General features: G+C 41.4%; 1 protein-coding gene across 1 annotated transcript; it reads right to left on the bottom strand.

Annotated features, from left to right (window-relative positions):
* Positions 1-29,904: 29,904 nt before the first annotated feature.
* MMP20 (matrix metallopeptidase 20) lies at positions 29,905-95,903 on the bottom strand. The gene is made up of 10 exons (XM_004015973.6): positions 95,723-95,903; positions 88,024-88,271; positions 83,751-83,899; positions 80,821-80,946; positions 79,878-80,039; positions 77,009-77,150; positions 60,029-60,165; positions 58,897-59,053; positions 35,372-35,475; positions 29,905-34,357 (listed from the first exon to the last, which is right to left on the bottom strand). Exons 1-10 carry the CDS (start codon positions 95,846-95,848, stop codon positions 34,257-34,259), a joined length of 1,452 nt encoding a protein of 483 aa, XP_004016022.2. The 5' UTR covers positions 95,849-95,903; the 3' UTR covers positions 29,905-34,256.
* Between the last annotated feature and the right edge of the window lie 21,776 nt (positions 95,904-117,679).

Raw genomic sequence — 117,679 nt, 5'->3', positions numbered from 1 at the left:
TCAAATTCTGTTCTCTTATTTTTATAATCCCTTATTTCTATTGTTTATCTTGAATCTACTCTTCAAACATAGGAATGAGTAGTCCTATAGAAACTGGAGAAAAGAATTGGGCCATAGTGATAGTGAAAGTTATGAACTTACTTTTAAGGGTATGTCTTTAGCTGAGTCCTCATTAGTCCATGGCTAACTTAAGCTATAAGTTCTTCAAATTAAGTTCTATGTGGGACACAATATCTATTAAAGATAAGTGATAAAACCATGCATACTGGAAGTCTGCAAATACATTATTAAAATTCAACTGTAATGTCAGCATTTATTTAGAATACAGATTGACACAAGATTTTTGGAGGGGGCTTATTTCAATGCTATTTGTTAGAATTGCTGGCACATGGTGATAATAAAAAGGAGGCCGAGATTTAGTCACTCTGGAAAGATGAAGCAAGCTATCCAAGAACACAGACTTCATTAACAGAAGACCAGGACTGGAGCTCAGATTTCTTGTTTCCTAGCATCTGGTAACAAGATGGGTAGCACTGCAACATGAAACAGTTCCTCAGGACTGTAAAAGGAAGTAAAAATAATTATTATTTTAATATTATATCAATATATTTATTGATCAATTTATTGCTTGTTATGAGCTAGGCATTGTGATATGTGTTTTATGTAGATCATCTCACTTAGTGAAAGTCAAGACTATGAAATGGAAAATGGAGGCAAAGGAGCTGAAGTGAGCTGTGCAATAACATAATGCTCAAAATTCTCCAAGTCAGGCTTCAACAGTGTGTGAACTGAGAACTTCCGGATGTTAAAGCTGGATTTTGAAAGGGCAGAGGAACCAGAGATCAAATTGCCAACATCTGTTGGATCATAGAAAAAATAGGAGAATTCCAGAAAAATATCTACTTCTACATCGACTACACTAAAGTCTTTGACTGTGTGGATCACAACAAATTGTGGAAAACTCTTAAAGAAATGGAAATACCAGGCCAACTTACCTGCCTCCTGTGAAACCTGTATGCAGGTCAAGAAGCAACAGAACCAGAGCTGGAACAATGGACTGGTTCAGAATTGGGAAAGGAGTACGCCAAGGCTGTTTATGGTCACCCTGCTTATTTAACTTCTATGCAGAGTACATCATGCGAAATGGTGGGCTGGATGAAGCACAAGCTTCATTGAAATATCAGTAACCTCAGATATGCAGACGACACCATCCTTATGACAGAAAGCGAAGAAGAACTAAAGAACCTCTTGATGAAGGTGAAAGAGGAGAATGAAAAAGATGGCTTAAAACTCAACATTCAAAATACTAAGATTATGGCATCCAGTCCCATCACTTCCTGGCAAATAGGTGGGAAACAATGGAAACAGTGAGAGACTTTATTTTCTTGGGCTCCAAAATCACTTCAGATGGTGACTGCAGCCATGAAATTTAAAAATGCTTGCTTCTTGGAAGAAAAGCTATGACAAACCTAGACAGCATATTGAAAAGCAGAGACATTACTTTGCCAACAAAAGTTCGTCTAGTCAAAGCTATGCTTTTTCCCATAGTCAGGTATGAATGTGAGAGTTGGACCATAAAGAAGGCTGAGCACTGATGCTTTTGAACTGGGGTGAAGAGACTCTTGAGGGTCCCTTGGACTGCAAGGAGATCCAGCCAGTCCATCCTAAAGGAAATCAGTCCTGAATATTCATTGGAAGGACTGATGTTGATGCCGAAGCTCCAATACTTTGGCCATCTCATGTGAAGAGCTGACTCACTGGAAAAGACCCTGATGCTGGGAAAGACTGAACGCGGGAGGAGAAGGGGATGACAGAGGATGAAATGGTTGGATGGAATCATTGACTCGATGGACATTGGTCTGAGCAAGCTCCAGGTGATGGTGATGGACAGGGAAGCCTGGCGTGCAAAGAGTTGGACACGATTGAGTGACTGAACAAAAAGAACAATAGCAACATTAAAGTGATAGGAATTTCCTATTTTTTCCTGGTGTTTCCAAGGAAGTGTTCAGGGGCCTCTAAATTTGGGGAAGTGGAAAGGAAAGTACAGGCAAGGGGAAAGAGAAGAGCCCTGCATGTCGGGAGTCAGCACGGGAGATCCCACCCATGACAAGGTCATGCGGAGAGATCTGGTGGGGAAAGGCGAGTCAGGTATCAAGGGGTCCTCTGCCCGAGCATCTACCCTGAAACCAAAATCTGTCTGTTTACTCTCTGCTATACAACACTCTTCTGATATTAGCAGGAGGCTATCCCCAACCACCTTTTTCTGGAAAAAGTTAACTTAGAGCTCCAGTTAATAGTCTCCTGCATATAAAAGGAGTGACTCAGCTCAGACCCCTCTGATGGCTCTCTAACTTGCCTGACGGGCTTCCCCCGGACTTTTACAACTACGCATGTGATTCTTTACAGCCTCCCAACTGCGAGAGGCACGGGAAGCTTAGAACATCTTAAAGATATAGAGTCTTTTAAAGAGCTAAGAATTATATTGGTGAAGGGTTTCATTGTTGAGTTAATGTTGCCGCCAGGCCTCCATATCCTTTATCTTTTAGGCACCTGGAAAGATGTTAATCAATGTAATTGGGATGTAGAAATAGGAATATAGTAGTTTTGATGTTAGCAATACTAGACTTTTGAGTTAATGAATTTTCTCTTTGTTATAAATTGTTGTATCCTTGCTATGTAAGAATATAACTTATTTAGTGCTTTCTGAGAGTGGCATCAGACTTTGGAAAGAACGACACTTTTAGGGCAATTAAGTTTTCTGGTTGACGGACCCTTATCAGAAAAGGGCCATAAAATGCTAATAGGCCTCCTGGCCAGAAGATGATGTAAATCACCTAAGACCTGTGTATACAGATAGGTATGCTGAGAGAAAGCCTAGTCTCGATAGGGTCAGGGCCGTTGACCCTGCATGACTTTGTTTTTTCCATTATTCTCTATGTACAGCTTAAGGTATATAAGCCCCCTGGAAAAATAAAATTTGGGGCCTCGCCTCATCATTCGCTTGGCTCCCCATGTCAATTCTCTTTTTCGTTCTCTCTCTTACTCTCCTTTTCAGGCTGATCCCTTGGAGCACAGGGGCTTGCTGTGTTCACTTCTCTGCCCAGGCTTCTAAGACCCACGCTAGAGGAAGCCCAAGGCAGGGCACCCTCTGCTATTCAAGTGGGTGCCTGTGGCCTACGTGAATGGTATAAGTCCCTTGTTTTGGGACTTTATTGGCTTTCTGCATAAACCAAGGAATATCAGCCTCTTTCTCTCCTCTATTTTCTTAACTGTTTTGTTATTTCTCTATATATCTCTAAGTCTATAAATCTATATCTATATATCTCTCTTGCCTCGCCGTCCACGCTTTGGATACCCTGGATCCAACTAGGGCAGGTCCCCGGTACCCACAGATGGGGGGGATTAGGGCCTGAGGAAAGAGGCAGGAAAAGGTATTGGGCTGACATTGTTTGGGAAGGGAAGGAGCTTCGCTGGTGGCTCAGTGGTCAAGAATCTGCCTGCTGATGAGGAGACATGGGTTAAATTCCTGGATCAGGAAGATCCCCTGGAGAAGGAAATGGCAACTCACTCCAATATTCTTGCCTGGAAAATCCCATGGTGAAAGCACTGGTGGGCTACAGTCTTGGTGTTCAGTTGTTCCATTGTGTCTGACTCTTTGCAACCCCATGGACTGCAGGACCCCAGGTTTCCCTGTCCTTCACAATCTCCCAGAGCTTGCTCAAACTCATGTCCATTGAGTCAGTGATGCCATCCAACCATCTCATCCTCTGTCATCCCCTTCTCCTCCTGCCTTCAATATTTCTCAGCTACAGTCTAAGGGGTTGCAAAAGAGTCAGACATAACTTAACATGCACACACACACACACGGTTGGAGAATGTTTTAAGAGAGCATTGATAGTCTCCTGTGCTCTAATCTTCTCCTTAAACCTGCGATAAATCTGCCCTTCACAGCCCTGTGATTGTGATGACCTGGAATAGGGGAAGAGGAACTGTGTCCATGATGAAGGGGACAAAAGGCCTAGGAGGGATGACAAGGCACAGACGACCGTGATGATGAGGAGGAGCCTGAGCAAAGACAATGGAACAAATAAGAGATGAGAGAGAAAGCAAGCATCCCCCTAGTATGGACAGTCTCAGAGGATCTGCTTGGTGATAACTTGAGAGTCAGTGCAGAAAGGGTGACCTTGAGGGTGGAAATTTGGAGCTAGAATCAGTACTGTAGGCTGACTCAGGATTGTGTCTACCCAGAGGGTAAGGCCAGGCCAACTTGGCCCTCAAAGAAGCAGACTGAGTCTCCCAGGGTTTTTCCCTCCCAGAAGGGCATCCAAGAGTTTCAAGAGGGGAAAACCGATGATCTATGTGCAGACATACTCCACTTGAAGGTTGTGGGAAGGTGGTCAGACAGCCAAAGCCTCAGAGCACCCTTCCCAGGGTTTACCTGACGTTTTCAGGGCTCAGCACATCAAAGAGGCTGCCGACTTTCTCAGAGGAATTCCCATCAGAGTGGGAGGATAGGCCCGCCGCAGGGGAATGAGGAAGAAAATTCCACTTAGAAAAAACAAACAGAACCAAGAACAAAGGGTGGAGTTCCAGGAAGAGATAACAGAAATTTTCTTCCCTGGGAAAGGTGAAATGTGTGTGAAAATCACTCTTTCATTCAGACCCCTGGAGTATGTATTATTCTGTATTATTATTCTAGGAAAGCTCCAGAAATTCAGACGACTCATTGCTCATGAAGTGACAGATGCTGGAGGCTGCAAGTGCAGAGAGCAGAGCGATCCCAGGCAGAGCTCTTGACCTCACTTGGGTATTGTCCGTCTCCCAGTCTTATCTAAGCCATCCTTCCCCTCCTTCCAAATCTCCAGATCATCTTCCTACACTAACTGCATCTGGGAGGCTTGTGTCTGTTCCCATCAGCTCTCCGTGCATCCCCATGCACAGCTGATGGGTGGCTGACTCACAGGACCAAATGCAGCTCTTCCTTTTCTGTGCTGAGGGGTACTTTTCAGATGCGTTTGCTCTAGATGTACTGAATCTTTCTCAGGGAAGGCTTAGTGGCTCAAAGCATTGGACATGGATTCCAGTCACACCTCTGCCTTTAGGACTAGGGCAAGTTCACTTAACCCAGAAATAGAGAAACAGAAATACCCACCTCATTGACTTGAGAAGATTAAGTAAAACAACACGTGTAAAAAAAGCACTTACATGGTGTCTGGTACATAGTAAATGCTCCATAAAAAGGATCATTCACTGGAACTCACATGCTGTTGGCTGAAGTATATATTAGGACAATCCCTTGAAGTTACATGCACTCTGGGAGACAACTTTTTGCATATATTTTATATCAAAGCTGAACATATGCATCAATTATCTCAACGATTCTATTCAAAGTTACAATCTTTTGTTAGTTTAAAAGGTCACCATCATGGAAATTATGTTCTGAGCTCTAAAGAGCCAACTAACAAAGTTTTGAAATCCAACCCAAGTATAATTTGAGGACTGTTTCATATTTGATTAATAATGTTGTGGTTTGGTGCTCTTTGGTATTTAAATTCCAGAGCTTTGTTGGCTTGAAGTTCTTTGCACTCCATGGTTAAGTTAGTCGCATAGTCATATTTTGGAATTTGAGCTCTGTTATTAGAGGAATAATTACATCCTGGGCTGACTTGGAAATGACTTGGAATTAGTTGACATCCTTGAATAGACAAAAGTAAGTCCCATGGTGCTAGGCCAGCCACTAGGAGGGTTTCTGGGTGTGACAAATGTCACATTGAAATGCTTGACAATTTTCACTGTTGAGGACATTATTACTTGTGTAAGAAGTAAACACTCATCAAACGCTCACTTGGTGAAATTACATTTAAAGTTCTCTTATTCACTCCTCAGCAGGACTGTCACATTTGGTTGCAATATTTTATGAATAAAGCCTTATTGATACACATTTTGGTGCAATCATAAAACTCAGCTCATTCTGCTTCTTCCCCTCTTCTTACTTCCCTCCCTTCTTCCTTTATATCTCTGCTGTGATCTATTTTCAGACATCTCATAAATAGAAACATATTTATTAATATGGAATACTTTACAGTTGACTTTGAAAACTCGCTGAACAACACTGTTGATATGATAAAAAATTTGAATTTAAGGCATATCATTTTGAATGGCTCCATCCCATGGACCAGGGCTACTCAGAATGTGGTTCTCAGGGCAGTGTCCGTCTACGATCTGCTTGCTATCGGTCTGTGAAGACATACCTACCGAACTCCTATAGAACTCGACAGTAAGCATTTATACATTTTTATAAGCAGTTTCTCAGAGTGCTTTTATGTCCGTCGAGAATGTCTGTAATAACGCCTTCCAAAGAGAAGCAAGTGGCTCGTCTCATGCTGCTGCTTCTCTTCCTCTTTTTCTCCCATCCTCCTCCTTTTTCCCCTCGTCCTTTTTCTCCTTTTCCTCCTCCTCCTTTTTCCCCTCATCCTTTTTCTCCTCTTCCTCCTCCTCCTTTTCCTCCTTGTCCTTCTATAGACATAAAAGTCTGACATAATATCATTAACATAAGGTGCATAAAGAATTGTTTCTCTCAGTCAATGCAATGGCGACTTTGTTTAAACCACTGTTGGAGGAGGCCCTGTGAGGACACGACTGCCCGCTGACCCTTGGATTGCTGTGCATCCTGCCAACTATGCCAACTGTATCACTGATCGTGTTCATGACACCAGTTGTCTTACTGTTCACACTGTCTGCGCTGTTTGCTGAACCCGGGGTAAGGCAAGGTGCAAGCTAAGAGGCTGGAAGCAAACTCGGGCAGTGGTTGGATCTGCAGATGTGTTTCTTCTCTCCTGTCTGACGCAGCAGCCGTAGCAGCAGACATGCTATATTCTCCCCTCTGGTGGTTGACCCCACGGACTCAGCCGAGACGCAGCAGTAATTGCCGCCACCTTCTGAGCGGAGCTCACATATGCACACTGCACACAACCGGAGACTATGCCAGCACTTTGTGAGGCACCTGTGTAGTGCTGTCAGTGATCTCAGCTGTACTGTTTACAAGAGTCAAGACGCGGGAGCAACCTAGATGTCCCTCGGCAGACGAATGGATAAGAAAGCTATGGTACATATACACAATGGAATATTACTCAGCCATTAAAAAGAATGCATTTGAATCAGTTCTGATGAGGTGGAGGAAACTGGAGCCTATTATACAGAGTTGATGCAGGTCAGAAAGAAAAACGCCAATACAGTATACTAACACATATATATGGAATTTAGAAAGATGGTAATGCTGACCCTATATGTGAGCTGGCAAAAGAGACACAGATGTATAGAACAGTCTTTTGGACTCTGTGGGAGAGGGTGAGGGTGGGATGATTTGAGAGAATAGCACTGAAACATGTATACTACCGTATGTGAAACAGATCGCCAGTCCAGGTTTGATGCATGAAACAGAGTGCTCGGGGCTGGTGCACTGGGATGACCCTGAGGGATGGGATGAGGGGGGGGTTCAGGATGGGGGACACAGGTACACCCATGGCGGATTCATGTCAATGTGTGGCAAAAACAACTACAATATTGTAAAGTTATTAGAATCCAATTAAAATAAATAAATTGATTTTTACAATGACCTCAGCTGTTCAGTTCAGTTCAGTTCAGTTGCTCAGTCATGTCTGACTCTTTGCGACCCCATGAATCGCAGCACAAAAGGCTTCCCTGTCCATCACCAACTCCCGGAGTTCACTCAGCTGTTACACAGTCATTTACAAAACGTGGGGCGAGAGCATCTGAACAGTCCATTTTGGCCAGTGTGCTCTGTCACCATAACCCCCCGGCTGGACCTGGGCAACCAGAGGCTTTTCCCTCTCTGCTGCTCCTGGAAGGCGTGTTCTGCCCATCCTTCCCACAGCGGGAGTTATTTTCAGGACGCAGCTTAAGATAGCATATGCTGTTGCGATCACTCGAACTGGATGTGTGACAGTGACTGAACCTGATAAGACCTCTGTGTAAACAAGACTCTAGAGGCAGGTGCAGAGATTTACTCCCCTTGAGGTCGCCCAAGACAAGCCTTGTATGTCAGCTCCCTCATTTATCATACCTGCCACCTACCCATCTGGAGTGATCTGCTTTCTCCAGTCTCTCCTTGCTTTACGTGTGTGGGAGCCAGTTTCAAATTTCACCCAAGGGAGCTCTTGAAGTTGTGAACCAATACCCATTATTAAAAATACTCCCTTTTCTCTCTGCCGCTGCTGAGTCACTTCATTTGTGTCTGACTCTTTGCGGCTCTATGGACTGTAGCCTGTCAGGCTCCTTGCTCCATGGGATTCTCCAGGCAAGAATATGGGAGTGGGTTGCCGGGCCCTCCTCCAGGGGATCTTCCCGACCCAGGGATGGAACCTGCATCTCCTGCTGCTCTTGCATTGGCAATGGGGGTCTTAACCATTAGCTCCGCCTGGGAAGCGCAAATGCTCAGTACTGCTACCTGTCAGGGAATCAGACCCTGGTCTCCTGTGTGACAAGCAGGGATATTCACTACTATACTAAGGAGGAGTAGCTCCATTAAAAAATTCAGTTTTGCAATTTGGAGTTTTTATTGAATAAAATATAGTTCTTCAGGTTGACCTTTAGGATCTTAACATAAGCCCAGTATGACAGCTAAATTTCTCGTAATTCTTGTAAAAGTTAAATAATTTCTTCTTATTATCCATTTAAACCATTTTTTCCCCAGAATGTTTTCTCTGCTTAAATATTTATGAATTTATTCACTCATCTAATGAATATTTGCTGGGCTTCCCTGGTGGCTCAGATGATAAAGAATCTGCCTGCAATGCAGGAAACCTGGGTTCAATCCATGGGTCATGAAGACCCCCTGGAGAAGGGAATGGCTACCCACTCCAGTATTCTTGCCTGGAGAACTCTGTGGACAGCGGAGCCTGGTTGGTTACAGTCCATGGGGCTGCAAAGAAGTGAGCATGACTGAGCAACTAACACTTTCACTTGACTTTTCCACTTCAGATGCTGGGCAATGGGTTTCTGCCCCTCAGTAGTTTAATAACTAGTACTTCAAATACTTACCTGCTTTGGGGACTAGCTCAAGTCTTGCCTTCCCCATGAGGTGTAATTAGAAAAAGTACTGACTATTGTCAGAAGAGTTGAGATTCAGAACACTTGGGTGTGAATCCCAACTGGGAAAGTTACTTTACTCCTTGAGTCTCATTTGCATAGTCATCTGTAAAATGGGGCCAATAGTGATCTTTTCTTCATAAAGATTTATTTTTTTCAAAACAGACTGATTGACTTATTTGTATCTAGCGGCACTGGGTCTTTGCGGCTGCCCCTCCGCCCCCGCCCCGGTTTCTCTGGTCGTGGAGATGGTGGCTGCTCCTCATGGCGGTTCTGTTGTTGCAGAGCACCAGCTCTAGGTGCACAGGCTACCCCAGGTGCTGTCCACAGGCTTAGCTTCTCTGGAGCATGCGGAATCTTCCTGAGCCAGGGATTGAACCCGTGTCCCCTGAATTGGCTGGCAATTCTTAACCACCAGGGAAGCCTCATAAAGATTTTTATTTTTAAAAATTATATGGGATAATGATGTAAACATGTCTGGCATAATATGAAGTCTCTCCACGCTATTTTCCTCTTTTCTCCTATGATAAATTTTGCTTTTTACTCAATCTAATTCCGCCATCAAAGGCATGTTTTTTTCTCTCCTCAATACTGTACACATTCTAAATTAGTTCATTTAACTGGTATGATCTTCCTATTCTAACTTCCCCCTCTTCTGGAATCTTCTCCCTTCCTTTCCCATCTGCCCCAATTCATTATTTTTTTCAGAATGGGATTCAAAGACCTTGCTTCTCCATAAGTACTCAGAGGTCCCTTGACTTTTTGGGATTTCCTTAGAGAACTTTAGCTTCTAGCCATGTTATCTCAGGTGTTGTTGGTCATTATATTAACCCCACCTTATCGATCTAATGAAAATAAATGTTCTTTGATGGTAGAGACAATGTTGTTATGTGTTGTTTGTATTTTCCTGCTCCCTGGAGTTTAGAACATATGATAAGTAGTTTAAAAACCCAGTAGAACCTTGACGCTGGTGAAGACATTGATGGTAAGTCATATTTTAATGCAGGGGCCCAGTGGCTGCAGGGTCTACTGCTCAAACACTTCTCTCATGTACAGCCTCCAGACTAGGGAACTGCAACCAATTTGTCCTTTAGCAAAATAATTAACCCATGTCCTCAGACATTCTGTGTTTGCAAAAACCTGAAACTTCGAGGGTAAAAACTCAAGGGCTTCTTATGCTTTTGATAAACTTGGTTGTGCCCCAAAATACTGGGTGGAAAAATTCTTACTCAGCCAATTATTTTGACATCATGCTGCTTCAGTAATAGACATATCGCCAATTACCTGTCAGGTGTGGCTTGGAAGGTGGCTTTTGGGTAAATACAGACAAGGGAATAACTGCCAGTTCTTGCCTAGAGGCTCTGAACCCGCTTGCATTTTCCCAGCTCTGAAGGAGCAGATGCCAAACACTCCTCTGGGTGCTCAGTGAACTTCCAGAGGCCACATCGCATGTCTTCAAAAGTCCCACTCCAGGAAGTGTCCTTTCTCAAATATCCCATCTCTCAGTAGCTCTACCCAGTAACCAACTTTCGGAAGAATAGTGTCTAGCAAAATGGAAGGAGAGAGCAGTGTTCTGACTTAGATGAGTATCTTTTGTTTAGTTTTAACTTTATCTATATTGACTTTATTTATAAAAATTCAAAAAGAAAAAAGAAAGCTCAGAATTACACCATATTAAGAACTAATATTAGAATTAACTTTCAAATTATAGCTAACCCTAATTGAATGCTTATAATGTACCTGTGCAGTCTTTCTTGTCCAGATGGTATATGAAAGCAGACTCAAAAAGTGCATGAGAACAGAACAAAGAATTAATTATATAGCACTGAATGAATTGATGTTGGAAACTAATTTTGGTTATTTATTGCAAATTTCCAGAAAAATTATGAGACTTAGAAATGGAGGAAAAAGAGAGCATTGAGTGTTTTTTCAGCAGAGTGGTCATGAGTGTTGTCTAGCTGATCATCCAGGGACTATTTGATTATTTGACTATTTCACTGTCTGGTCTGATTGACAAGTATATTCTATAATTCTGTAGAGACAGAAACTAAGTTGTAGACAACTGATAGCAATCTAAGTTTTTGTAGTCCACAGTAATGCAAACAATCTCGCCCATAGAAATGCAGATACTCTAAAAACAAATGAACAAACAAAACCAAAACAGCCTCATAGAAACAGAGAACAAACCTGTGGAGCAGGGGTTGAACCAAATAGGTGAAGGGGATTAAGAGGTACAAATCTTCCAGTTATAAAATAACTGGGTTTCCCAGTGGTGCCTGCTAATGCAGGAGATGCAAGAGATGCAGTTTTGATCCCTGGGTCAGAAGGATCACCTGGAGTAGGAAATGGAAACCCACTCCAATATTCTTGCTTGGAAAATTTCCTAGACAGAGGAGCCTGGTGAGCTATAGTCCCTAGCTATAGTCCCTTGCAAAGAATTGGATAAGACAGCATGCGGTGCACACACACACACACACACACAATAAGTGTCACGGGGATACAATGTACAGTGTAATATCTGATAATATTTTTAAAACTTTGTATGGTGACAAGGCCTCCCAGGTGATTCAGTGATGAAGTATCCGCTGGCTGATTCAGGAGACTCAGGTTTGATCCCTGGGTTGGGAAGACGCCCTGGAGAAGGAAATGGCAACACACTCTAATATTCTTGCCTGAGAGATCCCATGGACAGAAGAGCCTGGCAAGCTACAGTCCACGGGATCACAAAGGTGTCCGATGTGACTTAGCGACTCAACAACAACAACAAGAAGAATGGTAACAGATGATTACTAGACTTATCATGGTGATCAATTCATAATATATGAAAATGTCAATGATGTATTGTCTCATAGAGATAAAACTTTGAAATGTAAAATTTATATCTTATTGACCTATATAATTTTAATCAGTTTTGCATTTATTAGCAAAAATATTTCAGTGTACCTAATTGCACATATATATTCTCCAAAATCTCTGACTCATTAATTACTTGAATAAACAAATTCTTTGATATATGTTTATTTTATGTTTGAGAGTCATCATTTTAGAAAATTATAGTTTAGCATTTTTGGAATTTCCAGTGAGAAACCTGAATGGGCTCTCTTGGCAAAGTATTAGTATCAAGTAAACTGCACTCCTGGAAACATTCACTAATGGTTATTTAACCTGGACACATCCCTTCTTGGAATCCAGGGTGAATTCCAGTAACAGTAGAACTTAAGCTCTAGTTTCTCTGTTTCTGTAGTTTTTCTTCTCTCTCGACTGATTTTTTGTTTTATTTTCCTTTCTGATTTGCTCATAGTCAATAACACATTGACTGGTATCCTGGTAGCTTGTATGTACCAGGACCAAGGAGAAAGCAGCAGTGACCCCACAGGAGACTGAGCCAGACTTGCTGGTGAGTGTCCAGAAGGTTCCCGTGGAAGCCTGGTTTGACAGCAGCCTGCAGTGGGGTCAAGGGCACTGAATACAACAGTCCTGAGAGCTGCAGGGTGTTCTGGCATGAGTCATTTTGAAGGAATTTGGCCTCAGGCCAAACTACTGGGAGGGAACACAGCCTCACCCATCAACGGAAAATTGGATTATAAAGATTTACTGAACAAGGCCCTGCAGATCAGAGCAAGACCCAGATTCCCCCACTGCCAGTCCCTCTCATCAGGAAGCTTCCACAGCCTCTTATCCTTATTATCAGAGGGCAGTCAGTCAATCAGTTCAGTCACTCAGTCAGTTCAGTCACTCAGTCGTATCTGACTCTTTGCGACCCCATGAATTGCAGCACGCCAGGCCTCCCTGTCCATTACCATCTCCCAGAGTTCACCCAAACTCACGTCCACAGAGTCGGTGATGCTATCCAGCCATCTCATCCTCTGTCGTCCCCTTCTCCTCCTGTCCCCAGTCCCTCCCAGCATCAGAGTCTCCTCCAGTGAGTCAACTCTTCGCATGAGGAGGCCAAAGTACTGGAGTTTTAGCTTTAGCATCATTTCTCCCAAAGAAAACCCAGGGCTGATCTCCTTCAGAATGGACTGGTTGGATCTCCTTGCAGTCCAAGGGACTCTCATCACTTCTCTAACATCACAGTTCAAAAGCATCACTTCTTCAGCACTCAGCTTTCTTCAGAGTCCAACTCTCACATCCATACATGATCACTGGAAAACCATAGCCTTGACTAGACGGACCTTTGTAGGCAATGTAATGTATCTGCTTTTCAATATGCTATCTAGGCTAAAAGTTGGTCATAACTTTTCTTCCAAGGAGTAAGCGTCTTCCAATTGCATGGCTGCAGTCATCATCTGCAGTGATTTTGGAGCCCCCCCAAATAAAGTCTGACACTGTTTCCACTGTTTCCCCATCTATTTCCCATGAAATGATGGGACCAGATGCCATGATCTTCATTTTCTGAATGTTGAGTTTTAAGCCAACTTTTTCACTCTCCTCTTTCACTTTCATCTGTTATGCCCAGAGTCCGAGTCTCCAAAACTGAGAGAATAAGATGTCCACAGCAATGCAAAAGCATGAAGGGGTTTTATTTCTAGCTCAAGCTAGGGCTCCCACCACATCCATCACAGTGGAGTGGAGCAAGGAGCCCCGAGCCCAGATTTACAGCAGTATTTATGGGTTTTAGAACAGAGAGTTGGCAAAGGCTGATTGGCTGCAGGAGTTTCCTAGTATTTACTAATTGGCTAATCTTTATTGGCTTCAGGGGTTTCCTGTTATTTACTAATTGCCTATTGGCTGCAGGGGGATGTCTTTTACGTCCTGATAAACTCAAACCAGGTTACGGGGAGTATGCTGATTGGACAAGTCCTGGCATCCGTGGGGATGACCTCACTGGGCAATGACTCAGCCTTTCCTGTGAGTCCTACCTCAGTCCCTGAAGACTATCATGGCGTTTGTTAGGTCCCAACACATCAAGAGTCTTTTTGGTTCCTCTTCACTTTCTGCCATAAGGGTGGTGTCATCTGCATAACTGAGGTTATTGATATTTCTTCCAGCAATCTTGACTCCAGCTTGTGCTTCTTCCAGCTCAGCATTTCTCACGATGTACTCTGCATATAAGTTAAATAAGCAAGGTGAAAATATGCAGCCTTTTTGTCCTCCTTTTCCTATTTGGAATCAGTCTGTTGTTCCATGTCCAGTTCTAACTGTTGCTTCCTGACCTGCATATGGGTTTCTCAAGAGGCAGGTCAGGTGGTCTGTATTCCCATCTCTCTCAGAATTTTCCACAGTTTATTGTGATCCACACAGTCAAAGGCTTTGGCATAGTCAATAACGCAGAAATAGATGCTTTTCTGGAATTCTCTTGCTTTTTTGATGAGCTAATGGATGTTGGCAATTTGATTTCTGGTTCCTCTGCCTTTTCTAAAACTAGTTTAAACATCTGGAAGTTCACGGTTCACATACTGCTAAAGCCTGGCTTGGAGAATTTTGAGCAGTACTTTACTAGCGTGTGAGATGAGTGCAATTGTGCAGTAGTTGGAGCATCCTTTCGCATTGCCTTTCTTTGGAATTAGAATGAAAACTGACCTTTTCCAGTCCTGTGGCCACTGCTGAGTTTCCAAACTTGCTGACATACTGAGTGCAGCACTTTCACAGCAGCATCTTTCAGGATTTGAACTAGCTCAACTGGATTTCCATCACTTCCATTAGTTTTGTTTGTAGTGATGCTTTCTAAGGCCCGCTTGACTTCACATTCCAGGATGTCTGGCTCTAGGTGAGTGATCACACCATCATGATTATCTGGGTTGTGAAGATCTTTTTGTACAGTTCTTCCATGTATTCTTGCCACCTCTTCTTAATATCTTCTGCTTCTGTTAGGTCCATATCATTTCTGTCCTTTATCAAGCCCATTTTGGCATGAAATGTTCCCTTGGTATCTCTAATTTTCTAGAAGAGATCTCTAGTCTTTCCCATTCTGTTGTTTTCCTCTATTTCTTTGCATTGATCGCTGAGGAAGGCTTTCTTATCTCTCTTTGCTATTCTTTGGAACTCTGCATTCAGATGCTTATATCTTTCCTTTTCTCCTTTGCTTTTCACTTATCTTCTTTTCACAGCTATTTGTAAGGCCTCCTCAGACAGCCATTTTGCTTCTTTGCATTTCTTTTCCATAGGGATGGTCTTGATCCCTGTCTCCTGTACAATGTCATGAACCTCCGTCCATAGTTCATCAGGCATTCTATCATCAGAGGGCAGACAGAATTAGAAACCACAATCACAGAAAACTAATCAACTGATGACATGGATCACAGTCTTATCTAAATCAATGGAACTATGAGCCATGCCATGTAGGGCCACCCAAGACACACGGGTCATGGTGGAGAGTTCTGACAAAATGTGGTCAACTGGAGAAGGGAATGGCAAACCACTTCAGCATTCTTGCTTTGAGAACTCCATGAACAGTATGACAAGGCAAAAAGAAAGGATACTGCAAGATAAACTCCCCAGGTTGGTAGGTGCCCAATATGCTATAGGAGAAGACTGGAGAAATAGTGCCTGAAAGAATGAAGAGGCTGAGAAAAAGCAAAAAACAAAACAAAACAAAACAAAACACCCAGTTGTGGATGTGTCTGGAGATGGAAGTAAAGTCCTAGGCTCTAAAGAACAATATTGCATAGGAACCTGGAGTGTTAGGTCCATGAATCTAGGCAAATTGGAAGTGGTCAAATAGGAAATGGCAAGAGTGAGTGTTGACATTTTAGAATCAGTGAACTAAAGTGGACCAGAATGAGTGAATTTAATTCAGATGACCATTAGATCTACTACTGTGGGCAAGAATCCCTTAGAAGAAATGGAATAGCCATCATAGTCAACAAAAGAGTCCAAAATGCAGTACTTGGATGCAATCACAAAAATGACAGAATGATCTCTGTGCATTTCCAGGGCAAATCATTCAATATCACAATAACCCAAGTCTATGCCCCAACCACTAATACTGAAGAGGCTGAACTTAAATAGTTCTATGAAGACCTACAAGACCTTCTAGAACTAACACCAAAAAAGGATGTTCTTTTCATTATAGGGAACTGGAATGCAAAAGTAGGAAGTCAAGAGAAACCTGGAGTAACAGGCGAATTTGGCCTTGGAGTACAAATGAAGCAGGGCAAAGACTGATAGAGTTTTGCCAAGAGAGCGCACTGGTCATAGCAAACACCCCTTTCCAACAACACTAGAGACAACCCTACACACTGACATCACCAGATGGTCAATACCAAAATCAGATTGATTATACTCTTTGCAGCTGGAGATGGAGAAGCTCTATACAGTCAGCAAAAACAAGACTGGGAGCTGACTGTGGCTCAGATCATGAACTCCTTATTGACAAATTCAGACTAAAATTGAAGAACGTAGGGAAAACCACTAGACCATTCAGGTATGACCTAAATCAAATCCCTTAAAATACAGTGGAAGTGAGAAATAGATTCAAGGGATTAGGTCAGATAGACAGAATGCCTAAAGAGCTATGGACAGAGGCTTGTGACACTGTACAGGAGGTGGTGATCAAATTCATCCCCATAAAAAAGAAATGCAAAAAGGCAAAATTATTGTCTGAGGAGGCCTTACAAATAGCTGAAAAAAGAAGAGAAGTGAAAGGCAAAGGAGAAAAGGAAAGATATATCCATCTGAATGCAGAATTCCAAAGAATAGCAAAGAGAGATAAGAAAGCCTTCCTAAGTGATCAGTGCAAAAAAAATAGAGGAAAACAACAGAATGGGAAAGATTAGAGATCTCTTCAAGAGAATTAGAGATACCGAGGGAACATTTCATGCAGAGATGGGCACAATAAAGGGCAGAAATGGTATGGGGCCAACAGAAGCAGAAGATATTAAGGAGAGGTGGCAAGTATACACAGAAGAACTGTATAAAAAGCATCTTAATGACCCAGATAACCACCTTGGTGTGATTACTCGCCAAGAGCCAGATATCCTGGAGTCTGAAGTCAAGTGGGCCTTAGGAAGCATCACTACAAACAAAGCTAGTGGAGGTGATGGAATTCCAGTTGAGCTATTTCACATCCTAAAAGATGATGCTGTGAAAGTGCCACACTCAATATGCCAGCAAATTTGGAAAGCTCAGCAGTGGCCACAGGACTGAAAAAGGTCAGTTTTTATTTCAATCCCAAAGAAAGTCAATGCCCAAAATATTCAAACTACCACACAATTGCACTCATTTCACACACTAGCAAAGTAATACTCAAATTCTCCAAGCCAGGCTTCAACAGTAAATGAACCAAGAACTTCTAGATATTCAAGCTGGATTTAGAAAAGGAACCAGAGATAAAATTGTCAAGATCCACTGAATCATAGAAAAAGCAAGACACTTCTGGAAAGAATTGACTATGCTGAAATCTTTGGCTGTGTGGATCACAACAAACTATGGAAAATTTTTAAAGAGACGGAAATACCAGACCCCCTTACCTGCCTGCTGAGAAATCTGTATGCAGATTAAGAAACAACAGTTAGAACTGGACATGGAACAACAGACTGGTTCCAAACTGGGAAAGGATTCCATCAAGGCTTTATATTGTCACCCTGCTTATTTAGCTTATATGCAGAGTACATCATGAGAAATGCTGGCTGGATGAAGCACAACCTGGAATCAAGATTGCTGGGAGAAATATCAATAACCTCAGATATATAGATGACACCACCCTTATGGCAGAAAGCAAAGAGGAACTAAAGAGCCTCTTGATGAAAGTGAGAGAGGAGAGTGAAAAAGCTGGCTTAAAACTCAGCATTCAGAAAACGAAGATCATGGCATCTGGTCCCATCACTTCATGGCAAATAGATGGGGAAACAATGGAAACAGTGACAGACTTTATTTTCTTGGGCTTCAAAATCACTACAGATGGTGACTGCAGCCATGAAATTAAAAGATGCCTGCTCCTTAAAAGAAAAGTTGTGACTAACCTAGACAGCATAAGCAGAGACATCTCTTTGCCAACAAAGGTCTATCTATTCAAAGCTATAGTTTTTCCAGTAGTCATGTATGGATGTGACAGCTGGACCATAAAGAAAGCTGAGTGCCGAAGAACTGGTGCTTTTGAACTGTGGTGTTGGAGAAGATTCTTGAGAGTCCCTTGGATTGCAAGGAGATCAAACCAGTCAATCCTAAAGGAAATCTGTCCTGAGTATTCATTGGAAGGACTGATGTTGAAGCTGAAGCCACAGTACTTTGGCCACCTGATGTGAAGAATGGGCTCATTGGAAAAGTCTCTGATGCTGGGAAAGATTGAAGGTGGGAGGAGAAGGGGATGACAGAGGATGAGATGAGATGGTTGGATGGCATCACTGACTCGGTGGCCATGAATTTGATCAGGCTCCGGTATTTGGTGATGGACAGGGAAGACTGCTGTGCTGCAGTCCATGGGATCGCAAAGAGTTGGATGTGACTGAGGGACTGAACTGAACTGAAGAGCGTATTCTCAGTTGGTTGCATCAGTTTTGGTTTTGGGAAATTTGCTTTTATAGCTCAACCATTTGATGATCTTTCTAGATAATGGATATGAATTCTCAGTTTGGTGAGAAACAGCAGAGAGACTGATTGGTCTTTTTTGTTTGTTTGTTTGTCTATTTGTGAGCTCACATTTATTCAGAATTTTGAGGCCATTGGGAAGGAGGATAAAGCTGTAGGATCTAGACAAGTTAGATTTTGTTTGTTTGTTTGTTTTATTCTCGACTCAGCTGAAATGTGAGACTGAAGCCATAAGCTCTCTATGTGCTTACGCATCTCTCTGTGTTAGTGTCTGTAACTGAAACAGGTTCTATCCTATAACTGTGAAAATGGAAAATGTTTTCAAACTTCTGGAAGGTATTGCTATGGCAGGGTATTAATAGATTATAATGTCTTAAAGAAGCACTGTTCTGATTTTTTCAGAGGTAAATAAGCACTTATATAATTATTAACAAATAAATGCATAATATATTTAAAAGGCAGTAACAGTCTTCCCATTCTTATGTCTTCTTTTTCTCACAATGTGCAGCAACATAGACCTCTTGAGAGTTGTAATAAATAAATTTAGCAGTGTCACAGAATCCAAAATTCATACACCAAAATCAGCTGTATTTCTATATACTCACAAAGAATAATTGGAAACTGGAATAAAAAAGAATAACATTTACAGCAGGATGAAATATTTATATATGAACTTAACAGAATACATGCAACACTAGAACACTGACAACTACCAAACACTGCTGGGAGAAACCAGGGAAGCTGGCAGTAGCTTTCCCATCAGGAGCTCTGTTTTGGATGGAATGGAGTCCAGGCATGAGCAGCCCATGGATCTGGAAAGGGGAATAAAGGTGCACTGGCTTTGCCATGCGTGTTGATAGTAATAGGAGCTATCTCCAGAGATTGCTAGGTGACCTCATCTGAGACCAATAATTCATGATATACATGGTGTTACTGACCTGGGTTCTTGGACTCTTTAGTCAATAGAAATTGATGAGGCCAGATGAGAAATTTAGGCAAGGATTTATTAGGACTCAGCATGAAAGAGTGAAAACAAGTAATGGGTTCCCTTGCTTCCTCTCTGAGTGGGGGCAAGCTGGTCCCTCTAGTGGGGTAAGGGTAAGGGCAGAGCCACGGTTGGGCTAGAGGGGAGGCTTAGGTGGTCTGCCCGCCTCCTTGGTGGTGCTGTGTGCAGGGATCATGCTTAAGTACTTCACTTTTGCTCTCAGCACCTCAGAAATGGCAGTTAGGGTTTGGCCTTTTTGAATCTTATTGCTCATAACTTGCCCCAAGCAGGCATGCACACAGTTATTTTTAGTCCATTATATTTTCTTTGTATTTTGCTGCTTGAGATGTTTGTTCAGGTATAAGTGCTGCAGTGGTTTATAGAAGGGAAGGCCATAAACCTAGACTGACTTCCCTAGAAGGTAAAAATATCCTGGAGCCAGTATCTTAGTTTTCTGGAAGACTAACTATGGGTGTCTCTTTTTCTTATACGTGAATAGATAAATATCCTGAGTTAATGAAAAAAGTGATTCATAAATCATTCTCCACCCTCTTCCCATAGTAATAAGGACAGAGCCTTGGGGTGATGTGCTGAGGACAGAGAAAACTATTGCAAGACTCTAGAATCATGTTGCTAGGGTTTTTCATGTGATGTGCTTTCCGGAAAAGCCTTTACTTTTGTAGTAGATTGAACCTGCATCCACTGTGGTGAAACTTCCATTCATATGCATATAACGCACCTAGGTTTCAGGCTTTCAAACTAAATTTGATCTGGAACCTGGGGAAAGACAGAGATACTGCGGGGAAGTATTGAGAGAGAGATTGGTTATGGGGTTGTGTTCAAGGAAAAGTGGGAATCCTGATAGTTAAGCTTAACCACTTTAGAGTATTACTGCTGCTGTGCTCAATCGTGTCCGACCCTTTGCCACCCCATGGACTGTAGCCAGCCAGGCTCCTCTGTCCATGGGATTCTCCGGGTAAGAGTACCGGAATGAGTTGCCAAGTCCTCCTCCAGGGGATCTTCCCAATCCAGGGATCGAACCCAGTCTCCCGCACTGCAGGCAGATTCTTTACTGTCTGAGCCACCAGGGAAGTATTCAGTTCAGTTCAGTTCAGTCACTCAGTCGTGTCTGACTCTTTGTGACCCCATGAATTGCAGCACACCAGGCCTCCCTGTCCATCACCAACTCCCGGAGTTCACTCAAACTCATGTCCATTGAGTTGGTGATGCCATCCAGCCATCTCATCCTCTGTTGTCCCCTTCTCCTCCTGCCCCCAATCCCTCCCAGCATCAGAGTCTTTTCCAATGAGTCAACTCTTCACATGAGGTGGCCAAAGTATTGGAGTTTCAGCTTTAGCATCAGTCCTTCCAATGAACACCCAGGGCTGATCTCCTTTAGAATGGACTGGTTGGATCTCCTTGCAGTCCAAGGGACTCTCAAGAGTCTTCTTCAACACCACAGTTCAAAAGCATCAATTCTTCAGTGCTCAGCTTTCTTCACTGAAAGTCCAACTTTCACATCCATACATGACCACTGGAAAAACCATAGCCTTGACTAGACGGACCTTTGTAGGCAATGTAATGTCTCTGCTTTTGAATATGCTATCTAGGTTGGTCATAACTTTCCTTCCAAGGAGTAAGTGTCTTTTAATTTCATGGCTGCAATCACCATCTGCAGTGATTTTGGAGCCCCAAAAAATAAAGTCTGACACTGTTTCCACTGTTTCCCCATCTATTTCCCATGACATGATGGGACCAGATGCCATGATCTTCGTTTTCTGAACGTTGAGCTTTAAGCCAACTTTTTCACTCTCCTCTTTCACTTTCATCAAGAGGCTTTTTAGTTCCTCTTCACTTTCTGCCATAAGGGTGGTGTCATCTGCATATCTGAGGTTATTGATAGCTCTCCCAGTAATCTTGATTCCAGCTTGTGCTTCTTCCAGCTCAGCGTTTCTCATGATGTACTCTGCATATAAGTTAAATAAGCAGGGTGACAATATACAGCCTTGACGTCCTCCTTTTCTTATTTGGAACCAGTCTGTTGTTCCATGTCCAGTTCGAACTGTTGCTTCCTGACCTGCATATAGGTTTCTCAAGAGGCAGGTCAGGTGTTCTGGTATTCCCATCTCTTTCAGAATTTTCCACAGTTTATTGTGATCCACAGAGTCAAAGGCTTTGGCATAGTCAATAAAGCAGAAATAGATGTTTTTCTGGAGCTCTCTTGCCTTTTCCATGATCCAGCAGATGTTGGCAATTTGATTTCTGGTTCCTCTGCCTTTTCTAAAACCAGTTTGAACATCTGAAAGTTCACGGTTCACGTATTGCTGAAGCCTGGCTTGGAGAATTTTGAGCATTACTTTACTAAGGGACTAGACCTGATAGACAGGGTGCCTGATGAACTATGGATGGAGGTTCATGACACTGTACAGGAGACAGGGGTCAAGACCATCCCCATGGAAAAGAAATGCAAAAAAGCTAAATGGCTGTCTGAGGAGGCCTTACAAATAGCTGTGAAAAGAAGATAAGTGAAAAGCAAAGAAGAAAAGAAAAGATATAAGCATCTGAATGCAGAGGTCCAAAAAATAGCAAGGAGAGATAAGAAAGCCTTTCTCAGTGATCAATGCAAAAAAATAGAGGAAAACAACAGAATGGGAAAGACTAGAGATCTCTTCTAGAAAATTAGAGATACCAAGGGAACATTTCATGCAAAGAAGGGCTTGATAAAGGACAGAAGTGGTCTGGACCTAACAGAAGCAGAAGATATTAAGAAGAGGTGGCAAGATTACACAGAAGAACTGTACAAAAAAGATCTTCACGACCCAGATAATCATGATGGTGTGATCACTCACCTAGAGTCAGACATCTTGGAATGTGAAGTCAAGCGGGCCTTAGAAAGCATCACTACAAACAAAGCTAGTGGAAGTGATGGAATTCCCGTTGAGCTAGTTCAAATCCTGAAAGATGATGCTGTGAAAGTGCTGCACTCAATATGCCAGCAAATTTGGAAACTCAGCAGTGGCCACAGGACTGGAAAAGTCAATTTTCATTCCAATCCCAAAGAAAGGGAAGTATTACTAAATCAGACTTCAGAATCAGACATCAAGTTCCTTTGTAAGAAGGAAAATCCAAGATTCCCTTTCTTTTTCCTTCTCTCTTGCCACATTAAAAAAAAAAAAAATTGGAATTCTGTCTCTTTTCCCTTTCCTCTTGCCAATTTTTTTTCCCCCAATTTGGGTTTCTATAGCATGTTTGGCTTGTCTTACTCTCTTGGCAATTTAGTTAGCATTGATTTTACTCTCTGTACACAGTCACATACATTTCTAACCTTATCTGTGTGACTGTGGAAGTAATAATATCTCTCAGGGTTATTGTGAGTCTCCAAGAAGATTAGGTGTGAAATGATGCTTTAAAAACTCTGGTGCTGAATATAATTCTGAGACACCAGCCAAGTGATCTGGGGTTGAAAGCAGGTTAGGAATTTGTGTGCTGGGAACAAACACTGAGGCAGGGGTGAGGGTGAGCATCTCTGGGGTTCATCCTAGCCCTTGGAATCCTGGCCCACTAGAGAGCTCCACTGATGGCTGGGCTGAGTTTCCAGGCCTAATGGTTGTCTTAAATGTTGACTTGGATACTGAGGTAAAGACATGGGGACTTTGGTTTTCAGGCAAAGGCAGAAAAATGTGGTCGAGACCTGGCTAGTCACCGTCTCTGTAAGGCTTGGTAACATTACAAATATAAGTTCTTCCACTATAAGAACAAAATGGATTTTTAAAAACTCTTAAAACTTTTTAAGAGTTTTAAATAAATTCCTTTTAAATAAATTCCCAGGATACCAACAACTTTCTTCCAGAAGAGCAATCCGTAAGATTGTGTATATATATATATTTTTATTTAGGCTTTCATTTTTGTTCCAAGAAATGTAACTATCAAGGGAAAAAAGCCTCAAAACATAAAAAAACTCTTGTTAAAAATTAAACCATGTTCTTGAAGAGGGTAAGAAGAATGGATTAGTAGACTGAGCACTAGATCCTGATTAAAAAACTTTGAATCATTTTTATCTGCCTCTTTATTCTTTTATAATTCATTTTACCCAGGTTTCGCGGTAGTCTGTCAGGGAAAGGGCCTCAGCAGGTTGTAAACTGCAAGATAAGGGTTATCTGTGATTTCCAGATATCTGGCTCCAAATTCTTTCTTGAACTCGAGTTTTTATATCTACTACCTAGTCAGACATCTTCCCTTGGAATACATTCCCTTGGTTGTATTGATAGATAAGTCAAACCCAGCAAAGTCAAAATTGCACTCCTGATTTCCAGCCTTCGTAAGCCTGTTCTTCCTCTAATCTCCCTCATTTTACCACCATTCTCCCATTTGCTTAGCCCCCAAATCTTAGAGTCATTCCTGACCGCCTTCTTTTTCTTAAAGCCACATGCACTGTGGGGGCAAATCCTATTGGCTTTTATTATTATTATTTTTTAAAGTAACAGCTTTGTTGCAATATGAATTCACAGACCATGAAGTGCACTCTTTAAAAGTATACAGTTAAGTGGTTTTGGGTATATTCACAAAGCTGTGCATTGGTCATAACCACCTGATTTCAGAACACTTTCATCTCAAAAAGAACCCCATTCTCATTAGCGTTCATTCTATTCCCTATTCCTCCAAGCTCCTGGTGGCTGCAGGCACCACTTTACAACATACCTGCATTGAGGGTTCCATTTTCTATACATCCTCATCAGTACTGTTTTTTTTTTTTTTTTTGGAATTTTTATTTATTTATTTATTTAATTTATTTTTAATTTTATTTTTACTTTATTTTACTTTACAATACTGTATTGGTTTTGCCATACATCGACATGATTGATTAGAGCCATCTTAGTGGGTATGAAGTGGCGTCACACTGTGTTTATGGTATGCATTTCCTGAGCATCTTATTGGCTCTTCCTAGAGACCTTCCTCCCATCTGACCATCCTTAGTGTCTTCACGGCTCTCTCCTTGGTCAGCACCATCGTCATCTCCCCCTGGGAAATGCCACTGTCTGGTGTCCGTCACATGCTCCCACATGCGTATGTCCCACCATATGCGCATGGCGTCCCTCATCCACTCGTATGCTTCTACGGGCCTACTGCCAGCAGGCAGCCAGACTGACTGTTAGAAACCTGAGATCGTCGTGTGCCCGCTCACACCCTTCTCGTCAGGGTGCAGCCCATCTCCTTAGGTGGTCCACAGGCTCTGCAGAGTGTGGCTGGCTTCCTCTCTGACCTCGCCTTTTCTACCTCTCTTCTCCCACTGCCTGCAGCCACCCTGGCCTTCCTGCTGTGCCTCAAACACGCCCGGCCCTTTCCTAGCTCAAGGCCTCACCTTGCTGCTTCCTCTACCTGAAACCTAGAGACACCCGTGTCTCCTTCCTTCCCTCACTCACATTGTCGCATGAACATTCCTGACTCAGTGTATCCTTTCCCCACACTTGCTTTTATAAAATGGTGCTCCAACACCCTTTTTACTCTCTCCCGCTTTACATATTTTCCAAATTATTTTCAATGTCTTTCATTGTATTGAGATTTATTTAGCCATTTGAATATTGACTGTCTCTCCCATTAGAATGTAAGCTCCTAGAGGGCAGAAGTTTACACTTGAAAGCAGGTGAACCTAGACTGGTGTTTACAAAAAACAAACACTTATTTTTTTAATGAATTAAGAATGAATCCTGAGGGTGATGATGGGATAGCTAGAGCCTTCAAAAAAGACTGAATTATTTGTGGAGATGAAGTATTTTAGGGAAGGGGTAAAGTGAAGAAGAACTAAAGAGCCTCTTGATGAAAGTGAAAGAGGAGAGTGAAAAAGTTGGCTTAAAACTCAACATTCAGAAAACGAAGATCATGGCATCTGGTCCCATCACTTCATGGCAAATAGATGGGGAAACAGTGGCTGACTTTATTTTTTGGGCTCCAAAATCACGGCAGATGATGACTGCAGCCATGAAATTAAAAGATGCTTACTCCTTGGAAGGAAGGTTATGATCAACTTAGACAGCGTATTAAAAAGCAGACACATTACTTTGCCAGCAAAGATCCATCTAGTCAAGGCTATGGTTTTTCTAGTAGTCATGTATGGATGTGAGAGTTGGACTATAAAGAAAGCTGAGCGCCGAAAAATTGATGCTTTTAAACTGTAATGTTGGAGAAGACTCTTGAGAGTCCCTTGGACTGCAAGGAGATCCAACCACTCCACCCTAAAGGAGATCAGTCCTGAATATTCATTGGAAGGACTGATGCTGAAACTGAAACTCCAAAACTTTGGCCACCTGATGCGAAGAGCTGACTCATTTGAAAAGACTCTGATGCTGGGAAAGATTGAGGGCAGGAGGAGAAGGGGACGACAGAGGATGAGATGGTTGGATGGCATCACCGACTCAATGGACATGAGTTTGGGTAAACTCCAGGAGCTGGTGATGGACAGGGAGGCCTGGCGTGCTGTGGTTCATGGGGTTGCAGAGTCAGACATGACTGAATGAGTGAACTGAACTGAACTGAAAGTCTTTCAAAATAAACTGTTGAAAAAGTATTAACTTCCAGAAATTGCGAATTCATATACGGAAATATGCGTAAAGTTTAATGGAACGACGTGCTGCACTCAAAGGGGATTGAGTTGCAAGTGATTCATGTGTGATGTGCTTTAAGAGGGCTTTTGAGGTCCCATCCCCTACTGAGGCGGCTGTGAACACCCAACCTCAAGAGTTCACATTATTTACTTTGTGTTACAGGCCTAGAATTTTCCAAGAATAAACAAATTACTAGCTATTTACATAGACTTGATTTTCTCCCATCACTGTAGATGATCTAAAATGGATTTAAATGTTACCTTTCTTAATTGGTCTTTTGCAACTGTTTTCTCATCCTTTTATCCTTTTCTGATCTCTTCCTCTACTTGTAGAAACAATATGCTGCATCGTGTAACAAAGATTTAATTTTATCCCCAATCATTTAAAAGGACATCTTGAATGAAGGAAAGTATATTGGATTAAGATTAATGGATAAGAGGTTAAAAAAGAGGATAGGTCCTTTAGAAGCATCCCAAAGTCACTGACTTATTTCCTACTCTACCTTACTTACCAGCATGCTTCCAATTCTGCTTTATTTCAATTCCAAGATTCTAAGCTGTGACAGCAAGGCAGAGATTATGCAGTTTTTAGCATAAGAGGAGGCCCTTTAGCCTCACCATCTTGACAAGCCACTTGGGGGATGAGAATGAGACCAAAGACAAGTTCACCAGATGGAAGATAATCAGAAGATACTATTTAAGCCTAGTCAGGCCTGTAGGACAGAGACATAGAGAACCTTTTGGCCCAGACTTTTCTATGACCCATTTTGTTGTTGCTATTCAGTCACTAAATTGTGTCTGACTCTGTGACCCCATGGACTGCAGCATGTCAGTCTCCTCTGTTTACCATCTCCCAGAGCTAGCTCAAACTCAAGTCCATTGAGGTGGTGATGCTATCTAACCAACCTCATCCTCTACCACCTCATTCTCCTTATGCCTTCAATATTTCCCAGCCTCAGAATCTTTTCCAGTGAGTCAGCTCTTCGCATCAGGTGGCCAAAGTATTGGAGCTTCCGTTTCAGCATCAGTCCTTCCAATGGATATTCTGGGTTGATTTTTTTCAGGACTGACTGGTTTGATCTCCTTGCAGTCCAAGAGACTCTCAAGAGTCTTCTCCAGCACCACAATTCAAAAGCATCAATTCTTTGGGGCTCAGCTTTCTTTATGGACCAGCTCTCACATCTGCACGTGACTACTGGAGAAACCATAGCTTTGACTGTAATGAGAATCTAAAACTCCAACCCGTTGACAAGCATTAGGCATTTTCACTCACTGGGAAATTTGAGCTACAAATATTCGCATAAACCCTTCAATAGAAGGAATGAGTAAAAGCAGGAATAAAGAGGAAATGTGGATGACATATAAATGAAAGCTCTTAAAAACCCTGTGACACATTTTAAACATATCACACACAATTCCAGATTAAAAGCTGTAGTTCATCTGTCATCTACCATGTGAAATAGAAGTCCAAGATGTTTCTGAATAAACGCTTGAAAAAGAACAGAGGACATGGCAAAGTTGAGTCCACCATTTCACACCAGGCTAACTGGAAGAGAGCTTGGTTCCAGCCACAGAAAATTTAATGCTGATCTGTTAGGGAAGTTCCCCACCCAGGTGATCCATTTGTCCTTTAGCAGCCTTTCTGGTGCTTTCCAAGGCCACCCAGAAATCATTATAAAGAGGTTAATAGGACAATACACAGAGGACATCAGAAAGCAAACTCTGTTCTGCTTCCTCTTGATTTCAAAAGAAGCAGTTGATTCACACTTTGGTCAAAACTCTTATTTAACCAAACATTTTTTCACTGTTATTCTGAAAACACTGTATTCCAGAAAAACATCTACTTCTACTTCATTGACTGCACTAAAGACTTTGACTTTATGGATCACAACAAACTGTGGAAAATTCTGAAAGAGATAGAGGTACCAGACCCCCTTACCTGCTTCCTGAGAAATCTGATGCAGGTCAAGAAGCAACAGTTAGAACCAGACGTAAAACAACAGACTGGTTCCAAATAGGGAAAGGGGTACATCAAAGCTGTGTATTGTCACCCTGCTTATTTAACTTATATGCAGAGGACACCATGAGACACTCTGAGCTGGATGAAGCACAAGCTGGGATCAAGATTGCCAGAAGAAATATCAATAACTTCAGGTATGCCCATGGCCACCACCGTTATGGCAGAAAGCGAAGAGGAACTAAACAGCCCCTTGATGAAAGTGAAAGAGGAAAGTAAAAAGGTTGGCTTACAACTCAACATTTAAAATACCAAGATTATGGCATCTGGTCCCATCACTTCATGGCAAATAGACAGGGAAGCAATGGAAACAGTGACAGACTTTATTTTTCTGGGCTCCAAAATCACTGCGCATGGTGACTGCAGCCATGAAATTGAAAGATGCTTGCTCCTTGGAAGAAAAGCTATGACAAATTTAGACAGCATATTAAAAAAGCGGAGACATTACTTTGCAAACAAAGAATCATCTAGTCTAAGCTGTGATTTTTCCACTAGTCATGTGTGGATGTGAAAGTTGGACTATAAAGAAAGCTGAGCACCGATGAATTGATGCTTTTGAACTGTGGTGTTGGAGAAGACTCTTGAGACTCCCTTGGACTGTAATGAGATCCAACCAGTCCATCCTAAAGGAAATCAGTCCTGAATATTCATTAGAAGGGCTGATGCTGAAGCTGAAACTCCAATACTTTGGCCACTTGATGGGAAGAGCTGACTCATTGGAAAAGACCCTGATGCTTGGAAAGACTGAAGGCAGGAGAAGGGGATGACAGAGGATGAGATGGTTGGATGGCATCACTGACTCAATGGACATGAGTTTGAACAAGCTCTGGGAGTTGGTGATGGACAAGGAAGCCTGGCATGCTGCAGTTCGTGGGGTTGCAAAGAGTTGGACACAACTGAGTGACTGAACAGACTGATCTTGAAAACAAGTGAGCAATATATGTTATAAACTACTTCTGCACAAAATTCCTCTTTCAGATGAGGATGTAAATATTCTGAGTTAGTTCTGACACAAACAAAATCACTTTTTCCTGTGCTTTAGAGAGACTATATCTTTACAAAATACAACTATTTACCTTACTCAAAAAGGGATAAGGATTTGTAAGAATTCCTTTTGGTGGATGGGGGTTAACCACAGTCAGTTTATTATTTGAAGATTAATTCAATTTGGAATTTGGGAAAGAAAAATTTCAGGTCACTGGTTATCAATCTTTGTGATACTATTGCTCAGCTATCACAAGGGATAATTACAAAGTCTCTAAAATATCTCAAAACAAAATTAATTCTAATTGTTTCAAACGTGACAGTTTTAGAGTCCTTATATGGGCTATCTAGAGTTCCACATATTTTGACTCAGATATTTAAGCCTCTAAATATCCCAGTGAGGTAAGAATTATTCTTACTGTAATTTTACAAAGGAGGAAACTAAGAAATTAGGGAGCTTGACCAATATCACAAGGCTAAAGATGACAGGTCTGGGTTTGAATTCAGTCAGGCAGGCCTCAGAGCACACTCATTTTTCACCCTGTAACATTCGTTTGTTTGGTGAAGTGTCTACACCGGACACATGCAGGGCTAGCAGTGGCCGCAAGGTGGACACCTTGCGTACTGTGCTCAGCACCACACGCCTTCAGGCCAAAGCTTCGCTGCTGTGGGTTCCCGGCCACAGACGGTCAGCCGGCATGGCCTGCACACATCTCCACACTACCTTGATCTCCTTGCTTATTATTTCAAAAAATATAACAGGTTTATTGAGATATAATTCACATACCTTACAATCCATTCACTTAAGGTGTACAATTTAATGGCTTTCAGTATATTCACAGATTTGTGCAACCATCACCTGTAGTGGCTCATACACGATAGCAGTCACATCCCCAACCACTTTCTCCAGCTTCTGACAAGCAGAGATTAGTTTCCTGCATCTCTGAACATCTCATACATATAGAATCATGCAATATTCTCTGCCTTTTGTGCATCTCAATGCCTTATGTGTATATCAATGCCTTATGTGTGTGACTTTTTTCACTTAGCATAAGGTTTTCAAATTTTATTCATATTGTAATATGTATTAGTGTTTTTTTTTAATTGTCAAATAATAATCCAATATGTGAATCTTCCAGATTTAAAAAGTCCATTCATCATGTGATGCCTGCGTTTCCACATTTTGGCTATTATGAATAATGCTGCCGTGAATCTTTGTGTGCACGTTTTTGTGTGGACATACATTTTCATTTCTCATAGGTATATACCTACTTGGAGCCTGGCAGTCTTCAGTCCATGGGGTTGCAAAAGAGTCAGACACAGCTTAGCAGCCAAACACCACCACCACCACCACCACCACCTAGGAGTGCAATTGCTGGGTTATGTGGTATCTCTATGTTCTGTGTTTTGAGGACATGCCAGACTATTTCCCCTTCTTGCGTATTGATATTAAGTTTTCCTCAGCTGACCGTTTTTGCAAAAGTGACTTTTTTTTACTCTGTAGAGTCAGTTGACATTGGAAATCAGGGATACCAGATTTTGTCATCAACAGTCTAGTTGGCTGTAAATAGCCACTTTCAGTAATGGAAACCAAATGGAAAGCTTAGAGTACCCTTAAGTAACTGTCCCATCCCTTCTTACTATTAAGTCTTTTTAGTGAGCATATGAAACAAATTTAATAAATAATAGTAAAATTATAACTAGTATCTATTGAATACTATAGCTGTTCCTGGCAGTCTATGAAATATGCTAACTATATTTTATCATCTACTTTTAGAACTACTTTTTAAAAACATTTTTTTTAGTTGATGGATAATTGCTTCACAGAATTTTGTGGTTCTCTGTCATACATCAACAAGAATCAGCATAGGTACACCCATGTCCCCTCCCTCCTGAACCTCCCTCCCACCTCCCTCCCCATCGCACCCTTCAGCCTGCCACAGAGCCCCTGTTTGAGTTCCCTGAGTCGCATTAAAAAAAAATGAAGTATGGTTGATTTACAATGCTGTATTAAATTCTGATGTATAGCAAAGTGGTTCAGTTTTATACATATTAAGTATTACATATTATTTTTCATATCTGTTTTCATTATGGTTTATTACAGGATATTGAATATAATTCCCTATACTATATAGTAGGGCCTTGCTGTTTATCTATTTTATAAATATTTGTTTGTAGCTGCTAATCCCAAACTCCTAATTTATCCTTCCCCTGCCTTTCACTATTGGTAACCATAAGCTTGTTTTCTATGTCTGTGAGTCTGTTTCTGTTTTGCAAATAAATTCATTTGTATCATATTTTAGATTTCACATATAAGTGATATCGTGTGGTATTTGGCTTTCTCCTTCTGACTTATTTCACTTAGTGTGATAAACTCTAGGTCCATCCACGCTGCTGCAAATGGCGTTACTTCATTCGTTTACAGCTGAGTGGTATTCCATTGTACGTTTATATCTTCTTTATCCATTCATCTGCTGGTGGACATTTAAGCTGCTTCCATGTGTTGGCTATTGTGAATAGTGCTACTATAAACGTTGGATTGCATATGTCTTTTTAAATTAGAGTTTTCTCCAGATATATGCCCAGGAGTGGGATTGTTAGATCATATGGCAACTCTATTTTCAGTTTTTTGAGGAACCTCTATGTGGTTTTTCCTAGTGGCTGCACCAACTTACACTCCCACCAACAATGTAAGAATGTTCTCTTTTCTCCACGCTTTCTTCAGCATATATTGTTTATAGCCTTTTAATGATGGTCATTCTGACCTGTGTGAGGTGATAGCTTATTGCAGTTTTGATTAGCATTTCTCTATTAATTAGCGAAGTTGAACAATTTTATTGGCAATCTGTATGTCTTCTTTGGAGACATGTCTATTTAAGTCTTCTGTTCATTTTTTGATTTGGTTCTGTTTCCTTGTTCTTGAGTCGTATGAGCTGTTTGTGTATTTTGCAAATTAAGCCCTCCTTGGGTCTCATTGTGTGTGTATTTTCTCCCAGTCTGCCAGCTGTCCTTTTGTTGTTATGGCTTCCTTTGCTGTGCAAAAGCTTACAGTTTGATTAGGTCCCATTTGTTTATTTTTGCTTTTATTTCTATTTCTTTGAGAGACTGAACTAAGAAAATGTTGCTATGATTTATGTAAGAGAATATTTTGCCTATGTTTTCTCTTCTAGAAGTTTTATGGTGTCATATCTTATATTTAATTAAGTCTTTAAGCCATTTTGAGTTTACTTTTGTGTAGGGTGTGAAAGAGAAATTTGCTCAGTCATGTCCGTCTCTTTGCGACCTCCTTGGAATTCTCCAGGCCAAAATACTGGCATGGGTATCCTTTCCCTTCTCCAGGGGATCTTCCTAACCCAGGGATTGAACCCAGGTCTCCCACATTGCAGGTGGATTCTTTACCAGCTGAGCCACAAGGGAAGCCCAAGAATACTGGAGTAGGTAGCCTATCCCTTCTCCAGGGGATCTTCCCAACCCAGGAATCCAACTGGGGTCTCCTACACTGCAGGCAGATTCTTTACCAACTGAGCTGTTATGGAATCCCGTAAGGTGGGAGGAAGTGTTCTAACATCATTGATTTATATGTGGTTGTCCAGCTTTCCCAACACTATTTGCTGAAGAGACTTTCTTTTCTCCATTGTATATTCTTATCTCCACAAAGATTAATTGACTGTAGGTGTGTGGGTTTATTTCTAGACTTTCTATTCTGTTCCATTGATCCATACCTCTGTCTTTGTGCCAGTACCCTGATGTTTTGATTACTTTGGCTTTGTATTGTTTTCTGAAGTCTGGGAGGGTTATGCCTCTAGCTTTATTCTTTTCCCTCAGGATTGCTTTGGCAATTCTGGGTCTTTCGTGGTTCTGTATAAATTTTAAGATGATTTGTTCTAGTTTTGTGAAAAATGTCATGGGTAATTTGATAGGGATTGCGTTAAATCTATAGTTTGTGTTGGGTAGTAAGGCCATTTTAATAATATTAATCCTTCCAATCTAAGAATATGGGATATCTTTCCATTGCTTTGAATCATCCTCAATTTAATTTATCAATGTTTTAAAGTAGAACTACTAAAATATAAGATAAAAAAATAAGAATGACGGCTGTATTTTATCTGTACTAATGACTAGGTAGAAAAAAAAAAATTAGCTTGAAATAAGAAAAACTAAAGCAAAAGACAAACTTCCCCAAATGAAAAGCTAGTCAGAAGAGGCCTTCTTAGAAAGGTTAAAGACAGTTTCATTGAGGACATTTTATTTCCAGGAAGGAGGAAAAAGAGTGAATTACTATTATTTCTTCTGACTCTGAATATTCATGATACTATCTCAAGGTCGGAGTTTTCTATAAAGTACACAGAATTTGTTATCAAAGTGTGATAGAAGCTGGTAACCATTAACTAAAGAGAAATACTGGATTGATCTTATACAACATTTTTATTGGCTTTTGTTAAAAATTTTCTTGTTGTTGCAAAATGCCCATCTCTTACCTAGTATGAGAATCCATTTGAGTAGATTTGCCCATTATAACCTACTTCAAAGACCAGTGAGCACACATAGAGTCAAACAAACAAACAAACAAACACACAAACAATGAGAAACAAAACTTATACAGTATGTGGACTGTGATATGGTTAAAGACAGATACATTTATATCCATCATAGCAAATGTTAAGACCAAAAGGGCTTGTATAGAATTAATGTAATTTGTGTGGTAATGCTATTTCCTATTAAAAGAATTATAATACATATCAGAAAATCCACAAGTAGGCTTCTTCCTGGAAATAAAAACCAAACTGATCAATTTGCCTCAGTGTATTAGTGAGGAAAAAAAATGATGCGCATCTAACTGAAGAGTTGCACTGTGTTGATTCTGATTTTGTGTGAAGCTGAATGTATAATAATTTCCCATTTGGTTTACAATTCTGAATCCAAAACTGAGAAACTGTTTAGAAGCATAATTATTTTCAATGAATTGGAAATTACCCTTAGAATTGAAGGCCATGGGAAGAATATGTAACCTGAGTTCCGATTTAGTCCTTAAGATCCAGTCCTCAGATCCAGCTCTCAGTCATCTTCATTTTTTAGGAAAGACTAGACTTTGCTATTTAGCAACCAATCCAGGAACTAGATTTCAGCACACTAACCACGTCTTCCTTCTCTGTATCATATTTGTATGCTTTGGGTCCCGAAAAGAAGTAAATGTAGCCTAAAAGAGACAAAGATGAAATCATGGTTACTGAAAAGGACTTGAAAATTTATAAATGGGATGGCCGTGCAGTTGTAACTTTCTCGAGGGGGCACCGAAGAGAAACAGGAAATGTGCCAGGGGGCAGTTGGCTAACCCTCAGCACAGCTCTCTCTCAGCCCTGGAATCCGACACCCCTAACTTGCCAGTCGTCTCTCATCATTCTCTCTGCCACGCCAGGGCCGCTCTGTGCCTCTCCTCAGGCTGCTCCCATCCGGGAAATCCGCCCCCCACTTTTTCCTTCCCGAGTCAAAAATCTAGCCTTTCTTTAAAACCCGGCGGAAGTCCCATTACGAAATCTACACCAACTGATGCCTGTTTTGATCTTTTCTTTCTCAGATCACCTCTTGCAATTATTGGGAAGACTACCACCACAATTCAGTACTAAATTATACTTGATTTCTAGTAATTTCATCTGTGTTGGGTGGAGGGGCAATTCCCAAAGAGACTAACCATTCCATGAGGGCAGAGACCGTAACTGAAGTTGCCTTTGCATTTCGCAACAGGGTCCAGCTCTGTGCTAAACACTCAAGAAGAACGTGTTGACTGACTGATTCAAAGATTCAGTTAAACTTATTCAACCCAGTTCAATTCAACTTTCACAGCTATGTGTCAAATTTCAGAAGCTGGGTGATAGAATGGGGAAAGGCATTTATTCTCAATGGGAAGGTTGAGAATATGTACATTTTAAAGATGAAAAAGGCAGTTTTGACTAGATGGCCTTTATGATGTAACTGGCTAATGGACTGAAGCTATACTTTTAAAACTTTCCATTTGTAAAGAGAGACCCATAATGGAAGACTTTTTATACTTTTTCTGGTGGTTAATCTGGTTAATTAAATTTATAAGGGACTCAGGGTCCCGAAAAATAAGAACCAAGGACTCCCATTTGGAAATCCATTTTCAGTTATGTTAAAGCAAAGCCCAGAAATTGTTACAATTTCTACAAAGAAAGTGTTTCATGGAAACACTCACCATTTAATTCTACAGCTGCATCTATTTGGCCATTGACTCCTGAAAATTCTTCTTCAGTACTCTTTGGATAGTCTTTTTCCATTTTCCTTTTTCGTTCATCGTAACTGTAAGAAATATTATTTTGTAAATAATATAAACATGAGGTATTCATTGATTGTAGAGGACATCGTGCTAGTCGGGTGTATTTAGCCAGGGTTGACTTATGATTTACTTTGGATCTCCTCTGTCTCTCTGTTTCTCTGCTGTCTCTCTCTCTCACATACACATTCTGCCATTACTTTCCCAGGTTGCAGAGATTCTGTGGACACTAGTTTGGGAGTCATTTGCTCTAAACATTTTTTTTTTAGCAAATTGCCAGATATGTTGCTTAGACTTAGTTATATTGTTTAGAATTATAAGATCATATTTCTATAATGAAAAATTACTGCTTTTCAATGGGAAATCTACACTTATTTTCAGTGCTTTTTTTTTTTTTTTTTTTTTTTACTGTTGTAATTTCTCTCTCTCTTACCCTCCATGTATGAATTTCCTGGCTCACCAAACAGTTGAAAGCCCTTCACGGAGGCTTTCATTAACCATTCCCATGGTTTGTCATCAGAAGTGCCAGTAAGGAGCTTTGTGCTATGCAGAGAAGGGATTGAACAAATGACGCACGATGAATGAATAAACAAAGAAACAAATGTGGGAATGATCAATAGATGAAGACAAGAAGTGAGAAAGTCTGGAATAACAGATATTCTGCTTTTAAAACATTCTAATTTTTTCCTAGAAAGATTATACAACTAATCAAAAAGTAGATTAGGTTTGTTTTTCTGAACTCACAACTACCATGCAGTGATAACTCTGAAGACTGATTAATACATCTCTTTAGTAACTCTCTAAATTATCCCTTGTAAAGAGATTGTGACTCATATGAACCAGTATGACTTGGATGAGCTCAGCATGTAGGCAGAGCAGGCTCTCTTCCGTTCAAGAAGACTTCATTTAAAGTGTGAGAAAGTCCCTTCTTCATCAGCATGGAGCTCCCAGTGGGGACATTCTCTAGGTGGCCACCCTACTCATTTCCCACCAGAAGGTCAAACAGTTTCTCCTGGTGCCTGGGCCACTGGGAGTTTCCTGCAGCAGCAATCACAGCCGCTTCTCCTGAAATGTGCCTCTCACACGGCTATGACTACCCAGGCAGGGGACAGAGCTCTCATGATACTGAGTAGATCAAACCCGGGGAAGGAATATTCAGGTTGAAACTGACTTGTGGTTGAGATGCTTTGCTGGGTGTTGAGGAGAAAAGTGGAAGTTAACTCCTGGAAGTCCAAATTCCCTTTCCAAGAGTGTCATTAGAACCTTCCAGCAGGCCGAGGGGAAACCCTAGCTATGTGAGTTACACAAATAGACATGGAAACCATTGCCATGTTTTGTCATCAGAAGTGCCAGTAAGGAGTGTCTATGCTATCAGGAGGAGTGCTGCAAGGTGTCAGGACTGTAGCGAGGGAACGACTGGGGGAAAGGACAGCTGGGCATATTGCCTCGCCAGGGCTTGGATTTCTCTTGTTTGCTTTGTTCCAGTGTTTGAAATCTAGAGTCCCTGGTTCAAAGTGGGAGTGCGGCTGTTTACACATTAACCAGTGCTTACTAGGTTCTCTTCTCTCACTTCCCTGAAACAGCTGAATTGAGGAAACGGATGCTATTACTGGAGCGTATGAGGAGGGTAATTCTAATGCTTAAAATATTTTGGGCGAGGGATGAAACAGGAAGAACAAAGGGACCGAAAGGTATTGGCATGTCTGTAGACATACAGAGAGATGTGGTGGGGGATACCAGGGAATGTGACATTTTGAATTATTTGTTTAATGTCAACCCCTAAGCTCAGGGGTAAATAGTGAAATGCCTTTCATATCCACTTCCTTTTTCGTCTGTCCTGAATAAAGGATTAGGGGCTGAGCTATTATAATTAGAGCTATGCCTTACCTTTGTGTGCGTTAAACATTTATGAGTGATTTTAAGAACTTCATCCACATTTACATTATTTTACAGCAAAATGTGTTCTCAGTTCCAAACAAGTGACTGGCCAAAGAATGTCTGTAGGGAAACCTATTACAAATTGAGATCTGCTCATACTAAGAAATCTGGAAAGTATCAAAGGAGAGAGTGAAGATCTTTTCTTGAGAATAGAAAAACCATTTAAATAATATGAAATAGGTTTTCAAGAAAATGATGACTATTAATCCAACAACAACAACAAAAAGAAAAATCCAATAGATTTGGAAAAGTGATCTTTCTTTTTTTTAAATGTGTATGCTTAGTTTGCTAAGGGCAGTGGTGACATCTAAAATTTTATATATCTATCTGTTGAGAGGATAATGGAGTTAATAATATTATATGTAAATACAATTTCAGCAGATATTTTGGACAAGCGATATCCAGCTGAGAATTTTAATTTTCAATTACATTTATAAAAACATAGGCAAAAATTTTGGCAAACCTGTGAAATCATTTTTCTTTTTTTCATCCCTTCTACCACTTAGTCTCTCTCCCTTTCTGCCAACTGCGTCTCTGCCCTCTTGCCCCTTACTCTATAACTGCTTTTCAAAGAGTATCTTTTTAGAGTATCAATAAAATCTATGTTAAAGACTGTTGGTGGGAATGCAAACTAGTACAGCCACTATGGAGAACAGTGTGGAGATTCCTTAAAAAATTGCAAATAGAACTACCTTATGACCCAGCAATCCCACTTCTGGGCATACACACCGAGGAAACCAGAATTGAAAGAGACACATGTACCCCAATGTTCATCGCAGCACTGTTTATAATAGCCAGGACATGGAAACAACCTAGATGTCCATCAGCAGATGAATGGATAAGAAAGCTGTGGTACATATACACAATGGAGTATTACTCAGCTGTTAAAAAGAATTCATTTGAATCAGTTCTGATGAGATGGATGAATCTGGAGCCGATTATACAGAGTGAAGTAAGCCAGAAAGAAAAACACCAATACAGTATACTAACACATATATATGGAATTTAGGAAGATGGCAATGACGACCCTGTATGCAAGACAGGGAAAGAGACACAGATGTGTATAACGGACTTTTGGACTCAGAGGGAGAGGGAGAGGGTGGGATGATTTGGGAGAATGACATTCTAACATGTATACTATCATGTGAATTGAATCACCAGTCTATGTCTGACGCAGGATGCAGCATGCTTGGGGCTGGTGCATGGGGATGACCCAGAAAGATGTTATGGGGAGGGAGGTGGGAGGGGGGTTCATGTTTGGGAATGCATGTAAGAATTAAAGATTTTAAAATTTAAAAAATAAAAAACTAAAAATTAAAAAAAATAAAATAAAAAAAAATAATAATAAAATCAAGAACACTAGTTTTCTACCCGTAAAAAAAAAAAAGAATCAGTCTGACACATAAACCACGTGGTCCTCGGATGTTGGAGTCGGTAACCATTTCTTTCTCCAGGGGACCTTCCTGACTCAAAGACTGAACCCTGAAATGCAGGTGGATTCTTTATCATCCAGGGCCAGAGCGATTAGGGAAGCCCACATTTTAAGATTAGCTGATAACATATATATTTCATTTGGGCCTCTTATATAGACACTGTGTAGATGGCCTTATGCAGTTAACATAGGGTTAAACTACTTCTCATTTTACCAAATAAGAACATTACCATTAACCATCAACCATCAAAATACTAATTATCACCTATTTTCATCATTTCATTAAAAAAGAAACTTTCATACTAAAAAAGGCAGAAAAAACATAACCTCAGAAGAAAAGATGGTTCTTGCCAATAATACTGACCCAGATCACATCCTCCTATGTCTTTATTGTGCTATTTTATATTTCTGTGGACTAATGAAAACTTTGTGATGATCTATCCCTTGGTTTTTGGACAGGTATTTGGGGATTTCACTTCCCTGGTAGCTCAGTTGGTAAGGAATCCGCCTGTGATGCAGGAGACCCCAGTTGGATTCCTGGTGTGGGAAGATTCCCTGGAGAAGGGATAGGCTACCCACTCCAGTATTCTTGGGCTTCCCTTGTGGCTCAGGTGGTAAAGAATCTGCCTGCAATGCAGGAGACCTGGGTTTGATCCCTGGGTTGGGAAGATCCCCTGGAGGAGGGAAAGGCTACCCACACCAGTATTCTGGCCTGGAGAATTCCGAGGACTGTATAGTCCGTGGGTTTGCAAAGAGTTGGACACTACTGAGTGACTTTCACTTTCACTTTGAGGGTTTCTGTTATAGAGCAGAGAGCACAGTCGATGGCACAGTCAGGGTTTGAGTTCTGACTCTGTTATGTGCTGGCTCTGTGATCAGGAGAATGTGTTCTGAGACCTGGTTTCTTTATCTGGAATATAGTGGCCATGAGGATGAGAGAAATCACTCACACACACACACACACACACACACACACACACACACACAGGCACATATGCACACAGAAACGTGCCTGGCACATGTAGATATCAAGGGCTGGCCCAAGTTATTTGCTGTTTATGTTGGCCCCAAGAGGGCTTCCCTTGTGGCTCAGCCAGTAAAGAATCTGCCTGCAATGTGGGAGACCTGGGTTTGATCCCTGGGTTTGATCCCTGGGTTGGGAAGATCCCCTGGAGGGGGGAATGGCTACCCACTCCAGTATTCTGGCCTGGAGAATTTCATGGACTGTATAATCCATGGAGTCACAATGAGTTGGACTCGACTGAGTGACTTTCACTTCACTTGGTCCCAGGAGCCATTAACTGGCTGGCTAGTATGAAGTTGAGTGAATGTGTGATTTTGTCTAGGATCCTGAGTCATCAAAGAGTTGAGTGTTTACCTAATTTTTTAAACACACTTCATTGGGATAACATTTTGCAGTAGTAGGCAAAGTTGAGAAAAAAAGAAGAAAGGAGGACTAGAAAATATTGGAGGTAGTCCAGAGACCTCAGCAAAAATGAGGTTAGAAAGTCTACTGTTAATAGTATACTGAAGATTTTACTGAGGATTAAAGAAAATAAAATTATATGACAGGATGAGAATTATGGGCATGGTTATTTTAATTGACAGTAAATAAATATATGGTGAAGAGAATGAAAAGTTACTACACATGGTAGATGGAAAGGACTTCTGGATCTGGACTCAGAGGGCACAAAATACAGCCTTGGATGGACTACTTTTAACTGTGTGGCCTTGACTTAATCACTTGATCTCTTAGATGCAATGTTTTTAACTGTGAAATAAAGAGAACAATACCTACTTCTCAAGATGGTTGAGGAGGCAGATGGGAAAATGAGAGGAAAAAAGAAAATAGTTTGATTTCTAACACATAATAAACTACGAAGAAAGTATCTATTGTAAATATACTATATACTGTGCGTGTGCTAAGTTGCTTCAGTTGTGTCCACCTCTGTGCGACCCTATAGATTGTAGCCTGCCAGGCTCTTCTGTCCATGGGATTCTCCCGGCAAGAATACTGGAGTGGGTTGGCATTTCCTCCTCCAGGGAATCTTCCCAATCCAGGGATTGATCCCACGTCTTTTACATCTACCTGCTTTGGCAGGTGGATTCTTTACCACTAGCACAACCTGTATACTAGATACCTGGTAAAAGCAATGCACACATTTTCTCACCACCAAGGTCTTGTTTGTGAAACCCAAATACCAGGTAAGAACGATTAACCAGTAACTATGTTGATTTCCTTTGAGAGTATTTCTTTCATCATTTAACACTGATCAATGGGTCTAGAAATTAAACAAATCATTACTGACAGTTAAACTTTACTAGCAATATTGTTTAACTGCAATATTGTAAGGCTGTAGATATCTGATATGCTTTTTCATATATATTATCTTACTCTCCACATTTGCAATCTAAGGATTTAGGGAGTATTTTGGTAAAGTACCTGCGAATTGTTTAACTTTTGGCGGAGAACTTAGATTTGTTAGAAATTTCTAGTGTTTCCATTGTGATGATTTCTAACTTGTGTCAATGGCAAATTTTAACAGCATTCTGTCTTCTTTGAACTACTGAATCGGGAGTTCGGTCTGCTAAACAATGCTTAAAGAAAATGTGAGAAAGGATGGCAGACGCAGGAATTTACTGTTTAGCATGTAAGATACTGTCTTCCCAGGTGGTGCTAGTGGTAAAGAACCCACCTAACAATGCAGGAGACATAAGAGACTTGGGTTCCATCCCTGGGTTGGGAAGATCCCCTAGAGGAGGGCATGGCAACCCACTCCACTATTCTTGCCTGGAGAATTTCACAGAGAGGAGCCTGGTGGGCTACAGTCCATAGGGTTGCAAAGAGTTGGACATGACTGAAGCAACTTAGCATGCACACAAGTATTTATGGTACATGTTTCAAGAAGTTTCCTCAAGGAGACCTTTTTAGTGAAATCTAGTGGAATTTCTCGTGGAATCCCCTTTGAAGTTAAGCCACTTCTAGCCAGGAATCACATGGTTCTCATGGAGGAAGGGATCTTTGTGATCTAAACTAGAGAGGGTAGGGGGGTAAATGGTCAGGAATGAAGAGAAGGGAGAAGAGTAAGAACCTGCTATGCACCATCTTAGATGAGGAAAATGGCTATGAGAAAATTCTGGAACAAAGAATTAGTAATAATGTTCAAAAGTACTAATGATCTCAATTACTATCTGATTGATGAAATGCAAAATTATATCCAGCCTGAATGATCTAAATTCAAGCCCTGTATATCCAACTCCCTTCCAGACATTTCCATTCTTTGATCTTACCAGCATGTCAAACTATATAACTACAAACTGGAATTTCTGTTTATTCTTTTAATTTTCTTTTATTTCTTTTATTTTTTATTTCTTTTAATTTTGCTTTACTTCTTAATTTTATTCTTTCCCTACTGAATGGCCTTAGCATCCTTGTCAAAAAGCAACTGAACATAGATATATGGACTGTCAATTTTATTCCATTTATCTTTATGTCTGTTTTCATTATTAGTATCACATTGTCTTGATTAATGCTGCTTTCTGGTAAATTTTGAGATTAGGAAGTCTGAATTATCCAGCTTTGTTTCTCTTTTTCAAAGTATTTTGGCTATTCTGTTTTTTTTTTTTTTTATTTTCCAAATAGATTTTAAGATCAGCTTCTCAATTTCCAAGAAGAAACCAGTGGTATTCTGGTAGGGTCTGGGTGGAGTCTATAGATCTGTTGGGGGAGCACTGCCATTAATTAGGGCTCTGGGCCATGAACATAAGATATCTTTCCATTTAGATCTTGTTTAGTTTCTTCTGACAGTGTTCTGTAGTTTTCAGATTACAAGTTTCACATTTATTCTGTTAAAATGTATTTCTAAGTGTATTTTTCTTCTTGATGCTATGGAATTGCTTTCTTAATTCATTTTTGCATTGTTTATTGAAGTATATACAAATACATTAGATTTTTTCATATTGAACATATCTACAAATTTGTGGACTCATTTATCAATTCTAACAGTTTTTTTTTTTCTTTTGAGGTTCCTTAGGCTTTTCTATGTAAAAGATTATATGACATACAAATACAAATAATTTTACTTTCTTTCCCATCTTCTGTATCATTCTTTTTAAATATCATTCATTCTTGCTTAATTGCCCTGACTAGAGCCTCCAGTAAAATTTCGAATAGAAGTGGTAAGAATGAAAATTTTTGTCTTGTTCCTGATTTTAGAGGGAAAGCATCCAATCTTTCAACACTGAGAATGATATCAGCTGTGGGTATTCATAGATGCCGTCTATCAGAGTGAAAAAGTTTCTCTCTATTCCTTGTTTGTTGAATTTTTTTTATAATGCAACAGTGTTTGATGTTGTCAAATGCTTTTTCTACATCTATTGAGGTGATCTTATGGTTTTTAATTTTTAACTCTATTGATATAGTGTATTATATTAATTTATATAATTAATCAATTATAAATGTTATTATAGATAAACATGTTAAACCAATCTTGCATTCTTGGGGAAAAATTCCCAGCTGGTCGTGGTGTATAATTCTTTTTTATATGTTTAAGGATTTGGTTTGGTAGTATTTTTGGAGGATTTTTGCATTCATATTCATAATAGATATTGGTCTGAAGTTTTATTCTATGATGCTTTCATCTGGTTTTCATATAAGGGCAATACTGGCCTCGTACAATGAGTTGGGAAGTATTCTTTTCTCTTCTACTTTCTGGAGGAGTTTGTTAAAAATTGGCAATAATTTTCTTTAAATGTTTTGATATAATTCACCAGGAAACATGTAGGCCTGGGTTTTTCTTTGTGGATAATTTTTATATTACGAATTAAACCTCATTTGTTATAAGTCTATTCAGAATGTCTATTTCTTCATGACTCACTTTGTCCTTTTTTTTATCACTTTGTATTTTTCTAGGAATTTGTCTATTTCACGTAAACTTTCTAATTTATTGGCACACAATCGTTTATTCTTTTATAGTCCATTTTATTTCTGTAAGGTTGTGTTCACTCTTTCATTTCTGATTTTAGTAATTTTGGTTTTCTCTTTTGTACTAGGTTAATTTAGTGAGAAGTTTATAAATTTTTTTGACCTTTTTAAAGAAACACATTTAACTTTGCTGGTTATCTCAAATTGTTTATTCTCTACTTCATTTTCACTGTTATCTTTTATTATTTCCTTTTTCTTGCTTGTTAGAATTAATTTGCTCCTTTTTCCAGTGTCTTAAGTGGAAAGTTAGGTTATTGATTTGAGTTCTTTCTTTTTTTTAAATATGGATATGTACAGCTAGAAGCTTCCCTTTGAGCACTGCTTTAACTGCGTCAACATAGGTTGTGCTTTAATATTCATTCATCTTAAAGTATCTTCTAAATTCTCTTGTGATTTCTTCATCCCATTGGTTGTTAAAGAGTGTGATATATAATATACATTTATACTACCTTTTATAATTTCATAATTGCACTTACTGGTGTTCTTTTTTTTAACGTGGACTCAAATGTTCAAATTACTGTCTGGGTTTACTTGCTTGAAGAATTTTCTTTACTACTTCTTGTAAAGAAGATGATAGTGATAAATTCTCTGTTTTTATTTGGGAATGTCTTCATTTTGCCTTCATCTTTTAAGGATAGCTTTGCAGAATATAGGATTCTTGGTTGAGCATTTTTTCCTTAAGCACTCTGAAGATGTTTCCCACTACTTTCTGGCTTAACTGGTTTGACTGATTTTCAGTCTTGTTCCCGCTCTAAGGACAGAAATGGTATGGACCTAACAGAGCAGAAGATATTAAGAAGAGGTGGCAAGAATACATAGAAGAACTGTACAAAAAGATCTTCATGACTGAGATAATCACGGTGGTGTGATCACTCATCTAGAGCCAGACATCCAGGAATGTGAAGTCAAGTGGGCCTTAGAAAGCATCACTACAAACAAAGCTAGTGGAGGTGATGGAATTCCTATTGAGCTATTTCCAAGTCTGAAAGATGATGCTGTGAAAGTGCTGCACTCAATATGCCAGCAAATTTGGAAAACTCAACAGTGGCCACAGGACTGGAAAAGATCAGTTTTCATTTCAATTCCAAAGAAAGGCAATTCCAAAGAATGCTCAAACTACTGCACAATTGCACTCATCTCACACGCTAGTAAAGTAATGTTCAAAATTGTCCAAGCCAGGCTTCAGCAGTACATGAACCAAGAACTCCCATATGTTCAAGCTGGTTTTAGAAAAGGCAGAGGAACCAGAGATCAAATGGCCAACATCCACTGGATGATGGAAAAAGCAAGAGAGTTCAAGAAAAACATCTATTTCTGCTTTATTGACTATGCCAAAGCCTTTGACTGTGTGGATCACAATAAACTGTGGAAAATTCTGAGAGAGATGGGAACACCAGACCACTTGACCTGCCTCTTGAGAAATCTGTATGCAGGTCAGGATGCAACAGTTAGAACTGGACATGGAACAACAGACTGGTTCCAAATAGGAAAAGGAGTATGTCAAGGCTGTATATTGTCACCCTGTTTATTTAACTTCTATGCAGAGTACATCATGAGAAATGCCAGACTGGAAGAAACACAAGCTGAAATCAAGATTGCCGGGAGAAATCTCAATAACCTCAGATATGCAGATGAGACCACCCTTATGGCAGAAAGTGAAGAGGAACTAAAAAGCCTCTTGATGAAAGTGAAAGAGGAGCTTGAAAAAGTTGGCTTAAAGCTCAACATTCAGAAAATGAAGATCATAGCATCTGGTCCCATCACTTCATGGGAAATAGATGAGGATACAGTGGAAACAGTGTCAGACTTTGATTTTGGGGGCTCCAAAATCACTGTAGATGGTGATTGCAGCCATGAAATTAAAAGATGCTTACTCCTTGGAAGAAAAGTTATGATCAACCTAGATAGCATATTCAAAAGCAGAGACATTACTTTGCCGACTAAGGTCCGTCTAGTCAAGGCTATGGTTTCTCCAGTAGTCATGTATGGATGTCAGAGTTGGACTGTAAAGAAGGCTGAGTGCCGAAGAATTGATGCTTTTGAGCTGTGGTGTTGGAGAAGACTCTTGAGAGTCCCTTGGACTGCAAGGAGATCCAACCAGTCCATTCTGAAGGAGATCAGCCCTGGGATTTCTTTGGAAGGAATGATGCTAAAGCTGGAACTCCAGTACTTTGGCCACATCATGTGAAGAGTTGACTCATTGGAAAAGACTCTGATGCTGGGAGGGATTGGGGGCAGGAGGAGAAGGGGACGACAGAGGATGAGATGGCTGGTTGGCATCACTGACTCGATGGATGTGAGTTTGAGTGAACTCCGGGAGTTGGTGATGGACAGGGAGGCCTAGTGTGCTGCGATTCATGCGGTCGCAAAGAGTCGGACGTGACTGAGCGACTGAACTGAACTGAACTCCCACTCTAATACAGCTGTACTGCTTCCAGAGTGATATAACAAAAACCTTAATGAGTTACTTCCCTGTTTAAGACCTTTACAGATATCCCTATTTTCTCTAAATTAGCACTGATCTCTTAGAATGGCACAGGCCCTTCCTTATATCCATCCCTGGGCTGCATCTCTCATCCCAGCCCATGTTCTGATCATACTGGACTACTTGAGGTTTTCCTCCTATACACAGGTTGTTTTCATGCATCGGTGCCTTTGCTTCAACTGCTCTCTCTGCCTGGAAGATACCCTGCCCATCCTGTCTGGGAAACTCCTACTCAACTCTCAAAATGAAGCTCAGTCATTGCTTCCTCTAAAAACTCTTTCTTGACAATTTTGCTAGAATTGGCCATTTCCTTTTGGTTTTGCCCCCACTGAACCCTGTGCAGTCTTCCATGAGGCCACTTGTGGCATCTGGGTTGCTTTTAATTAGTTATCTATACATTTACTTTCAACTGTACAACTTGCTGAGGGCATTAATAACACCCAATATGAATTGAGTCCTTACTATACGACAGGAATTTCACATTTTTCTCATTGATTTCCACAACTCAGTGAAGTAGATACTATCTGTGCATCCAGAATGATCCAACAGAAAGATGATCCAACATGCCAGAGTTGAGATGAACACTCTCTTATTCCTGTCTACACTCTTAAACAGCAAACTTTGTGCCTTGTCATGAGTGTCAAGGTCTTAGTACACAGCTTGACATGTAATCATGACCAATACAGGCATGAATGCAGTAGTTTGGTAATATATTAAAAAAAAAAAAGATTAAAAAACAAGATTTTGAAATCTACCCATCTTTCTTATTTTCATTACTGTTATTTATTTCTCTATTTTGATTAAATATAAAATCTTTAAATAAACAGATCCAGTTTCAGCATTCTTGAGGGATCCAGGAAGGAGAAAATCTGGAGGACTGTATCTTACTTTGGGCTTCCCTGATAGCTCAGTTGGTAAAGAATCCACCTGCAATGCAGGAGACTCTGGTTGGATTCCTGGGTTGGGAAGATCCTCTGGAGAAGGGACAGGCTACGCATGCCAGTATTCTTCGGCTTCCCTTGTGGCTCAGCTGGTAAAGAATCTGCCTGCCATGTGGGAGACCTGGGTTCGATTCCTGGGTTGGGAAGATTCCCTGGAGAAGGGAAAGGTTACCCACTCTAGTATTCTGGCCTATACAGTCCATGGAGTCACAAAGAGTCGGACATATCCAAGTGTCAATCATGCCTCTAGTCTATCTGTTAGAACGAATGATTTAGGAGTGGAAAAGGGCTTGTACCTATACATTTGTAAGTCATTTTACACAAAGTTTAGAAACCACTGGCAGAAACAGAAGATATTAAGAAGAGGTGGCAAGAATACACAGAACTGTACAAAAAAGTTCTTTATGACTCAGATAATCATAATGGTGTGATCACTCACGCTTACCTAGAGCCAAACATCCTGTAATGTGAAGTCAAGTGGGCCTTAGGAAGCATCACTATGAACAACGCTAGTGGAGGTGATGGAATTCCAGTTGAGCTATTTCAAATACTAAAAGATGATGCTGTAAAAGTGCTACACTAAATATGTCAACAAATTTGGAAAACTCAGCAGTGGCCACAGGACTGGAAAAGGTCAGTTTTCATTCCAATCCCAAAGAAAGACAATGCCAAAGAATGCTCAAACTACTGCACAATTGCACTCATCTCACATGCTAGTAAAGCAATGCTCACAGTTCTCCAAGCCAGGCTTCAGCAATACGTGAACCGTGAACTTCCAGATGTTCAAGCTGGTTTTAGAAAAGGCAGAGGAACAGAGATCAAATTGCCAACATCCACTGGATCATCGAAAAAGCAAAAGAGTTCCAGAAAAACATCTATTTCTGCTTTATTGACTATGCCAGAGCCTTTGACTATGTGGATAAACTGTGGAAAACTCTGAAGGAGATGAGAATACCAGACCACCTGACCTGCCTCTTGAGAAACCTATATGCAGGTCAGGAAGCAACAATTAGAACTGGGCATGGAACAACAGACTGGTTCCAAATAGGAAAAGGAGTACATCAAGGCTGTATATTGTCACCCTGCTTATTTAACTTATATGCAGAGTACATCATGAGAAATGCTGGGCTGGAAGAAGCACAAGCTGGAATCAAGATTGCTGGGAGAAATATCAATAACCTCAGATAGGCAGATGAGACCACCTTTATGGCAGAAAGTGAAGAGGAACTACAAAGCCTCTTGATGAAAGTGAAAAGGAGAGTGAAAAAGTTGGCTTAAAGCTCAACATTCAGAAAATGAAGATCATGGCATCTGGTCCCACCACTTCATGGGAAATAGATTGGGAAACAGTGGAAACAGTGGCTGACTTTTATTTTGGGGGCTCCAAAATCACTGTAGATGGTGATTGCAGCCATGAAATGAAAAGACGCTTACTCCTTGGAAGAAAAGTTATGACCAACCTAGACAGCATATTCAAAAGCAGAGATATTACTTTGCCGACTAAGGTCCGCCTAGTCAAGGCTATGGTTTTTCCAGTGGTCATGTATGGATGTGAGAGTTGGACTGTGAAGAAGTCTGAGTGCTGAAGAATTGATGCTTTTGAACTGTGGTGTTGGGGAAGACTCTTGAGAGTCCCTTGGACTGCAAGGAGATCCAACAAGTCCATCCTAAAGGAGATCAGTCCTGGGTGTTCACTGGATGGACTGATGTTGAAGCCGAAACTCCAATACTTTGGCCACCCGATGGGAAGAGCTGACTCATTTGAAAAGACTGTGATGCTGGGAAAGATTGAGGGCAGGAAGAGAAGGGGACGACAGAGGATGAGATGGTTTGATGGCATCGCCAACTCAATGGACGTGGGTTTGTTTAAACTCTGGGAGTTGGTGATGGACAGGGAGGCCTGGCGTGCTGCGGTTTATGGGGTTGCATAGAATTGCACATGACTGAGTGACTGAACTGAACTGACCATCTCAAAGCATGGTGAAGATGGCGGCCTCCCACTTCTCCCAGAGTCCTCAGGAGCTCCTTGGTGTAATCACTGCTCTGGTGTTAGTAAGCAAGGGAGAATACTTACAGGGAGAAATTATCCAGAAGTGGTAGAAGTAATGTAAAAAAAGAAACTGGATGGATAATTGAGGTTGTCTAGAAATAGGAATGGAGAAGGCAATGACAACCCACTCCAGTACTCTTGCCTGAAAAGTCCCAGGGATGGGGGAGCCTGGTGGGCTGCTGTCTCTGGGGTCGCACAGAGTCAGACACTACTGAACTGACTTAGCAGCAGCAGCAGTAGCAGCAGAAATAGGAAAGGAAGGAATAAAAGCAAACAGATGAATAGGGAAGTAGCCCTTGTTAGTAAAGTTTACCCGATGTGCCATTTGATGGGGCAGCATGTGCTGGCATCAACCTGGCAGAGCCCCATTTGGGTTTCACTTTGTAGCTCTATGGTCTGCTCCTCTGTAAGTTACTATTACACTGATATGTGGGTTCTCACTCTTAGGTGGTGGTGGTGGTTTAATCACTAAGTTGTGTCCCACTCTTGCAACCTCAAGAATTGTAGCCCACAAGGCTCCTCTGCCCATGGGATTCTCCAGGCGAGAATACTAGAATGGGTCGCCATTTCCTTCTCCAGGGGATCTTCCCAACCCAGGGACTGAACCCCAGTCTTCTACACTGCAGGCAGTCTCCTGCATTGCAGGTACTCTCATGCATTTCAGGAAGATTCTTTACCCTTAGCCACCAGTGAAGTCCCCTTACTCTTAGAGCCTGAATCAACTTGGCCCAAGGCAACACTCAATCCTCAGTGGAGGAAGCTATTCAGTAGTTTTTTTAATGGCACTTCATTCACTAAAATGGATCCCCAGCCCTAGGGATTCATGGAGAATTTCCCTGACAACAAGCATATCTAGAGACTTTTCTTCCATTGGCACATTATTTGCACCACAGACTGAACTAGCCTGAGGACCAAAGAAGAACCTGAGGGATGACCAAGGAGAGAAAATCCTAACACACTGTCCAGGGGTATCAATATAGTAAAATTATTAGTGTGTAACTTGAGGCTTCAGTATTTCTGGGTGTGTCCATGTGCTTTACCTATAGAACTTCATTGCCCCCTTTCTCTTTCTTTCCAGTCCCACTTCTTCCTATTTAGCATTGGATGTAGTGACCGAGGCACCACTGGCCATCAGGAATCCTGTGGCAATCATAAGAGGGGAAGCTACCTGTTAATACTTGAGCAAAATGTCAGAAGGAGCTTGGGACCCTAATGGCCATGGACCCATTTTACCAGCTCTAAATCCGTAAAACTTCGGACATCTCACATATATGAGAAAAAACCCCTTGTGGTGTTTAAGCCACAGTTATTACTGGGCGTGTCTTTCTAGCAGCTGAACATAATTTCTATCTGATACAGGGCTTTATAGACTATAAGATGTCATACATATGAGGCCCTATTGAGCAAAATGTGTCAAACACAAGGGGGTGGTTATTAATAAAAATCTACATTAGCTTTTCCTGAACTTCTGAGCTGTAGGTCAAAGTTATTTGTCATATTTCTTATTGTGAAAAACAGTGTGTGTGTTGGAGAGTGTAAAATAGAAGACTCTCATTGCTGAAAGTACTGTATCTGCCTTGCCAGAAGCAGAGATTTCAGTGCAATGTCAAGGCACTTCAATGTTTAAAAAGAAAATGCCCTTTGATGAACTCTTTGACTGGACTGCTATTTATAGGAATATTGAGGTTTAAGCAATCACTTGTTAATTATCACAACATTTAAGCAATTATTTGTTAATTACCATATAAACTCAAACAGGAGATAGCAAGAGTGAACACTGACATTTTAGGAATCAGTGAACTAAAATGGACTGGAAAGGGTGAATTTAATTCAGGTGACCATTATATCTACTGTGGGCAAGACCATAGAAGAAATGGAGTAGCCCTCATAGTCAACAAAAGAGTCTGAAATGCAGTATTTGGATGCAATCTCAAAAATGACAGAATGATCTCTATGTGTTTCCAAGACAAACCAATCAATATCACATTAATCCAAGTCTATGCCCTAACCACTTATGTAGAAGAAACTGAAGTTGAATGGTTCTATGAAGACCTACAAGACCTTCTAGAACTGAAAAAAGATGTCCTTTTCATCCCAGGGGACTGGAATGCAAAAGTAGCAAGACAAGAGATACTTGGAGTAACAGGCAAGTTTGGCCTTGCAGTCCAAAATGAAGCAGGGCAAAGGCTAACAGAATTCTGCCAAGAGAACACACTGGCCATAGCAAACACCCTTTCCAATAACACAAGAGATGACTCTACACAAGGACATCACCAGATGGTCAATACCAAAATCAGATTGATTATATTCTTTGTAGCTAAAGATGGAGAAGCTGTATAGAATCAGCAAAAACAGGACTGGGAGCTGACTGGCTCTGATCATGAACTCCTTATTGTCAAATTCAGACTAAAATTGAAGAGAGAAGGGAAAACCACTAGACCATTCTAGGTCACCATTTAGCTCACCACCATAGGTATGACCTAAATCAGTTCAGTCCAGTTCATTTCAGTCGCTCAGTCGTGTCCAACTCTGCGACCCCATGAACTGCAGCACGCCAGGCCTCCCGGTACATCACCAACTCCTGGATTTCACTCAAACTCATGTCCATTGAGTTGGTGATGCCATCCAGCCATCTCATCCTCCGTCGTCCCCTTCTCCTCCTGCCCCCAACTCCTCCCAGCATCAGAGTCTTTTCCAGTGAGTCAACTCTTCACATGAGGTGGCCAAAGTATTGGAGTTTCAGCTTTAGCATCAGTCCTTCCAAAGAATACTCAGGACTGATCTCCTTTAGAATGGACTGGTTGGATCTCCATGGAGTCCAAAGGACTCTCAATCTTCTCCAGCACCACAGTTCAAAAGCATCAATTCTTTGGCTCTCAGCTTTCTTCACAGTCCAATTCTCACATCCATATATGACTACTGGAAAAACCATAGCCTTGACTAGAAGGACCTTTGTTGGCAAAGTAAAGTCTCTGCTTTTCAATATGCTATCTAGGTTGGTCATAACTTTCCTTCCAGGAAGTAAGCATCTTTTAATTTCATGGCTGCAGTCACCATCTGCAGTGATTTCGGAGGCCCCCAAAATAAAGTCTAACATTGTTTCCACTGTTTCTCCATCTATTTCCCATGAAGTGATGGGACCAGATGCCATGATCTTCGTTTTCTGAATGTTGAGCTTTAAGCCAACTTTTTCACTCTCTTCTTTCACTTTCATCAAGAGGCTTTTTAGTTCCTCTTCACTTTCTGCCATAAGGGTGGTGTCATCTGCATATCTGAGGTTATTGATATTTCTCCCGGCAAATCACTTACAATTATACAGTGGAAGTAACAATAGATTCAGGGGATTAGATCTGATACACAGAGTGCTTGAAGGACGATGGATGGAGGTTCATGACATTGTACAGGAGGCAGTGATCAAGACCAACCCCAAGAAAAAGAAATGCGAAAAGGCAAACTGGTTGTCTGAGGAGGCCTTACAAATAGCTGAGGAAAGAAGCTGAAGGCAAAGGAGAAAATGAAAGATATATCCATCTGAATGGAGTTCCAAAGAAGAGCAAGGAGAGATAAGAAAGCTTTCCTAAGTGATCAGTGCAAAGAAACAGAGGAAAACAATAGAATGGGAAAGACTAGAGATCTATTTAGGAAGATTAGAGATATTAAGGGAATATTTCAGGCAAAGATGGGCACACAAAAAAGGACAGAAACCGTATGTACCTAACAGAAGCAGAAGATATTAAGAGGTGGCAAGAATACACAAAAGAACTATACGAAAAAGATCCTAATGACCAAGATAACCATGATGGTGTGATCACTCACCTAGAGCCAGACATCCTGGGATGTGAAGTCAAGTGGGCCTTAGGAAGCAGCACTACGAACAAAGCTAGTGGAGGTGATGGAATTCCAGTTGAGCTATTTCACATTCTAAAAGATGATGCTGTGAAAGTGCTGCACTCAATATGCCAGCAAATTTGGAAATTTCCAGGACTGGAAAAGGTCAGTTTTCATTCCAATCCCAAAGAAAGACAATGCCAAAAATATTCAAACTACTGCACAATTGCACTCATCTCACAGGCTAGCAAAATAATACTCAAAATTCTCCAAGCCAAGCTTCAACAGTACATGAACCAAGAATTTCCAGATGTTCAAGCTGGATTTAGAAAAGGCACCGGAATCAGAGATCAAATTGCCAACATCTGTTGGATCATCAAAAAAGCAAGAGACTTCCAGAAAAACATCTACTTTTGCTTCATTGACTACACTAAAGCCTTTGATGGTGTGGGTCACAATAATCTGTGGAAAATTCTGAAGGAGATGGGAATACCAGACCACCTGACCTGTCTCTTGAGAAACATGTATGCAGGTCAAGAAGCAACAGTTAGAACCAGATATGGAAAAACCAGACTGGTTCCAAATTGAGAAGGGAGTACGTCAAGGCTGCATATTGTCACCCTGCTTATTTAACTTCTATGCAGAGTACATCATGTGAAATGCAGGGCTGGATGAAACACAAGCTGGAATCAAGATTGCTGGGAGAAATAGCAATAATTTCAGACATGCAGATGACACCACCCTATGACAGAAAGCAAAGAAGAACTAAAGAGCCTTTGATGAAGGTGAAAGAGGAGAGTGAAAAAGCTGGCTTAAAACTCAACATTCAAAAAACAAAGATCATTGCATCCGGTCCCATCATTTCATGGCAAATAGATGGGGAAACGATGGAAACAGTGACATACTTTATTTTCTTGGGCTCCAAAAATCATTGCAGATGGTGACTGCGGCCATGAAATTAAAAGACACTTGCTCCTTGGAAGAAAAGTTGTGACCAACCTAGACAGCATATTAAAGAGCAGAGACACTACTTTGCCAACAAAGGACTGGCTAGTCAAAGCTATGGCTTTTCCAGTAGTTATGTATGGATGTGAGAGTTGGACTATAAAGAAAGCTGAGGGCCAAATAATTGATGCTTTTGAACTGTGGTGTTGGAGAACTGTGGACTCTTGAGAGTCCCTTGGACTGTGAGGAGATCCAACCAGTCCATCCTAAAGGAAATCAGTCCTGAATATTCATGGGAAGGACTGACGCTGAAGGTGAAGCTCCAATACTTTGGCCACGTGATGCAAAGAACTGACTCATTTGAAAAGACTCTGATGCTGGGAAAGATTGAACACAGGAGGAGAAGGGGACAACATAACATGAGATGGTTGGATGGCATCACTGACTCAACAGAGGTGAGTTTGAGTAGTTCCGGGAGTTCGTGATGGACAGGGAAGTGTGGTATGCTGCAGTCCATGGGATCGCAAAGAGTTGGACATGACTGAGTGACTGAACAACAACAACCATGTGAGTTCCTTTTATTTACTACTAAACAGTTACTCTTTTTGAGCACCTGCAATATGTCAGGCAGTATATTAAGTAGCTATCTACATCCATTTTATCACTTAATACCCTCATTAACCCAGGGAGGGTAATATCAAAAGTGGCAACCGTAGTTTCCTTTCCTTTCTGGCAAAATGAGCTCTTTAATATTTGAATTAATGTCCTAGGCCAACTTAAAATGAATTTGCTTTATCTAGATTGCCAAAGACTTTTCCTTAATAGCTTCTCACAGAGGTTTGATGTAAAGTTTCAATATTATTTCCTCAGGGGTGATTAGTCATCATTAATATCAGATATCTTCTCCCTCCCGTTCCTTAATTTACAGAAGCAGCACAGGCTGGAATCAAGATTGCCGGGAGAAATAGCAATAACCTCAGATATGCAGATGACACCACCCTTATGGCAAAAAGTGAAGAGAAACTAGAAAGCCTCTTGATGAAAGTGAAAGTGGAGAGTGGAAAAGTTAGTTTAAAGCTCAATGTTCAGAAAACGAAGATCATGGCATCTGGTCCCATCACTTCATGGGAAATAGATGGAGAAACAGTGGAAACAGTGTCAGACTTTATTTCTGGGGGCTCCAAAATCACTGCAGATGGTGACTGCAGCCATGAAATTAAAAGATGCTTACTTCCTGGAAGGAAAGTTATGACCAACCTAGATAGCATATTGAAAAGCAGAGACATTACTTTGCCAACAAAGGTCCATCTAGTCAAGGCTATGGTTTTTCCAGTAATCATATATGGATGTCAGAGTTAGACTGTGAAGAAAACTGAGCACTGAAGAATTGATGCTTTTGAACTGTGGTGTTGGAGAAGACTCTTGAGAGTCCCTTGGACTGCAAGGAGATCCAATCACTCCACTGTAAAGGAGACCAGTCCTTCTTTGGAAGGACTAATGCTAAAGCTGAAACTCTAATACTTTGGCCACCTCATGTGAAGAGTTGACTCATTAGAAAAGACTCTGATGCTAGGAGGGATTGGGGACAGGAAGAGAAGGGGACGACAGAGGATGAGATGGCTGGATGGCATCACCAAGTGGATGGACATGAGTTTGAGAGAACTCTGGGAGTTGGTGATGGACAGGGAGGCCTGGCGTGCTGCGATGCATGGGGTTGCAAAGAGTCAGACACGACTGAGCAACTGAACTGAACTGAAAAACCTTTCACCAAGCTCCTCATGTTAGCTGCTAAGCCTCAGTTCTGCTTGGTTGGAGGTATGTGTTTGACTTTGGATTCTAGTGGGTGGTAGATTAGTCCAAAGACTAGAACCAAAGTTTTATGCAATGAATGGGTAATAGAAATTATGAGAGTGGATAAATCCCCCCAAGGAGAATCAGGCTGTGAACAGACTTTGACAAGTTAAATGGGTAATCACAACTCACACTCTCACATGTCAGCTTGTACACTCCATCTCTGGTTGCCATTTCCTGAAAACCTAAAATGGGAGTTGAGTTTCTCAGTGTATATCTCCCTGTAGGTCAGCATGGTGATGGCAGCCACCTTATCCTGAAGAAAAACTTTGGAGAACACGCCCAGCAGATACTAGGGACTTAATAAGTGAATAACCATTCCTATTTTATAAAGGAAGTTCTGAAAGAAAATTAGCTGGCTTAGAGGCTTAAACATTGGACTGGAAATGTCAACTCAAGACAATATAAGACACTTTGAGCAAAGCTTCCAAGGCTCTCAATGACTCAGAAGAGTCAGGAAGGTCCACATTTGACATTCATTTTTATGAAATAAATTTTCTTGAAGTATATCTGTGCTTCTGTTAGATTATATTTTCAGCTCTAAACTGAAGAAGTAGAGGAAGATGACAGATTATTTATAAATTTATTTTATGCCACATATATGGTTATTGAAAATAGGTAATATAAAATAAAATGAAACCCATGGACCAAAGCTGAGCTGTTTCCCACTGCCAACAAGGTCCTAACATAGACCTAAAGAGTTTAACATCAGTTCAGTTTAGCTCAGTTCAGTCACCCAGTCATGTCCGACTCTTTGTGACCCCATGAATTGCAGCACACCAGGCCTCCCTGTCCATCACCATCTCCCAGAGTTTACTCAAACTCACGTCCATCGAGTCAGTGGTGCCATCCAGCCATCTCATCCTCTGTCGTCGCCTTTTCCTCCTGCCCCCAATCCCTCCTAGCATCAGAGTCTTTTCCAATGAGTCAACTCTTCACATGAGGTGGCCAAAGTATTGGAGTTTCAGCTTTAGCATCAGTCCTTCCAATGAACATCAAGGACTGATCTCCTTTAGGATAGACTGGTTGGATCTCCTTGCAGTCCAAGGAACTCTCAAGAGTCTTCTCCAACACCATAGTTCAAAAGCATCAATTCTTCAGTGCTCAGCTTTCTTCACAGTCCAACTCTCACATCCATACATGACCACTAGAAAAACCATAGCCTTGACTAGACGGAACTTTGTTGGCAAAGTAATGTCTCTGCTTTTTAATATGCTATCTAGGTTGGAATGTAAAGTCAAGTGGACCTTAGAAAGCATCCCTACAAACAAAGCTAGTGGAGGTGATGGAATTCCAGCTGAGCTATTTCAAATCCTGTAAGATGATGCTGTGAAAGTGCTGCACTCAATATGTCAACAAATTTGGAAAACTCAGCAGTGGCCACAGGACTGGAAAAGGTCAGTTTTCATTCCAGTCCCAAAGAAAGACAATGCGAAAGAATGCTCAAACTACCTCACAATTACACTCATCTTGCATGCTAATAAAGCAATGCTCAAAATTTTCCAAGCCAGACTTCAGCAATACGTGAACTGTGAACTTCCAGATGTTCAAGCTGGTTTTAGAAAAGGCAGAGGAACCAGGGATCAAATCGCCAACATCCACTGGATCATTGAAAAAGCAAGAGAGTTCCAGAAGGACATCAATTTCTGCTTTATTGACAATGCCAAAGCCTTTGACTGTGTGGATCACAATAAACTGTGGAAAATCTGAAAGAGATGGGTATACCAGAACACCTGACCTGCCTCTTGAGAAAACTACATGCAGGTCAGGACGCAACAGTTAGAACTGGACATGGAACAATAGATTGGTTCCAAATAGGAAAAGGAGTACGTCAAGGCTGTATACTGTCACCCTGCTTATTTAACTTCTATGCAGAGTACATCATGAGAAACGCTGGACTGGAAGAAACACAAGCTGAAATCAAGATTGCTGGGAGAAATCTCAATAACCTCAGATATGCAGATGACACCAACCTTATGGCAGAAAGTGAAGAGGAACTCAAAAGCCTCTTGATGAAAGTGAAAGAGGAGAGTGAAAAAGTTGGCTTAAAGCTCAACGTTCAGAAAACGAAGATCATGGCATCTGGGCCCATCACTTCATGGGAATAGATGGGGAAACAGTGAAAAATGTATTAGACTTTATATTTTGGGGCCTCCAAAATCACTGCAGTTGGTGATTGCAGCCATGAAATTAAAAGACACTTACTCCTTGGAAGGAAAGAGTTTAGCATAGTCACCTACTTACAATCTGTTTTTGCTTCTCTCTTAACGTTCAGAAAGACAAGTAATGCTAAAGTGAGAACTGTGACTAGAGAAGGTGTGGCGGCAGAGCTTGACAAAGTTGTTCCCAGTTCTTCGACATGAGTCAGTTAAGGTAGTGAGATTAGGCAGGAGAGACAAGGTGTGACCCGGTGCACAGTGATCGAATCTGCTCATAGTAACCTCTTGTAAGACAGGCCTGGAAATTACACATGATCTTTGGATAAGAAGAATTTTCATGCTGTAGGTTAAAGAACATAGCAATAAGGCCTTTGCCTTTCAGCAAAAATTTCCTTCAAAGAGCCCCACAGTTGTCACCACGTTCATTTTGTACAAAATCACAGAGCATTCTGGAATGCAATGATATTCATGTATCAATAGGATATACTCACATAAGAGGGAATCAGTTCTTCTTTCAAGGCATTCCCAGTGGGTAGTTATGTATTGGGAATGGTAACTCCACTCTTTTAGGCCACTGGACATCCAGTGAATGAGTGCTTTGAAAGATTAGGATGTTTCATGTGTCAGACACCAAACAATGGGATTATGGAATGAATGTTTCACTTATTTGGATGGTTCTGTATGTTTTAGACAGTGTCAACCATCAGCAAATGACACCCTAGTGACTGAGAAGAGTCAATGGGCCTTTTGCAAATTTGCCTTGCATTCTTTTTAGCAAAAGGATTTTCCTTCTCATTGAATACAGCTGGACAATCACAAAGAGAAAAGCCATACCTGTAGTATTCATCTCCCACAAAGAAAAGGGTCTTCTGTGCGTCCTTGAGATACACCGCGGCATCTATTTGCTGCACATATCTTGGGAACCCAAAGTCATAAATAGTCCGAGGAGGACCTTGCATTTGGAATCCTCTTGTTATCCAGTAGTGAGGTCCTGGAACCAGAAATTAAAGCTTGCAAAAACTCTGTACTGTTTAGTGATGCCCTTCACTCATTAGGATTTCTATGCAGGATTACAAATGGGGCTAGTTTATGGGATATTTGCCATGGATAAAACCCAGGAGAAGATACAAGTCTCTATTCAGTTCAGTAAAAGACTTAAAACTTGCCCTGGAGGCAGAAATCCCTAGTTTATCCTTATGAAGGCAATAATACTGATACAACTGTGTCTTAAATGCAACACATTCATTTTTTTCAAGATACTTTTCATCTGTATAATCTCGTTTCAGTCTTATATATGTGTGAGACAGAAGGGGCAAGTGAACCACAAATGCTGATTCTTGCTTAAACTGGCACTAATCTTCTATCCTCAGCCTTCGGCATCAAGAAAATACAATCTAAACTGATGGTTAACGTTTGCTGGACAACTTCCATTGGCTAGCCACAGTCACATCTTCAAGGTTGTCATTACTATAACTATTTTGCAAGGAAGAAATGAAGATGCAGAGCAATTAGATAACTTCCCTAAGACACTCAAATAGTAAAGGGCTGGAGACAGAGTCCAGGCGTCTCTCTGCTCCCAGACGCTTGTATTGCTTTCCTGAGGTTTCCACGCTGACTTCTGTGAATGAGAGGCTCTCAGTAGAGAATAGGGTGTCACTCAGAGCAGAGGTCGGGGGTGGCGGGCGGTGGGGTGAGGCGGGGCAGGGAGCAGGTTTCCACCTTCCCGGACACTCGCTCATCACCGAGCCTCACGAGACTGCACCTTTGGCTCTGGGAAGAGTTTGACAGTCACCGTCACTGCTGTCACTGTCAGAGCACAGTGGAGGGATGTTTCACCCCCAATCTGAGGAGCAGGAATGGCTGGAACTGCTCTGTGATCACTAACAGACACTGATAGTTCTGGGTGCTCCAGACACACCGTGCCCTGTACCCGGCCACTTCTTTCGTTGCGGGACCTTCAGCGTACCTTTAAAGAAGTAGGCTGTGCCCCTGTCAGCCACTTCGTAAGCTGCATCCACATTGGACATAAGCTGGGGGAAGGAGCTGGTGATGGTGCTGGGCCGGATCCCTGACATCAAGTGAACCTGCCGACGCCAGAAAATCCTATTTGGCAACAGAAAAGGAATAGGACCAGGGTTGACTTAGATCATCAGCTGAACTTGAACTGAAATATACGGCAAGGCACACTTTAGAGGCCATTTCTAAATGCCTCTTGTCCATGTCTTGTTTTTAAGTAGAATACATATATATATATATAGATATATATTGGTTTTCGTAATCTGCTTCTTTTTCCTTTTCATTCTTTTAGCATCTCTGTAATTCTTTTTCCTTCATTTACTTAAGGATGTTCAAAGCTTGGAAGGAAATAGCAGGGACTGACATCAATCACGTATACACTTAAGCTGTGCATCTTCCTATTCCAAGTATCATTTGCTACAAGTATTCCTTTCCTCTTCTGATTTTTTTTATTGTGTGTGTGTTTGTGCTTTCTAAAAAATTTTAAAATTTATTTTTTAATTGAAGGATTACTGCTTTACAGAATTTTGTTGGTTTCTGCCAAAGATCAACATGAATCAGATCTCATAAAGGTAGCCATTCCGGTGTACTTTATGAGTATTATATAAATGAGCCAAATTTTTGTGGTTTGGAGATGCTAATTACTTCCAGTAAAAATAGCAAAAACATTGACAATTACAAATTATGTTGCCTATTTGCTTATCTATTGAAAGTGTTTATATCTTAGGACCTAATGGCTAGTTCACAAAAATCTGGTACCTATACATTAACTTAAGATTTAGCACCTTAACCATCCATTTTCCAAATATTATTTATGTAAAATTGTGGGAGTATACATGAGGGTACTGGTCTGAAAATTTCAATGTAAATGTGGTCTATTTTGAATTTTGGAGTTTAAAATCATTCTTATAAAATATGAATAGTTTACTGACTCAATAGAAGCTAGAATCAATACATAAAAGTATTTGTGGACAGGGAACTTAAGGGAAAGTTTTGATTTTTAACTTTCCATGTGGTAAATTTAGGCACTCCTCAAACATTCTGTTGAGTTTCAGTTAATCTAACAAATATTTATAAGCACCTATCAGCAGGCACTGAGTTAGGCCTTGGGATGAAACACTGAACAAGATTCGGGCTCTGCCCTCAAGAAGCTATGATCTAGCAGTAGAGGCAGATGAGTAGTTAGACACTGCACGCTTAGCCGCTTCAGTCGTGTCTGACTCTTTGAGACCCCATAGATTGTAGCCCACCAGGGTCCTTTGTCCACGGGATTCTCCAGGCAAGAATACTGGAGTGGGTTGCCATGCCCTCCTCCAGGGGATCTTCCCAACCCAGGGATCGAACCCAGGTCTTCTGCATTGCAGGCGGATTCTTTACCATCTGAGCCACCGGGGAAGCCCAATTAGACATTATAATCCAGGGCAACTTGTGCAATTAAGAGTTAAGTTCATGATGTTCTGGAGCATAGCATGTACCCCATAAGAGGGATGCTGCATATAGGGGTCTGCTGAAGCTATCTGGGTGAGCTGATAATGAAATCCAAAGGACAGCTCTATTGAGAGATAGGAATATTTTTTTCATGTTCCTAAGCAGCGTCATGATTCAGAAGAGAAAGCACATTGTGTTTTAGAAAACTGTAAACTGTCTTTGCACCTCCAATGCTGACCATTATCTCCAAGCTTGTTTTATAATCTCTTAAATGCAAATAATAATACCTGGCCTATTTCATGAGATCATTAAGAGGATCAACTGAGATAAAGCATCTGAAAGTGCATCATAAACTGTAAAGTGCTACTTGGCTGGATATTGTCCATTTTAAAAATTATTACTTGGGCACCTAGATAATAACTCAGTGTGTCAGGAGCCTATCGAGGGTACACATCCTCTCCCCAAGCCCTATATATCATGGCCTTATCTAGACTGTAGGTATTTTTGTTGTGCTTGTTGTGTTAGTTAAGTTTTACTGGGGGCAAAATAAGGACTGTAGGCTGGGAGATGGCCCCTCAGATGGCTCTGAGAAATTGCTCCAAAGATGCAGGGTGGTGAGAGGTCAGTATATATATTTGGTTTTGGTGAAGAAGGAATATATATAATCAAGTGCATATTTTTCCAGAAGGTTTCTGCTAGTCTGGTGAAACCTTTCTGCTAGTCACAAGTAACAGTTGTCACCGTGAAGGATTGTAGTGCTTTTCTAGATATGAACAGGTACAAAAATTAGGTTCATAAAATCAGCTCCTAAAAACATCTATCTGAAAGCCAATTCTGCCAGCTTTTCCCTGAGCACAGAGTGCCTCATTTTTGCTCTCCACCTTGAACATTTTCCAGGGGATGTTGAAAATCAGCAGTTGCCCCAGCTCAAGGTTTAATTCTTGTAGATGGCAATTTGTAGTTGACAGGGCCCTCTCATGGTTACAAATTTGACCATACTTTGGGAGGCATTTCATGACTATTTCATCCCATGGAGCAAGGAACTCATTCTTAGGTCTGGTGAAGATGTTGCTGATAGGCCATTCAGTGTACTGTTACTATCAACAGTAACCAAAGGGCTGGACCAACCTGTCTTACCCAGTTTCTTATAGTCCAGGAAAAATTTCCTCTTGTTTGTATCCTTCCATATCTAGAGTAATTACAATTATCAATTGCATCCAGAACTATGTATTTGATCAACTTCTCCAGGTTGCCTAGTTATTATTATTTTGTTGGAGGTTCAGTCACACATTTGGTAATCCAGGAAACAACAATCTCATAAAATAGGCAAAGTGCAAATAACATAGCTAACAGTATTATTAAAGTTATATGTAAGAATTAGGCCAAAAATTTCTGTTAGGTGTGGGAAGCCCCTGGTGGCTCAGCAGTAAAGAATCTGCTTGCAATGCAGGAAACATGGGTTCAATCCCTGGATCAGGAAGATCCCCTGGAGAAGGAAATGGCAACTCACTCCACTCCAGTATTCTTGCCTGGGAAATCCTATGGACAGAGGAACCTAGCAGCCTAAAGTCCATCAGGTCTCATGAGTTCGACATGACTTAGCAACTAAACCACCACCACCATTCCATTAGGTGTAGCTCAGTATATTCTCAGGTTGTCTGAATTAGTCTATTTTGTACCAATCTTTATCTTTCAAAGAAATTATATATTTACATTGTATGAATTAAAAGATAGAAAACTGAGACCCAGAAAGGCTGGGAGGCTCTAATGTCAGCAAGTGGCTAAGGCCAGACAGAGTCAATTAAACTCCAGCTGCCTTGATTTTCATCATACCCCCCAATTTCTCTACTTGCTCCTTCTCAGCCTTGTGACATCTGGTTTTCCTCTGTTTATAACTTGACCGCTTACCCAATGAGATCTGGCCTTTTCTGGAGGCCAGAAGGACTGCTTTCCCCCACTTCCTTCTCTTCACCATCACAAAGTGAGCACTTGTTTGGGTATCCAGAAGAATCAGGTAATAAATATAGAAAAACAAATTAAGTCAAAAGCTCATAATTTCATCTTTGATAAGGAGGCGAAAAAATGGATTCACTGGGAACCCATGAAGAATGCAAAAAGCATTTTCCAATTAATTCAATTCAATACGTAATTCCAAAATGCTGACTCTGCTCAAGTCACTGTGCTAGATTCTCTCTAAGGTACAAAGTCTGCCTTTCAGGCAATTAAAATAATGAGGATGAGGAAAGCGGGAAGGAGGAGGAGCAGACACACTGTCTAATAATCAGACTCTTTCTGAATTACATCACTGATCGGGTTAACTTTCAGCTGCTTTCTCTTTTTGGGCACTCTAGAGCTGGGCTGTATTTTCTTTCATTTCTCGTTTAAAAATCATGTGGGAGTTTTAAAATTCTCATTTAAAAATCAGTGACTCTAGGCAAATTAAACCCAAACTTTCATTTGAAGTTACGTGTTATTGATGTCCCAGATGACTCAATGCGAGAGGCAGTAAAGTGCAATGGTTAAGAATTTAGGCAAACCAAAAATGTACTTTTGGAACTGTTCACAAGTGGTAGAATCTTATATTCCTTACTTGACTTAGGATATTGCGGGTATTAGGAGGATTAAATTGATGTAAAGTAGTCATTCTAAACCAAGAATAATTTTGTGCCATGGAAGACATTTTTTAATGAGTGGTGACAATTTTGGTTGTCACAATTAGGAGTGGGTAATGCTACTGGAGTCTAGTGAAATCCAGGGATATCATTTTAGTTTACCTTTTACAATGCACAGGATAGTCCAGCACAGCATAGACTTGTCTGCCTTAAAATTATCAGTAGTGCTAAAGTCAGGAAACCTTGGCTTAAACACTGTTATGACATATTAGAATGTATACATGAGGTGGTAATAAACACTACCTATATGTGATACTTATGTAAAGTATCACAACTTCCAAAAGGATCTGTACTCATGAAAAATCTCATATTAATGAAGAAAAATTACATCTTGTGGGTAATAAAGTGATAAGACACATATCCAGAGGATTTACAAACTTGGAGCTATAAATTACAATAATAATTAAAATTGACCAAAAAAGGTATAACAATTAACCTCCTAATACACCTATAAATAGATTTAAAGTATAAGGCAAAAAAAGAAAATCTATAAAACTGTTAGAAAAGAAGAACTGAGGGGGATGGAAAAAGATATTCCATGCAAATGGAAATCAAAAGAAAGCTGGAGTAGTAGTACTCATATAAGATAAAATGTTGTTGTTGTTTAGTCACTAAGTCAAGTCCAACTCTTGCAACCTCAAGGGCTAACCTTCCAGGTTCCTCTGCCCAGTGGATTTTCCAGGCAAGAATACTGGAATGGGTTGCCATTCAGTACTATCTCCAGGGGATAGTCCTGACCAAGGGATCAAACGCATGTCTCCTGCATTGGCAGGCAGATTCTTTACCACTGAGTCACCAAGGAAACCTAAGGCAAAATAGACCAGGATAAAGACTGTTGGAACCCTCTTGCACTGATGGTCAGAATATAAATTGATAAAGCAACTATGGAGAACAGTATGGAGGCTCCTTAAAAAAAATAGAACTACCATATGATCCAGCAATCCCACTACTGGCTACTGGACATAAACCCTGGGTTTATGGAGGTTTGATCCCTGGGTTGGGAAGAGACCCTGGAGGAGGGCATGGCAACCCACTCCAGTATTCTTCCCTGGAGAACCCATGGAAAGAAGAGCCTGGTGGGTTACAGTACATAGGGTTGCAAAGAGTCAGACATGACTGAAGCGGCTTAGGAGACATGCACACATGCACCCAACCTAAACTTCCCAGGGGGCTCAGAGCAAAGAATCCACCTGCCAAGCAGGAGATGCAGGTTCAATTCCTGGGTCAGGAAGATCCCCTGGAGAGGGAAATGTTAATCTGTTCCAATGTTCTTGCCTGGAAAATCCCGTGGAGAGAGGAGCCTGGTGGGCTACAGTCCAGGGGGTCACAAAAGAGTTGGACATGACTTAGTGACTAAAGAACAACAAAAACAACACGGGAGCACCTGTTAACAGACATACAAGGAGATATACAAGGAGACATACAAGGAGATATACAAGGAGACATACAAGGAGACATACAAGGAGACCTACAAGGAGATATTGACAGTAACACAATAATAGCGGGGGACTTCAACACCCTACGTACATAAATGGACAGATCATCCAGGCAGAACCCAATAAGGAAATGCAAGGCTTAAGTGATGAATTAAACCAGATTAACTTAATTGATATTTATAGAACATTCCATCTGAAAGCAGTGGAATATTCATTCTTTTTAAGTGCACATGGAGCATTCTCAAGAATAGATCACATGCTAGGCCACAAAGCAAGCGTCAGTAAACTTACAAAGACTGAATCATATAAAGCAGGGGTCCCCAACCCCCAGGCTGAGGACTAGTACTGGTCTGTGGCCTGTTAGGAAGTGGACCACACAGTAGGAAGTGAGTGGCAGACAAGTGAGTGAAGCTTCATCTGCCATTCCCCATTGCTTTCCATCATTCACATTACCACCTGAACCATGCCCACCCCCCCACCTGCCCTGTCCATGGAAAAACTGTCTTCCACAAAACCAGCCCCTGGGGCCAAAAAGGTTGGGGACCACTGGTATAAAGCACTTTTTCCATTCACAATACTATGAGATTAGAAATCAACTACAAGATTTGTGCAAAAAAAAAAAAAAAAACAAAAACAAAAACACAAACACAAACACATCAAGGCTAAACAATATGCTACTAAACAACCAATGGATCACTGAAGAAATCAAAGAGGAAATAAAACAAAATACCTAGAGACAAAAGAAAGTGAAAACACAATGATCCAAACCCTGTGGGATGCAGCAAAGCAATTTTAAGAGAGAAGTTTATATTGACACAAGCTTAGCTCAGGAAATAAGAAAAATCTCAAATAAACAACTTAACCTTATACCTAAAGCAGCTAGAGAAAGAAGAACAAACAAAACCCAAAGTTTGTAGAAGGGAAGAAATCATAAAGATCAGAGCAGAAATATTGAATAAATGAAATGGAGACAAAGAAAACATAGAAAAGATCAATAAAACTAAAGGCTGGTTCTTTGACAAAATAAACACAATTTATAAATCTTTATCCAGATTCATCATGAGAAAAAGGAAGAGGGCCCAAATTAATAAAATTAGCTATGAAAAAGGAGAAGTTACAACCAATACCGTGGAAATATTAGAGACTATAAAAGACTACTACAAGCAATTATATGCTGATAAAATGGACAACCTAGCAGATATGGACAAATTCTTAGAAAGAAATCTTATAATGCTTAGAAATCTCATAAAGCTAAACCAGGAAGAAATAAAAAAAAAATGAATAGATGAATTACAAATACTGAAATTGAATCTGTGATTTAAAAGCTCTCAACAAACAAAAGCCCAGCACCAAATGACTTCACAGGCAAATTCTACTGCACATTTAGAGAAGAGATAACATCTACCTTCTGAAACTCCTCCAAAAAATTTCAGAGGAAAGAACACTCCCAAATTCATTTTATGAGGCAACCATCATCTTGATACCAAAATCAGAAAAAGATACCACACAAAAAGACCAGAAATAAACCCATGCACCTATGGTCAATTAATCTATGACAAAGGTGGCAAGAATATACAATGGAGAAAACACAGTTTCTTCAATAAGTGGTGCTGGGAAAACTGGACAGCAGCATGTAAAAGAATGAAATTAGAATATTCTCTAATATCATACACACAAATAAACTAAAAATGGATTAAAGGCCTAACTGTAAGACTAGATACTATAAAATTTGTAGAGGAAAACATAGCTAGAGCACTCTTTGACATAAATTACAGCAATACCTTTTTGAATCCATCCCCTATAGTCATAGAAATTAAAAAAAAGTAAACAAACAGGATCTAATTAAACATAGAAGCTTTTGCACATCAAAGAAAACCATAAACAAAATAAAAAGACAACCTACAGAATGGGAGAAAATATTTACAAAGACAAACAATCCAACCAAAAACTGGGCAAAGGATCTAAACAGACATTTCTCCAAAGAAGATGTACAGATAGCCAAAAGGCAAACAAAAAATGCTCACCATTGTTAATGATATTAGAGAAATGTAAATCAAAATTACAATGAAGTATCATGCCATACCAGTCAGAATGGTCAGCATCAAAAAGTCTAAACAATAGAGAGGGTATGGGAAAAAGGGAACCATCCTATACTGTTGCTGGGAATGTATATTTGTACAGTCCCTATGGAGAACAATAAGAAGGTTCCTTAAAAAACTAAAAATAGAGCTATATATAATCCTGCAATTCCACTCCTGGGTGGATATCTGGGGAAAACCAATTTGAAATAATACATGCACTTTGATATTCACTGCGGCACTGTTTACAAAAGCCAAGACATGGAAGCAACATAAGTATCCATCAACTGATGAATGGGTATGAAAGATGGAATATATATATATACATACATACATATATATGTATATAAGGGAACATTACTCATCCATAAAACAAATGAAATAATGCCATTTGTAGCTACATGGATGAACCTAGAGATGATCATACTAAGTGAAGTAAGCCAGCCATAGATAGACAAATATCATATGATATAGGTTATATGTGGAATCTTAAAAGACTGATAAAAGTTACTTACGTACAAAAAGAATCAGACTCATGGATATAGCAAACAAATTTATGGTTATCAAGGGGAAAGGGAGAGAAGGATAAAATAAGAGTTTTTGATTAACATCTACACACTACTATATATGAAATAGATAACCAACAAGGACCTACTGTATAGCACAGGGAACTCTACTCAATATTTTATAATAATCTATAACAGAAAAGAATCTGAAAAAATATATGCATGTATACCTGAATCACACTGCTGTATTCTTTAAACTAACACAACTGTAAACCAATTGTGTTCAGTTGTGTCTGACTCTTTGCAACGCTATGGACTACAGCCCACTAGGCTCCTCTGTCTATGTGATTTTCCTGGCAAGAATACTGCGTTGCCATTTCCTGGTCCAGGATATCTTCTCAATTCAGGGAAAGAACCCATGTCTCCTGCTTCTCCTGCATTGCAGGTAGATTCTTTTCTACTGAGCCACCAGGGAAACCCACTATACTTCAATTTAAAGAAAAGAACAATTGCAGGATATTTTGAAAAGGGTAGTGAAATAAACAGATCATATTAATAATGTGTAATCTGATCTTAGGTAAGGAGGGCAAAACAATGGAGTTTATTGATACTAAAGACTTGCTGATAGATATTTAACTGCATTGTTTAGCCAGGAACCAAAGCTGTATCTGGAACATAGTTGGGCTCAATAAATATTTGTTGACTAGATAGATAGATGTCACAGTTGTGTAGAACTTATCTAATCATCAGTTTTCATATTCTCTTTACTAAAGAACAGCATCTAAGTCATCAGGTTTGAGCAGAAGTCACTGGTAACATTCCTGTTGCTTGCTGCCAGTCCTGTGAGCTCCTTGTGGCAGGGTCGTGTATTATTCATCTAAGTATTCTAGGGATCAGCAAGTCCTGGCACATCTGGGGCTTGGTTCAAGTCTGTTAAGCTTTTTATCCTTTTTTTGTTGTTGTTGGACCCCTCTGTCTTCGTCCCCCACCTGCTTGACTGATCCTCTTGGTCTTTCCTTTCTAGGAGACACAGTCACCTCTTTGCTGACTGTAATCCAGCAAGAGTTGATGGGTCCTTTCATTTTCCTCTCTCTTCACCCCTGACTTTCCTTGACTCTTCTCTGTCACTCTGTACCCTACTTTCAGGAGGAGGGGGTGTCTTTTTTCTGTCAGTCTTTTGATGCTGAGTTGAATTGATGCTTCTCTTCCCTGAAAATGGGCACTGTGGTGCAGTGAAAGAAGCAATGGGTGCTTGAGACCTTACTTTATTATTGGATGTGTGACCTTGTATGAGTCACTTAATTTTTCTGAGGCTAAATTTCTTCTTGTCAAATAAAAATGAAAATAATAATAATAACTGCTAACATTTCAAAGGATCAATCGAGACAATGCATATGAAAGTGTTTTATAAACTCTGGACTACTCTTACAATTATTTGTAAATACTTTAATAAGACATGTTTTCACCCTACAAATTTATTAATTATGTAATACTTAGAGTTTATGAATAGAACTACATTTTATTCTAAATTTTTCTCATTAATATAAAATTTTGTCAGTGGAAAGTTTGAAATACAAACAATCACATCATTGGTCAAGAAGGCATTCATTTGTGGGAAGCTCGCTAACCAGGGCTGTTTATATCAGGAGGTTTAAGAGGCCAAGAATCAGACATGCATCATCCATCTCACTGAAACCAAGAAAAACAGAGCTTATAAAATTAAAATCCTACATGTAGATAGTGGTTAAAACAGTGAAAACTATTCGTTGTGTCCTTAAATTAAGTGCATATCTCCATCTGTGGAGCCTATGGAGATCCGTATTTTAAGCCACAACTTATGAAGATGTAAAGAACCTCATCCTTAGTCAGAAGGAGGGATTTCAGAAGAAATGACAGTGAATCAGCAATCTTTGTACACCTTCTGCCTCTTTGAATTCATAATACATAACAGGGAATCAATCTAAGTAAATACAATGCTGTGTGTTGACTTTCAGTGATGCAATCTTATAGCCAGAAAAGAAATATTCTCAGGGAGACTGAAGGAGGAAGACTTCCTCTTTAGTTGTGCACGCTTCCCTCAAGCCCATGAAACTCTGGAAAATGCTAGGTTCCAATGGACTCATCTATTAATAATAGGAGAGGGTACTGATTTTATTGTCTCTCCTTCTGATACAGCTTTTCATTTCTTTCTCCTCAACGGCTCCTTTTTATGCCTTCAAATGTTCCCAGGTATTTCTCAGAGTGAAAAATCCTCATTTGACTCTCCTGCCTCTTCCAGTTATTGTCTTAACTCCTTGTTATTAACAAGATTTTCAAATGAATGATTTGAAAATGAATGATTTATACCATCACTCTTTGTGCATGTATGCTAAGTTGCTTCAGTCGTGTCCAACTCTTCGCGACCCGAGGAACTGTAGCCCTCCAGGCTCCCCTGACCATGGGATTCTCCAGCCAAGAATACTGGAGTGGGTTGCCAGGCCCACTTCCAGGGAGTCTTCCTGACCCAGGGATCAAACCCTCATCTCTTTTGCCTCTTGCACTGGGAAGGGGCGTTCTTTACAACTAGGAAGCCCACCATTACCCTTTGCCTTTTCATTCCTCAGGATCTGGGTTCATTCCTTGTGGTTTAGTTGCTAAGTTGTGTCTGACTCTTTTCAACCCCATGGACTATAGCCTTCCACGTTCCTTTGTCCATGGGATTTCCTCAGGCCAAAATAATGGAATGGGTTGCCATTTCTTTCTGCAAGGGATCCTTCCCATTCAGGGATTGAACCCACATCTCCTGCATTAGCAGCCGGGTTCTTTACCACTGAGCCACCAGGGAAGCCCGAACTGTGCTGCTAAAACTATAGTCCATCATCCAGACAGTCAGTCCTGTTCTTCAGTTTCCGACCTGGTGACCTCAGCAGCACTGTACACTACTGATCTTTTTTTTTTTTTTTTTAAAGACAATCCTCTTTTCCCTGATTTCTCTGGGGTTCCTTTATAACAATTCTGTCTCTGATGTCAAGTAGACCTAGGTTAAAACTCTAGCTGGGAAAAAGAACGTGGATTAAAGGAGCAGATGTCTATAAAATGCTTAGGATAACATAGCACATTGTAAAGGATCATGAAATGTCGGACTTTATAATGAATAATATTATAAGAGTTTATCTAAAATTGAATTTTTCTTGATGCATCTAAATCTTTTTGATTTTCTTATCTAAGTGAGTGATGCTGCTACCTTCAACTCTCCTTTTCCATTGTTCTCATCAAATCAGTGTCAAGGTCCTGCTGGTGACTTTTTCAAGATGCCTCTTACATTTGTCCTTCTCTTCAATCCCTACCTGCATGACCCTGAAATATATTTTTCTTTCCATTACTATATGCAATACATAACATCTTTCAGAATGTAACAATTAGTCAATCAGTCAGGGATTTACAGATGTTTTAAAATAAAGAACCCTATTTTGAGAACAAAACAGCATGTGGAGAAGCCTAGCAGACATTTCTGGGGACCTGGATACTCAAGAACCTCCTCCTCCTTGTGGCTCTTCACCCAATCTGCAGGCCCAGGGCCCAGGGACATAGCAGCTTTTCTTACTCACACAGATGCATTCCAGTCAGAAGGCATTCATTCATTCAAGTCAAGATTCAACATTCTCTTCACAGTTCATAGGGTTACATTGCCTCACAGCTATGAGGCTTTCTATGTGAGTGATAGACTCTGCACTGGGTTTCAGCAGGCCTGGGTTGCAGAGCAGGTCTTCTGGGCTGAGAGTTCTGGGCCTGTCTTTCTTGTCTCCAAAATGAAGGATTTGGACACAGTCAACCTTTATGCCTATTCTACATGTGAAATGCTATTATTCTTCTGAGATCTGAAGCTGATAGACATATTCTTGATCTTATCATTAAAACTGTATCATGTAAAATCCAGAATAATAGAAGGCATGCAAATATCATTTGGGTATGACTGCTGTTTCAGTCATTTCAAGGAAATCTGAGATAACCTTAATATTTTGTTATTTATTATAAAGAGTAAATCTATGTGAATTAAATATGTGTGTGTGTGTGTGTGTGTGTGTGTGTGTGTGTGTGTGTGTGTGTGTAGCTGACGTTTCTCTTCAAACAGAACATTTGAATGGACCCATATCCATTTATACATGTGGAGAATGTGCAGCAGTCTCACAGTGACTTTAAAAGGCACTGCAATCATGCTTTGGAAACAAACTGCGGTTATTACATGCACAGCCTGAAATGTCTCATCAACAGATTATTGTTAGTGATGGGGAATTCCAGGCTGGCGGGTGGGAGAGAACAGGCTGGGAATGCTTTCATATAGCCCCCAGGTTGCCAGGCTGGCTGTGGCTGAAAGAATCCTTTGTTCTTTGTCCAGGCTTAGCAAGCCCTTGGGGACTTCTGGTGATGGGAGGTAGGGGATCAGGGCGATGCGAGTCCAGCTCTGCATGGCACCCACAAGGCAGCAGGGCAGGGCAGTTAGGAGCCCAGCCTCCGGCACAGGACTGAGGGCGTGGGCCCCAGCTTCAAACATGACCAGCCTTGTGAGCGTGATCAAGTTGTTCATCTTTTTTATGTCTAATAAAAAGGCAGTAATAAGAATTCATACCTTACAGGGCTGCTGTAAGGGGTTGATAACAAAATGCTTAGCACCAAGTACTGAACACATTGAAGTCACAACAAATATCAGGCAACATCTGCTTTTGCAAAGGAGGAAGAGAGGTTCAAGGTCCCATGGCGGGTTAGTGGCCGCTCCAGTGCTAAAAGGGTACCACTACTGGCTCCCCGTCCTCTTTCTAGCTCTTCCTAGTTCTTTGGAATTATCTGCCCTTACCACAATAGCTCCTCAGATCCTGAGTGGAAGAAGATGAGAAGGCGATGGTTCCCCTAATTTCTTCCCTGCTTTCCCCTTTCTAAATGTCCCTTATATCTATGCTTCTCTTTCTATTCTCTTATCACTCTCAGTATTTACATTTCATTTACATTTGGTATTTCATCAAAGGATGAAATTAGTTGTCCAATTAGTTGTTAGCAATTGTTGAATGCTCATAGTTCGATAAATAGAAGTTTAAAAAGCGTTTCCTTTAGTTTTTAAAGAAAATATAATTGTGTGAAAGGGCTGTCTTTGACTTCACTGTCTCTTGCCTTGATCACAACCACTAATAATACCAAAAGAAGAAGTTACTTGCTGCATTGGGGCACAAGTCCTACACCCCTCATCAGGACAGCACAGGGTCAGATGGAGCAGACGTCACCTTGCATTGTGTCTGGGGCTCTCCTGCTCTGCACCTTGCCTATCACTCCTGGGTCAGTGCCTACTGATTCCACTTTGGTTTCTTTCCTTTTCAATAATAAACAATAAAAACAAAGTAAATAATCAGCAAGTCTTAAGAAAAAAGAATCAATCAAAACAGGTAGCAATTAAAAATACCTCTGGTTGTTTCCAAGCCTTAATCCATTGTACATATTTTTGACTCCCCCTCCTAAATATAGGAACTGCCTTTTATTGAATGCTCACAAGTTTGGCACATGACTTGCCCAGTGTCACCTGATCAGTAGGAAGCATAACCAGAATTCAAATCAACTTAGCCTGAGGCTAAAGCCTAGATTTCTGGGTTTTCCTCTCACTTGCTTTGAAAAGTAGACACCCATCCATTGCTAAAGATTTAGTTCAGCTGGGTCTAATTTTTAAAAATTGGAAACAATACAGATGTTCATTAGTTTGGGACTGGTTAAATAAGTAAGGATAGATCTATACACTGGGATAATATACACATATATTAAATAAAGATGAAAATTAAAGTTCATTGACATGGAAAAAATGAGAGATAACTGAGTGAAAAAGTTTGCAAATCAGCACATCCAGCGCATTACAAAGTCTTACTTTTGTGGATATCCCTGTTTCCCTCCCATATTTATGATAAATCTCTACCCAGAGAAAAAGTCTGGAAGGATATTCAATAACATGTTTAACAATATGATTATTCTGTGTTATGGGCTGAATATCTGTGTTTTCCCATCATTCATCGTAACCCCCAGTGTGATGGGACCAGTGGGAGGTGATTAGGGCTTGATAAGGTCATGAGGGTGGGGCTGATGGAATTAGTGTGCTTTTATAGAAAGAGACACCAGAGCCTTTTCTCTGTCTAAATACATCCATGGCACAGTGAGATGGCAGTGCTGTTTGGATGTTTCTTTCTCTCATCTAACCTTGAGGTGTACAAAGGCCAGGGGACTGTTGATCTGTCTTTACAGGCCCAGGTACTGTGACGGGGTTAGCACCCTACACACTTTTCCAGTGAAGAAAAAGAATAAGTAATGTCACACATGCTTATTCCTGAGCTACCTCTGCCTATTCTGATGTGGTTGAATTCTGTCCCCAGTAAAGGGAGGAGTGGAGGTGAGAGTTGGGAGGTTTCTTTTTGTCCAAGGAGAGAAGTAATTACAGAGTAACTGGTAGCCATGTTCCAAGAGACAGCACAGTGGGAGGGAAATAGGAACAACACAACTTTAATTCATGAGCTTTCCGACAAGTCTTCATGCTTAGCCTCAGTCACTGTCTCCTTCTCACGGGGCTCCCAGCTGTGGCTGGTGAATCCCTCCAGCTCGGCCTTCCGCACCACTTCCCTCAGCCTCACTCAAGCACAATGGTTGGAGCTTTTATTACTTTGTTTTTATCAGTGACAGAAAATAATAAAACTATCCAAAACACTGACATCTGTCCAGGTGTTACTACCCACACCAACTATTCTCATGCAGCAGATTGCTCTCTTCTCCACTTCAAGGCATTTAGGCCCAGGAATTGTTACTATTGGTACTAGTCAACCACACTTCATTCCTTCATGTCTGCACACCTGCATTTTAAAAACCCATATTATTTGTACGCTCTGGGTCTACTCTTCATAACTATAAACAAGACACCTTTCAAATGGGCAGCTTATTTAAAGCTTTACTCTTTATTTCAACCTCACTTACTATCGGAAGCCTGCAGCTCATAGATAGGCCTTCCCTTAAAGGATTTTTCTCCAAAGATTGAATTATCGAAATTGCTAACACATTGTATACTAATGCCTGCACCCGATGAATAAGACTCACGGCCACTTTCTTAGCAGCTGCCCAAAGTATTCAAATTATTTTTCTTCATGCGTCTAGAAGAATCTCGTTTTCTGACTCTAATTTTAATAAATGAAAATAATCCTCTCCTAACTGATTCTATTAAATGTCTTTTAATCAGAAGCATTTTCACTAGAATTTTTACTTCCAACAAGATTACTCCAACAACTGTTGACATATAACTGCCTTACCACCTAAAATGAGCAGCTTCGCTGTAACTCTCTCAGGTTTTATTCTAGTACTTGAATTTAACTTTATAACACAGAACCTAAAATTTAATTCCCCTTTGTGTGTTAGTCATTCAGTCGTATATGACTCTTTGAGACCCCCCTAGACAGTAGCCCATCAGGCTTCTTTGTCCATGGGATTGTCTGGGCAAGAATATTGGAGTGAGTTGCCACTCCCTTCTCCAGGGGATCTTCCCTACCCAGGGATCAAACCCAGATCTACAGCATTGTAGGTTTCTTTACCGACTGAGTCCCCAAGGAAGCACCTGCATGAATTTTCCAACCTCTTCAGATTTTTCCAGTTATCACTCACTGCCTGTCACCATTCATCCACCTTTCAGCAAGCCAAAAATCAGCATCATTATTATCACACTTAATTTGGCTAGAAAAATGTATTACCAAAGCCTACTTCTTATCTTCAAATAAAAACTTCCACATTAATTTCAAAACATAAAGTTTTAATTTTCTCCTTTTCCCTTATTACACTAATGTTAAACTTACATCTACTTAATTTCCATGAGTAATCTCCATAACAACAAAATTACTAAAAAATAAAGATCAACCACCAACCACCACTCATCATAGCTATATCTGCAGCTATTCCTATAGTATCTTCACTAAAAATCCAGCATCTCCAGTATCATAAATTACTCAGTCTCCTGTGCCATAAAAGTCAAGTACAATGCAATCTCATTGTTTTTTATAACTCACAGATCTACTGAAACTTCTATTAATAAGCCCAAAAGAAGCATTCCTAAAACAACAATAATAGAAACTCAAACGTCAGGGTATTCTTTTAGTAGCTATAGCTGTGGTACAACAAGAAGTCACCAATATTCCCTCTCTTTCTGAGCTTTCTGACAACTGACAGTTGAAAAGTCAAGAGGCCTTGAGAAACAGGGCTTTAGGAAGAATACTAAGTTTAGTGCTCTCCACCCATCTATCTATGCTCCTGATTATCCATCTGTGACTCCATCCATCCATGCAATAACCTATCTATCCATCCTTCCATCTACCCAACCCTCTTTAACAAATATTTATTGAGAATATACTATGGACTCTCAGGAGGGATACAGAGGTGAATAAAGTAGAAATCAGAGAAATCTGGGCTGATGTCATAACTCAGTCACTTAATACAACTGTGTTACCTTGTAAAGTTTTGTGTTCTTTTGAGCTTCTGTCTTCATCTGTAAATTTGGGATTCTAACTCTGCTTCACGGTGAACAAGATTAGAAGAAATACTGGACTTATATAGAAAACAGCCCAGTGGCAAGAGCATCGTAGGTACCCCACAAACAGTAGTTTCGGCGACTCTGTGTCTCCCCAAAGACTCCTGCCTCCCATCTGACTGTCACACAGGACAGCACTTCTGCACAATCGTCACCCAAGGCAGTGACAAGGTCTTCTCCGACAACGTGTGCCTGGGCATGCAGCTGAGGCCTGGTGGGAGCTGGGGGCACGCGTCAGGCTTACCGGTCCCTGAAGAGCAGGAGCTCCTTCCCCAGCATCGTCACGGCATCGAAGGATAAGTTGGAGTCACAGAGGTCGGGGATGGACGGATTATGAGGGGGGCCATGGGGCGCAGTGGGCTTCCCTGGGAATGCTCTCCGAGGTCCTAGGATTCAAAGTGACTTGGTCAAAATGGTACCAGGAATGAAGTCTATACACTTCTGCTCCAGGGACCCACTTCCAGTGCATATTACAAGGTCACAAACAGCGTGGTTGTTGATGACATGAGGACCTGGGTTTGAATCCTGGCTTCATTAGTTGCTGACTCTTATGCTGGTGGTTCAGTCGCTAAGTCATGTCTGACCATGGAAACCCCATGGACTGTAGCCTGCTAGGCTCCTCGGTCCATGGGATTCTCCAGGCAAGAATACTGGAGTGGGTTGCCATTTCCTTCTCCAGGGGATCTTCCTGACCCAGGAGTCGAAGCGAGGTCACCTGCATTGCAGGCAGATTCTTTACCAACTGAACTATGAGGAAAGACTTGTGTGATTCAGATAAATAATTCAATCTCTCTAAGCCTCCATTTCCTCATAGTAAAATGGGGAAAGGCAATAAAGGTACCTACCTCAGAAGGTTTCTGTGAGAATTAAATAATGCCTGAAAAGCACTTTTAGCGGAGTGCTTGACACATAATAAAAGTTCCCAAAAATGGCAGCTATTATTTTATTATTATGCAAGTTTCTTTGATAGCTATGGGTGTTTGAAATTAGCAGTCTATTTTGAAAAATTCCTCTGGTTTTTTTTTTTTTTTGGTTATTAAGTATTTTTGCTTTCAATAAGATTATATCTTTCTTGTGTGTTTTCTTATTTTTGAACAGCTGCTTCTGGGTGTCCTGCCCTGTGCATAAGCTTTTTCTTAGGTGTCCAGGAGAGGCTGAGCAAATTCTTGGGGCCCTGAAGTACCATGGAGATGTTACCATTTAAAGGCATCTTCTAATAGATCCTGTTGGAACACAGGACCCAGCCCTTGGGGGAAATGCTATTGAGTTTTCATCTCCCGTTCTGTTCCTTAGGACTGTCTGCCAACTACAGAGGACTGATCTGGCGCTGCCTAAGCCACTGCTCCTGGCAGGTCCCTGTGCTGAATCGAGTCTTGTTACCATAGCTGGGGATCAGGGAAGGAGTGAGGCCAGGGAGTGAGGTGGGTAAGACCCGGGTGGAGAAGGGTCAGCAATAGAATGAAGATCAGAGGTTGGGGTGAGGCTTTGGGAAAAGATCAGAAAGTGGAAACTGGTCGGATCAGAAATACATTGCCATTTTTTGAACACTTACTAATCCTCCAAGCATTCTGCTGAAGCTCAGGGTGGTCAGCAGTAGGTGAGCCTTGTGCCTCTTGGCATTATAAAACCATGTTTCTGTATTTCGTTCACTTGCGGAAAATCAGCCTTGTCAAAATATAAACTTCCTCTCCTGGCTGAGGAACAGTGGCTGTCAGAATGGTGGTGACGTTTCAGGGCACAAAGACCCATAAAGGGTAGGCACAGATCTGGAGTGGGTTCCTCTTGCGGACCACAGGAGAACGGCATGACTACCCACTCTGGTATTCTTATCTGGAGAATTCCGTGGACAGAAGCCGCTGTCCATGGGGTCACAAAGAGTCGGACATGACTTAGTGACTGAGCACGCATTCCCTGATGGCCGCAGGAAGGGTTTTACACTGGAGCCCTAGCTTGTCATATGGAGAGATTCGCAGGTTGTTTTTTTTTTCTCTGTCACTCAAGAGAGAAGCAGAACTGGCATAGATCCCACTCTGAAGGGAAATAGCTGGCTGAACAATTCTTGGGATGAAATTTGTCTTTTATGTGCTTCAAGTGAGATCTGCCTGCAGCTGTGTGTACCTACGTCTAAACAACAGATGAACTGGCCAGATGCGGGAAGGCAGGAGGAGCTGGGTTCTACAGGCTCTTCTCTAGGCTGAGCGAAGAGCAGGAGTGCCTGCAAGTAAACACTGAATGAGCAGGTTCTGAGGCTTATGGGAAAGGCAGCTTCTTAGATTCTCCAGCTTTTTTACCCATCAAACAAACAAAATGTCAAGGTCTAGTGATGTTTCAAGATTTCTTCTCACGGATGAATGGACTTGACTTTCTGTTCAGGAAAATGGGATATAGAGTTCCTCATAATTCTTTATCACCTTTAAAAAAATGCTAACATTTCAGATAATTTTGGATATTTTGGGATATAGTCTTTGAGCCTCAGCTTTCTCAACTATAAAATGCAGAAAACATTTTATATCCCTCAGGCTAGTGATGAGGATGATATGTGATGACTCATATGAACATGATTTGTAAACTGCAGATCGGCTATATGACTAAATGGTACAGTTATTACCATCAACATTACTATTTTTAGGAAGATAAGGTCCATTCCCTTCTCGAGAGGATCTTCCTGATCCAGGGATCAAACCTGGATTTCCCGCATTGCAGGCAGACTCTTTACTGTCTGAGCCACCAGGAAAGCCCCGAGATAAGATCACTTATTTGCAAACGGATAAACACTATATATATATATATATGAACTATAAAAAAATCCATCCTTTTCCAATATCTAACCCCTGATCAACACTCAAAATACACACAAATGATTGTATTTGCTATAGCCATCGAGGGACCAATATGCTCTGGAAGAAAGATGTAAAATTTAAATATTCATCTTACAAAAGAAAGCAATACTTATATGTGGTAAATAAGTTTTTCCTAAGAGGGGATAGTTGGGGCTGTGGTTTCTAGCTTAATCTTCACCTATGTAGGTTAATGGCTGGCAGAGTACACTTTGCCACGAGACCAAATGCCTGTCATTTTCAGGGTCTGTACTCAAAACAGTGTAGTTATTGTACCATACAGTGCCTGGATCCCCTTCACGTCGTCCTTGGGGAGATGGAACCCATAGGGATTCTGATACTTATAAGTTGGGTACATCAGTGCTGACGGGTCTGTGGAATGGGCCAGGCCCAGTGCATGGCCAAACTCATGAGCAGCAACGGTGAATAAATTGAAACCTAGACGATATGAGAGAGGAAAAGACAGCATCAACACAGAGTTTTCTTTTCACTATTTCCTGTCTTCACAGGAGATTTTATGCCAAATCATAGTTTATTCATTTTCTTTTCAGAACTGGGTTATTAAAATGTTGGTAGGGTGTTCTGGCACTTAGCTTTGCTGACTTTAGCCTAGTTCTTCCCCCCTTGGCGAGGAGCGGCTTCGGGTAGGGGACGATGGAAATGTAAATCCATTTATTTTGTTTGTGGTCAGTGGTGCTCCGTAAAGAAGGGCTTCAGCACTAACAGTGGCAGCAATACCTAGATTTAGTCCATGCATGCTTTACTGGCTCCCTGTCTGCTCTCTTTTATCCACCCATGTTTCATACTGGAGAATTCCAGATGACATGCATGATATTCTAGAAATTTTAACCCATCCCCATTGCACTTCTCAGTAAAGTACTAATTCTTCTCAGGTCATTTTTGAACGTAGCCTATTTCCAAGTACAAGTAAACAAAAAATACTACATAGTTGAAGAAAAATACTGCTGTGTGTTGAGTAGGGGATTGCTGTTTCTCGAAATTATACCCTGTGAACCAGAGAGCAGACAAATCTACAGCACAATTGAGGGTGGATCTTTTCCCTTATGGTGTTCCCTTTTGGATTTTTGGCTTACTTGTTTTTCCTAGCCAGCCCCCCTAGTTAAAGGGTGGCTTGGGACGTTGAACCTCAAGGTTTCATGATGGAGGCCCAGAAGAAGGTACAATATTTTCCAGGTTATGGTGAATTGTGCATATATACCATTCGTTCCCATAGTCCACTTCTCAGCATTGTCGAAATGTGTATCTCCTCCCAGGCCTTCTCCAGGTGCAAATGCATGGGCTAGAGTCCCTCGAGGCCCATCAAATGGATAGGAATCCCCGTGATCTAGACATATGGGGCAGAATGCCAACAGGATTTAGTCCTTCTAGCAAATTTTGAGGGGTACATGATATCACAGGGAATGGACAACTTTTTGAACAGCATTGGTATTTCTCATACAAATAGATTTACTTTTCAATATTCATTTTTTAATAAGGGGAATCTCACATACCAATGAGTGACCGATTAAAATAATAAAAGTGATATTTTGTGTTTTAAAGATAGTGAGCATTAAAAATTTTTTAAATGTTCTTTTGTTATTGCATTTGTTGCACTGTCTGTCAATCGGCACAAGGCCTACTGTAGACTATGAACAAGCTGCAGATTCCAAAAGGAGAAAGGCAGACGGTTATTCAGCCACCATCTTATCCACTCACTGGACTGTGAACGTGTTGGCAGAGTGATTTCAATGCATTATTTAGGGGGTGGCAGTGAGGGAGGGACAAATTAGGAGTTTGGGATTAACGTATACACATTTCTATGTATAAAATAGGTAACTGACAATGAACTACTGTATAGCACAGGGAACTATACTCAACATTTTTGAGTATAGTATGGTGTAATAACCTATAAGGGAAAAAAATCTGAAAAAGAACATATATATATATATATGAATTACTTTGCTGTACAACTAAAACTAACACAACATTGTATATCAAATACATGTCAAAAAAATTGCTAACAAAAAACAAAACAAAAATACGATCTGGCTAAGACAGTGATAGTAAATTGGACAAGCGTGTGCTTTCTGTTTGTATGCTGTTACTGCTGCTGCTAAGTTGCTTCAGTTGTGTCTGACTCTGTGCGACCCCATAGACGGCAACCCACAGGCTCCCCCGTCCCTGGGATTCTTCAGGCAAGAACACTGGAGTGGGTTGCCATTTTCTTCTCCAATGCATGAAAGTGAAAAGTGAAAGTGAAGTTGCTCCGTCATGTCTGAGTCTTTGCGACCCCATGGACTGCAGCCTACCAGGCTCCTCCGTCCATGGGATTTTCCAGGCAAGAGTACTGGAGTGGGGTGCCATTCCCTTCTCCAGACAGTGTGAGCCAATTAATCAGAGTGGGATTACATTAAAACCTGCCCCATACTTTCTGTAACACACTGAATTATGGAAAAATGAGAGGTTGGCCACCCATTCTCTGCTAATAGGCCAGCCTGTGGCAGTAAAAAAATAAAATACAATAAAAAATGACAAAGCAGAAGCTATTCAGAAAACACTATTCAAGGCAAACTAATGTTGTAACTGCTGCCTTTAAACACCCCACAGTGACTGACTGCCCCACGAAGCACACGTGTGGAGCCCAACACCTCCCACGAGGACATGGCCTGGGCCATGCCTGGGAGCCCTGGGCAGCTGCCATCTTTCCCACCCCTGCATCCACTCCACCTGACTCAGGCATCCCCACACTTAACACATCTTCCACAAGGTAAAGATGCATTCAGAACAAGTCTAATTCTTATTTTGCTTAGTGTTTAGTTTGGAAACACTTCTGATTTTTAAGTGTTAAAAATGAGTTGTAGAGCCCAATATATTTTAAGGACATGTCAAAAAAAGGAAAGAAAATTTCTCTGTAATTTTATTATACTTTCATGCATAAAACTCCTGAAAGCAACGGACATATTTATAAAATTACAGCTTTTAAAGCTTAATTAGTATCTGTATTTACTTAAACGTTCATTACAAAATAATAGAAAAGGAGGAAGAATAAAATGAGGGATATTATACAATACATTTCATAGATTTTCAGGATTTTGGTGGGAATACCTTGTTTTATTTAAACCCAACAAAACAAAGTTCTGGTGTGCCATTCCCCAAGTTTCAGGGCAGTGTTGTTTAATCAGCACATGCCCTGAAGTCCTGGTTAAATGGCAGCAGAGTGCCAAGTCCACTTGTTTTAGGGAACACAGCACCAGCTTGAAAGATTGAGAGCCAGATGTTAGCTCCATCGCGCCTAAAGCTGCCCCAAGCCGCACCGCCCTGCCGCTTCCCTGGGGGTGGGTGGCCTTGACCCTGGGGGAGGAGCGAGACCCACTGTGGGCCAGTCACCCCAGGGCCACCTCTCAAGGGCTCCAGCTCAGGACTTACTTGATCCTCTCTCCCAGCTTCTATATATGTCTCTCCCCAGTGACATCAGATTAAAATTAAGATAAAGACTTTAAAGAGGACACTTAGAAAGGTTATCTGTGAAGGGAGAGGCGGGGATACTCACCTTGACTCAGAAAGCTGAGAGGGAAAAGACTTAAGCGGCCTTTCCTTCATTTACTACTAGACCCGTTTCTTTGAAACAGGGGCGAGTGAGGGACGGAGTGTGCAGGCTGGCGGCAGGCCTGGCAACTCCACCAAGAGGCGTCCGAAGCGTGGGCCAGACAGCAGCGGCAGCCGCCCTCCTAACCGTGCTGCCCGGGAAAGCTGCAGGAGCTCTGCGGGACTGACCCTCAGAGAGGATCCAGAGGGGCAGGTCCTCGGCTAATATGAAGGGGAGTGATGGACACCATCATGGGGCTGGGGTGAGGTCAGAGGGCCTCCCAGCCATAGAGAAGCTAAGCCTGACAACTTGTCCCTGACGGGGCAATGCCGCAGCGAAATGGGTTATTTTCTAGTCTGTTCTGTAGCTCAGCCATGTGGAGAACTCCCCAGATCTGTTTTCTGACTAAATAAAGGTCGTGACTTTGCCACGATCTCGGCCTCTGCCCTTCACAGCTCTGAGAAGGAGCGTGCTGGTCACATGGATTAAACATTGTATGAGGAAAAGTACTGAAATATTTTTCCTCTGGAGTAATAGACAAAATCCAGGAAGCACCACAGTACCTCCAGTTTCAAAAGAGATCATAATGTCTGCTTCGCCCGCATTGACTCTGACAAAGTTCAGAGGGACGGCGCTGCTCCAGGCCCTCAGGGCCATCTCCATGGCTCTGTCCACCTCCGCAGGGGTCATGGAAGGGGTGTACTTGGATATTCTGTCAATACAGAAGCAACACGTTTTCCTTTTAACAAGGGCTCCTAAGTGAAGAAAGTGAGAGTTATGTCAAGTTCATATTGAAAATAAAAATAGTGATAAAAATAGTGACCATAAATCTACAATTTAGAGATTTTTCTCCAAAATAATAATTCTTATTTTGCTTTCATCTTTATTACATTACTGAAACATGCTAACTTAAGAAAAATGAAGGGTGAAATGAAAAATTTGAGATTTCTGATGCTGAAACAGTTTGACTTTTGTTGTTATTATACATCACTAATTGGAAAGAATAATACCTGTGTAACTTTATGAGTAGCTAGAAGTCTGTTTTTCCCAAAGCGGTTTTAATTGAGAAGGAATCTTTTTCCCCTAAAGAGACCAAAATTTTTCAATTGTAAAAAAGTAAAGACAAAGAGTTTTGAGGTTTTGCAAATTCTTATTCAAAGACAAGCAGGTTTTCCCCAGGGCCATGGGGGAATGTTTTTTCTTAAAATAATGTACATCTTAAAAGAGGAAGTGCTAGCTTGTCACAAGGATGCTCACTTGGGCTGAAAAAGGCTCAAGTCTTTCTTTCATCAAGTCCTCCTCTGACAATGACACTGGAAGGCATAAAAGTATAGAGCATTTTGGATACAGTGGGTAGAGACAGTTGGTGTTTTTCTAGGATGTGCTACTTTGGAACCCAGGGGCTGGGGATTCTAAGCTGCCATAAAGGAAGGGCGGAAGAAAGGAACCGCAACCTGGGACCTTGGGCTCAGGTTGAATAGTGCGGGCAGAGTTAGAAGCCAATTCTGTAAATGTCCACCTTGAGAGCCAGACACATAGTCTACTTTTGCCAGGTCCTAGTCCTGGCTCTTGGACATAGTAGGTGCTTAGCAAACACTTGCTAAATGGATGAACTAATGAATAAAAGCTAGTGTTTTTTAGGGCCTACTTAGTTGTTCTCAAAGTTTAGGACCTGTGGTAACAACTCAGAAAGCTTGTTAAACACACAAGCGCGATCAAGAAATCTGCATTTTAACAAGGGTCCCAGGCTATTCTGATGCAAGCGGTGCAGTCTCAGCCACAAATCAACAGCGGTTGTCCCAGAGGCCCCAGAGGAAGGGACCATGTCCCACAGAGAGGAAGGGAAATAGCCAAACCCAGGAACTAAGAGGGAAGGAATAAGATCTCTCACTCCAGGAACTGGGCCCAAGAGGAGGGAGCTAGAGTGTCTAGAGGGGGAACCAGGACTCTTAAAGGGACCAGTTTAGCGTTTTCCGAATTTGCCACTCCCACAGCATAATATGAACCTGTGATTTGTCGTGGCTCTGTATAGTTAGCATCCCCCAATTCTCTCATATTGAAGATAAGTTATCCACCCCCCACATAGCAGCCTGTGTGTGTTGGGCTGGAGAAAACAGGCATGGAGAAGGGATGGACCAGAAAGGAAGAGCATGTGGACAGAGGTCCTTGCCCAGAGGGTCTAGAGATCGATATAGCAGCAGTGATGACAGCCGACGTTCTGGGAACACACGCTATGGGCTGGACCCGGTTCCAGGCACTTTTCAATGTGGTATGCCTGCTAACCCTCACAGCCACCTTCAGAGGTAACAGCATCACTCTATGTTTCATGACTAGTCAGGAACTGAGCCCAGTTCTTTATGACTCCAAAGTTTATGCCCATAAGCTCTAGATTATATTTTATCTTTTTCAGTCCTCTGAGTGCTAAGTTGCTTCAGTCTGTCCAACTCTGTGCGACCCTATGGACTGTAGCCCACCAGGCTTCTCTGTCCACGGGATTCTCCAGGCAAGAATACTAGAGTGGGTTGCCATGCCCTCCTCCGGGGGGTCTTCTCAACTTAGGCATTGAACCCCCATCTCTTAAGTCTACATGCTTTGTCTGGAGGGTTGTTTATCATTGCCACCAATGAAAGGAAGCCCTTTCAGTCCTCTGTGTGTGTGTTAGTTGCTCAGTCCTGTCCAATTCTTTACGACCCAACGAACTATAGCCCAACGGGCTTCTCTGTCCATGGAAATCTCCAGGCAAGAATACTGGAGGGGATTGCCATTCCCTTCCTCCAAAGGCTGTTCCTGAGCCAGAGATCGAACCCTGGTCTCCAGCATCACAGGCAGATTCTTTACCCTTTGAGCTACAGGGAAGTCCTTCCAGTCCTCTGGGCTATGTTAAAAGAAGTTATTCTGAGATCCAGTAGCTACACAGAGCTAAGGTAGTCTCTAGTTCCTTTTTTTTGAAGAAGGGGAGGGGAGGAGAAGGCGAGTTGTTCAGGAGGAAGTGGATGGTCAGTGTGGGTGTGTTGAGGGGTTTTGGGGACTGCCCGAAGAATATTACCGCAAGAATACTATACTTCAAATCCCAAGTTAGCTTGATCTATCCCCTTGTCTTTGCTGTGCGTAATCACAGACTATGGCTTCCCAGGTGGTGCTAGTGGTAAAGAACCTGCCAGGCAAGGCAGGAGACATATGAGAAGCGGGTTTGATCCCCAGATCGAGAGGATCCCCCCGAGAAGGGCGTGGGAACCGCTATTCTTGCCTAGAGAATCCCATGGATAGAGGAACTTGGCAGGCTATAGTCCATGGCGTTGCAAGGAGTCGGACATAACTGGAGTGATTTAGCACGAATGTAATCACATACGACGCCCTCGGAAATGTTTAGGAAATGTTTACACAGTTTAGGAAATGTTTAGGAAAGTTTACTCAGTTTAGGAAAACTTCCTATGACACAGTTTAGGAGATGATGGGAAAGACTTCATGAGTTTATGTAAAAATATAAAAATTTCCTCTCTTACCTCGTAATCTCGTGGATGCTCAGTTTCTTTTAGGTGTTTGGTTTTTTTTCTTCCCCCCCAAGAAAGATCTTTGAGGCTTTCTCACACTGAGGCAGAGACTAATAGCTGTATCCAGAGTGCCACCTTATGGACTCAAAGGCTCATAGCAGCTAACAGGTGGCCTAGAGGAATCATCTGATCTCTGCTTGGGTTTGGGCCCTCACTGGAGTGCGGGGGCAGTGTAACAGCTGGCTCTGTAGCTACCCGCCTCCCCTCGCAGGGTTTGCTGATTACAGTATTGGAAACACTCTTCACTACGGCTCATTTCAGCTACCAGCCTGCCACCAGTGAACGTCAAGTTGGGAAGAGGTGAGCCGCAGCAGGCCATTTCCATCACACAGATAAGAGCTGTAACTCACCTCCCGAACATCGATAACAGTAAAATGCACTATAATAATTAGGAAGCACCACGGTCGGTCTATGGGAGGTGGACCGAGTGGGGAGGGAAGCCAGCACTGGCCCGGCAAATGGATGCGGGCTGCGGGGCCAGAGTTCAGGCCTGAGACTCCAAAGCACAGCACGGGGGTTGGTTCTGCCTGGGTGAGTCCTCTTGGATGATGCAGAATCCTTGTTCCCCCTCGGGCGGGAAGACATCGGAGGATGGCCGAGGAGGCTGGGCTCACGTGTGGGAGCCGAGGAGGACCAGGCGGGAAACGGGGGAGCTGGGGCTCGGGGCGGCCAGCTCTCGCTTGGCCTTCGGGTCAGGCACGGATGTCACGGGCCATCCCTGAGTGACCTGGTAGCTCCTCCACATGCTGCATGCTGCTGCAGCTCTCTGCTTAGACTTGTGGTTTCACATCTCTCACCCGGAGCTGCGGCCATTTGCATGTATTTCTCCCCAAAAGGCGAGGGAAAATGATGTGCTTAACCTTTTATCTCCAGAACTGAATGCCCAGACATTTAACAAATTGCCAACAAATTATTTTTGGAATTAATAAAAATTAATTTATTAGGTGAGCTTTACTTCTAATTTAGAAGATTGTTTTAAGAAAACTGATTGGTACCATCAGGTTATTAATCTTAGACAAGATTCATTTTCTTTATGGAAAAACGTGTTGTCTCTAAACTGGTAAAACTGTCATACCTAAAATGGCCACTCATTAGGACAATCTTGAGGTCATATTTTCTCGTGAATTCTCCATTGTCTAAAGAGTAGACCAAAAAAGCTCGCATTCTCTTTTATGATTGGGACGAGTCATGATTTTTATACACATCAGAAGGAAGATATTTTTAAAAGAAAAGAAGGAGAGGGAGGCTATTTCTCTCTGAATTTGGAAAGACTCGATCTCATTACCTGTATGTCAAAGTATTTTTTTTCCATTTGGGTTCACCTGGGAAGAGGCGATAGTCGGCCACGTCGGGAACTCCACAGCGAGGCCTCTTGATCACGTCCATCGTAGCTCGGTCTAACTTCCCGGTGACTCGGAGGCCGAAGAACTCCTGCAGCTCCTTAATCTTTTTAACCGTGGAATTGCCTCCTCTTGCAACCATCTCCCCAATCTGGGGCCCTCCTTTCCTTGTGTAATACTTGTCAAGGTACGCCTGAAACGGAGAGGCAGGCTGACGTCTACAGCGCAAGCTCTGAGCAACACTTATGCTCAGGTAAGACAGGACAGTAGTCTTGTTATGCTAAAGACAGTCTGCACAGCATTTGCCACTTTTGAAAAAAAATTAGATATACTTGCATATATAAAGCTTAGATAGATAAGTCCAACTTATTAACAACAATTATCTTGGCAAGTGGGATTTTAGATTTTTTTATTTGCATGCATTTTGTGCTTTTTCTACAATGAACTGCTATTTTAAGAGAAAAAAAATATTAGAAAGAAAATAATGTGAACATTTTCCCCACAGCCCATTTATCTGTATTGAAGTCTTTAACAACTTGCAAAATAAAGACTATCCTATTTCTCTGTAAGCAGCTATCAGTGTCGCCTTTTCATTATACACTGTGAAAGAGCAGTGTGTTCTTAACTCTGTGAGGCCACATAGTGCAGGCTCTCATTTTATGTGAAAGCAGTAGGTGTCAACCTGTTTCCTGACTGAGACTTTTAAATAATTTAGGTGTGTTCAATACGTGGGGTGTTTTTCAAGGAGCAGGTTTTCTAGGACTAACTGTTCCTTGAAGCAAATATTAGAAAATTAGACATAAATATAATGTTTTCATTTGCATTTAAAGGCTTAAAACCCCTAATATATCACTCAAAACACTCTGTATGACTTATCAGGTGAAGTGAATAATATAGTCACACAAAGGCAGGTTTAGTGCCTGCTGTTGTCCTAGGAATTTCAGAAAGCAGCTAAAGATTTATATCTGTATTTTATTATACATAAATGTTCATATTTATATAAGATGCATATTGTATATAAAATTATTTGTATATCATATGAACTAATTCAGAAACCATGTGTTTTGTTATATTCTATATAAACTATGTGTATCATGCATTTCCATTAAATATATTTATGTATAAGTAATAAAATATTGGAAGTAATCTTAATATCTAACAATAGGGAATGTGTTAGATACATTATTATATACTGATTTGAAATAATACTAGGCCTCTGCTAATATCACATTTTTGAAAAATATTTAGTGGCATGTGTAATGATTCAATATAATGGCAATACACTGAGAAAAGCAGAAGTGAAACCTTTATACAGATTATAATCATAATTTCATACATAAACCAAATCATATAATGTATATGTATTATGTTCATATTTATTATGTCTGTATGTTAATATATCAATAATAATGTCAGCATGTATATTAACATTTCAAGTTAACATACTAATCAATACACTGGTAATTAGCACATATAATTTAATAGAGTGAACGTAAGTAACATAAATAATAGAAAGAAATATATCTGAATATTAATCTTGCTTATCTCTGGGTTGTAAAGTTGTGGGTGACAATTTGTCTTTATCCTTTCCTATATCCCAAAGATTTCTGGTGTCAACATAAGCTGTAATTGTTAAGCAAAAAGTGAAAAGGAATAAGACTCACTTGTTTAGACAAGGTGCTCTGTGTCCTTACTGTGTCCTTCCTGTGGGCTCAACCAGCCCTTAGTCCTTGGCCTGCTTGTGAGCAGACCTCACTTCCTTGGTGGTTGTTCTTTGTAAAATCTTAGTGAGATAAGAACCCAAGAGGAGGAAAAGGGTGAGGGAGCCCTGGAACCCAGGAGAGGTGCCCTGAAACAGAGGTGCAACTATTTGCTTTCATTTCCATGTCTCATTAAGCTATCTGATATACGCATTTATGTTTCTGATTCTTTTGGCAAGATGACGTTGATTCTCTGAGCTATTCTGTTTGCTCAAGCGGATGCTGTAGCCATACAAGGCTCATGGTAAGTCTGAATTACAGTCTTCAGAGGTGAGCTCTGTGTGGAGCTCTGTGCTCCATATGTTCTGAGGCTGTTTAAATTTCAAATATTTTGTTTCCTGTTAGATTATTACAGTTACACTCTAAACTCTAATTTTGATTTCACAAAATATGGTCCCATAAGAAGATGCTTTGGCCACCTGCTGCAAAGAACTGACTCATTTGAAAAGAACTTGATGCTGGGGAAGATTGAAAGCAGAAGGGGACGACAGAGGATGAGATGGTTGGATGGCATCACCAATTCATTGGACATGGGTTTGAGTAAACTATGGGAGGTGATGATGGACAGGGAGGCCTGGTGTGCTGCAGTCCACGGGGTTGCAGAGAGTTGGACATGACTGAGTGACTAAACTGAACTGAAGAAGATGCTTAATATACATTAAGTGAAAAGAGATTTATCACTATTATTATTATAGTACAAGCCAAGTTTGTAAATAGAAATGTGTGTATATGAATACACACAGATATAGAGTGATAAACTAGGATGAGGTGAGGAAGTAGGTGGGGGTTGCCAAAAACACAGTGATCCAGAAAAATAATATCAAATGCAATATTTTTGGAAACAAAATGTAAATTAAGGCCAAAAAAATTCACGGTGGAAAAAATATTAAAATTTTAAATAAAGATAGGATCCAACCTTTAGCAGTCCTTTGTCCTAGTCCCAGCCCTGAGTCATAGAAAGTATTTTGAAAAATATAGACTAAGAGACTAACAGTTTTTATATGTTGGTGATGGAATTAAGAATAATACTTTTAAAATCATAAATGTTATATATATATGTTTGCTATGAACATATAGCAATACAATTTTTACAATAAAATGGTTCTTCTTCAAAATGTGCTTAAGAGGCTAGGCCTGCAGCTCAAGAAGTTTAAGGCTAGTGATAGCAAATAGGATGCAAACCATCTTCAATGAAGTAAAGGTAGAATTAGAAGCAATTTCTCCTTAGAGCACGAGGACTGGTTGCTGCGGTGAGCGGGTGAGCTGCTCCCCACTGGGTACTCCCGCGGGATGCGGCTCTTACACGGATCCTATCTTTACTTAAAATTTTAATATTTTTTCCACTGTGAAATTTTTTGGCCTTAATTTACATTTTTTCCCCAAAATATTGCATTTGACATTATTTTCCTGGATCACTGTGTTTTTGGCAACCCCCACCCACTTCCTCGCCTCATCCTAGTTTATCACTCTATATCTGTGTGTATTCATATACACACATTTCTATTTGCAAACTTGGCTTGTACTATAATAATAATAGTGATAAATCTCTTTTCACTTAATGTGTATTAAGCATCTTCTTCAGCTCAGTTTATTTTCTGAAATATTTGTCACTTTTAAACATGATGTTTACGAACATATAAACATCAAAATTTTATTATGATATAATAATCAAATGAGAAGGAACCAAAATTTGAGTGTGCTGCTAAGTCACTTCAGTCGTGTCCGACTCTGTGCGACCCCATAGATGGCAGCCCACCAGGCTCTCCCGTCCCTGGGATTCTCCAGGCAAGAACACTGGAGTGGGTTGCCATTTCCTTCTCCAATGCATAAAAATGAAAGTGAAGTCACTCAGTTGTGCCCGACTCTCAGCGACCCCATGGACTGCAGTCCACCAGGCTCCTTTGTCCATGGGATTTTCCAGGCAAGAGTACTAGAGTGGGGTGCCATTGCCTTCTCCAAAATTTGAATATAATGGCAACTTAAAAATATCTTTATGCACAGAAAGTGAAAGGGTAGTAAAGACACCTGAATTTAACAATTTGTATTTGGAAGTTTTTTAATTTTTATTTTCTTCAACTTTTAAGTTAATAATGCTGCTTGCTGCTGCTGCTGCTGCTAAGGCACTTCAGTCGTATCCGACTCTGTGTGACTCCAGGGACAGCAGCCCACCAGGCTCCTCTGTTGACGGGATTCTCTAGGCAAGAATACTGGAGTGGGTTGCCATTGCCTTCTCCATAAGTTATAAAAATGTGATAATAAAAGCTTCTATTATTTTAAGGACAACTGAACAGCCTGTATTAAATGTCATATTGATATTACTATTTAAAAACAAACAAACAATAGGCTAAAACTCTGGATGATGAGACTAATTACCTCATCTTTTCCCAAGCCTTTGTGATAATTAGCCAATGAGAATTGAAAAGATACAAGCGGGCATGAAATAAATCAATTAAAACCTGTTTATCTTTGCAAGAATGGACTATTGTGTTCCTGGGTGGAGGCAGAGGTGACTAGCACTTGGAAACATTTCCTGCCTGGAGTTCCCAGGCGCAGTTTGCCCGCTGTTGGTGAGCGGTCGAGAGAGAAGCGAGCAGGGTGGAGGCCCAGGCCCCGGTGTGTGCTGGCCTGACTCTGGACTCAGCGGTGCCCTCCTGCCATCTGGCCTGCTGCCCCAGGCTGCTGCACTCGCTCTTTCCTCTGCCTGGACAGCTCTGTCTCCAGATCTTCACACGACTGAGAAGGTCAGGTCCACATAGTTCTTTACAGAGTTCAGGTTCATTGCAAATATCCCTTCCTCAGAAAAGCCTTCCTGGACTACTCAGGTGAGAATGCCCCCCTCCCCCTCCATGGCCCTCGTAACTCTCTATCATCCTGGTAAATTTATTTTTTAATATCACATGGACACTTGTTGATTGCCTGGCTTGTCTCCTCCCAGCTCTTCCCACTCGTCCGTCATGCCCATGTCAGTGCTGGAAGAACAGGAACTTGACTTGTTTTGTTCACTGATGTTTCTCCAGTGCTTAGGACATACCTTGGCACATAGCATATAGCAAGTGAAAGGGTGAAAGTGAAAGCTGCTCAGTCGTATCCGACTCTTTGCAATCCCATGGACTATACAGTCCATGGAATTCGCCAGGCCAGAATACTGGAGTGGGTAGCTTTTCCCTCCTGCAGGGGATCTCCCCAACCCAGGGATCAAACCCAGGTCTCCGGCATTGCAGGGGGATTCTTTACCAGCTGAGCCACCAGGGAAGCCCAAGAAAACTGGAATGGGTAGCCTATCTCTTCTCCAGCGGATATTTCCGACCCAGGAATCGAACCGGGGTCTCCTGCGTTGCAAGTGGATTCTTTCACCAACTGAGCTGTCAGGGAAGCCATTCAATAAATAATTGCTACACGAATAAACTTAAGCTGTTTTATGAAATAAGTCTATTTTCATGTTGTTTCATTTGTTGTATTGTTGCTTGAGTTGTTAGCTATTTCTTTAAACTATAAGATGGGACAGTAATTCTTTCTAGTCATCGGGATGCACTGAGGAGGTTTGCCTAGATCAGACCAGCCTGCTGAAGAGTGACACCCGTTCCTTCCTGGAGCTGACGCCTAGAGCCACTGCAGGCAGGAGAAGGCCTGTTTGCCAGGTGTCAGCAAGTTTCCTTGATCCTTGGTCGAAGGTCTTTCAAAGTATGTCATAAGGGAGACTGAAGGGGCTTGACTAGCTTTGGAGAGAAAGGATAAAGGGTCATTGTGAAAGTGACAGTGTTAGTTGCTCAGTCGTGTCTGACTCTGTAATCCCATGGATTGTAGCCCCCTAGGCTCTTCTGTCCATGGGATTTCCCAGGCAAATTCCCAGAATACTGGAGTGGGTTGCCATTCCCTTCTCCGCGGGATCTTCCCCACCCAGGGATCAAACCCAGGTCTGCCACACTGGAGGCAGATTCTTTACTATCTGAGTCATCAGAGAAGCCCCAGGGGGTCACTAGAGATCGCTAACATTCCAAGAACACCTAATTCTTTCCCAATACTCTTAGCAAAGACAGATTTCTTTCAAGGCTCACTGGCCTTACTCCTGCATAGACCACTATGGGGTCAGTTAACTGTTTTCTGAAAGGTCCGATAATTAATATTTTCTGTTTCATCACGTGATTTCCACCATTGTGGTACAAATGCAATAGATGATTTGTAAACAAACAAGGGTGGCTGGTTTGGGCCCAATGAGCATAGCTTGTCTGAACCTGGACAAAACCATGATTTTCAGCCACCAGATCAGTTCTAACCTCAGCATGACACCTTCTGGAGGTCCAGTGGCATGAAACTGGGTAAGCGATAATTACATGTCAGGAGAAGGGAGGCAAAGCCTGGTGGCAAAATACGATTGGAAATAGACCCAGTTAATATTCTGAGATATGTTATTTAGAATTTAGCTCATCTGAAAGTGGTTTCAAGTCAAAGAACATTCAACTCAAGTCTGTACCCGGCATCCACTGTGCTGTTTATATGGAGGGCTGATATTCAAAACGTTGAATGATCGGTGTGGCAGGAGGACTGATCAGTTAGAAAGCAAGAGTGGCGTGAGCCATCAGTAGGGACCCGCGGTGTGTACAGAAGAAGCAGCCCACGAGTGTGGCCTGGCAGGTAGGAAAGCAGTCCCCAGCAGGGCTGCAATCACAAGTGTGCTGTCTTTGTGACAGATACACCAAACAGAGGCCCTGGTGCAAAAACGTCTCACTACACAACTTTCACTAACGGAAATTCCTCCACTGAAGATTTATTTCTTTAGGCTAAAGTTTGACACCTTTGTTTTAAATGTAAAAAAGAACAAAAGTAAAAAAATCCCTCCCATCCCCCTACCCAAAAACAAACAAACAAAAAAAAACCCACCCCAAAAAAGCTTGGAAGCAAATATACATTGAATTACTTTGAGTCACTCTTAGTCTTTGAAGGAGTTCTGGTATGCTGAATAAATTATTTGTATTCGATCCTTGCCAACAGTCAGTTGGGAGAGATTTTAAAAGAGAAAGATACAGAAAGTGTAAATAAATAAGGGACTTTGGGAATATGCTTTAGAGAGGAAAGACCTTGGCATGAGAAGTGGGTTGGCATCCAAGAAAAATTTGGTTCACTTCAAATTTTGATCAAGTTTGCCCTGAGTATAAAAGCCATTTTTCTGAAAAGTGAACACAGGAAATCTTTCTGTTGTGACTGTTAGGAATCTTAGCACTAAATTTGCAACCCACCTCTACTGTGCAACAGAGAAGGCGATGGCACCCCACTCCAGTACTCTTGCCTGGAAAATCTCATTGATGGAGGAGCCTGGTGGGCTGCAGTCCATGGGGTCGCGAAGAGTTGGACACGACTAAGCGACTTCACTTTGACTTTTCACTTTCATGCATTGGAGAAGGAAATGGCAACCTACTCCAGTGTTCTTGCCTGGAGAATCCCGGGGATGGGGGAGCCAGGTGGGCTGCCGTCTCTGGGGTCGCACAGAGTCGGACACGACTGAAGTGACTTAGCAGAAGCAGCTACTGTGCAAATCTTACACTTTGTTTTTTATTTTTCTGCCCTTAGTTTTCCTTCTACGTTGTTCCTCAAACACTTCTTTGTCTTTCTGTAATGCTTGTATTTTTGCAAGCCCCCTCAAATTCTGTGTGCAGCAAAATACCTGGATAGATATTCATTTATGTATTTATGCAATCTTGCAACACAGATACTCAGTGTGTACTAGACACCAGTCTTAGCTGTACAGGGAATCGTATCCATCAGATTTCAGTGGACTTAGAAGATGATTTCAAAACCGCAACAGATATTCCTGATTTTCTTATTATTATCCCCTTTAGATTTTCTGGGGCAGGAGGGGGAAGAGGGAATTGTGCAAAGATTCACCAACCTGTGCAAGGCGGTAGTTGTTCCTTGAGGTCCTGGGGGAGGCTGCAAGTAGGGAGGGGGCTGCGGTGGAAAACTTCAGAGCGGTGATGAGGAGGACAGCAAGGCCAGATGCAGGAAGCACCTTCATCTCCTCTTGGCGGATCGGTAATTATAGCAACCCTAGGGGACGCGAGACAGTGCATGCTTGCACTTCAACCTTGAGCTGCTTTTATAGAGTCAAACAGGTCTGGGCCCTCAGAGTAAGGATGATTCATGTCTCAAAAGGTAATTATACAGCTCCTTTCTCCCCTGATGATGGGGTAACACAGTAGGACACAGGAGTCAGGGAAAGCTTCATTCTTTGCCATTTATCAAGTGGCAAAAGGAGGAAAAACAATCACTTTTAATGCAGTTTGTCAGCTATTAATAATTCCACGAACTGGAGTAAACAGGATTAATCTGAGCCCATCTCAAGTGAAACCTTTGGTAAGTCTCAGTTTGGGGCCTTGTCCATTCTACTTGCAGGAAAGGTAAATGAATAGAATATACTTTAATTTGTCCTCAGTAATTCTGGGCTCCCCACACACTCACCCCATCACCTTCTTCGGCATTCACTTGGACATTTCTCAGAAACGAATGCTGCTTATAATGATGGTGCTGGGACACGTAAGATCCTGAGTCATCAAGGAAACAGTACATTATTCTGTGCTGACTTAGGTTGCAAGGTACACTGGTAACTGTTAGAAAGCTTTTGAATAAGTTAGCACAAGAGAGATGTTCTTTGTTAACTGAAATATTAAATTCCGCATTCTCTGTGCACTCTGGTTAACTAGCGTCATACTCTTGTTCCTGGCTCTGATTTAGAGGAATCGTGACTTAAAGATAGCATGCAGAAGTGGTGCAAAATCACTTTGGCATCAACTAGAGATTAAATTTCGTTTAAGATACTTTCTAGCTGTGTGATTTTGGACAAGTTATGTAACCTCTGAACATCAGTTTGTTTTAATCTGCAAAAGACTAACTAATGCTGTGTGCAAGCTCGTCACATTACAGAGGTAGCGCAGCAGGCGGCATGAGGTCTGTGGGCGCCACTTGCATCCAGTAGACCTGGGTTCAAATGCTAGTTCTGACACTTGTCCATATGGCTTTGAGCAGGCTACTTAATGTTTTTCAGCTATGTAATTTCTCCTGAAAAACGGGGGAAAAGGTGCTTACTTTGAAGAATTGTTATAAAGGAGTAAATCAGGTCATAACAAAGCAGAATGCTCAGTAGACATCAGCTCTTAAAAAATAATGTTCAATTTACCTTTTTACTTTGATACCAGGCACTAGGTAGGCTTTTAATTAATGATTTTTGAATATATGTGCTATTATTCGGTTGCCCAGTTGTATCTGACTCTTTGTGATGCCCTGGACAGCAGCATGCCAGGTCCCCTGTCCTTCACCATCTCCTGGAGCTTGCTTATACTCCTATCCATTGAGTCAATGATGGCGTCCAACCATCTCATCCTCTGCCACTCCCTTCTCCCCCTGCCTTCAGTCTTTCCTAGCATCAGGGTCTTCTCCAAGGAGTCAGCTCTTCACATCAGGTGGTCACAGTATTGGAGCTTCAACTTCAGCATGAGTCCTCCCAGTGATTATTCAGGGTGGATTTCCTTTAGGATTGCCTGGTTTGACGGATGGATATTTGAATGACTCAATCAATGAATCTCAAAATGTAGTTCCTAGACCAGTAGCATAACTATTACTAGGAAACTTGTTGGAAATGTAAATTCTCAGGCCCCACCCAGAATTACTGAATCAGAAACTCTGGGACTGGGGCCCAGGAGATATGTTCTAACAAGCTGTGCAGGTTATTCTGATGCATGCTTGGAAAACCACTGGAGTAACTGAGCAAACAGGATTATGAAATATGGGATGAAATGATCAATATATACAAAATGCCAAAAACGTCCTGGTCACAGACAGTATTCAGTATCACCCTTGCCATCTGCAACAGTGTGGCATTTCTTGTATTTAAAGTCATTTGTGAAGTCTGTTGCAAATAATTTGACACTAACATTTGTTAGGTGATAGATAAAAATATGTGAATGTCTTACTTAGATATTAGAATAAGTATGATTAGATTCAAGGCTATTCCTAGGTGATCTCTCTCTCCCTTGCTCTGTTGGATGGTGATATATTTTCCTACATGAAGAGAAAATAGTGGAGTTACAGGCCGTGTATGGGGGTCTGGTGAATAATCCCAGGTGCTCGATGAGAATTTGTTATACATGTGAACATCATCTCCATCATATGCTGTGAGATACACAAAACATGATCCTCAGAAGAAAAAAGAAAATCACAGATCTAGTAAACTAGTTCAGCTAACTAAATTATACTGTTCCTTGAAGAATGAATGATACAAGTCTCACTTAAGGCTGTTTTATAAATGAATGAATAAACGTACACACATATACTCATTGCCACTTTTTGGCCTGAGGAAAGGAAAAGACTATTACAATAATCATTCAAAAATTCCATCTATATATTCTCCTATCTTCTGCAGTACTGCTTACTACCATAACTTCATAACAGCTGCCACAATTGAAGAACAAAGAATAAATGAATCCTTGAAACTTCCCTCCATTTGATCATCTCATTCCCCTGTTTTCTCCCCACACTACTGTTCCAGTTTACCATGATGGTCCACTGCAGATGGGAAGTGGAGGAATGGCAGCGAGAAATTCTGGACCAATTGAGAAAAAATGCTCTCATTTCCAGAACTCCAAAGAGTTCACGAAATTCCATTTTTGGATGCAAATTGAGGAAAACAACTGCGTATAAGGTATGATCTGGGCTTCCCTGGTGGCTCAGATGGTAAAGAATCTGCCTGCAATGCAGGAGACCTGGATTCGATTTCCTGGGTTGGGAAGATGCCCTGGAGAAGGGAATGGCTATCCACTCCAATATTTTTGCCTGGAGAATTCCATGGACAGAGGAGCCTGGTGGGCCAAAGCCCCTGGGGTTATAATCAGACACAACTGAGCAACTAATACAGGGTATGATCTAGATATTTCTAGAAGATTCCAGCATCCAGTTTTCATTTGCATGAGCTTAATAAATCTCAATACTCTCAAGTATGACCCTTTGATTGTTAAGTACAAAAGCTGATAATTTCTAGGTATTTTCTCTCTTCACAAGGGAGAAAAAACTTGCTTTCTACCATGTTTGTGTCAAGCCTAAGCTAAATCCAAATCATTCCAACCTAAAAAGGTTCAAAGTCAAAGCCAGTCAATGACTAAAACGTAATGAAATGAGAGACCATATCACAGAGAAATGTGGAAAGCACAGTATCTGTAGAAAAATTGGGTGATAAAAATAATATGAAGATTGGAGGCGGACAATCTGTTTCATGTTTACTGATGTTTGGGCTGATGTTTTGGGATCCTGCAGACATTGTAGAAAGTTTATACAGAACTTAGGTTTCCAAATACCACTAATATAAGGGGCTAAGTATTTCAAATTATAGAATCAAGTTCACTGCAAATAATTGCTCTTTTTTAGACTCTTGCTGAATTATATTCCATGGTGTGATCACTAATGTCTGACTCTTTGTGACCCCATGGACTATAGCCCACCAGGCTTCTCTGTCCATGGGATTCTTGTCTTCTCTGTCCATGGGATTCTTGTCTTCTCTCTCCAGGCAAGAATACTGGAGTGGGTTGTAATTTCCTATGCCAAGGGATCTTTCCAACCCAGGGATCAAACCCACATCACTTAACTCTCCTGTATTGGCAGGCAGGTTCTTACCACTAGCACCACCTGGGAAGCCCTTGATTCCATAGGGCTTTAGTAAATCCTCAGCATTTAGGTTGCTGAGATGGTCCCTGCTGTGCATATGATGAATAATTGTTGAATAAATTACTGCTTGCCCAGTTGACTTACTTAAGGGGTTCTGTTTTTAGACAGACCTAAAATTAAATATTGACTTGGTCACTTTCTAAATGTATTATTAGTTAGTGTTATTAAGTTTTAAGCTATGAAAATCTGTTTGGATAATTCAGTTTTTAAAGGATATCAGGCATCTGAGAGGACTTCCAGGAAGGCTGGCACATCAGGCTGGGAGAACAAGCAGAAATAAGGGCAGCAGAAACCAAAGCCAAGGAGTGCTCTGTGGCTGGGACCCAGGTATCTTACAGCCGGGCACAGGCCCAGCTGGACAGTCAAGGCCATGCTGTGGGGCTCTGGTTTCTGATTATTTTTTTCTCTCTCCCACAGCATTCAGAGTCTTTAATGAGAGATTCTGTTGTTTAGGTTGGGTCAGTGTCCTTACCTTGACGTTCAGGGTCAACAAGCATGTCTCCACACTAAGAAGCAGGACACCTTCCACAGAGATCACTGATTATACATACATACATACATACATATATATATATATATATATATATATATATATATATATATAATGTATATAATGGCAATATCCCCCGGAGAGAACATTGGTGCTGGGCAGTCAAAGAACAAATCATAACCAAACCCAGAAAATGTCTATTACAATCTATGAACCCTCCTAAACTATCTCCTGCATTATAAAATCAGGGAGTGGGGTAATATCTATCTCAGAGGGATGTTGAGAGGATTAAAATAGCTTATGGAAGCTTAGTATTCAGTCCAATTCTGAAATAGGAGGTTTCAGAATTGCTTTTTGCCATGATTTGCAAAAATTCCCCAGAAATACTGTGATTAATTAATAAAAAAATGAACATATGTCATTTTCTAACTTCTAAGATACCATTGGTTATTGAATTGACCATTGATTAAAATAACAGTTATGGGAAAAAACAAAGCATCACATCATTAAATGTATATATTGATATGCTGCTGCTGCTGCTGCTGCTGCTGCTAAGTCGCTTCAGTTGTGTCTGACTCTGTGTGACCTCACAGATGGCTATGCTATATGTTGTTTAAGTATGTTTTGTTTGAGACTCAATATAGAATGTAAGCTCCATAAGGATAAGGACTCTATATTTTCGCTGCAACAATATCTCTAGTACATAAAACAGTGTCTGGCACAAAATAGGTATTCAATAAATAGTTGAATAAATGATTGCATGAATGAATGAATGATTAATGATTAAAGCTAGGAATAAGAGAAATGATTGTCCTCAGAGTGATAAATTTTACTTAACCCATATGGTGAATCAAACAAACATGTGTAACATTACCCTAAGGTATTATTAAACCCTTGTTAGACACTGCACTTTGAGCCAAGCACCCTCTGTACACTTCCCCCAAAAGTGTAGAACACTCCATTTTTCCAATGAAGATACTTTAGGCTTAGGGAGGGTAAATAATTAGTTGGAGTATCTATAGATGCTAATTGATGACTCCATGATTTTAATCCAAATTTGTCAGAGCTCAATCCCTGTGTTCTTGACAGTTACAGGAAGCCTATATACATGTGTGTGGGGGCCAGGCAGTGTCCTTGGGAGCGCTGGGCTCGAGCTGGCTAGGAGAGGACTGCCTGGCTGAATCCAGCTGCCAGGCAGCTCCTGAGCTCTTTCAGGCGTGGTTTCTACATTCCTGGTTCCTGCATCTCAGTCTCTAGTGAATTCAGCTTTGATAAATGATTGGATTTCTGGACTTCTGAGGGGTTCAGGCACTGTCTGCGAGAATGCCTTGCAAGGGAGACAGGCTCCTAGCAAGTCAGCCACCAGCATTACCATAGTCTTTCTTTCATACTTCTCAGATAAACACACTCCACTTTGAATGTCTGACTTGTAAAAATGCTGCAAACTGATATAATCCTAAAATGACTATGTATCAAGAACCATATAAGGGTTCATACTTTCTGGAACATTTTGTGTAATCCTCAGAATTCTCATTGAGAACATAATTTAAAAGAATAAAATCCAAAGTGTTTATTTTATTCTTAGTGATAACAGCAAAAACTTGGAAACAACCTAAATGTCTAAAAATAGGGAAGTGGTTATGTAAGTGATGGCAACTCAAGATTGTATAATTTAGTCATTAGAAAGGAAACAGCAATGCATAAAATATTAAAGAAACAATTTCAACCAAAAAAGGAAATCACAAAATTGGGCAAATTTGTTTTGGTCTGCTAAACAATATGTATATGCTGTTGCTAAGTCACTTCAGTCGTGTCCGACTCTGTGCGACCCCATAGACGGTAGCCCACCAAGGCTCCCCCATCCCTGGGATTCTCCAGGCAAGAACACTGGAGTGGGTTGCCATTTCCTTCTCCAGTGCATGAAAGTGAAAAGTGAAAGTGAAGTCGCTCAGTCGTGTCCAACTCTCAGCGACCCCATGGACTGCAGCCTACCAGGTTCCTCCGCCCGTGGGATTTTCCAGGCAAGAGTACTGGAGTAGGGTGCCATCATCACATAAAGGCAAAAGAGAATACCTGGAGAAATGGCAGCAGTAGTGTTAAGGTGGAAGGTCTTATATATAACTGTGTTTGTAAATCTTCCTCTAATTCGACCATACGTTTAAAAAAATAGTGAAAATTTCAGATATGCAGAGCAAGCTAATGGTCATCAGTGAGAAGAGAGAAGGGGGAGGGGCTGTTTTGGGGAGGGGACTAAAAGGTACCAACCATTAGATATAAAATAAGCTACAAGGGGGCCTTCCCTGGTGGTCCAGTGGTTTAAGTCAGAAAGAAAAAACACCAATACAGTATACTAATACATATATATGGAATTTAGAAAGATGGTAACGATGAGCCTATATGTGAGACAGCAAAAGAGACACAGATGTATAGAACAGTCTTTTGGACTCTGGGAGAAGGCGAGGGTAGGATGATCTGAGAGAATAGCACTGAAACATGTATATTATCATATGTAAAATAGATCGCCAGTCCAGGTTCAATGCATTAGATAGGGCGCTCAGGGCTGGTGCAACTGGGATGACCCAGAGGGATGAGATGGGGAGGGAGGTTGGGGGGGGAGGAGTTCAGGATGGGGGACACATGTACACCCATGGCTGATTCATGCTGATGTTTGCCAAAAATCAGCACAGTATTATAAAGTAATTAGCTTCCAATTAAAATAAATAAATTAGTGAAAAGAAAAGAAGAAAAACGGCCTTGCAATGCAAGGAACACTGTTTGATTCCTGGCCTGGGAAGATCCCGCATGACCAGAGCAACTAACCCTGAAGGCCACAACTACTGAACACCTAGGACACTGGCACAGCTAGAGCCCATGCCCCGCTGCAGTGAGAGGGCTGCGCACTGCACCTAGAGAAAGCCCGCGTGCAGCCAAGGACCCACAACAGCCAAAGAGCAAATAAATCTACAGAGAAAAAATAAGCAACAAGGAAGTAGTGTCCATCGCAGGAAATGTAGCCAGTATATTGTAATAACTAAACATTTACAAACTGTGAATCACTGTATTGTATGTCTATACTTATAACGTACCTCAGCTATACTTGAAACAAGTATGATGTTTGTATGCCACAAAAAAAGAACCAGTGGACCATCTAAGACTACATCCATGTACTCCTTCCGTTTGTATTTGAGAAAACCTATATGATGGACTCAATGGCATATTTTACTTATTCATTTATTTGCGCATTCTTCATTTGTTTTCCCAGTCTAAAGCTCTTGCATTTAATCTATGTGCTGGTACTAGGCTTAGGGCTGAGGTACAAAAGGTAAATAAAACCTGTTCCTACCCACCAGGGTCTCTGGGTCTCCAGGGAGCGAATCAGAGGTAAACTCTGAGTCCTGTGGCATAATTAATGGGATAATAGAAGTATCTCAGGGTCCAGATGAGGGAGGAAGAGGGCTCCTGAGAACGGCGGTGGGACGGGAGGAGGGGGTCAGAGTGGGCTCCCTGCAGAGTGGAGCTTCAGCTGAGTCCACGCACAAGACCGGTGAGGTGATGATTGGGCCAGGGAAGCAGGAAAGGGAAATTCTGAGGGGAAGGAATGGGGGGCGAGGAGCTATCAAAAGGCATATTTCCTTCAGGAGACTGGAGGCATTTCTGTGCATGAGTTTGTCTGGGAACAGCATCAGGGGACGCAGCGGAAAAGGTAGCAGAGACCTGTCTGCTGGAGGACGGCTCTCACCCCCAGTTCTGATGATTGCAGCAGCCAGGCAGGCCAGGGGTAGTTTGCTGGGGGAGCTGCGGGCCACGATGCAAGCCCAGAGAGCGAGCTCTGCCCCACGCTGGGGTCCAAAGGCAGGACTGATCTGTGCAGGGCACAGATCTTCCAAGTGTGGGCAAAACCCAGAAGGCGGAAGGTGAACAGAATGCCCAGCACCAGCCTGGAGCCGCCACAGCGGAGCTTGGAGAGCTTGGAGAACTTTGGATCTTTGGACAGTTTTGGAGAGCTTGCTCGGTTTATTTAAAGGGCACAGAGAGGGGTGGACTGGGCAACGTCATGGAGCCCTGTGCGCCAGGCTAAGGCATCTAGACATTAAGGGTTTGTGATGGGAAGCCAGGGGAGCATTTCTGCCCCGTGACATGAGGGGGTTTGCATTTCCAGAAAAGATTGTTCTGAAGCGCACAGCTCAGCCTGGAGGGGACCAAGGATGGCAGGAAGGGGTCACTGAGGGGCGGGTTGTAGGAGGCCTGGGCGGAGTGCCAGCAGCTGTGTTTATCTTAGATCAAGTACTGTGGAGACACGCATGTCAGCATGGTTAGCGTTCTGTTTATTCTGTAAAATCCCGGGCCTGTAATGCAAAAATATCAGCGTTTGAGTTCAGATAGTCAGTGTGTTTACCGTGGCCTGTGTGACGGGTGGGATGTCAAAAGTTCCATGAGACCACATACCACGTGCCCAATCATTTCAGCAGTCAATTCTTTAAATTACAGATCTATTTCAGTGGAGAAACCAGCAGTTCCTGGAAGGTGATAGCTGGCCCAGAAGTTTCTTTTGAAATCTCCATTTTTGTTTTCCTTTAGAGTTTTATCTGCATGTAAAATAAATTCAATCACTTTGAGGGATCTACCACACATATCTCCCACCATCCCCTTCTTCAAGAAAGAAAAAAAGAAAGAAAGAAAGGGAAGTCACTCAGTCATGTCAGACTCTTTGTGATCCTGTGGACTGTAGCCCACCAGGCTTCTCCGTCCATGGGATTTTCCAGGCAAGAACACTGGAGTGGGTTGCCATTTCCTTCTCCAGGGGATCTTCCCGACCCAGGGATCAAACCTGGATCTCCTGCATTGCAGGCAGACGCTTTACCCTCTCAGCCACCAGGGAAGCCCCCCTCTTCAATATGTGTTCAAAAATGTTTTTGAGTATCCTGTACTTGTTTCAGGTACTGTTCTGGATGCAGGGAATGCAGAAGTGAGAAGGAGACATTTAAGCAGAGATTTAAATGTAAGGAAGGGAGTGAGTCTCTTCTGTGTGGAGGGGGAGGAACATTTCAGGTAGAGCGAATGGTCGACTCAGGTAGAGCCAGGAAGAGTCGGAGGCCAGAGCAGAGGGGGTAGGGGCTGTGTGGCGGAGGGGGCAGGGCGGCTGCAAGGCGAGCCCGGCAAACTTGGGTCCCACTCAGGCTCTCCACGGGAAGGGGAGGCCTGGAGGGTGGGTTGAGCAGATGCCTCTCTGTGTAGCCAGCGCATCTATAGGGGTGACTGGCCGCTCTGGAGACATGTGAGTCCGAGCTGGGAGACCAGCTGGGAGCCTGGTGTCTGGGCAAAAAGTGGTGGTGGCTAGAGAAGTGTTCTCCAAGTTGGTCCCTGGACCAGCCACATCAGCATCATTGTGGGGTTTCTAAATTCCTGGCCTACTGAATCAGAAACTCTGGGCTGGGGGCCCAGAAAGCGGTGTTCTAACTGGCCTGCTAGGAGACTCTGATATAGGCCTTCTGTCTGGGGCATTGGTGGGAAGAACATGTCAGATCTGGGGTATACCCAAAGAGAGTTTCTGGGGCTTGCTGATGGCATGGATCTGGTATGGATCAGACAAGAATCCAAAATGAATCTTGTTATGTCTGAGCAAGCGGAGAGGGAATGCAGTGAGGCATGGCAATTTTGAACATTAGTTTGAGACAGTTTGTCTGGGTTTCAATCCTAACTCCATCACTAAGTATCCGTGTGACTTTGGGGAATTAAGGTCTCCTGCAGAAGTAGACACTGAAAGAATGACTTAGGTGCAGTGATCCTCAGAAGTGCCAAGAGGGGCATCCTGTGTCATTTCCCAGGGATGGGAAGAAAGCCAATAAAGGGTATAATAACAGGAAAGTTACTGCTGTGTACCCACAGAGGGTTCAGCCCCACTGAGGACCCCTGAGACCCTATGTAGAGCGTACTTCAGAACTCCCCAGGAAGTGGGAGGAAACTGAGTTATTTATCTAGTAATTTCTGTCTTCACTGGTTGAAGTTACTCTTGGACCATTGCTTTTCAGGAGCATCCAAACAGTAAATGTCCCCATAAAGAGAGAGGAATTGGCTGTAGATAAGCTCTGACACTTCCCTGGTGGCTCAGACGGTAAAGCGTCTGCCTACGATGCGGGAGACTGGGGTTTGATCCCTGGGTTGGGAAGATCTCCTGGAGAAGGAAATGACAACCCACTCCAGTGTTCTTGCCTGGAGAATCCCATGGACAGAGGAGCCTGGCCGGCTACCATCCATGGAGTCGCAAAGAGTCAGACACTCACACGGAGCACACACAGCCTCTGACTTTAGCTAAGGGGCTGTGAGAAGGTTATGGACGGGGTCTGCAGCTTGTGCTCAAACCCTCTGTGCCTCACTTTTCTCATCTGGAAAAGAGAAATGGTGGTAATTATACATCCCTGCTAGAAATGCTCTGAGGATTAAATGTTAAGACATTTAATGCTATTGGAACAGTATCAGACAGCCTAGCTCATGTTAGCACTCAGTAGACATCATTTTTTTTTCCTTTTAATGAGATAAAGACTAGGGGAGGTGAATTTGGGAGCAAGGGAACTCAAGAGCTCTGGGTTGGATGTGTCACATGATTTATTTATTTATTTATTTATTTTGCAGTTGACAACTGGCGAGGAGAGACTGAGGAGCTGTTCCAGGTGGAAGGTACCTAGAGGCACATGATGACCTGGTGCCTTTGGGATCCTCTGCTGTAAAGGACGTGACCAGCATAAAGCAGGCCTCGGATGACATCTCTGGGTGAGCATCCTTGCTACTCTTCTTGCGACTTTTCTGTAAGTTTAAAGCTGCTTCAAAATGGAAAAACATTTTAAAATAAACATTTAAAAAATGATCATCTAAGTCACTCAGGCTTAGATGCAGAAAAATAGGACTTAGGCCCATGTAGTATGAACTCCTTCGAAGTATTTTTCCAAGGAGCTAGTATAAGAGTGTGAAAGCAAATTTAAATTGCTCTATCTGTCGACTGAAAAAAATGCACAGCCTAATGGTTGAGAGTTCAGTTTTATCTGGTGGACAAAACTAAGGACTTAAGCCTGGGACACAGTATCTCAGATAACTCACAGAGACTGCTACAAAGAGGCAACAGTGCAAGGGACTCCAGTCAGAACATCAAAAGATTATTGATTTTTGTTTGTTTGTTTATTTTTGGCTGGGTTGGGTCTTCTCTGCAGTGCCCCAGGCCTTTGTTGCTATGCAGCGGCTCTCCCTGGTTAGGGGTGAGTGGGGGCTCTCCTTGGCTGTGGTGAGTGGGGGCTCTCCCTGGCTGAGGTGAGTGGGGTCTCTCCCTGGCTGTGGTGAGTGGGGGCTCTCCCTGGCTGAGGTGAGTGGGGTCTCTCCCTGGCTGTGGTGAGTGGGGTCTCTCCCTGGGTGTGGTGAGTGGGGGCTCCTCCTGACTGTGGTGAGTGGGGGCTCTCCCTGGGTGAGGTGAGTGGGGGTTCTCTCTGGTTGCGGTGTGCAGGCTTCTCATGGTGCTGGCTTCTCCTCTGTTGGAGCATAGGCTCTGGAGCACTTGGGTTCAGTAGTTGTGGCTCACGCACAGGCTCTAGAGCATGCAGTCTTCAGTAGCTGCGGTACTTGGGCTTAGTAGTTGTGGTTTGGTTGTCTCTGTGCATTTGGGATATTAGTTCCCAGACCAGAGATCAAACCCGTGTCCCCTGCATTGGCAGGCAGATTCTTAACCACTGGACCACCAGGGAAATCCCAAGATTATTCCTAATTAAGGAAGCCCAGATATCTCAAGTTAAGGAATTTAGTGCTTCTGTATATACATAATCTGAACTTATGGAAATAATCCCTTTGATATGTGCCTCAGCGATCTAGGACCAGCATCCTGTGCTTCTCACCCTGTGTCTGCTCAGGATGCAACCCTGGGGGGTAGGGTTGGGGGTGAGGGGTAGCTGCAGCAGCAGACTGCTGGATGGGGTATCCTGCCTCCACCCTGAGTTCCCTTGGAATGGTTATGATGTGATGCCTTGATAGCTGCAACATCCCTTGTTTACTATATGGCAGGCAATAGTTTTCATTCATATATCCATCAAGAGAAGAGTAAACGCTAGCGATCTTGAGAACACTCAAGCCAGAAAAAAATTATTATAAACAATCTGTGAAGCCATACCAATGCAAAATAACTCATTAGCTTTGCCTAAATATTTAAGGGGAAAAATTGAAATAAAAGATAAGTCCAAATAAGTTTATGATCCATTAAGTGCCTGTGATGAATCTCATTTTATATACAGAAGATATGATCTTTGTTTGGAGAAGGGAATGCAACCCATTCCAGTATTCTAGCCCAGAAAATTCCATGGACAGAAGAGCCTGTCGAGCTACAGTCCATGGAGTTGCAAAGAGTTGAACATGACTGAGCAACTAACACACACACGATCTTTGTTAATAGAAAAGATTTTTCCCCTGATCTTTTTTAACTAAGCATTGAATAAATCTTCCAAGATTATAGATTTGAAAGGTGCCAAATTATCAGGCTGAATATTAGGCTTTAGCTTTGGTCTAGTCTTAATTAAGGAAGGAGAGTAATATGACCTCTTAAATTCCCAGAAAAAAATTACAATGGTCAGAAATGCGATAACATTTAAATACACACGGAACAAGTCATCCTAGATTAGGAATGTTAAATAATAAATTTATAAATTTATTTGTTCTCTGAATTCATGAATATCTAAAAAAAATTTATCAAGCTAGGTAATCAAAATAAAAAAGTTATGAGTATTTGAATAGAAAGATCTAGCATTATCAAACTCAGTTCATGTACCCCACCCTAACTTCTTGGCCACATTATATACCTCATTATACCCATGTCCTCGGGCTCCTCTCTCATCTCCTTAGTCTACTTTCTTTTCCTTCAAGTGTGTTAATCGCTCAGTCTTGTCCAACTCCTTACAACTCCATGGACTGTAACCTGCCTGGCTCCTCTGTCCATGGGATTTTCCAGGCAAGAATATTGGTGTGGGCTGCCATTTCATTCTCTAGGGGATCCTCCCAACCTGGGGATCAACCCTGGTCTCCTGCATTGCAGGCAGACTCTTTACCCTCTCAGCCAGCAGGGAAGCCCTCCTTTTCCTTACCTAGGCCTTCAAATAAATGGACACTTGGATTGCTTTCATATTTTGAGTATTGTAAATAGTGTTACTGTGAACATTTGGGCTCCTGGATCTTTTCAAATTAGTGCTTTCATTTATTGAAATGCTGAGTCACGTGGTAGTTCTATTTTTGTTTTTTTGAGGAATCTCCTTATTGTTTTCCATAGTGGCTGCATCAATATCACTGCAGATGGTGATTGCAGCCATGAAATTAAAAGACGCTTACTCCTTGGAAGGAAAGTTATGACCAACATAGACAGCACATTCAAAAGCAGAGACATTACTTTGCCAACAAAGGTCCATCTAGTCAAGGCTATGGTTTTTCCAGTTGTCATGTATGGATGTGAAAGTTGTACCATGAAGAAAGCTGAGCACTGAAGAATTGATGCTTTTGAACTGTGGTGTTGGAGAAGACTCTTGAGAGTCCCTTGGACTGCAAGGAGATCCAACCAGTCCATTCTAAACAAGATCAGTCCTGGGTGTTCTTTGGAAAGACTGATGCTAAAGTTGAAACTCCAATACTTTGGCCACCTCATGCAAAGAGTTGACTCATTGGAAAAGACTCTGATTCTGGGAGAGATTGGGGGCAGGAGGAGAAGGGGATGACAGAGGATGATATGGTTGGATGGCATCACCGACTCGATGGACATGAGTTTGAGTGAACTCCGGGAGTTGGTGATAGACAGGGAGGCCTGGCGTGCTGAAATTCATGGGATCACAAAGAGTTGGACACAACTGAGTGACTGAACTGAACTGAACTGAACTGAATGTACATTCCCATCAACAACGTACAAAGATTTCCTTTTCTCTACATCCTCACTGGCCTTTGTTATTTGTACACATTTTGATGATAGCCATTCTGACAGGTGTGAGGTGGTATTTCATTGTTGTTTTCATTTGCATTTCTCTAATAATTAGCATTATTATTATTATTATTGGGTGCATATATGTTAAGCATATCTTCTTGTATTGATCCCATTATACTGCTGTTTTGTTATATAGCCTTTCTTTTAAAATTTATTTTACTTGATATGAGTATAGCTACCCCTGCTTTCTTGCAATTTCTGTTTGTATGAAATGCCTTTTTCAATCCTTTCGCTTTCAGTCTGTGTCTTTAGCTCTGAATTGAGTCTCTTATAGATAGAGTATGGGTGGCTCTTGTTTTTTTTCTTTTTTAAAATCTTATCAGCCACTCTACGTCTTTTTTTGGGAGCATTTATCAAACTGTTATTTAAAGTAATTACTGACAGATTTGCATTTGTTGAATTTTATTACTTGTTTTCTGGTTGTTTTTGTATTTCTTCTCTGTTCTTCTTTTGTTTGTTTCTTCTCTTATTGTTTGTGGATTTTCTTTAGTAGTATGCTGTGTTTCTTTCTTTTTAGGTGTTTTTTTTTTGGTATCTCTTTTAGTTTTTTTTTTTTTTTTTTGCGGTTACCATGGGGTTCATTTATCTTGACCTACAACGGTATCTACTTATTTTGAACTGGTAGTCATTTAAGTGCAAACACATTCTAAAAGATCTATATTTTTTACTCCCTCCACATTTTGTGTTTTGATGTTATAGTTTACATCTTCATGCTTATCCCTTAACTGTTTATTGTAATTAAATTTGCTTTTACTTTATTTTTGTCTTTTAACCTATGTACTGGCTTATTTAAGAGGTTGATTTTCATCCTTAACTATATATTTGTCTTTCCTAGTAGAATTTTCCCATTCTAATAAGTAAAAGATTATTGCTTCTTTTCCGCTTAGAGAAGATCCTTGAACATTTCCTTCTCCAAGCCAGACTTCAGCAATACATGAACCGTGAACTCCCTAATGTTCAAGCTGGTTTTAGAAAAGGCAGAGGAACCAGAGATCAAATTGCCAACATCCGCTGGATCATGGAAAAAGCACAAGAGTTCCAGAAAAACATCTATTTCTGCTTTATTGACTATGCCAAAGCCTTTGACTATGTGGATCACAATAAACTGTGGAAAATTCTGAGAGAGATGGGAATACCAGACCACTTGACCTGCCTCTTGAGAAATCTGTATGCAGGTCAGGAAGCAACAGTTCGAACTGGACATGGAACAACAGACTGGTTCCAAATAGGAAAAGGAGTACGTCAAGGCTATATATTGTTACCCTGCTTATTTAACTTATATGCAGAGTACATCATGAGAAACGCTGGACTAGAAGAAACACAAGCTGGAATCAAGATTGCTGGGAGAAATCTCAATAACCTCAGATATGCAGATGACACCACCCTTATGGCAGAAGGTGAAGAGGAGCTAAAAAGCCTCTTGATGAAAGTGAAAGAGGAGAGTGAAAAAGTTGGCTTAAAGCTCAACATTCAGAAAATGAAGATCATGGCATCTGGTCCCATCACTTCATGGGAAATAGATGGGGAAACAGTAGAAACAGTGTCAGACTTTATTTTGGGGGGCTCCCAAAATCACTGTAGATGGTGACTGCAGGCATGAAATTAAAAGACGCTTACTCCTTGGAAGAGAAGTTATGACCAACCTAGATAGTATATTCAAAATTAGAGACATTACTTTGCCGACTAAGGTCCGTCTAGTCAAGGCTATGGTTTTTCCAGTGGTCATGTATGGATGTGAGAGTTGGACTGTGAAGAAGGCTGAGCTCCAAAGAATTGATGCGTTTGAATTGTGGTGTTGGAGAAGACTCTTGAGGGTCCCTTGGACTGCAAGGAGATCCAACCAATCCATTCTGAAGGAGATCAACCCTGGGATTTCTTTGGAAGGAATGATGCTAAAGCTGAATCTACAGTATTTTGGACATCTCATGTGAAGACTTGACTCATTGGAAAAGACTCTGATGCTGGGAGAGATTGGGGGCAGGAGGAGAAGGGGACGACCCAGGATGAGATGGCTGGATGGCATCACAGACTTGATGGACGTGAGTCTGAGTGAACTCCGGGAGATGGTGATGGACAGGGAGGCCTGGCGTGCTGCTATTCATGGGGTCACAAAGAGTCGGACACGACTGAGTGACTGAACTGAACTGAACTGAGTATTGAACTAGGTAGAGTATCCTAAAATAAGGTAAGGTGTTAGTGCTATGCTAAGTCATGTCTGACTGTTTGCGACCCCATGGACTATAGCCTGCCAGGTTCCTCTGTCCATTTGATTTCCCAGGCAAGAATACTGGAGTGCATTGCCATTTCCTTCTCCAGGGGGTCTTCCTGACCCAGGGATCAAACTTGCATCTCCTACATTGTAGACAGATTCATTATGGACTGAGGTACCCTAGGTTGCAGGTTTTTCCCTTTCAGCATTTTGAATATCATGCCAGTCCCTTCTGGCCTACAAGTTTTCTATAAGTAAATCAGCTGATAGGGATTCCCTTGTATGTGACTCTTTGTTTTTCTCTTGCTGCCTTTAGAATTCTCTATTTTTAACTTTTGCCACCTTATTTATGATCTGTCTTGTCTGTTTGGGTTCATCTTATTTAGGATCCCTCGTGCTTCCTGTACATGGATATGTTTTTTTCTTCAGACTTTGGATGCTTTCAGCCATAATTCCATCAGACACATTTTTGATGCCTTTTTTTCTCTCTTCTTCTGGGACCCTTATAATATTAATGTATATATGTTTAATGTTATTCCAGACATCTATTAAGTTGTTTTATTTAATAAAATTTGTATTTCTTTTTGCTCTTCTGATTGGGTGATTCCCATTATACTATATCCAGATTAAGTGAAGTGAACTCGCTCAGTGGTATCCAGCTCTTTGTGACCCCATGGACTGTAGTCTTCCAGGCTCCTCCGTCCATGGGATTTTCCAGGCAAGAGTGCTGGAGTGGGTTGCCATTTCCTTCTCCAGGGGATCTTCCCAACCCAGGGATCAAACCCTGGTCTCCTGCATTGCAGGCAGACGTTTTAACCTCTGAGCTACCAGGGAAGTCAGCTAATATCCAGATTACCTCTGCATTTTTCTGTATCACTTAGTCTGCGATTCAGTCCTTCTAGTGTGTTTTTATTTTCAGCTATTGAATTCTTCATTTCTTTTTTTAAAATTTATTTTCAATTGGAGGATATTTGTTTTACAATGTTGTGTTGGTTTCTGCTGTACAATAATGTGGAAGTCTTCATTTCAGATGCTTTTTTTTTTTGCATTTTCTACGTCCTTGTTAAAGTGTGTGCATTGGTCTTTTCCCTAGTTCAGTTAACATTTTTTATTATTGATGCTTTGAATTCTTTATCTTGTAAATTGCTTATTTCTCTTTCATTATGTAGTTTTTCAGGGGTCTTCTCTTGCTCTTTCAGTTGAGAGCAGTTTCTCTCTCTTTTCATTTTGCTTTACTTTCTCTGCCCCTATTACTTTAGGAGAAACTGTTACCTATTGTGGTCTTACAGGGGTGATCTTACGTGGGAACATCCCTGTGCAGGCTGTGTGCTCAGTGCCTTGGGTGGGAGAGTTGGGTTTGCCTTGGAGACAAATCATGTCTTTCCTCAGGCTGTGCTGGCAGCTGACCCCTTGGTAGGGGATGTGGCTAGAGCTGGAGCTGGGTGTGATGGGGACGTCCCCCTCTGCTTAGCAGCTGTTCCCACCTTACTGAGGAGAGGGCCTGATTCCAAGTTGCTGGAGCACAAGCTAGAGCTGGCTCTGTTCTCTTTGTGTATGTTTCCCTCTCCTTTGCCTCAGAGGGCTTGAAATGCTGAATTGCCTGTCTCTTTAGACTCAGCTCAAAGATCATCTATTTATCCGTTAAATGTTTCTCATGCTGTTGAGCAAGTTGTATGTCTCTCCTTTAATTATGCTTTGAGCTCCTTAAGGAAAGAAATTTGACATCCAGAAAATATGGTTATTGGATATAAAATGTTAAAAAAATTAACAAAATATATTTGTTGAACAAATTAAGATTTTCCTGAATGAATTAACAAAATTATTTGATAAAAATGGGATTAGAATGAATTTTAGATGTTCTAGAATAGTACTACATAGTATTTTCTTCAGACTTCAGGAAAAGTTTAAAAATGATGATATGGAATTGACATATGTAACAGATAAATTTTTGTGATACATATAACAAAGTAAAAATTTGCCAGTGGTCACAGATTGGGTTCTCCTGGTAGCACACTCCGCAGTGGACACAAGAGTGTAGGAAGTTATTGGGAAGTGGTCTCAGCACTGCCAGTTGTGGAAAGGATGGGCAAGGAACTGAAAGGATGGGAAGGGAAGGAAAAGGAAGAGAAGGGTAAGGGAGGGAAAGGGAGGGGAGGAGAGGGGAGAAGAGAGAAGGGGAAGGGGAGGGGAGAGAAGGGGAGGGAAGGGAGAGGGGAGGGGAAGGGAGAGGAGAGAAGGGGAAGGGGAGGGGAGGGGAAGGGAGGGAAAGGAAGGGGAGGGGAGGGAAGGGGAGGAAGCAGGATTAAGTAGATGGAGAATCTCAGCTGTGATATAGTTTCCGGATGGTGTCAGCATCCCAAATGGTGTCAGGAGCTGACAGGGTCCTTCAGAGTTGTCCTGAGTTGAACTGTGATTGACTTGCTTTATAACCCATACATGTAATAAGGATGTAGTCTGCCTTGGAAGGGAGGAGGAAATGGCAACCCACTCCAGTATTCTTGCCTGGAAAATCCCATGGGCAGAGGAGCTTGGCGGGTTATGGTCCATAGGGTCACAAAGAGTCGGACACGACTGAGTGACTGAGCACTGCCTTGGAAGAGGCAATGCAGAAAAGGGCTAAGAACTGAGGGCTGTCTGCTGCAGTGCTCCCAAGAGCTGGGGGGATCCTTTTAGTTCAGAGGAGAAACTTGACAATGCTGCACAGCACCCACTACATCCACAAACACGGCACTCTAGATGGTTTGGATTCCATTAACCCTGAGTGTAATTGTGTGTGGACGGAGGTGGGGTTAGGGAGGTTCCAGGGCTCTAGAACCACCAGTCATGATTTCTGTGAGGGAAAACAGAGCTCAATAAAACTTACACTGTGCTGCTAAGTCGTTTCAGTCGTGTCTGATTCTATGTGATCCCATAGACAGCAGCCCACCAGGCTCCCCCATCCCTGGGATTCTCCAGGTGATAATACTGGAGTGGGTTGCCATGTCCTTCTCCAAAGGATGAAAGTGAAAAGTGAAAGTGAAGTCACTCAGTCGTGTTCGACTCTTTGCGACCCCATGGACTGCAGCCCACCAGGCCCCTCTGTCCATGGGATTTTCCAGGCAAGAGTACTGGAGTGGGGTGCCATTGCCTTCTCCAACTTACACTGTGAACTGAATTTAAAATAAATTTGATAATAATGACTTAAAATCATTTGATTTTAGTCTTTTATTAGGTTTAATGTTTCTAAGAAGAAAAACAGATTTTACATACTGAGATTCTGAAAATGTGTTCATTTCAAAATCTTCAGTGAGGATTCTAGAATAAGGAAGTCACTAAACATAAAGATTTACATTTTTAGATAAGGAAAAATTGTGAATAAAGTGCAATGTGGGTAGCAGTGATTTAAAGGAAGTGTATATAAATAGAGGCTAGTTGTCTTAAACCACGTAATCATAGTAATTCATGAGCATACAATAAAACAACCACAGTTTCCTGTTCAGTGTTCCTAGTAATTAAAAATATATATTGCATATATCAAGCTTCTCAAGTAATTTTATTTTAATGTCTATGAAGGCAGAAATACTGATCCCTCCATCCTATAATCCTGAAGTATTTATGTAAATAAATGCTTTCTCAAGACCAGAATGATAGTTAAATAAAACCTTTATTTTGGTTTATAAATCTTTCTCTAATAATCTAGGACAAATCCAAAGGACACAATACACTAGTTATTAACCAGAATCTAAACAAGGACAACATTCCATTTTGGAAAGAAATTGTTGGTCTTGAGACATAGGTGATGTTTTGGTAGCAATAGTCCTAAAACTTTGCTTTCCAAGTGGCTCAGTGGTAAAGAATCCGCCTCTTAAGCAGAGTCGCAGTTCAATCCCTGGGTCAGGAAGATCCCCTGGAGAAGGAACTAGCAACTCACCTCTTGCCTTTGAAATCCCATGAATAGAGGAGCCTGGAGGGCTACAGTCCATGGGATCACAAAAGAGTCAGACATGGCTTAGCCACTAAACAACAACAAACCATTTGGACAAGTCTGGTTATGCACAATGATGCTAAATTGTAATTAATTAAGTTACTGATTTCTTTAATAACTTACATATATGCAAGACAAGTAGGCAGTTATAGTTGTATGATCTTCTACAAGGTAGTTTACTTTCTAAGGTTTGAAGATGAAGTAAGTCTAAGATTTGAAGATGACAAAGCTCAGTTGTGTCCGACTCTTTGCGACCCCATGGACTGCAGCCTGCCAGGCTCCTCCATCCAAGGGATTTTTGAGGCAAGAATACTGGAGTGGGTTGCCATTTCCTTCTCCAGGGGATCTTCCCAACCCAGGAATCGAACCCAGGTCTCCCACATTGCAAGCAGACTCCTTACCATCTGAGCCACCAGGGAAGTCCTTTCTAAGGTTTAGTTTCTTCAATTAAGGAATGAGGATATTGAAACTTATTTCACTGACTTGTGTGAATTAGACATGACAGTGTGTATAAAGGCTTCATATAATACCTGAAATGTAGAAAGTGATGAATAAATGTTTGCTATTATTATATATTATGTCATATATATATAATCCAATTATAATTTTTTATTTATTTATTTATTTATTTATTTTTTAAAATTTTAAAATCTTTAATTCTTTAACATAATTATTATAATCCTAAGATATAATTTATCTGCAAAGCCTCTTAATATCACTCCCTTTTGACCTGAATCCCTTCAAGCATGCTTGGAACAGCTATGCAAATCTGCACAGCTTAATAAATGGTTATAAGAGTACCCTCTGGTTTTCTTTTCTCTCATACTTTTCTTTTTCCCAATCTTCTAAACATATCCTAAACTTATCTACCCTACCCCTGCCCAACTGCTCCACAATTAAATAGTAAAAAGTACCTCTTTGTCAAGGACCCAGGGCTCACTGTGCCCTTCCCCCCGACCTCCACCCCTTCCCTGCCAGTCACCCCCACAAAAGCCCTAGAACACTGCTTAGGAAGTTTTTGCCAACAAAGGTTGAAAGAAGAGCCGATCAAGATTTACGACTATCCCAGCTACTCATTCACAAAACATATGGCCACAGCCCTGCCACTGGTGGTACTGTAGTAAATGTGACCCAGCTCTACCCTCGGGAAGCTCACTAGCTGGCTGAAGACACAGACATTTAAAAGAGCAATTATAAAACAGGGCCAAGGGCAGATATAGGTTGTCATTTTTATGGGGTTCTTGCAGAGGTCAGGGAAAGCTTCCTGGGTGTGGTGGTATAGGCAACAGTGAACTAGGTGAAAAGAAAACAAAAAGGTGCCCCTTTAGAAAGTGGGATGTCTGAGATGTCCTGGTCTGTGCAGAGTGGTGAGATTCAAGGCAGAAGAAGCTGGGGCCTAGTCACAGACTTGGAATTTACCTGGTGCAAGTGAGGATTTTAACTCTGCCTGTACTTTCGGTTTTAATTTCCTGCTTTTTCCTG

This window comes from Ovis aries, chromosome 15, assembly GCF_016772045.2.
Source record: "Ovis aries strain OAR_USU_Benz2616 breed Rambouillet chromosome 15, ARS-UI_Ramb_v3.0, whole genome shotgun sequence".
Taxonomy (NCBI): domain Eukaryota; kingdom Metazoa; phylum Chordata; class Mammalia; order Artiodactyla; family Bovidae; genus Ovis; species Ovis aries.
This window is presented reverse-complemented; position numbering and strand designations above follow the sequence as displayed.

Excerpts from the sequence above, each read along its gene's own strand:
- MMP20 (XM_004015973.6), bottom strand. The coding sequence starts at position 95,848 with ATGAAGGTGCTTCCTGCATCTGGCCTTGCTGTCCTCCTCATCACCGCT. Across the intron at positions 60,166-77,008 it reads CTCCTGCTCTTCAGGGACCG|GATTTTCTGGCGTCGGCAGG; the intron begins GTAAGCCTGACG and ends GTTGCCAAATAG. Across the intron at positions 34,358-35,371 it reads TGCAGCTGTAGAATTAAATG|GCTACATTTACTTCTTTTCG; the intron begins GTGAGTGTTTCC and ends TGTCTCTTTTAG.